This window comes from Pyrus communis, chromosome 3, assembly GCF_963583255.1.
Source record: "Pyrus communis chromosome 3, drPyrComm1.1, whole genome shotgun sequence".
Lineage (NCBI taxonomy): Eukaryota > Viridiplantae > Streptophyta > Magnoliopsida > Rosales > Rosaceae > Pyrus > Pyrus communis.
The window spans coordinates 27,330,549-27,434,561 of NC_084805.1; the positions used below are offsets into that span (position 1 = coordinate 27,330,549).

At 37.7% G+C, this 104,013-nt stretch overlaps 15 protein-coding genes and 1 pseudogene across 32 annotated transcripts; 13 read left to right on the forward strand and 3 right to left on the reverse strand.

Moving 5' to 3' along the window:
- The first annotated feature begins 10,734 nt into the window (after positions 1-10,734).
- LOC137729598 (protein DMP4-like) lies at positions 10,735-12,434 on the forward strand (annotated as a pseudogene).
- A 7-nt stretch (positions 12,435-12,441) lies between these two features.
- On the reverse strand, positions 12,442-14,988 carry LOC137729597 (pentatricopeptide repeat-containing protein At5g46100). Its single transcript, XM_068468576.1, has 2 exons — positions 13,123-14,988; positions 12,442-12,726 (listed from the first exon to the last, which is right to left on the reverse strand). Exon 1 carries the CDS (start codon positions 14,579-14,581, stop codon positions 13,136-13,138), a length of 1,446 nt encoding a protein of 481 aa, XP_068324677.1. The 5' UTR covers positions 14,582-14,988; the 3' UTR covers positions 12,442-12,726; positions 13,123-13,135.
- A 1,730-nt stretch (positions 14,989-16,718) lies between these two features.
- Positions 16,719-20,555, forward strand: LOC137729280 (triose phosphate/phosphate translocator, chloroplastic-like). 2 transcript variants are annotated; one of them, XM_068468154.1, is made up of 12 exons: positions 16,719-17,191; positions 17,308-17,382; positions 17,525-17,590; positions 18,656-18,734; positions 18,867-18,987; positions 19,081-19,176; positions 19,341-19,453; positions 19,541-19,618; positions 19,711-19,827; positions 19,913-20,012; positions 20,095-20,195; positions 20,388-20,555. In XM_068468154.1, the coding sequence occupies exons 1-12, from the start codon at positions 16,938-16,940 to the stop codon at positions 20,403-20,405; spliced, it is 1,218 nt and encodes a 405-aa protein (XP_068324255.1). In that variant the 5' UTR covers positions 16,719-16,937; the 3' UTR covers positions 20,406-20,555. The 2 variants fall into 2 exon arrangements, with proteins under 2 accessions (XP_068324255.1, XP_068324256.1); XM_068468155.1 differs by having other exon boundaries at positions 16,943-17,196.
- A 3,578-nt stretch (positions 20,556-24,133) lies between these two features.
- LOC137730060 (homeobox-DDT domain protein RLT1-like) lies at positions 24,134-34,638 on the forward strand. The gene is made up of 18 exons (XM_068469127.1): positions 24,134-24,912; positions 25,008-25,463; positions 26,036-26,109; positions 26,732-27,133; positions 27,210-27,299; positions 27,375-27,539; positions 27,639-27,861; positions 28,177-28,277; positions 28,772-28,858; positions 28,961-29,110; positions 29,212-29,367; positions 29,807-30,016; positions 30,150-30,854; positions 30,940-31,494; positions 31,891-32,523; positions 32,625-32,729; positions 33,004-33,264; positions 33,481-34,638. The coding sequence occupies exons 1-18, from the start codon at positions 24,768-24,770 to the stop codon at positions 34,318-34,320; spliced, it is 5,358 nt and encodes a 1,785-aa protein (XP_068325228.1). The 5' UTR covers positions 24,134-24,767; the 3' UTR covers positions 34,321-34,638.
- A 134-nt stretch (positions 34,639-34,772) lies between these two features.
- Positions 34,773-36,956, reverse strand: LOC137730061 (uncharacterized). The gene is made up of 3 exons (XM_068469128.1): positions 36,611-36,956; positions 35,844-36,274; positions 34,773-35,450 (listed from the first exon to the last, which is right to left on the reverse strand). Exons 1-3 carry the CDS (start codon positions 36,773-36,775, stop codon positions 35,012-35,014), a joined length of 1,035 nt encoding a protein of 344 aa, XP_068325229.1. The 5' UTR covers positions 36,776-36,956; the 3' UTR covers positions 34,773-35,011.
- Positions 36,957-38,569: 1,613 nt separating this feature from the next.
- Positions 38,570-46,644, forward strand: LOC137728854 (uncharacterized). The gene is made up of 22 exons (XM_068467638.1): positions 38,570-39,360; positions 39,584-39,698; positions 39,892-39,992; positions 40,242-40,333; positions 40,781-40,916; positions 41,009-41,077; positions 41,232-41,333; positions 41,491-41,589; positions 42,074-42,184; positions 42,439-42,645; positions 42,960-43,067; positions 43,415-43,510; positions 43,627-43,683; positions 43,885-44,031; positions 44,132-44,191; positions 44,301-44,405; positions 44,576-44,737; positions 44,894-44,967; positions 45,353-45,476; positions 45,690-45,781; positions 45,875-45,992; positions 46,100-46,644. Exons 1-22 carry the CDS (start codon positions 38,656-38,658, stop codon positions 46,256-46,258), a joined length of 3,039 nt encoding a protein of 1,012 aa, XP_068323739.1. The 5' UTR covers positions 38,570-38,655; the 3' UTR covers positions 46,259-46,644.
- A 348-nt stretch (positions 46,645-46,992) lies between these two features.
- Positions 46,993-49,660, forward strand: LOC137729858 (uncharacterized). The gene is made up of 9 exons (XM_068468905.1): positions 46,993-47,299; positions 47,401-47,528; positions 47,614-47,661; positions 47,748-47,861; positions 47,954-48,022; positions 48,089-48,145; positions 48,283-48,408; positions 49,133-49,213; positions 49,352-49,660. The coding sequence occupies exons 1-9, from the start codon at positions 47,122-47,124 to the stop codon at positions 49,415-49,417; spliced, it is 867 nt and encodes a 288-aa protein (XP_068325006.1). The 5' UTR covers positions 46,993-47,121; the 3' UTR covers positions 49,418-49,660.
- Positions 49,661-50,246: 586 nt separating this feature from the next.
- Positions 50,247-51,249, forward strand: LOC137730115 (uncharacterized). Its single transcript, XM_068469179.1, has one exon. It carries the CDS (start codon positions 50,404-50,406, stop codon positions 50,854-50,856), a length of 453 nt encoding a protein of 150 aa, XP_068325280.1. The 5' UTR covers positions 50,247-50,403; the 3' UTR covers positions 50,857-51,249.
- A 3,715-nt stretch (positions 51,250-54,964) lies between these two features.
- LOC137728826 (protein E6-like) lies at positions 54,965-56,306 on the forward strand. 2 transcript variants are annotated; one of them, XM_068467600.1, is made up of 2 exons: positions 54,965-55,554; positions 55,651-56,306. In XM_068467600.1, the coding sequence occupies exons 1-2, from the start codon at positions 55,028-55,030 to the stop codon at positions 55,961-55,963; spliced, it is 840 nt and encodes a 279-aa protein (XP_068323701.1). In that variant the 5' UTR covers positions 54,965-55,027; the 3' UTR covers positions 55,964-56,306. The 2 variants fall into 2 exon arrangements, with proteins under 2 accessions (XP_068323701.1, XP_068323700.1); XM_068467599.1 differs by having other exon boundaries at positions 54,965-56,306.
- A 5,716-nt stretch (positions 56,307-62,022) lies between these two features.
- LOC137729736 (uncharacterized) lies at positions 62,023-64,161 on the forward strand. Its single transcript, XM_068468746.1, has 3 exons — positions 62,023-62,388; positions 63,499-63,657; positions 63,753-64,161. Exons 1-3 carry the CDS (start codon positions 62,377-62,379, stop codon positions 64,029-64,031), a joined length of 450 nt encoding a protein of 149 aa, XP_068324847.1. The 5' UTR covers positions 62,023-62,376; the 3' UTR covers positions 64,032-64,161.
- A 597-nt stretch (positions 64,162-64,758) lies between these two features.
- On the forward strand, positions 64,759-67,407 carry LOC137729737 (protein NUCLEAR FUSION DEFECTIVE 6, mitochondrial-like). Of its 11 annotated transcripts, none has more exons than XM_068468751.1 (5): positions 64,759-64,985; positions 65,091-65,212; positions 66,325-66,396; positions 66,499-66,552; positions 67,160-67,407. In XM_068468751.1, exons 1-3 carry the CDS (start codon positions 64,828-64,830, stop codon positions 66,342-66,344), a joined length of 300 nt encoding a protein of 99 aa, XP_068324852.1. In that variant the 5' UTR covers positions 64,759-64,827; the 3' UTR covers positions 66,345-66,396; positions 66,499-66,552; positions 67,160-67,407. The 11 variants fall into 11 exon arrangements, with proteins under 11 accessions (XP_068324852.1, XP_068324854.1, XP_068324850.1 ...); XM_068468753.1 differs by lacking the exon at positions 67,160-67,407 and adding an exon at positions 66,910-67,147 and having other exon boundaries at positions 66,481-66,552; XM_068468749.1 differs by lacking the exon at positions 67,160-67,407 and adding an exon at positions 66,910-67,147.
- Positions 67,408-68,629: 1,222 nt separating this feature from the next.
- On the forward strand, positions 68,630-71,616 carry LOC137729607 (protein DEHYDRATION-INDUCED 19-like). Its single transcript, XM_068468585.1, has 5 exons — positions 68,630-68,987; positions 69,092-69,231; positions 70,107-70,184; positions 70,282-70,568; positions 71,195-71,616. Exons 1-5 carry the CDS (start codon positions 68,903-68,905, stop codon positions 71,301-71,303), a joined length of 699 nt encoding a protein of 232 aa, XP_068324686.1. The 5' UTR covers positions 68,630-68,902; the 3' UTR covers positions 71,304-71,616.
- Positions 71,617-74,087: 2,471 nt separating this feature from the next.
- LOC137729383 (pentatricopeptide repeat-containing protein At5g04780, mitochondrial-like) lies at positions 74,088-77,059 on the forward strand. Its single transcript, XM_068468329.1, has one exon. The coding sequence runs from the start codon at positions 74,195-74,197 to the stop codon at positions 76,979-76,981; it is 2,787 nt and encodes a 928-aa protein (XP_068324430.1). The 5' UTR covers positions 74,088-74,194; the 3' UTR covers positions 76,982-77,059.
- A 126-nt stretch (positions 77,060-77,185) lies between these two features.
- LOC137729384 (MACPF domain-containing protein NSL1) lies at positions 77,186-80,689 on the reverse strand. The gene is made up of 7 exons (XM_068468330.1): positions 80,269-80,689; positions 79,563-79,801; positions 79,048-79,243; positions 78,814-78,894; positions 78,545-78,728; positions 78,302-78,468; positions 77,186-77,985 (listed from the first exon to the last, which is right to left on the reverse strand). Exons 1-7 carry the CDS (start codon positions 80,521-80,523, stop codon positions 77,299-77,301), a joined length of 1,809 nt encoding a protein of 602 aa, XP_068324431.1. The 5' UTR covers positions 80,524-80,689; the 3' UTR covers positions 77,186-77,298.
- A 7,671-nt stretch (positions 80,690-88,360) lies between these two features.
- On the forward strand, positions 88,361-89,661 carry LOC137729295 (ethylene-responsive transcription factor 4-like). The gene has a single exon (XM_068468187.1). The coding sequence runs from the start codon at positions 88,480-88,482 to the stop codon at positions 89,293-89,295; it is 816 nt and encodes a 271-aa protein (XP_068324288.1). The 5' UTR covers positions 88,361-88,479; the 3' UTR covers positions 89,296-89,661.
- Positions 89,662-96,620: 6,959 nt separating this feature from the next.
- LOC137729353 (protein yippee-like At5g53940) lies at positions 96,621-101,164 on the forward strand. 6 transcript variants are annotated; one of them, XR_011067987.1, is made up of 8 exons: positions 96,621-96,898; positions 97,430-97,486; positions 97,810-97,853; positions 98,263-98,371; positions 98,690-98,745; positions 98,815-98,900; positions 99,411-99,492; positions 100,360-101,164. XR_011067987.1 is itself a non-coding variant. In XM_068468282.1 (6 exons), exons 1-6 carry the CDS (start codon positions 96,803-96,805, stop codon positions 98,894-98,896), a joined length of 444 nt encoding a protein of 147 aa, XP_068324383.1. In that variant the 5' UTR covers positions 96,621-96,802; the 3' UTR covers positions 98,897-99,041. The 6 variants fall into 6 exon arrangements, 4 of the variants coding, with proteins under 4 accessions (XP_068324383.1, XP_068324384.1, XP_068324386.1 ...); XR_011067988.1 differs by having other exon boundaries at positions 98,818-98,900; XM_068468282.1 differs by lacking the exons at positions 99,411-99,492; positions 100,360-101,164 and having other exon boundaries at positions 98,815-99,041.
- Positions 101,165-104,013: the final 2,849 nt, after the last annotated feature.

The following is a 104,013-nucleotide window of genomic DNA, read 5'->3' on the forward strand; positions in this document are numbered from 1 at the left end:
GTCATTTGTTTTAAGAGACTTGGCAGCACATTTATAAACCACATGTTTTATTTGCAATTTTAATCTTCATTTTTTTGCTTATAAATCACAAATTAATCAAAACTCATAACAATTTTGTTTGATGGTGATGGATTTCCTCGAAGGTGACTTGAAGCCACCAAGAAGCTTTGGGGACTTCAAGCAGACTTTTTTTTTAAGTGCATCTATATTTTTACACTAAGGGGATGAGGAGTTCGGTTAGATCACACAATGGGCAACCTAATTTAATATCGAATTCGTCATCCACAAGATTCGATCCACTTCGAGCAGACTTTGGAAGGAAAAAGAGGCTGATTGAAACCAAAGGCACGTGATGAACATTTTCCAAGTTGGCTACTGGGCTAGCACCCTATCTTATCTTGCCAAAATCCAAACTTGATACGTGGACAACATAAAGATGCATACATTGTAAATTATGTTAACTACATTGAACTATTTGAGAATCAAAGAGAAAATGGAGAAGAAAGAATAACTGAGAAAGATGAACTAGAGAGAATTTAGAGAGAGAAATATTAGACTTGTATATTGATCACTTAAAAGAATGAAGATTAGACACTCTGTTTTTATACTAGAAAGTCTAACAACTCTAACTAAATACTAACAAACTTGCTAATTGTATTGCTGACTTGTATCCTTAATGAATTAATGGGTACCCTTTTAATGATTTCATGAAATTTGTAATTGAGGTTCAAAAATTACATTAATTAGCAAAAAATTTTATAGATACTGCAAACAACGTTAATTTGATCATACACGTTATAACCGAGTCTAGTAGCGCGAATTTTTAACTAAACAATGTATTAAAATGAATAATTGTATGGGGAGGTTGAACCTAAAGGTCCTGAACCTAGATCAACAAGGCACACTCTATTGATTATCAGTAGATAGCGAATAACATTTGATGTGAAAAGTTTTAGTGATTGTAAGTACGTTACCGATACTAACAGTTCAAGCAGAAAATGCAAACCCTAAACTGACGCATGTATCTTGATGCAAATTGATTTGATAGTGGGAAACATAAACATAAAATTCTCATTCCCCTTTTTTTCTTATGGTTTTTTCTGTTTTCGAGTAAATATGTACAGTAGAGTTAATTTATGATGTCGGAAACAAGTATAATGACTGCTGTCTGATGGTAGTGGCATCGGCATCACTACATTTGAATATCACCATAAATTGAACCTCTAACTTATCAACTTTGGTTTAACTTTGCATTAACAAATGCCACCTAACGGATGTTGTAACATTAAGCGTGGACCACCTACTCTAATTTAATTGTGACCAAATCTGCATCTGCTTCAACTTCAATTCTCTTGCTCGATAAACGTCAGAGAGACTCGGAGTGATAGACACAATGCTTAATTTATTTGCCCCCGATGCAAATGTTTTGAAGTTTTCCAAGTTGAAGCACGAGGTGTAACATACAATTTGAGTTGTGTTAGGACAAGGGCGCGCATGTAGACGTCAACCGTTTATAAAAAGTGAATCACACGACCCATCGATGACTTAATTACCGTCCATGCACAAGGGGGAATGCCCTAACATTCCACCAACAATATGAGGGGGAACATCAACAGTGATTTTGTAAGGAAAAAACTGTAGATCATGTGGTGGGGGGCGGGCTTTGTATGTCATCCGAGTGAAAAGAGGAGGCTCAAGTGCCCACATGAGCTCCCAGGTAGATCTTCGCATGATTTAGACAAGGCCAAATTAGCTTGAAAGCTTTGCCAATTATTCAGCCTAGTAAAACCGAAGCTTTACGTTCTTTTTACCGAATTATGATAACGTTTGCATGAGGCTGGCCTTATTACATGTCACTCTGCTGTTGGCAAAAGCTATATTTGCAGAATTATTGCTGTTTGTTTGTTTACAACATACGCATACGCTTATGATTCACATGGTGGAAACTAAAGGGTAGCTTTCTGTTTAAGTAGGATTAAAGTTTTGTTAGGAACTTTCTGAAGCACTTACTTCTTAAGTAGAGTTGCTGGTTTAAATTTTATTATAAAACGATATTACTACTTTAAACTACACTAAATAAAGAAGGAAAAGTTTGAAGGACACTGTTAGTTGAACAAAAATGCTCAACCTACCAGGACAATCAAGTCCACCGTTTACTGGTAGAAATGTAGGCTCAAGATGACTATAAGTAGCATTCAAGTTCAAGTAGGATCCAAGTTTTTTTTGGAACTTTGAAACACTTCTTAACTAGAATTGCAGGCTTGAGGTGACTTTAGTGCTTGATCGACCTTCCTAATTACTCTCAGTATAGCCTGCTAACAAAAAATTCATCACCAATTCTCTGGCTATAAACGGTGGTCCACCTATAAAAAAACCAAACGAAAAGTTATTGGCAGTCAATGATATTGATTTAATTAAACTTGGATTTTTGGTCTAAAAGAAAAAGATCATGAAGCCATGCTCCAACAAAATGATGATATATTTATCTTTATTGTAATAAAATTAAGGAAAATAATTCATACCCCGAAACCCAAAATTAGCAGCAGACTCATTCTGACCTGAAAAAAGGGAAGAAAAAGAGGAACCCTAGTGCTATAACCTTTTCTAACTCCAAAGCAGCAGATTCACCTTGCGCGAGTTTTTAGTGTATTCGAAACAGTCATATACTTTTTTTTTTTTTTTAATTTACTATTATTAAGAGAAATGAGACAGTTCGAAATTATTACATTAACTTACGGGGTGGGAGAGTTTCAAATTCAAAATGCATATAGATTTATTTATGGGTCATTTTGGTTCATGTCCCTTATTAACCTAATTGTTAGATTAAAATCTTGTTTATTTAAATATTTTGACCGAGGTTCTTAGCACCATTTAAGATATTTAACTCATGTATTTATGCATTTATTGTCCCTCAAATTATGAAATTTAACCAAATTCAAATAATATTTTTAAAATATAATAAATACTTAAAAATCAATAATAGAGTATTATTGTTCTTCACAAAATTATAGCAAAAAAATAATGTACCCACATAATTATTAAATATTTTTAAAAATAACTACTGATATATTTTAAGGGAATTGTTATTAGCACTCCAAAAATCTCATTCTACACTCCAAACTTTCTATATTAGGAAAGAAAAAAAATACACTTGTGAGGGGTGTAGAATGAGATTTTTGGAGTGCCAATAACACTTCCCTATTTTAAAACATAAAATAAATACATATAATTAGCAAGGGTACATTTAGCAAAATTAAAAATGGGTACAAATAAATTTAAAAAATATGGGTACAAATACAAATAAAAGTTTATAATATATGGGCACAAAAAGAAATTAAGATATGGGTACAAATTAAAGCTGAAAATAAAATCAGTACAAATTAAAAAAAAAGTTGCAAATTAAAAGTGGGTACAAACTAAAAATAAAAATATATGATAAAAAATTTAGCCATAAATATAAATATATTAAATGTAACGTTTCTAACACTAAATGAATGCATTTAGAAACAAAAAATATTTTATTATTGAAATAATTAATAGCATTTATTAAAACCTAAGGACCTTAATCAAAAATTAAAAAGGAATAAGGTTTTAATCAATGGAGTAGCAAAAAGAGGGATGAGAACCTAATTTCTCCTTTATTTATTTATTTACTTATATAATAAAAAATTAGAACACACCAATTATATCAATGTTGTCCACCCTTATGTATAATACGTAAAATGATACGACATGAGTGTCGAATTCGTGAAAATCTCTCAATCACCCTTAAAAGATTAGGAGCTATTTTGGAGACCTAATAGGAAATATATGTAGGGTCAAGATCAAGGGCTTTTGCAAACTTTGAGAGGAAAAATATTGTGTTAATGATTAATTATAATATGGGTGATAATTAAAGATAGAAAAAGCTAGCAAAGGGGATTATGGTGGATCCAACACATTTGAGTGATCTGTCCCTAACCACAATCATAATTGTCCTCTTGTGCTTCAATGCTACCTTTCTTCCCATCCCACCATCTCCCACTTTATCTCCATCTAAAACTCTAATCCCTTTTGTGTAAAATACCCAAAAAGATATCTCTCAACTGTTTGTGGAAACTCTCTCCCATTTGGAGTGTTGCTTTGCTTTCTCTTCTTTTCTAACAGGCCTTCCTCACTTTCCTACTCTTCTGAATCATTAGTGGTGGTAGATTTGGAAAAGCACCCACAAGTTTATCTTTTAGTATATGGATTTGTTTGGAGTTCGTTTTTTAAACAAGGTTGGATTAGAAAATTATTCTTAGCATTATGTTCATCGTGTTTTTAATCTAATTGTTTAACTAGAAGGCCAACTCAAAAGATGCATGGAATGGGTCGATTTGAAACTCCTTTGAGGCTAAAAATTATTATTCACGACATTCAATTGTTGGCTCACAACTTTAATTCTATTTCTCGTTGACTATTATTAGAGAGACTAATTTTCGAGATGACGTAATTACTAGTTTAGAACATTCTCTGTTAATCAGTTATACTTATGGGATCGAACGATCACAGTTAAAACTACTACAAATGTTCTTTTATTTGTTTTAGTTGAAACTAGACCTCTTTCAAAAGAAAAGAAATAAGAATCTGTGACTCATAAACAATTAATTAAGATAATTTTTTTATATAATTGTTTTATGGAATATACATATCAATGTTCATGGATTATATGTGACATCCCACATCGTCCAGGGGAGTGATCCTTATATGTATATTCTCATCTCTACCTAGCGCGAGGCCTTTTGGGAGCTCACTGGCTTCGGGTTCCGTAGGAACTCCGAAGTTAAGCGAGAAGGGGGCTAGAGCAATCCCATGATGGGTGACCCACTAGGAAGTTGCTCGTGAGTTCCCAAAAACAAAACCGTGAGGGAATGGTAAGCCCAAAGCGGACAATATCGTGCTACGGTGGTGGAGCGGGCCCGGAAAGTGATCCGCCCCGGACCGGGATGTGACAATTTGGTATCAGAGCCTAACCCTGGCCGCGTGTGTGCCGACGAGGACGTCGGGCCCCTAAGGGGGGTGGATTGTGACATCCCACATCACCCAGGGGAGTGATCCTTATATGTATATTCTCATCTCTACCTAGCGCGAGGCCTTTTGGGAGCTCACTGGCTTCGGGTTCCGTAGGAACTCTGAAGTTAAGCGAGAAGGGGGCTAGAGCAATCCCATGATGGGTGACCTACTGGGAAGTTGCTCGTGAGTTCCCAAAAACAAAACCGTGAGGGAATGGTAAACCCAAAGCGGACAATATCGTGTTACGGTGGTGGAGCGGGCCCGGGAATATCGTGTTACGGTGGTGGAGCGGGCCCGGAAAATGATCCGCCCTGGACCGGGATGTGACATTATACCTTTCATTCCACTTTCAGTTCCTATCTTAATTAGAGAAGAACTTCTATTTTTTCCAACGGCAACAAGAAACCTTCGCCGTCTATTTGGGCGTAAAAAAAAAAAAAAAAAAAAAAATTAAAAGATGCATAAACTGAAAGCATGCTCATTCATTCTCTTATCCAATGGATTAAACGAAAGAAAGGTTATGGCAAAGACAACTTTTTCACTTCTTTACAAGTTTTTTGGCAGAGATCATGCTCAATAGGAAACCAACATCAAGTGCATGCCCCAGCTGTATATAAACCTAGCACCGACTACTAAATTCAAAAGGTTTTGGAAGCTTTTTTTTTTTTTGAAAAAAAAAGGATTGAACAAAACCAGGATTAGTTTGAGTAGGATTATGGTATGTGTTAAAATCCCATTGGAGTCCAAAGGGAGGAATAAAACTATATCCTCTACAATCATTGAGAAAACGGCCCACTATTGTTTTCCAATTTTTTTTTTTTTTTGGTCAAAGGATAAATTTTTTTTTATTTTTAATAGTAACGTTTATATTTTCTACAGAATATTAAAAAAAAAAATTCAAGATCATAGACATCCCAAAAGAAAGAACCACCATGTGAGGTGGCATATGAAGCAACAGCGTGGGCAGTGAGGTTTCTCCAAAAATACAAAAAGGGTGCTGATATGATATACGAGGAAATGAAGGCTTGCCGTTTAAAAAGGGGAGGACCTGCACTCGTTTCTCTGTGTTTCAAAGTTAATGATCATAGAGTCGCTAGGGCCCTCCTATTTATGGTAAAGCTGAATGATACTCTTTATGTGAAAATGTCCTAAATAACCTTGTACACAAATCATAAGCAAAACAAGATAACAAATTAATGATTTCAGAAAATTACTACGATTATCGCTTAAAATTGTATAACTCATATGACAAAAAATAAAGAACGTATAAATTCATATGACATTTTAGAAAAATTCCAAGATAGAAGTCTTAGAAGAGGACCCCAACTTGCACGTCCACCACGCTAAGCTGCCGGCTTATTTAATGATAATGTTGAACTAATCCTCTAATAAAATCCCGACGTAAAAATAATGTATTGAATGGCAATTGTTGGACCAGAATCTGACTGGGTAGGCAACACCTTTTGACTTTTGAAGTCGAAATGGAGTACATACTTGGAGAATCTTTGACTAAAAACATGAAACCTCAAGTTAGAAAAAGCTGAAAATATTGTAGCAACTAGCAAGGTTTTTCCTACATGAATGAAATTAGTAGAAAGTACCACAATTTCTTATATTTTGTAAGATTTTTTTTTTTTATTTATTGATATGAGATTATTTTATTTTCACATCTTCATACATTAACATATGGACAACACGAATTCGGTGACATATAGCACGTGTGGATGTTGTGCTTCACACATGGATCAACCTACTATGATACCATAAAAAAAGTTGAGGTTTCACCACAGACCAATCGACAATATAAGAAGTAACTCAACCTCTTATAAGCCCTTGCAAAGTTTCACCTTTCACCTATGTGAAACTATTTTACCTTCATATTCTCACACACATCTCCTTTAACAATACTAGGGTTATCACATGTGATAGTATGGCCGGTTCAAAGTTATTGATGCATGTAGATCTCACATGTATTTATTTATATAAAGACAAATTCCGCCCGCGTCTGGCTTCCTAGTATAATTTGGAGTGATAGCTTACGTTCATATATAGTTTCCTTGATTTCTTCCTTAGTATGCATTGTCTAGAAAGCGTTCTTTCTTGGAGGTTGATTATGAAAGTTGATCAATGATCACTTATGGAGCGTAATTACAGCAATTGTTTAAATTTAAGTACGAAAGCAAATTTAATTGAAGGTTTGATTTCATACATTGCATGATGGCGTGGTTCAAACCCCATTGATGACTAATTTAACATGTAATCTAACAAATTCTATCATTTGACAAAAAAAAATTATTATATCGTATCAATGTCACTTATTTAATTATAGGAATCAAGCTTGGTTATAGGAATCAAGCTTGGTGTCAATAACAAATATACGCGTATAATAAAGAAATAAATTAAAATTTGAGTGTATAAATGAAAACATATTGTTCTAACCAAATTTTTCTTGGTAACAAAAATTAGGGGGAAGGAAGACTACCCGGACTAGCAGTCAGGGCATATCACAAATCCTTTTAGGACTTAAAATGGGGTTTTAGCCCCTTTATTGGTCTTTACATATCGCTTACTAAGAGGAATTACAGGCAGAAAGACTCGAACCTAAACTGCTTGATCTAACGAAGAGAACGATCCTTACCAACTCAATAAACTCTAGTTAGCATTGTTCTAACTGATTTAGTTAAGCAAAATATACATCATATAGTTCCATCAGAAAGACTTTTAATCTCGTGTCCACACCAAGGTGATGTGAAAATTAATTTGAACCCTAGAGTAGTCAGTAGTGGTAGGGTAGTAGTGGGGGTGAGAATTGAGAGATTTTTGACAGATAAAGACTGATATAGTGACTTAATGTAGTGATCAAGTAAATGGAGTCACGGGTCTTATTACTTTGTTGCTACTCTTCCTCAAACTCAAGGGCCGGCTTTTATTACAGCCATTGGTGAGGCAAATGGAGGACGACCCCGCCAGTAGAGAGATTCTTGCAGTCGAAAAGATCAAAGGAAAAGGGGGGAGAGAGAGAGAGAGAGAATTGGCGTGGGAAGAGTGATTGATGCATGACTACCCTCTGGCCTTTGCAATATAGAATCATGCAAGACAGAAGCTGACACGCATATTATATAAAAATTGGAAGAGAATGAAATTTCAAGGCATGGCCATTCCGGTAAGCTAAAAGCTTAATTACTACTTAATCTGCTAAGTTAATCTACTCAATTTAATACTTAAATCTAATAAGAAATGGATTATATCGACTAACCTAGTAGGAACAGATGTGACATATGCTGCATGCATCCTTATCATGTCTTTGCAGAACCCATTACCTTCAATCGTATTCTATTCTACTCTGATTTATAAATTTATACGTTGAATGATTTATTTACCAACTGCAATATTTTTTTTTCTTTTCTTTCTCTTCGTAGACACCGTATAAAATTTGATTTCTCACAAATATAGGAAAGGAGCCAAGTTGTCGACTGTTACTTAAGAATATAAAATTTTTGGGTTTTCTTTTGCGATGCATGGACACAGTAATCTTTCCTCGTATTTTCATATCGTGTTATATTCCTTTGTGGTCATACAATAATTTTTTTTGTTAATTTGACGTATTCTCGTGTCCTTGTTCATTTTAGGGTTTTTTTTTTCCATTGCATATTCATAAAAGCATTCTCATGGAAACATAGCATCATTGAAATTAGGGAAAAAGCAGAAACAAAATCATTTGGTACTGAAAACTGCAAGAAGGTGAAACAAACAACCCAACAAAAGTTTGAAGCTATCAATTAGTAAAAAGGAAGGGAAAGGTACGTAAAATCTTTCCTTGCCATGATCATATATCTCTGCATGCTTGTTTGTGCCATTGGCTATGGCGATCCATCATTTGTTAAGTAAAAGTTGAGAATTCATCGTCGCACACCCAGAAACATCATTCAGAACACGCACCTGGTTTCTCTTTCTCTCCAAATGATCATTTGCTTCTGCATTTGTAGGGTATGTTTATAAATAAATGGGGTCACCTTTAAAATGTACTAGAAAAAACCTTTTTAATTATATATTTGACAGGATATGTTACATTTTCTTCCATGCATTGTTGAATGTCCTAAAGAAACAAAATTATAAGTATCTGGGTCCAAGTTTTGATGGGGTAATTATTTCACAATCTTGAAATCATTGGAGGAGTAGGAAGTAGGGGTTGCTGGTCATCATGGAATTCGATAAAAAAAATAAAAATAAAAAAAGGGAATAGCTAGATGCTGGTATTGTGTTGTTAATTACAGTTGGAAATTGTTATTTATAGGATTAAAGCAGCTGCATGGTTGTAGCTGGTAAACAGTTTTGGACCAGAATCTGCAATCTAATAGCTCAAAGATTCTTCAAAGAAAAAGAAAAAGAAAATGTGATTTCTCGATTCAAATTCAGGTGCAAGGACACATACACATTGTTCTAACTGATTAACTGACTTCACTCAACTATGCAATTTAAATATATATTTTAAATGGGATTTTTTTTTACCTTTAAGATATTCGAGTTGAAATGCACATTTTTTAATACCATAATATTTCTATTTTGACAAGTATTTGGTATCGAATTGGTAATCCATGTGAGTTTGAATTTGAGACCTTCTATGAATAAGGAAGAATAAACACAACTAAACTGTATAACTAGTGACGGCTAAAATGTGCATTTATAATTGAGTTTGTAACGGATGCCATCTCAAAAAGCAGTTGAGATCCTCTTTAGATTACTATGTCCAAAGTTGCTGGATACAAAAATATAGACTGTTCAATTTAAATTATGCAGTCCTCATTAGCCAATTTCTCTTGCCTACCTCACAGAGAACGAAGTATTTGAACATCCCAAATCTCTCTTTTTTCTCTCTTAAATGGCCTAGATTTTCAAGTCCGACTACGCAGAACACAGAAATCCTAATAGAATCTCAATTCCTCAAAAAGCAAGCTAAGAAGCCACAAGCCACAAGCTAGGACTAATCACTTAAGGAAAAAAGTGATGAAGAAAGCTAAAAGGGTAATGTGCGGGGCCATGACCTTTCTTGTCTATAACGGCTACTTCCAGCCTAAGCAACCCTAGCATTCGGCGATGCATGCCCAATTGCCATGCACGGTCCAATAACGCAAAAGGAGGAGGAGGAGGGCACACATTTGGTCAAAACTCTTTAAACATCACATCTCTCTTCACCATAAATACGCCGATCACCACACTCGGCCTAACTGGCATCTGTCATCCTCACAAGTCACAGCTACGGTGTGAAGTGAAATAACTGAGGGTAGTTCGGAATTATGAATCAAATACAGTTATTCGGGAGAAGTGAATCATCATCGGTAAAATGGTAAATTAAGTAGTGAAAAACCTGTTAGGGCGGGAATTCGGACCGCGTTATTCATGATAAAGCTCTTACAAAAGAGAACAACTTATATAACGCAAGTACACTGTTATCGTAACATCTAGTAATAATAATACAAGCTTATGTGAATCAAAATCTTATTCGCGTTTATATTACGAACACGGGTCGCTTCAATGATGGTTTATCCAAACAACTTGATGGCCCGGTCTAGTGTAATACCCGTACGAAATTTTTTCGTATTCGACGTAAGACTAGGTAAACACTCAACAAAGGCCATGTAATGGGTACCTTGAGCCCAGTGTGAGCACCCCAGTGGCTATTTTATGCGATGCCTTGGGCCTTTTAGTAATGGGCAGGTTTTAAGGTCCTAGTCCTAGTCATGGAGGACAACTCTCCCATCCATTTCCATAACAAGCCCTCACTGAAGGATAGTGATTTTCGCACTCTTGTTTTCTCTTCTCGTTTTTGTCTTTTGAATACCCTTCTAGAGTCTAGAAATAAAGGGAGTACAAAGAGAAAAATGGGAAGTGCGAAAATCACCTCGTATCGAACCTCTAGAAAGTCCAAAATGAAAATGTGGGGCTTTGTTGGTGGCAAGATTTAGGTCCAAGACAATTTCACGCCCGTTTATCAAGTAATATAACGTGCAAGGTAGTATTGAGTATAATATGACACAATGTATGATCAAATCTCCCTATCTCATCCAAACCAGAGTCCAGACTTTCATGTTTCCAAGCAAAAACCACAAAAGCAAAGCCTAAAATAACAAATAATTGTGAGTCTCCACATCTAAAATTAGCAATAATAATAATATAACAGTAAACAATACCTCTTGTGAAGCTTGCCTCAAACCAATGCGCATTGCGTTTCAGCAACAGAAAAAGGCTCCCAAATTTCTTTGTACCTGATTCCCCCTTTACGGAGATACTCTCGTTACCAAATCACCATGTGGTCAGCGTTTATTGAACGGAGTGGTTCACTTCTATTGGACATGCTTTCGTTGTTGTAAGCCTTCGTATCTTAATGCATGTGATCTTGGTTAAAAGATAGTTTTCTCCCCTTTATGACTACTCTAGAGAGCATGGTCTATAACGAGTCATCAGAGATTCATGGGCAGTTAGCGAAAAACAAACGCACGAAACCAAAACTCTCCCTTCCGAATTCTGCTAGCTGCTTTATCTAAAATTCAGTTCCAGTTTTAGGTTTCTCTTCCTTGCAAGGCATGGCTAACTACTCTTTCCCTCCCTTTACCTCCACTCAAGTTTCATTTCTATTCCTATGTATATAACCTTGTTCCTCACAAGCAAAATTCTATGACAAACCGAGAGAAGAGACCAATAACATTAAGGGAAAAAGAAACTTATCAAACGTTTCTGGTTGATGGAGATCAAGATAGGAGCTGAGGAATCCAGACACCTGCATGATGATGATCAGAAACTTCCCCTCTTGCAAGATGCACCAAAATCCGTGACAGAAGAGCAAAGAACGCTGATACAGAAAGGTGAATCCAGACATTTCGGAGCACGGCTCATTTGGCCAATCTTTTGCCTACGGGAACAGTTCTTGAATTTCAGCTTCTGGCACCCATATTTACGAACCAGGGCAACTGTGACTCGGTCAGCCGGTCCATGACTGCTGGCCTTGTGGCCCTCTGCGGGGCTTCATGTTTTCTACTGAGTTTCACTGACAGCTTAAGGGACAATAAAGGAAATGTCTGTTATGGGTTCGCTACATTCAAAGGCTTATGGATCATTGATGGGTCAGCCAACATATCAACTGAAGTAGCTGCAAATTTCCATCTGCGGTTTATAGATTTCTTCCATGCCTTCATGTCAATACTTGTATTCACAGCTGTTGCACTTTTTGATCAGAATGTAGTGAATTGCTTCTATCCAACGCCGTCAGATGAGGCTCAGGAGGTACTCGCAGCATTGCCAGTTGGCATTGGTGTCATTTGCAGTATGTTGTTTGTTGTGTTTCCAACAAAGCGCCACGGAATGGGCTTCCCCCTCTCTGCAAATTAGCAACTCCTCTTTTGCTTGGTCAGTTCATATTTGCCTGCATGCTACTTAAAACTGTAAAACCCCGCACATACAACCTTAATTATTCTTTCTTCCATCCCGGCTTCCTCCAAGATCTGTAAATGCCGGTCATATGACGATTCTCTTTGTTTGTAAATTCCAGTTCAAAAGTCCATGGCACATTGAAAGAGAACTTTTAAACATCTCAACTCTTAATCAAATAATTACGAATATCATTTGAGGTGCCGACTAAGAAACACTTGAGATAATGATTTCTCTTATCTTATGTGCCAAAGATTGCAGTACATCTTCCTGTATTGCATGAGTCAGGTATGTAAATAATTGGAAAACTGTCTATAAATTAAATCCAAAAATTCCACAAACTCGAAATACATAACAGTTACATGAATCTAGTAAATCCATAACGAATAAGGGTGGCACCTTGTTGGCCAAAAGACAAAAACGATGGATGGAATGTGGATGGCATGAGCCTATGTGTTATAGTGCCAGACAATTAAAAGAGCAGTTCACTTCAAGATTGTCGGTCAACAACACCATCATCCCCAGAAAGTGCTTTACAAATCATGTGTCAGGACACTTGTCATATATTGAGCCGGAAATGTATAGTTTCTTAAAAAGAAAAGCAATTCGCTGGATAGGTTTTCATAATGAGAATGAAGAAAATGAAACGTGTGCAAGAGCACTTACTAGCCCACAACTTTCAGATTAGTGTCTCAGGCTCAACCACTTCAGTCATCAGCTCAGCCTGCAACAACTCAGCAGGTTCACGCACCTTCTTTCGATTCCAAAAACCGTCCACCATGGCACTCCATATTCCCTCATCGGGGACACATCCATCAAGCACCATCTCTTCAACAATTCGATAAGCTTTGTGCAGGTCTCCTTTCTGAGATATACATTTCACTAAAATATAAAAAGTCTTCATATCAATTGAGATACCCCTGGTACGCATGCTAAGATACAGTTGAAAAGCTCGGTTTTGATCACCGTTGCTACACAAGCCCTGGACCACTGCATTATGAATCCTAACAAGAAGGCCCCAGGTTAATCTGTTAGGCGTAACTCCGCCAAGGATCATCTCATCAAGAAAGTTTGCAGCTTCCTTGAACTTGTATACATTGCAAAATCCACTTATTACTTTCCCATAAAGGCCTGCATCTGGTTTCAAGCCTTGAAGCTTCATCCTGTCAAGAATCTCTGTAGCTTCTTGAAGCTTTCCTTCTTCACAGAGTCCATGAAGCAAAGTACTATATGTGATTATGTTCGGCTTATGGCGCTTGCTAACCATTAAGTCTAATAGTGCCATTGCTTGTCCAGAACGCCCACCCTTGCAAAACCCATCCATCAAAGAGCTGTAAGTAAACACGTTTGGAGTAATACCTTTGCTTGACATGTCTTCAAAAAATTCCATAGCCTCATCCAAGTTCTTAGATTGACACAAACCATGTATCAAGGAAGTATAAGTAACAACAGAGGGCAAACAACCTTTTGTTCCCATCTCCTTGAATAGCCCCTTTGCTTCCCCAATCTTTCCCATCCTACACAATCCATTGATCAAAGTACCATACGTATACGAATCTGGGGTGCACCCCTTATTGGGCATCTCGCGGAATATTCGAAGAGCTGAATCCATAGAATTACTGTTCTTACAAAGGGCTTTGATCAAAATATTAAGCGAAATAACACTAGCTGGAATGCCAGTTTCTCTCATATACTTATAGAACTTGAAAGCAATCTTTAACTGGTTTTCTTCAACAAGAATGCCAAGTATGGTAATGTAAGTTTTTTGGGTTGGTTTACACTGAAAGTCCTCCATCTTGTGGAAGACCCTCACGGCATCCAGCGGCCTGTGAACGCGGCCGTACCCTCTGCAAACAGAGAGGAATATATCTTCAGTAACACTACACTTCTCCTCTCTCATCCTATCGAGTAACGCCTCTGCGGACCTGAACTGGTTCGCGGAGACTAACCGAGAGACCATGAGACCAAATGTGGTGTGATCATGCCGGAAACCATTGGTGTATTCGGCTGTTGCCGAATCGAATACAAGAACAGCTTTCTGCAAGTCCTTTTCAGCTTTTATCAGCTGCCCAACTTGGGAAGTCGTGATTTGTTTCGACCATTTGAACAAAGTTTTACTTCCCATTCTTCGCACCAACTCTCTCTCAGTAATGGCAATCACCCACTCCAAATTAAGCTTCAATTTGCACAATAAACGGTTCCACGAAAATCTCCGAATCAAAACAAAACTACCCACGAACAATATGAATCAATTAGCAGCAAAATTCAAGCTATGACATTTGGTCTAAACTCTCTGAGGCATTTCATCAAACAGATTCGGGTCGCCATACATCACACAAGAATTTCGCGGGAAAAAGTATGAATTGAACTCAAACACAAGGAGTAGCTACCTCCTCAGCTGATTTCTTGTCGTGCAATTGCTTTTCTCCTTCTGATTCGGTGTATTTTTGCCGTCGCCGTTGCTGTCTATGAGTGGTGATACTTAGCGGAGGCGCTTTTGACGGCGGCGGCGCGAAGACTGGATGACAATTTACGAATTTGGATCGAGACATGAAGTATTTGAATCAGGCCCAATCGTTAAAAGGTCATGTCCGATATGGATCGGGTCGATCCACCATTATGTTGGGTCATGTCCGTTATAGGCCCAACAAATGATGAGGTGACTTTTGTCATCATATTTTGGGGTTTTCAAATAAGTAAATTGTATCAATGATCTTTCAACTTTCTTCAAAACGTGCAGTTATAGTCTTTTTCATCAATTCCGTTAGAACTTCCTTCAAAATGAGTCACGTGTCATGCACGTAAGGCTGAACCAATGGGCAAATATAAAATCCAAATGTGCAAAATTGTAGAAAAAGGCCCTCAACTTTAATTCAATTGGAGAAGTAGTTCTTTAACTTTAACCCAATTGTAAAAATGTTCATTCCAACATAACTCATTTTAATGGAATTCTGACGAAATTGACAAAATGAGCTATAGTTACACATTTTGATCAGTTAAGGGACCAATGATAAAATGATTTTTTGTTGAGGGACCATTGCTTCTCTTATTAGTTAAAGTTGAGAAAGCATTGCTACAATTTTCTCTTTTCAAATCAAACGGTTTGATAAAACTTCACTGTTACTCAATTTTCTTCAACTTTGATCTCATATATTGAAATGATTGACTATTATAGAACGTAAATTGTCACCCTGAACTTACATTAGAGTTACAACGTCGGATCTGTCAACCTACGTACTTAGAGCCCAAAAATCGAAACTACATAGAATCTATGCGTACCTTAAAACAAATCATCCGTGTGAATAAATTGTGAGCCGTTTGGTCGATCAGATATTTTTTTGGGTAAGTGGACTAGTTGTTGCACAAAAATCATTAAAGCTTTTATAAGCTTTGTGTTCCAACAATTTGATGCCCGTGACAAACAGGTGAGAGGAGCAAAAGGATTCAAAGCTCACAGAGGAAAGGGAATTACGTAAACGCAAACGATAAGGCGATCGAAAACACACCCATCCCCGTCGCTCCTACGCCTTACGCTGGGGATAAGCAGGGCCCCCTCGCCTCCCTCAGTTCACATCCCCATATGTCACCCTCATTCTCTATCCACCCCCACCATAGTGCCCCATATTCCTCCTCCCATCCTATCACCATTCAACAACTCAAACCTCTTCGAAATTATTTAAGACCGCTTATAAAATAACTAAAAGCGAAATTAACAATCAAATCATTTTTGATCGTGCTTCTTAAAAGAAGTTAAAAACGGTTTTAGATTTATAAGTACTTTCTTAAAAAACAGTGATTATGCATATTCAGAAAACACTTCCAACATGCTAACATTTTGTGGAAAAACGTATCTTATTTGAATTTTTGATATATTTTAGGATTACAATTCTAATGTACATGTAAAGGCAGAGGAGTACTTGAACTGAAAATGCAGTTGGTTGTAAAAGAGGTTGTATGCACTTTTGGATTCAACGGGTTTGTAACAAAACCACCTTTAACATAGTGCAATCACCTAACTTAAGCTCTTATAAGCAGAGGTGCTACATGGAATGAAATCCATTATGAATCTCTGGGTCCGAAACCTACGAACCGAGAGATTCAATATGTTGAAGAGAGAGAGAGAAAGAGATTCGCATTGTTAAATTTTTTGAGTTTTTGCTAAGTGAGCCAATGAAATAGACTAACAGAGATCAAATTGAGTGGTCCAAATCTCTCTGGACACAGGGCTACATAAGCAATTTCTAACTTAATCACACCGGCGGATGTACTACACTAACGTGTTCCGCCTCGTACAAGATCCTAACCAAACGAACGGAAACAAAAGCAATTAGCCGCCTTCGTTCTCCCTGCAAAACGATTCGTTTCGTTCTCTGTCCCTGCCCTGTTCAGAACAACAAATAAGAGCTCACTGTATCTTCCCAATTCACATTCCCCACTCCCTCTCAGCCACTCGGTCCTCCCTCTTGCTTTCCCCACCAATCATGGAGTCGCGAGTGTTGTCACGCGCCACCGCATTCGCACCGCTACCCTACCAGCGCAAGCCATCCCACAGAGAAAACGGCGCCGTCTCGTTCGTCTCGGCCCGGCCGATAGGGGCCGTGAGCGAGGGTGGGAACCTCATATGGGGAAGGCAGCTCCGCCCGGCGCTGCTGCTCGAGGCGTCCCCGATAAAGAGGGAGATTCTCAAACCGTGCCTCGCCGCGGCCTCGTCGCCGGCTCAAGGAGATTCCGCCGGGTGAGGTCCGTCTCCTCCGTTCCGACTCGTCTGACTCGCCACCGTCAGCCTCCGTACTAATGAGTTTTTTTGGTTTGTGTTTTTTGCCGGTTCCTTCTGACTCGGTGGTGTTACAGGGACGCGAAGGTGGCGCCGATCGCGTTCTTCGACAAGTACCCGTTTATCCTCACCGGTTTCTTCTTCTTCATGTGGTACGGACTCGCGCGCTTCACCTACAATTTAACGGCTTAATATAAATTGTTGAAACAGTTTATATTTAATTTGAATTTATTTGTATATATATTTTTGAGTAATCATTGTGTCAGGAATTACGGATTTATCCTTGGTTTGCAGGTATTTTCTGAACGTAATTTTCAACATCATGAACAAGAAGATCTACAATTACTTTCCGTATCCATAGTAAGTGTCCCATTTTCCATTTTTTAATACAACTAGATGTTACTGTGCTATATTAAATTATATACTGTTGTGCGAGAAAGCCAAGTGCTTTAGAGCAAGTCCATTCCCCTTTTGAAGCGGGTCCAAAGTCTAAAAAAATTAGCTGGCATTCCCAAAAACCCACTTCATCCTACAAAATAGACCGGCCCAAAGTTCACCAATCTCTAGGCCGGCCCAGAATGGACTGAGTGAGGAATCGGCCTATCTGATGTCATGTTGACGTCAACCATGACTGATTCTTTTTTATGCGGCTGGCGTGTGGGTGCGTGTTTTAGACTTTAAAAAAAAAATTGTTAGAATCTCACTGTGAGCCACGCGTCCACTTTTGGACGGTTGGATTTCAACATTTTTGAAATCCAACGATCCAGATTAATTAACTTAATACAAAATTATAAGAAATGTTTAAAAATACAGAAAAAAAAATTTAATGATTTTTTTTATATATAAATACCTAACCATCTTCTACACAAATTGTACTTTCGGAAAATGACACATGACGCGACAAGATTGGTTAAAAATTCTATCCGAAATTAAAAATAATTTTTTTATTATTTTATAAAAAATTAATAATATTTTAATACAAATTGACTAGATTTTGGGCCAGCTCATTTTTTAAGAGTGGAGATTCATTTGGCCAATTAGTGTTCAATCAAATCAATTGCTATTCATTTGGGTGGATTAAATGGACTTTGGGCCAGGTCATTTTTTAGGGGTCAATTTTCTCTTATGCAACGAGATACTACTATGCTATATTTCAAATCATACACTATCTAAATGTTTTCATGCAACGAGATTTTACTGTGTTGTATTTTAAATCATGTAGTTGCGAAAAAGCTAAATCGTTTCCTGCATCAAGATGTTACTGTGCTATATTTTAAATCATACAGTGTTATGCGAAGAAGCTAATTATATGATAGTGTACAATTAGCTTAAAATACGGTCGTAATGACATATCCCATGCCAGTTCTAGTTATTTTAAGTTCCGGCTTCTTCTGAAGAAATGAGTTTTGTTGTGTGCGGGTGCAGTTTTGTGTCGGTCGTGCACTTGGGTGTCGGAGTAGTGTACTGTTTGATCAGCTGGGCCGTGGGACTTCCCAAACGCGCTGTAAGTGAACCACTTCAATAAATAAAGGGGGATTTGAATTCGAGAGTTAGAATGGGCAAACTGACCTAACTCACGTTTGCAAATATGTGTCTGGTTCACTTGAAATGTGACTGGTGTTTTCTCTCCATGCAGCCCATTGATGCAAACCTCTTGAAGCTGCTCATCCCAGTGGCAGTGTGCCATGCACTTGGCCACGTCACCAGCAACGTCTCGTTTGCAGCCGTTGCTGTCTCCTTCACACATACAATCAAAGGTGAGAGCACAAATTTATGATCCAGCAGATTTCGGAGAATAACAAATGACTATAAAATTAATGGTGCATTAACGTTGGATTTATTTGTTTCAGCTCTTGAGCCATTCTTCAACGCTTCTGCTTCGCAATTTGTCCTCGGACAATCAATCCCCTTGTCTCTATGGCTGTCCCTGGCTCCTGTTGTTATTGGTATGCTCTTCTGTTTATGTTCATTCAGTTGTAATTGTATTATCCGAGATTTAACCAAATGTGTTGATATTAATGTGCAACTCATTATTTCGATGAATCATTTGTCCGAACAGATATAAATTTAGTATCCCGTAAGTTGGTATTTCCATGGTTTTAAAATGCAGGTGTGTCGATGGCATCGCTGACTGAGTTGTCTTTCAACTGGCTTGGCTTCATTAGTGCTATGATTTCAAATATCTCCTTCACTTACAGGAGTATCTATTCAAAGAAAGCCATGGTGAGTTTTCCTTCTCGAAAACTTTACGTTTTGAATTCTCCAAGTTAACTTTTCCCTCTTTATATAACATTTTTGTTATTTCTGCAGACTGATATGGACAGTACCAATCTCTATGCTTATATTTCAATCATTGCACTCTTCGTCTGCATTCCACCCGCTCTCATCGTGAGTATACTTCTCTTGAGACCCCTGGAAGTTTGATTCTGCAACTGAAATAATAATTTTGATGAATTCCGTGTCTCGTCTCTCATCAACAGTTGGAGGGACCTCAACTGATCAAGTATGGCTTCAATGATGCAATTGCCAAAGTAGGACTTGTCAAGTTCGTCACCGATCTCTTCTGGGTTGGATTGTTTTACCATCTCTATAACCAGGTACATGTGTAGTAGCATAATCTTCTCACTTGAATTCAATTGTTATGAAATCATACGAACGGTTTATGTTTTTCCAAATTCTCAGTTGGCCACCAACACCCTGGAGAGAGTGGCGCCTCTTACGCACGCAGTTGGAAACGTGCTGAAGCGTGTGTTTGTGATTGGCTTCTCGATCGTGGTCTTTGGTAATGATTTTATGTCTGACAATCTTCAACTTCGTTTTTAGATCAATGAAAACTTGACTCTTTTGTGTTCTACTGCTCGCAGGTAACAAGATTTCAACACAAACTGGTATTGGAACTGCCATTGCAATTGCAGGAGTGGCAATCTACTCTTACCTCAAGGCGAAGATAGAAGAAGAGAAACGAGTGAGTCAGATATAGCTAAGTAGATAGTTCATGCAATCTACTCTTGCATCCAATGTCTGCAATCGTGCATGTTTGGAGTTGCCTTTAAACTAGTATTAGAACCCGCTTGGGACTGCTTATGTAGGAAGCACTTCTGCTCACATTTTTCTCAGTTAGCTAATGCATTTTTCATTTTCTTTCCTGAAAATCCAGCAAGGAAAAGCTGCATGAGACGGAATGAAGAACGGACATGGAGGGAACCATGCATTGTAAATTTCATAAATTCCCTTCAGAAGAAATTGCAAATTGAGTATCTGTTATCTACGTCATAGTTTGTTTCCTTTCCCTTCCCACCCCACTCTCCCCCACCCCCCCCCCCCCCCCCCCTTCCCTCTTCTTCCTTTTTCTTTCCCTCTTTTTTTCCCCATTGATTGAGAGTACAAAGACATTCTAATTTGTAATGGTCTCATGAGATTCTAGATGATGTTTTAATTACTTCTTTATCATGTTTCTTGTTTACATGATTTTTACTTTGTATTTATTTCATCATCTCATCAAAGTCACGCAATTCATTTTATTTTTACATGATATCAGTTGTCTAGAGTTTTTATTAACGTCTCGGTCTTCGTGACAACCTTTTCTTAATATTTTTTTCTCCCATCCTCTTTTTGTAAGTTGGATGTGCCAAACAATTACAATAAATCATAAAGGAAAAAAAATTATTTAAAGCCCGAAAGTGATTGGACAATTGTTCCTACAACTCTTTTCCGCAGACAAGTGGTTGTAAGAATAGTTGTCTGATCACTTGGTTGCAGTTAAGTTTTTTAATCGATTGGAAATTCAGAGCTGCAAAACACTGGCCTCCAACTGTAGACACACTTCTCTTTGAGGAATGAAGGATAATCAAAGATTTAGCCACTCAAGCAAGGGTGAGGATAAGGACCTTCCAAGTTCTATTGGGGTCCTTAAAAAGATGGTTCAAGATATTCAAGAGGGGAGAACCATAAAATTTTGGGAGTGGATTGTACCCTCTACTAAATGCTTTTAGTTGACCATTTTCTTATTGGTGATCAGAAACTTGCCATAAACTCTAAAAGCCAAATCAACATTTTGATACATTTTATTATTAAAATAACACAATTCCTCAGTTAGTGCTAGAAAGTGCATTATAGCAACTTAGGGCATGTTTTGTTGGGAGTATGATTCTCTCCTCTTCAAATTTCCTCTCCTTCTATTTGAATGATCATGATTAAATCACGTCAACATTTTGTGTTGACTTTTTTTTTTATAGAAAGAAACAGAGAAAAGTGAGAGAAAAGTGGAGATGAGAGAATCCTACATTCTTAGGTTGATTGGATCAAATTGGATATGATTTTTCACCTTTGTGCGGTGTGCTTATCTTTAATATTAGAAAGCTAGATGTATATTATAGATGAAATAAATAATCATAGAAACTTGTCCTGAAAAGTAGCAATTATATAACCAAATCTTCAACATGGGTTTCAATTCTTCGAATCAACAAGCTCGTCGACAACCCTTCTTGCTTCTCCTTATTCTTTTTATTCTTATTTGGATTTTCATAACAATGGATGTCTTGTGTGGGTCGTGAATCGTAATTTTAATCAATATGAAATACAAAGTTTGATTCAATTTAGACCACCAAATGAGGCCTTATTGACCCAAAAATAAATAAATAAATAAATTTCACCACGTCACAAAATCATATATTTCTATTAGGGGTGGTTTGGTATGAGATCCCATACCGAAATCTTTGTCCCGATTTCCAAACCGAAATTTTCGGGAATCCCAATTTCAATACCGATCCCAAACCAAATTTTCGGGAATCCCGAAATAGTTTTGGGATTTCGGGACAAATCGGGAATCCCTAAATGGTTTTGGGTTTTTGGACAAAAATTTGACATATTATGCTTTTGGGCTAAAATTCAACATTTTATATTAAAAATTGACATATAGGCAGGCCCAATCTGTCAATTTGTTTCTACTAATCTGTGCACAAATCTACCAATTCAAAAGCATCTGTGCACAATCTGCCTATTCAAAAGCAATCTGCCAATCTATGCACAATAGCATTTGCCTATTCAATTTCAACAACACATGCCTACTCGGTTGAGGCAAATAGAATTACCTTGTCCTTGATGTCCTTGTGGCATTGGTTTGTTTGTACACCTTCTCTGTTAACCATAACACACCAACCAAACAACATTCTGTTTGCCTAATACCCCAAGTAATTCTCATAAAAAGACAAAAATTTTGATCTTGCTTAAACTTTGATCAACATTGGTAAATATTGGTCGCTAATGTGACATCCATTTTATTAATAATGGCTTCCTACTAGAAGAGAATAACCTCCACGGCTCCACATATGCTATTAAATCAAAATCTGAGAGAGTATTAAATCGGAATCTGAGAAAGTATTAAACCAATATGCAAAAACCCAAGAACATGAACCATTAGATCAATTAAATAGAATCTGATATGTGAAACCAAACAAACCCTAAATTTACAAACCCTAATCTAGAATTCGAAAATTAAATTTCAAAAACCCTAAAATTACAAACTCTAATCTAAAATTCGTAAAATAATTTTCACAAACCCTAAATTAAATTTCAAACCCTAAATTAATTCCCATATTTATTTACTTGTGTCTGAATATGAGAGATAGAATCGCGTGAGAGAGTCAGAGACTCCTGAGAGAGAGAATCGAGAGAGAGAGTCGCGATATAGAGAATCGTGAGAGAGACCTCAGATCGGTGGTAGTTGTGACTCTATATCGTGAAGGAAGGGAGAGACAGCGGTGGATGATCCACGTGTGGTGGTGGGCCGGTGAATGGCTGGCAGTGAGATTGAGCTGAGAGAGAGACTGAGAAATGAAATGAAAGTTAGAAACTGGAGTGGAGTTAGTTCAGTCCTCGATGGGGACAAACAAAGCTGAAACTTGAAAGCCTAACAAGGAATAGATGGACGGCATAGATTAATTTGAAACAATCCAACGGTTCAAATTAATTATAATTATAATTAAAAAAATAATATATATATATATATAATAATTAAAAATATATATTTTCGGTTCGGTATGGGAATATCGAAATATTGGAAAGGCAATCCCGATTCCTATATCGAAATTTTGGTATTTTTTCGGTATGGGAATACCAACATTTTGGAAAAATCGGTTTGGGACATTTTTGGTTTGGGATCGGTATTTTTTTGGTTTGGTTTGGGAATTTTGGGAATTTTTTCCACCCCTAATTTCTATCCTAAAATGTTAGAGCATCTCCAATGGTGAAGCTAAACGCGTATTTCATTGTCGAGTGATCTACGGTGGCGATTATCAGGCTAATGAATGCATTCAGTTTTATCTTTCAGTCTTTTTATTTTTTTATTATTTTTTTATATCAAAAGTTAAACAAAACTGTACTATAATGACTGACGTGACAAATTGCTAACTCATTTACCTTATAAATAGAAAAAATGTATCACTCCAATAGAATACTGAAACAAGTAGACAAATTTGAATCATTTTGTCTTGCCGGCCGATGATGTACAAAGCCCATTTTCTAATCATCCACTTCACAGAAGCCCAGCCCAATGGTGTACAAACTAGAAACGGGGCCCACAAACTGAGGAAAGCAGAAACACATGCTCGATCCTCGCTCACCCAATGACAAGATCGCATCCAACGAACACACAGAATCCAAACCAACGAACACCAAGAACCCTTCGATAAACACACGCACACACATGATGATACGATGCGATAACATATTAACTTAATTCAACCAAAACAAAAAACATAAAACAAAACAAAAAAAAGATGAAAACTGAACAAAGAAAGAACCTTAAAAATTGTTGCCAACAAAAAAAAAAAAAAAAAAAAAAAAAAATCTGAAAATTCAAGAAATAAAACATATATACAAAATTAAAACAAAACAAGCAGCTGAGAGTCCAACACACACGACACAAACATTAAAAACCGAAAAGTCATCGTTTCACATGAAAGTAGCATCGTGTGAATTTAAAAAACACAAAAATTTAGAAACAAAAAAGTGAAAAATCAAATATTATGGAAGGTGGTGGAATTGGAATTAGAATCAGAGGGAGGAGGAAATACTACTGTTGCTGTTGCTGTTTTTATAATGTTCCTCGTCCCCCTGATTTTCCCTTTTCCTATTTTTCGATATTATTAATATTAATCATTGTTTTTGTTAATGATGTTATTGTTTGTTGTTGTGTTTTCTTTTCAATCCCCGTAAAAATTCAACATTTATTTATTCCTAAATGTTTATTCTTCGTATTCTTATTATTCCATCATGATAATCCTACGCCTTTTTTCTTCTCGATCTCGTCTTCCTTGACTGGTACGGTATTTTGTTTTTAGAGAGAGAAAGAACGAACGAGAGTTTTAGAGAGAGAGAGAGAGAGAGGGAGAGAGAGAGAAGGGGCAAGGAAATCGGATTCCTTTGGAAGACCCAGTTTTTTATGAGAATTTGGGGATCAGGGTTTCGAGGTTTGAAGGTTTGAGGGATTGAAAGGCGGAAGCTTTCGGTGAAATCCCAGATCTCGGTCTCGATTTCAATGGAGGCGGCATCGGAGGGAGAAAATCAGAACAAAAATCATGAGAGCAATAGTAAATTTAACAATTCCAGTGAGGGGCAGAGCAAGCCCAAGCGTCAGATGAAGACCCCCTTTCAGCTCGAAACCCTCGAGAAAGCATATGCCTGTAAGTTCGATTCCTTACAAAATTCTTTTGTAACTTTTGGTTTGGATTTCTGTGGAAATTGAAGTTTTTGTTTTGATTTTTGGGTTTTTGGTCAGTGGATACCTACCCGTCGGAGGCGGTTAGGGCTGAGCTGTCGGAAAGATTAGGGCTTTCCGATCGGCAGTTGCAGATGTGGTTCTGTCACAGAAGGTTGAAGGACAAGAAGGAAGGGGGTCCACCCAAGAAGCAGCGGAAATTGGCACCCGCTTTGCCTGAGCCTCCTATGGATGATTTGGCTCATGGCTCAGAGCCGGGTAGTGATTATGGGTCGGGCTCCGGCTCCGGCTCAAGCCCCTTTGGTCATGCACAGTTGCGGAATGTGGTGGCTAGGGGTGTGGCTGATGACATTCCAATGAGGGGAAGGAGGTATTATGAGTCGCCACAGTCGAAATTGGAGCTCAGAGCCATTGCTTGTGTGGAAGCTCAATTGGGAGAGCCATTGAGGGAAAATGGCCCGCTTCTTGGGATAGAGTTTGATCCTTTGCCGCCAGATGCATTTGGGGCACCTATAGGTATAATTACTGGGTTGCCTTGTTGATTTTACAGCTCAATTGAGCAATGCCTTGTACTTGACTTATGTGGGACTGGATTGCAGCATTGTGCAGGGAATTTTGTGCATATTCTTGTTAGTGGGTTTATGTTGGTCTATTTTTCTCAGAGTATATTTGTATTCTGTACACCCTTCTATAAGATAACAGAAAATATTTTCATGACTTTGTTTTGCCATGTTTAAATGGGTCAATACGTAACCAGTTTTTCTGATAATTAAGTTTACTAGTTTGTTTAACATTCGTTCCTAGTTTGGTTTAAGATTAACATTTGCTTTGAAGGCTTTATGCTTCACGGTAGTTTAGCAAAAAAGTTTTGAGTTCCAAATTTTCTCATCTTGTGGTGGTCTAAAAGTATAGACTTTTACCCAAAGTAAATGCATTGTAATCCGAGAAGTTGTGAAAAAACATACAATTTAGTGCTTGATAAAATCAGATTGTTACCCTAGCATATTATGTCCTGTTATTTGAATGATTTTTTTGGTATGCATTTAGGTTTCCTGCTAACCCTTTTGATTATTTACTTGGTGAAGCAGTTGCGGAGCAGCTGAAGCGGTCTGCCCATGCTTTGGAGGGCAAATATGAGCGTCATGATGCAAAACCAAATAAAGTCTGTCCCTTTTTCTTTGATCAATTGATTATTTTTATACACTGTATGATGGTATGTGCAATATGATAACATCTGCTCTATAAGATGCTGGCGAGCCATTAAGTGGTATACACGTACTGCCCTTCTTATTAGTATGTGACATCCTTCAAAACTTAAAACCACAAGATAATCTTGTGGGGGTTGGATGAACATAGGGCTGGTGGTATTATTTTGCAACTCAATTGAGTACTGTTCGATGACTGCAGCAGTATCTATAGTTTCTGTGCCAGTTTTTAGAACTCTAATTCGATTGAGCATGCTTCAAGCAGTCTGAGTTTGAAATCTTAGCAAGAGTATTTGTATCTTTGTCCAAATCTTCTTAGCTTAATTTTATAAGAGTGATTTAAAGTTGTGTTTAGTTGCATGACTGGTAACAAAACAACTCATTATTAACTGTCTGGGTACTCTTTCTCCCTTTCGTTCCCTTTTCCTCCTTGTTGTGGGAACTAATGCATTAAAATTGATTTTGTACTGTTGGTATTCTTATCTTTTTCTGTTGCCTGCAATTTTCGGTGTTTATGTACTCATGTGTCCTCAATTCTTTTTGGATGAAACATTGAATTAGAATGAGTTTTCATCCCAGGTTGCTCCAAGGACCCTCCATGAATATCCCTTTCCTCAAGATCACTCCAGTATTCGGTCTGATGCATATGGACAAGTCTCTCAATCTCATTTTCACGATTCAGCCATTGATGGTCCATCTGCAAGAACTTCATCATTTGCTGTAGGAAATGAGCCGTTGTCAAGGGTTCATGTTGTCCATGGTCATGCGTCGCGTGTTCGTCTTCTGTCTCAGCAGGAGAGGCAAGCGGTGCCTTACTCATCTCCTGTTGATGATGGAAGTCTACCACAAAGGGACTCCTTCACTAATGTAAGAGTAAATACTCAGTTTAGTGATCCCCCTGTTGTTGCACCGGAAAACTCTAATGTATTATCTGAAGATCAAATTAATGACTCTATTCTGCGAATGGAGAGGAAACGCAAGGTATACTTGTGCAGTTAACTTTATTTGAATAGTATTTTTTTTCTCAGCCAAGGACTTAACTAGTTGCGCCTTGTAGAGTGAAGAAGCGAGAATCGCTAAAGAAGTTGAAGCTCATGAGCTGCGGATCCGGAAGGAACTGGAGAAACAAGATATTCTGAGGAGAAAGGTTCTTTCAGTCCTAAACAATTGTTTCTGAAGCATAGCAGTTTGTATGCTGATATTTTGAATTTTCTGCTTATAGAACGAGGAACGAATGAGGAAGGAAATGGAAAGGCAAGACCGTGAAAGACGAAAAGAAGAAGAGAGGTTGATGCGTGAAAGGCAGCGCGAGGAAGAGAGATTAAAGCGTGAGCAAAAACGTGAAATTGAACGAAGGGAAAAGTTTTTACAGAAAGAGTATATAAGAGTAAGTTCGAGGACTTACTAATGTAATGCATATGTGATGCATCTTTGATTTTTCATCATAACGTGATAAATTCTTAACCCCCCTGGGTTTATCGTGTAGGCTGAGAAAAGGAGGCAGAAGGAAGAGCTTCGCAAAGAGAGAGAGGTAGTGAGACGCAAAGCTGCACTTGAGAAGGCAACTGCACGCAGGCTTGCTAAAGAATCTATGGAGCTTATTGAGGATGAGCAACTAGAACTAATGGAGTTGGCAGCTGCAAGCAATGGTTTGTCCTCCATTATTTCTATTGATCTTGACACCCTGCAAAACCTTGATGCATTCAGAGGTAGGCGTTGTTTGGTAACATGAATACCTCTCTTAACCCTTGACATGGCTGCTTAGAGTACCAAATTATATCTTCTAGCCCTTTATAAATCCATGTGATCTACTATTCTATTCAGTATCCTCCCAATTGGTGTATGTTCTCTGGCACTCATTCAGAGAATTTTGAAGTTAAATCTTTTGAATCTTCTTGAATTCAGTTTAATAAGCTTGATACTGACCGATCCAGGACTTTTAATGTACTAAATTGAGCAAATAAAATATGCAGTCTATAGTAACTCTATAAATTTATTCAATGACGTGATTTTTCGTGGTTCAGATTCTTTGGTTGCATTCCCACCTACGTCTGTGCAATTAAAAAGACCATTTGCAATTCAGCCGTGGATCAATTCAGAGGCGAATATTGGTAACCTTCTCATGGTGCGTTCTTCCTTTTTCCTATTAAACGAGCTTTTAAAAGTACCTTATATGCTGATATCAACTATTCTTGTACGATTTATGGGTACAGTATGTCTTGTGCACAGGGCATAGTCAGTAATATCTATGGTCCAGCCTCTGACTATTGTGATAGTTTCACTGTGCTTGTCTTTCTTCCTGGTCTTGCGTGTGTTCCCTAGTTCTATTGTGGAAAAACGATGATAAGCTTTTATAGGTTTCGTGGACCTATAACGATGCTTTCTGGCACTTCATTATTTAGTAGAGGAGACTAATTATCACTTGTAAAGATGTTGTTCTGATATCATTTGGTGTATGTGACTGTCTTATTGGTATGTGATCTCACGGTTTTTAATTTTGTGTCTAGTTATAAATTAATTGTTCTCTCCAGTATGCATGTTACTTGTAGTAGATTCTTTGTTGCTGATATTTGAATTAATGCCTCCGATTCTGATGTTTGAATGTTGTGATGTTAACAGGTTTGGAGATTTTTGATTACCTTCGCTGATGTTCTCGAGTTATGGCCCTTTACTCTTGATGAGTTTATTCAAGCATTTCATGACTATGTGAGCCACCAATGAGTTATTTTATTTCAAAATGTGCTTTCTAATTATTTGTTCTTCATATGTTTTCTGCTGCTCATAGACTAAATACAATTTTGATATTAGGATTCAAGGTTGTTGGGTGAGATCCATGTTGCTCTCTTGAGGTTGATTATCAAAGATATTGAAGATGTTGCAAGGACTCCTACTGGATTAGGAATAAATCAAAATGGTGCTGCTAATCCTGGAGGTGGACATCCACAGATTGTTGAAGGAGTAATCTCCCGCTCTCTTCATGCACGCAGTTATTTTGTTTGCTCATTTTGTTGCTTTTTCCTAATATTTCTTCATATTTTGGATTTTACTATTCGTTTCAGGCATATGCATGGGGCTTTGATATACGAAACTGGCAGCAGCACTTAAATCTGCTAACATGGCCTGAAATATTCCGGCAACTAGCACTCTCTGCCGGATTTGGGCCACAGCTGAAGAAAAGGAGTATTGCATGGTCATACACACCTGATAAGGATGAGGTTCCCTTCTCAATTCTTTATAAGTTATCTCCTGTATCAGTTAAGAGTAGTGAAAAAAGAAAGTGAAATTTATATACATAGTTCAAAGTAAGAGCATCAAAACTTAGATGTTTGGCTTTGCTTAGGTTTGATTTGTGAGTTGAACTCGATGATATGACGAAATTCAGACTTAGCTTAATGGGAACTACAAAGGAACCCATATGAATATCATTCAGACTAAGCTTGACGACTAGTATTAGTGCAGTGCTCAAAGACTTAGTCTAATACTGCAGTTACATTTTATGTTCATACTTCATATTAAGCCACCTTATTGGTGGCTGTTCCTGTGTATATTTTCTAAAATCAAATTAGTACATTCAGACGTTACAGATTTGGAATTTCTTCTGTTTTATTTTTGTTGCTAAAAATTGCAAGACTCACTGTACAATTGTTGTTACAGGGTAAAGTTTGTCAGGATGCCATTTCTAATCTACGAAATGGTTCCGCAGCTGTAAATGCATTTGCAGTAATGCAAGAGAAAGGCTTACTGGCTCCAAGAAGATCCAGACACCGGTTGACTCCTGGAACTGTAAAGTTTGCAGCTTTTCATGTGCTTTCACTTGAGGGAAATAAGGGACTAACAGTGTTAGATCTTGCAGAAAAGATTCAGGTGACTAAAATTTATTGTTAGCAAAAATTCTGTTGTGAGTCTTGTGACAAGAGTAGTCTTTTTGGTAGTGGGTTTTATGTTCCTCATTCCTGATTTCTTTTTATTTGTCCATTATCTGTTCTTTTTTTGTAAGAAATCTGGCCTTCGGGACCTGACAACAAGCAAGACTCCCGAAGCTTCAATTTCTGTTGCTTTGACAAGAGATACTAAGCTCTTTGAAAGAATAGCTCCTTCAACATATCGTGTACGAGCTGCTTACAGAAAGGATCCTATTGATGCTGAGGCTGTACTTTCAGCGGCCAGGAAGAAAATTCAGATATTTGAAAATGGAATTTTAGCTGCGGAAGATGTCGATGATGTTGAAAGAGATGATGCTGAAAATGATGAGGTTGAAAGAGACGAAGACTTTGAATGTGAAGTTGATGAAGATCCTGATGTTGATGACTTAGCTACTCCATCAGTTGCAAAGAAATCCCCTGATGATTACAGTGAAGTAATTAGTTTCTCAGAAAATGGAAAGGACAGTTTATGCGGCGATGTTGGACTTGCTGTGAAAAATGAGTTTGATAAGGATGTTTCATGTTCCCCCGTCACTGGTTCCAAAGATGCATTCTGTCCTAGTGCTTCCTCAAAACAGTGTGTTTCGGGTGTAGATATTAGTAATAGTAATCTTGACCAAGAAAATATGGAGATTGATGAAAGCAAGTCAGGTGAGTCATGGGTTCAAGGACTTACAGAAGGGGAATATTCTGATCTCAGCGTGGAAGAGCGTCTTAGAGGTCTTGTTGCCTTGATTGGTGTTGCAAATGAAGGAAACACTATTCGTGTTGTTCTTGAGGTAAATATTTCCTTTCAAGTTTTTGAAATCAATGTATTGCTGTATTTTCTGTGTAAAACATAAATTTGACACCAAAATTCAACAGGATCGATTAGAAGCTGCAAATGCTCTTAAGAAGCAAATGTTGGCAGAGGCACAGCTGGATAAAAGTCGCCTAAAAGAAGAGAATGTTGGTAGGTTAGATTTTCAATCTTTTATGGGAGGCAAAGCTGACGTACAAGCTACCGGAGTAGAGGACGGCCAAAGTCCCTTACGGGATGTTGATAACAGAAACATTGAAGCATCTCCAGTCACTGCAGAAAATCAAAAGTCTATCCATGGGTCACAAGGTGTTCAGAATCAGCTAAATGGTGTGCCTGTTGAAAGGACCTCAGCAGCCCAAGATTTCTCCATGGGTTCTGATAACTTTTTGTCTCAGCAACTTGCATATGCATCAAAAAGGTCACGCTCACAGTTAAAATCATATATTGCACATAGAGCAGAAGAGATGTATGCATACAGGTCCCTGCCTCTTGGTCAAGATCGTAGGCATAATCGATACTGGCAATTTGTTGCATCTGCATCAAGAAATGATCCTGGTTCAGGCAGAATTTTTATTGAATTGAACAATGGAAGCTGGAGGCTTATTGACACTGAAGGGGTAACGCTTAACAGTTTTTATATTCTGTTTCAATGGCATGTGTCTCTGTGTTTTTGTGTTTCTTTTTGCACAAATGAATGTTGTTGGTTATGCAGATTACATTATATCTTTAGGATAAACCATTATTGAGCCCTTCATCCATTTGATGTGAATCAAAGTTGTGTTGGGCATCATTTCCTTCTCAGCAAAGTTGGAAACTTATTATCCTTTTATGCTTGATAGATTTGACATGCTGTTTCAGTTGGCAGTATGTCTTAGGTTCTCAAGTCACATTTGTAATAGGTTTTTGTCTGCTTGTTGGCGTGCTTAAATTTTATGCTTGCTAGATTTGACATGTTGTTTCATTTTTTTAAAGAGCTTTATGATCATAATATTTTGAATTCATTGTCTGTATAGGCCTTTGATGCTCTTGTTACGGCTCTGGACACACGCGGGATTAGGGAATCTCATTTACGCTTAATGTTGCAAAAGATTGAGGCATCCTTCAAGGAGAATGGTCGGAAAAATGCACATTGTCCTAACAATGCAGGCCCGAGTAAAAACCATGTTAAAAACGAAGCCGGCGAAATGGATTCTAGTCCTGATTTCCCTTCTCGTTTTGACAGCCCTGAAAGTACAGTCTGTGCTTTGAATTCTGATACAACGCAGAGCTTCTCTTCTTTCAGAATTGAGCTCGACAGAAGTGAAACTGAGAAAAGGGCTGCCTTGAGAAGGTATCAAGATTTTCAGAAGTGGATGTGGAAAGAATGCTTTAATTCATCTACCTTAGGTGCCACGAAATATGGGAAGCAGAGATGCAGACCGCTGTTTGATGTTTGTGATGTCTGCCTCAGTTGTTATTACTTTGAGGATTCCCACTGCGATACTTGCCATCAGACTTTTGATGCTTTCAACAGAAATTTTGACTTTAATGAACATGTAATTCAATGTAAAACAAAAAGGACGTTGGAACCTTGGGATTTCCATGTTCCTTGTACTTCTGTTCCCTTGGCCAGGAGATTGCTCAAGGCATTAATAGCTCTTGTTGAGGTGAGCTACTAATGCTTTACACCTCGGGTTCTGCTGGCATCTAATGTATCCACGCTTGATTTTTTATTCAGTCTACATATCACTCACTTTTTGTTTCACAGGTATCTACCCCACCAGAGGCTCTTCAATCGGTTTGGACTGAAGACCGTCGAAAGATGTGGGGAGAGAAACTGAATGCGTCATCATCAATGGAAGAACTTCTACAGGTTTCTATCCCTTTACTTGTTTTATCTTATGCTCAACCCTATATCCCCAAGAAATTTTGTTTTTCTGATTTCCTTTTTTTTGTTTTTTACAAACAAAATGAAAAGTATCGTGTGGAAATATTTATCCATCGTTTTCACTTCCATTTTTCTCCATGCTATTCTATTCACAACTCACCAGTGAGTTTTTGGGCCTGTACGACCATGGCTCCCCGTATGTCTGTTCCCATACTTTTTATATGATAAATTGCTCATTTTTGGACAAAATTCCTCGCAGACATTGACTCTGTTTGAGACTGCTGTGAAGAGAGACTTTCTGTCATCACACTTTGCACTGACAGAGGAATTACTGGGCTCCTGCAAACAGTCGGGGGTTATTCGCGATTATCTTGACAGTGGATCCGTTCCTGTACTTCCTTGGATACCACTTACCACTGCAGCTGTGGCTCTGAGGCTTCATGAGATAGATTCAGCAATTACATATGTAAAGCAAGCGAAACCTGAGCCCACTGCGGACAAGGAAATGGGAGAATATCTTGTGAGTTTTCCCTTTTTCTCTTTGCTCTCATTCTTGGTATTCCCAGCAAAAATAAATAAATTGAAAGAGAATCTGCTGGAAACTTGGTGATAGAAAAGCATGCAAATCTTTAAAAGACAGCTTTTATGAAATTCCATAGATGTTGAATTGATGTTGGTGGTGTATATACATCTTCTACCGTGTCGTTCAACTTACATGTGCTTTTTTCGTCTACAGAATCAACCTATGAGACTTCTTACATCGAGGAGTGAGACTGAACTAACAGAAGCAGGCCTCAATGAGTACACGAGGGAAGACAACAGTACTCACCTGAAAAGTGGACGAAACAGCTTTAGACGTGGTAGAGGAGGTCGAGAGCAAGGACGCGGTAAAAGGTGGCAGAAAAAGGTGAATAATCCCAAATCAGTGGTAAGTCGTCGGAACATTAGGGGTAATGAGAATTTGAATCAAGGGTTGAGAACTGTGGGAAAACGAACGCAGGGACAAGGGAGTGGACGGGGTCGCCGAACTGTTAGAAAGAGGAGAATGAAGAACAGGGCTGTTGAGGAGACACCTCTGGGCCGTATGAGTGACATACGCAGCAGCCCTGAGAGTGGAGGAGAATCGCCAAGAAACTTGGCTGAGGAATGGGATGATGAAAAGATCGATATGAAAGGTGATGAGCAAGGAGAGGGATATGAACAAGGAGAGTTGGAAGAGGGATATGAACAAGGAGAGTTAGGAGAGGGATATGAACAAGGAGAGTTAGGAGAGGGATATGAACAAAGAGGCGCATTGGAATCTGAAGACGAGGAACAAGCAGTGGGATATGAACAAGGTAACTGGGAAATTGGGTTTGATGGGACTTCCAGCGGATGGAACAGGGGTTTAGTAGAAGCTAGTGACAACGATTTGGATACTTCTGAAGATGACAATAACGTCATGGAAGAAGTGAGAGATGAAGATTCAGAAGGGGATGTAGATGTCGATATGAGTGATGCCTCAGATGAAATGCCAAACGCGATGAGAAACGATGATGGCACAGAGTCGGAAAGTTCAGATGACTATAGTGAATGAAGATCGAAATATGAACTGCCTCTGCGCAACCGAGGTACCCTGGCTGCATACAGTTTTAGATAATGCAGCTTTACTAGCTGCTCGTCTCATCCTGGTGACGGAAATCAATATCGGCCTCCCCAAATCTTGATTTTTGCTATTATAATTATTAGATTAACATTTCCATTTGATGGATTAAATTGCTAAGTGGAAGTGTATGGATAGAGGATACTGGTTTAGGGGGAACTGCAATAGTTTTGTGGTGTAACGCGTTAAGTCATTAAGCGTGTAACAAAACCATTTATTTACCTAATCAAAAGGTGAGCAAGTTACTTATAGCGCAAGCAACACATGTTCTTGTATTTTTAGTTTGTGAAATGCCAAGGACATTCTTTCAAAAGTCAAAAACCATTCCTTCAAACATCACTTGTGCTTGCACACACTCACTTTACATCTCAAGAATCTCTCTCAATTTAGTCGTCGAATTAATTTTCAAACGTCAGATCTAAAGATAGAAATTAAAAGATGAAATTCAGATGAGACTCAAAGCTTTATTCTCTGCTTTCATAAGAGCTAGAATCGCTCAGTGTACTATTGGACAAAACAAATGTTTAACCTTACAAAGACAAACTATTAATACAAAGATCCCAGCCATCCAAAAAATATACACAAGCGCCCTTAGATTCGCATAGCACATCGGCTCGAATTCTGATCAAGCCGGCAAGCATTTCTTAATTCCAGCCTTCTGTTCGGCAGTCAATCTTGTCGGAAACTTGATGTTGAATTTAATTCTGAGGTTACCCTTCTTGGAGGGGTCTTTCGGTACGGGCATTCCCTCCCTAGGGACTACCTCCTCATAGTCTGGGCTAATCACATTGTTGATGGGGATGGTGAGGCTCCTTCCATCTAGGGTGGTCAGGCGGACAGTGTAGCCTGTTAGAGCTTCTGCTAGAGTAATCCTCTGCGTGACAATAAGATCGTTCCCATCCCTTGTGAATGTGCTGTGTGGTTTCTCATCGATTATGAACACAAGATCCGCAGGAGTTATGTTTCCTTGCTCGTTCCCTTTCTCCGGGAAGGTGATTTTGGTTCCCTTTTTCCAGCCAGGCTTGATTTCTATGGTTAGTATTTCCTCCACTTGCATGGTCTTCCTGCGTAACATAATTCGAACACATTGCTTTACTAGTACATTCAAAAGATGAGAACCCAAAATACACAACACGCAAAACTCGCGTTTTTTTTCCCCAACAGACATTCTAAACTATTCTAATCTACGGAAAGAGAAAGTCAAACTCGATTGCAAGAAGGCGGGAACCCTGCCGTCTAACCTAACTCACATCGGCTACATGAAACTAACATTAGAAAGCAAGTCAATGCTGACATTGTTGAAATTGGTGAATAATTAATCACAAGCACCTACTTTTTCTACAGGAAAGTGAGCAAATCAAAGGATAATCAACGAACATGACTAATTGTGCGAAAGGAGAAAAAGATGGGCGGAAATCGTTCTCCTTGTATAAATTGAGTAAGAATTAGGAACTTACCCGCTTGCATCTGCGATTTCCCTCGAAATCTTCATCTTCTTGGTAGTCCCCTTGTACAGCTCCTCAAGGCTACAAGGCAGCCTCTTCTCTATAGGTGGAGCTTTTCGTGGCGCATGACTCATGGGCCGGCCTTCTCCGAATGAACTAAACACGTCCTCCCCAAACATTCCACCAAAAGACCTTCCACCCCTCATGCCTCCACCGCCCATTCCGCCTCCCATTCCACCCATGGGGCTCGAGAACCCAAAGAAATCAGCAAAAATGTCGTCGGCGTTTCTGGGGTTGAATCTAAACACATTTGGACCGTCCCCGGTTTGGAAGAAGGTAGCTCCACCGCCAGGCCCACCCGCATCCGGCGGCGGCACTTGGCCTTTCAGTCCTTCTTCTCCGTATTGATCATAAATTGCTCTTTTCTGGGGATCACTCAGAACCTACAAAATAAAAACACAGAAAATCAGATTCCAGGTTCTGGGTTTTAATTATAGTCTCCAAAAACGTGCAAAGATTGAATTTTTTGTTTTAAAAAAGTGTTCCTGTATAAATCTACAAAACGTGAGAAGATTGAATTTTTATGCCGTTTGAGGAATTTTTAGATGAAAAAAGGGGCAATTTAGCTTCGAAATCCAAAACCCAGATGAAAAACCTTCTCTTATCAGATTAAAAACACACTAATTTCAACCGAAATCAATAGAAATTCTTCAAAAAAAGAAAAAAAAAAAAGAGAAGAAAAAACAGAGTGAAGGAAGAAAACTGTAAGGAAAACGAACCTCGTAGGCCTCAGAGATCTGTTTGAACTTGGACTCGGCTTCCTTCTTGTTGGTGGGGTTCTTATCAGGGTGCCACTTCATGGCGAGCTTTCTGTAAGCTTTCTTCAAATCGTCGTCGCTGGCGTTCTTGTCCACCTGCAGAAGCTTGTAGTAATCCACACCCATCTCTTCTTCTTCTTCTTTTTTTTCTCCTTGTGTTTGCCTTGCAATTATTATTATCGTCCTGCAAAAAGCTTTGCCAATGGCTCGAGCGCTTGAAGGCTGTGAAAATTTATATCGGAAGATGCCTTGAGATTATTTGACGAACACGGGATGTGGAAGGGAATAGAGACCTACTTGTGGAAGGAACCAGAGTGGTGTGGAACTTTCGAGATAAAGTTCACACTGTCCAGTTTTGTTTGTAAATAATGACGTGGTACCGCAAATTCTGTTGGGTCAAATTTGGTGAATCCGGATCCTCTTTGTGAGGATCATGAAGATTCTTAAATCGTGTCCGTTTATCGTATATTATATGGTCAAAAATTATTTTTAATATTTTTATTTAAAATTAAACACAAATAGTACTTGACAAAAACTGATCGCACGATATACAATGAACGAACACGATTTATAGATCCTTAGATCCTCACCAAAAGGATATGGAGAGGATCCTGTTGGAAATTTGGTACCCATATAAAAGGCCCAACTGGAAACCCAAAGTTTCAATTTTTTTTTGAACAAATGATATTATCTATAGTATAAAAAGATGGTGGATTTAGCCTCACAATTTGCGAGTAACAATGTGGTGTAAATTCTCCTTTGACGAGAATCGAATTTAAAACATTTCACTTACAAACAAGTGAAAATGAAACCCAAGGTTTCAATTTGAAGTTGGCCGACAGTAAAAGGCAAAGCACAAAGGAGGTATGAGGAAAAAGGGAATGTTGTGCCTCATATTGTGTTTTGGAATCTGAGGCACTAGAGTGCCACACCAGTGTCTGAGACGCAGCTGGGCATGGCAATGCTGAGTAAATTTTTCAAAAATTGTTCAAGTTATTCTTGGATAATGATGGGGAAGTTCGCCAGTACCTTGGGACGCAAGAGATCATCTTCGGTGAAGAGTATGAAAAGCTTGTTGTGTTGTAATAATGTGTAATTCTTTTTTTGCTTAATTTGTATTATGAGTGTGAAATATTAAAATAATTGAATTTTAGTATTATATAAAGGGAATTGTTTTGCCCTTTGCCAAAACCAATGAAGATTGCCTTTTCATCTACGCATCCACACGATTCATCAATCCCATTGCTCATTGGACCCAATGTCAAAGATCCATTTAATTAATTATTATGCAATCATCTCCTTCAACTCCAAAAACAATATTTACAATCTAACTTTTTGTAAGTTGTCTGGGCAAAGAGTTTAATACTTGACAGTTAGGCTTGTTCCTAAAAAAAAAATTGTTTATTCTAAAAGCACTTTTAGTAATTTAAAATCACTTCTTAATTGAGCTCAGTCTCACTGCAATTTTGTTTCATTTTGATTCTATTACTAAATATTGTTTTTTGGGTAAAACTTTCATTTTTTTCTTGGGGATGAGCTCATTTCTTTCTTGCGAATAACATATTTTTCACCGTACAACTTTCATAATCAGAACATTTCAATTTATTTACATATTTGAATGTCACTCCTATAAAAAAAACCATTTCAATGACAAATTATTTAGTCATTTAAATGTATAGAACAAATCAATAATTTATGTATCAAGTGATATATTCATAGTGAATCGCCTATTTATTTGATAACAACAGGCAAGAAATAACGAAACCTCACCATAAACACATGAGGTCGGCCACTTGCTATCCCACCCCCACCCCCCCACACCCCCAAAAAAAAACACCCAAAATCGAAAAGTCCAAAAACCCCTTTTTGCTACCATCACGGTCGTTCACTCACAGATTCCCTGTGATTGCACTCAAAGCTCCCTCCTTCGTCGTCTACCTCTGGACACCCCCAACCTCTCTCTCTCTACACTCGAATGCGATCTCTGCAAACACCCGAGTTCTACAATGTCGACGATATCGTCACGATTTCTCCCCATCAATGACCAACCGAAGCTCGCATTCTCATCTTCCACCTCTCCGCTCCCTCCGTTTCCCCAACATTCTCGAACCTCCTCGAGACCACGGCGATCTTCGGTTCCCTACACCCGCACTCGTGTCGCAAAATCGATACGCGCCTCCGCCGCCCAACCGCCCTCCGCCACGTCGTCAGTCACGCTCGAAATCCCAGAGACCGAATCCGACCCGTCCGCCACCGTCTTCGTGATCCGGGCCCGGAACCGCATCGGCCTCCTCCAGGTCATCACCCGCGTCTTCAAAGTCCTCGGCCTCCACGTCGACAAGGCCACCGTCGAATTCGAGGGTGAATACTTCGTAAAGCGGTTCTTCGTCACCGATTCCCGCGGCGCGAAGATCAGCGACCCGGAGAGCCTCGAGCGGATCAAGAATGCCCTGGCGGAGGCCATTGAGGACGGCGGTTCGGTCTCGGTTGGTCCCACCAGTCCCACCACGAGGGGCGTCGTAGTCCGCCGTCCAGGGTCGGGTCTAGGCCTGACATTTGGCTCGGACGGCGCCAAGGCCGAGAGGATGTTCGCGCTAATGGATGGGTTCTTGAAAAATGACTCAATTAGCCTTCAGAAGGACATTCTTCGTCACGTTGAGTACACGGTGGCCAGGTCCCGCTTCAGCTTCGATGACTTTGAGGCTTATCAGGTAATGTCACTTGAAAATTTGTAGTTTTTTGGCTTAATTTTCCGTTTATTTTGATCTACCAGCTTCCAAATTTGGCATAAGAGTGCAAAAGTTGTGTGTTCTCAATTTTGGCGGGAAAAGTTCTTCACTTTTCATTGTTTATGATTTTGTTTTGATTTGGGTTTTCTGAGTTTTGTTAAAATTAATCAAATGTGTATTTATTTAATTTATGGGTATTTTGAAGGCTCTAGCGCATAGTGTGAGAGACCGGCTGATCGAGCGTTCGCATGATACTCAACTTTACTTCAAGAGGAAAGACCCTAAGCGCGTATACTTCCTCTCGCTTGAGTTTCTTATGGGTATTATTCGTGTACTTCAATTGGAGTTGCTTTATCCAATCTATGCACTTTTGCTGATGATCATCGGATAGATTAATCTTGCAGTGATGTGACTTGTAGTTTTTCATGAGTTCCCAATTCAAGTGCTGTATGCATCTGTTTGATGTAGCTTCTGGCTTGCTCTACTGAAATATTATTGTTATTGAGCTTTCAGGTCGTTCCTTGTCGAATAGTGTCATCAACCTTGGCATTCGGGACCAATATGCAGACGCTTTAAGCCAGCTTGGCTTTGAGTTTGAAGTTTTGGCAGAGCAGGTCAGCATGCCCACCTTTTTTCTTCATCTTTTTTCCTGTTTTGTATGCTTTTCTTTTCTTCGTAAATCTCTTATTTGAAAAATTATTCTGGTGAATCCGCGACATTGCTTTTTGACTACCCTACTTTGTTTCTTATATTAATGGGTGGAACAACTTTCCTCTAGAGTTTTATGGACAACCCCCTTTTTATGGAATTTATACTTTAGTCTTCTTTTGGATAAGTTTTATTTTTTCTCCTGATATTTCAAGGAAGGAGATGCTGCCCTTGGTAATGGTGGCTTAGCCCGTCTTTCAGCTTGTCAAATGGATTCTATGGCAACTCTGGACTATCCTGCATGGGGGTATGTCGACTCTCTATTAGCATATACTAATCTTATACGGTAATACCTCCATTGAAGTTTTGTCATTTAATAATAGGATGATGAGGCCCTTTTAGCTCTTTGGTCTCTTTCCTTCTCCAAGACTTGGAAGTCTAGGGAAGGGACTCAGGGAGGGTTACCTCTGTTGTATGTACTGTAATTCCCATCCCATTCGATAAAGAAATGCAGCAGACATGATTCATTGCAGTTTTTTATTAGAATAGAAACACTCTCTGGAGAAACCAACAAACTATTGATCCAATAGGAATTGCTTTTATGTGCCTCACTTGTCCTATAAGTTAACGGTTTTGACAACTGAACTTGTTAATTAGTACAAAAATTCCACGCCAATTTTATTATGGAACTAGTTATTTGTCAACAGTTTATTACGTGGAATGTGATTTATGATGTTGCATATTTGATTTGCAGTTATGGACTACGTTACGAATATGGATTATTCCGCCAGGTCATACTAGATGGCTTCCAACATGAACAACCTGATTTCTGGTTAAACTTTGGAAATCCTTGGGAGACAGAGCGGGTTCATGTAACGTATCCAGTAAAGGTATTGTCTTGATATCCATCATATCTCCTAAAACTTAACCTAAAACCTCCAAAGCTTTACTAATTGCTCTTGTTATTATGTACATGGATAAGTTCTACGGGGTCGTCGAGGAGGAAAATCTGAATGGAGAAAAACATAATATTTGGTCCCCTGGAGAAGTGGTAAGACAATAAACTCCATTACATAGTTAAGGCTGCATTCTTCTACAAATCTTTCAATATTGTTTGTTTTATATATGCAAGATGGTTTGCATCTTGTAAACATGATGAATATAATTGGTTATTTCAGCTTAGTGGTTTGTCTCCACACTGCTAGGTAGAAGCTGTGGCTTATGATAATCCTATACCTGGTTATGGAACAAGGAATACCATTACTCTCCGTTTATGGGCTGGAAAGCCAAGTGATCAACATGATATGGTAAGTTTGTACTAACGTTAAACATTATGCATTTCCGGACATGCATTTTCAATATCTTTGTCTCTAATTATTTTTCACAGTTCAATAGAATCCATCTCTTGCCTCCTAGAAATTTTAGGTGTGATTAACTTTTCTATGTAATACTCCGTGTATGCAGGAAGCTTATAATACTGGAGATTACATCAATGCTGTTGTTAGTAGACAGAAAGCAGAAAATATAAGTAGTGTTTTGTACCCTGATGACCGTTCTTTTCAGGTTTGCTGGTTTCTTCTTAATGTGGTCATTTGGTATTTATTGCTTATTTAAAATGTATTTTTAAAATATATAGTATAGCATTTGAAAGACGGTGTGTTCATCCAGAAACTCGCTACCTTCAATGAGTTGAAGATTTTCTATTCTGCTTATTGTTAAGGCTTTTGTACATTCCAGGACAGTTTATCAACATATTGTCATCTAGCATTCTGTATAAGAATTCTCTAGGCAGGTTTACTCAAACGTAAGGGATTGTGAAAACATGTTTACTTATTTGAAGAAGAAGATGAACAGAAACATGGTTTTATATTATTGTTCTTTTGTTTTATCTGCATGTTTTTGAATGTTTAGTGTCTTCGATGTTTGGAATAAAAGTCATCTACTCAGCTACCCATGCAATTTTCCAAGTGAATGACTCATGTCATTTTTAGTTTATTGTTGTTTGGCATGTAGTGATATTGCCTTTTCACTTTGCCCTATCTTACAGGGGAAGGAACTGCGGTTGAAACAACAATATTTCTTTGTCTCTGCATCCATACAAGACATTATTCGGAGGTTTAAAGATGGTCACAGTAACTTTGATGAATTTCCAGAAAAGGTTTAAATCTCATTACCATGTGTTTTATCATCTTTTGATTTGTAAGGAATAGAGAATATATAACCCAATATGGTGGCTTATTTCATGATGCCAGTGTTTTTACTCATCATTTGACATTATTGTTTTAGCCACAATTAATAAAAGGATAACTTTACTTTTCCTTTGGCATATTGGGAATTCTTACTGATACAGTTATTCAGGTTTGCTTTTCTGTTTGTCATTTTTATTGGCTCATTTTTCCTTGTCTTAATTAGGTTGCTCTGCAGCTGAATGATACTCACCCATCTCTTGCAATAGCTGAGGTTATGAGAGTGCTTGTTGATGAAGAGAATTTGGGTTGGAATAAAGCATGGGACATTGCTTGCAAAATCTTTTCGTTCACAATACATGCAGTAATTGCTGAAGGGTTGGAGAAAATCCCTGTTGATTTACTGGGCAGTCTTCTCCCACGTCATTTACAAGTGCGATTCTAACGAGTCTCCAATAACTCTGAATTTCTTCTTATTCTCGTTCTCCAGTAACTCTTACCTGGCAGCTTTTACACACACACATGTTTATGTAACAAGATGAGTGGTATGCTAGTCTTTGGAAATATTAAATCCATTTTTACAACAGTTCATCTTTACTTTTAGAGTTCCCTTTCCATCAGATTGCTATGCTTTTTCCTTAGAACCTAATTGTAATTTCCCTTTGAATTATCTACTCAATAGCCAGTATCTTATGGAACTATTATCTTCTCACTTAAATAATTGCGATAAGCTTTTTGTTGCTCCAGATTATATATGACATAAACTTTAAGTTTGTGGAAGAGTTGAAGAAGAGGATTGGTTTAGATTACAATCGGCTGTCCCGGATGTCAATTGTTGAGGAAGGTTCTACAAAGGTATGCCTAAAATCATGTTATCTTGTAATTCATTGTATATTTGAATGTGCTCTTCTGGTAGGTATATGATTCTGGTCTTACAACCGTGATTGATGTCTGGTATTATCTGTAGTCTTTTGTACACTATAGTCTATCAATTAAACCATTGTGCTTATTCTTAGTCATATTGTGTAATCCTGTGCATCATCCTCTTTTAAATGATGACATAATGTACCCTTGGTTTCTTTCTTTCACTTTTAAAACTACATTCTTAGGTGTTTATTAATTTTCAGTGATTTTAAGCATCCTTTGGTCCGATGCGAAAAATGTTTGGCAATTTAACCATTAATTACCATTTGAGTTGACAGAGTATCCGAATGGCAAATCTGGCAATTGTATGCTCCCATACTGTGAATGGTGTTTCCAATGTACATTCAGAATTATTAAAAACAAAGTTATTCAAGGTAATATGTGTTCCTTGCATCAGTTCATCTTCCCCTTGACTTATGATTCAGTTGAAGATGTTCAAACTTCTTATATACCTTAAATTAGGTCATCTGACTCCTCTTTTGTTTCACAGGACTTTTATGAGTTGTGGCCTGAGAAATTTCAGTGCAAGACTAATGGTGTTACCCAGGTATGAAGTTCATAACATCTACAAATTCTATGCAAGACTACTGATGTGATTATATTGAAAAACATTTCTCATGGCTCATAACATATTCAAAGGTTGCTCTAATGATGCACTGATGCGTCACGGGTTCATGGTTAGACATTGAGTGTAACATATAGTTTATGTATGCATGCATGTGATAATGTACTGACATTGATTTCACAGCGTCGCTGGATTGTAGTGAGTAACCCTAGCCTGTGTGCTCTTATCTCAAAATGGCTTGGAACAGAAGCTTGGATTCGTGATGTTGACCTTCTAACTGGCTTGCGTGAGTATGCAGCAGATGCCGACCTTCAACAAGAATGGATGATGGTACTCTTGGCTTGATATTTGTGCAGCTGCTTAAGAACCGAAAACCTATTATGGCTTTGTCTTCTTTTTTATTTTAATTCTATATATTATCATGTTGCAGGTTAAGAAGGTTAACAAAATGAGGCTTGCTGAGTACATTGAAGCAATGAGTGGTGTGAAGGTTGGTTTGATGACAAGTTCTTAGAACTTCTATCCGATTCATTTTTTTCTCTCTTTTGTTTAGAAGCTATGCCGATCTTACATGTGCATTTTATCAATTCCAACTGCAGGTTAGTTTAGATGCAATGTTTGATGTGCAGACAAAGCGAATACACGAGTACAAACGACAGTTGCTGAATATACTTGGCATTATCCATCGATATGATTGTATCAAGGTGAAGATGGTTTTCTAGGGCAAAGGACGTTATATTCCATGCTATATTCTTAGAACTTATTAACCAAGCAGCACCTTATACCTTCTAAAGGGAACTATCCTTACCCTCCCTCCAGCAATTGTGCATGCCTATTTTCACAGTAAACTAATAAGTTTAGCACTTTGCTGCAGAACATGGAGAAAAGTCAACGGAATAAGGTTGTGCCCCGTGTTTGTATTATTGGAGGAAAAGCTGCTCCTGGTTATGAAATTGCAAAGAAGATTATCAAACTTTGTCATGCTGTAGCAGAAAAAATAAATAATGATGATGATGTTGGTGATCTGTTAAAACTGGTAAGAGAGAGAATTCTGTATCCCTCTGTGTGTTCTTCCTATCCTTCTTGTTTTGTACAAGTATTGAGGGAACTAACATAAGATAGTCTCTGGTCTTGCACTCTACATATGGATATTGTTATCTGTTATTCTGATGCAATTTCTCTGTTATTCCAGGTTTTCATTCCTGATTATAATGTATCTGTTGCTGAATTGGTAATACCCGGGGCTGACCTTTCACAGCACCTAAGGTCTGTAAACTTTGCAGCATGTTGATTAACTTGATTTGACGAAACCCCAAAAACATAACCTTTCAAAATACTAGGCAGATTTCTTGCCAAACTTAAATTTTATTGCGCTTTTCGTATTGATATCTCGACATTACTGTTCAAGCGACTTCCATTTAACAGTACAGTATAGCCTAATGACAAGATTGTTAGACTATTATCTACCTCACCATGGTTTTCAATTAAGATCTTGCTATTTTGCTTGCATGCCTGATAGTGATGTTGATGGTAAGGAGGTACATATGCATATTCCCTCTTGCATGGTCATTATCCAAAGCTCTACTGTCTGGAAATTCTGTAGTCTCTAGTATGCATATGCATCGAATAATATGCAACAATTCCTTTGCAGCACCGCAGGACATGAAGCGTCTGGAACTGGAAGCATGAAGTTTCTTATGAATGGATGTTTACTCTTAGCTACAGAAGATGGCTCTACAGTTGAAATTGTTGAAGAAATAGGGGCAGACAACCTGGTAATTTTCGACATTCTCTACAGATACCCAGCCAGCTTGATGTAGTTGGATTCAACTAATTGGGATGTCAAGTATTGTTAACCAACTGAAATTTTCTTTTGCTGCAACTGCAGTAAGACGGCATCTATGTGTTGACTATTTCTAGATTTTAGATCAGTTTATATTTGTTATTAGTATAGCAGAGATAATTCTCCTACAAATTTTCTTTCCCAGTTTTTGTTTGGTGCAAAGATTGATGAAGTTCCCAAATTGCGAGAGGAAGGATCTGCTCATAAAATGCCACTGCAATGTGCACGCGTTCTCAGGTAGGCAATTTCAGTCACTTAAGCACTCTCAACTTAGCCAGTTAGCGATTTGTGTCAAGATTCTAATTTTGCTGTGGTATTTATTATGTGTAGGATGGTCCGAGATGGTCATTTCGGCTTTAAAGACTATTTCGAATCTCTATGTGACAAGGTGGAGGGCAACGACTTCTATTTGCTTGGATCTGATTTCGAAAGCTATTTAGAGGCACAGGTAATGTGTTTGTGTTTTATCGGCAGTCCCAAACCAACGTGTATACGCACATTTTGGTGTTTAATAACTTAATCTGGTGCATGGTATTTGAATCTGTATGACTACAGGCCGCTGCTGATAAAGCATTTGCGGATCCACAGAAGTGGACTCAGATGAGCATCCTTAGCACAGCCGGGTCTGGGAGATTCAGCAGCGATAGAACAATCCGAGACTACGCGGAGAAGACTTGGGGAGTTGAACCGTGCAGATTCCCTTCCGACGGCTAGCTCACCCTCACTCCCACCGTAGAAGCAACATTTTACCAATGTGAATCGGTGGTTAATAAGCTTGCTAATAACATCTCTGTCGAGATATAGCGGTTTTGGCAGAGAGAGAGAGAGAGAGAGAGAGAGAGCTCTTATGCATATATTGCAATCGAAAATGTAATAACATAGGCTATAGCTTATACAGCCTCGAGAAAATAATTTACCCGTAAAGTTGGTAACTCACCGGTGGATACTTAAGTATTGTTCGGTTGAAGAAGAAGCAATTGACTTTGTAATTTGCCAATTGAATTGCTACTTTCGTTAAAGATGTGTTTTCCTATTTGGGGTAGCAAACCCATTTGCTACTTCGAAGATGCTTTTCGAATCATACGTAATGGATTTGGAAATGGCTAATATATTTTTAGTTAAAAAAATAGTGAATTTCAAGTGTATTTGTTTTTTTTTTTTTTTCAAATGGAGATCAACTGATGATTTTGTCATGGTAATTTAGTTTCTAGAGGCCAGAAAGATTTACAGAGCATTTTAACCTCTTCTCGGCCATCATTATATAATTCATCAGTGTTAATAATTGAACTTAAAACGTGAACTTGTTGTGTGAAATAAGGGTTTGAAGTCCGTTCTTAATTTTCATGTATTAATTTTAGAATATAATTTTATTCGATCAAAATACTTTTAAGGTTTTTATTTTTTATTTTTTTATTTCGACGTTGCTAGTAATATCGATGAAGGGGAATGATAAGTCGTTGACATGTCGTTTCTTGCCACTCGACGGCGTTGCAACTGACGATTGACTGAAACCCGAAACTAAAACAGTTATCGCTGCAAATTTCGAGAGATCGGGAAGCTCAAGCACTCAATCACTGATGACAAATTCAGTTTATCTGATTCCGTTGCTATTTCTATTTCCCGCCTTCTTCTCGTCGTCTCTCTTCGTTCTCTCCGAAACGACATGCTCGCCTCCCCACACCACCGACGACGGCGGCCGCGACGGCAGCTCCCTCAGCCAGTTCCACCAATTCAACCTCAAGATCGCCCGCTTAGGTATTTACGCCCACTTCGTGCTTCGCTTTCTCTTTATTTTCTTTAATTTGAGTGATTTGTTAGTTAATTCTTGCTTCTCAGCTGTTAATTTCGTTGTGCAGAGTCCATCTTAGCAGAAAGCATTCAGAATCTGAGCGAGAAGATAGTTCGTATCGAAGAGCGCGAGAAGCGCATTGACGAAATGTCGCAGAAGATCCATCACTTGCAATCTGTTTTATCCGCTCTTAAGGTTCGTTGTTTCCCGCTAAATTAAGCGAAATTATATCAGAAAGTTTAATTATGTATGAACTTTTAGCTGTATTTGCCTATCTCAGGGCGATTCGATCCGTGCCGATGGAAGGATCAATGCTCTGGAAGAAGAGGTTTGCATTGCATTTTTCTAATTTGTTTTTGAAAATTTTCAATTCAGTTTGGGATTTGAGAATTAGGATTTGGAATGCTTATTTAGGTACGGATTCTATGGGAGGCGTCGAGAAAGTTAAACTTTGATCTTCATGTTTTGGAGTCTAAGGCACAGGATGCTGAGGATCGGCTCAAAACAGTTGCCTCTCAGGCTCGAAAGGTCACATATGATACACTGATATGCTTACTACAATCTTCGGTCTATGAGTATGGTGATCATTTTGCGATTGACTTCTTTGTCTTTGATTTTAGATGGCCGACATTGTTACCGAACAATGGATTCAAATTCAGCGACTCGAGCAGGCTCTTTATATTACGCAGGTAAGCATTTCGTAAGTTTTACCAAATGGATTTTGGTGGTTCACTAATATTTATTGGTTTAATCAGGTGAGGACTAAGAGGCTTCAAAGGGAAGTGAGCTCTGGAAAGTGCACATTCTTGAAGGTATGAGTCAGTGTGAAATATCACTGGAACTCAAACCCCATCACCACTGACAGCGTCAAGTCTTCTCAACGAACGGCATATTTTCCATTTTACTTAATATAACTTCACATTAACCCATTGAATCTTATGGCATGCAGTTCATGAACAGGCTTTATGATGACCATCTGCTGAAGATGGTTGGGCCCAACTTGAGATCCTATTTCTCTCAAGCTCAGCATCAGTTGAAGAGAGTCTTTGAAGCAGTTAAAAGGTCTCACCACGAGGTCTGTACCGAATCTTTTTCTTAATTAGTATGTAGCAGCTGTAGGAAAAAGAATTTCCTTCAATGTTCTTATGAGGCCCCTGAGGCCATCCTGTGGAACACCGATATAACTTTCTGCCATTAAGTTTGAAGCTTTGTAGATTTGTAGATCCTGTGGCATATGTGATTATATAACTTAAAACTTTGAAGGTGTTGGGCCATAAAGTTTTGTGAAACTTGCCCACATAACATTGTGGAATGCTGTCCTTTTTGTAAGCTCAGTCTGTAGGAAGTTGAATCAATCATTGATGGAGAAGCATGTCATGAGCCGATGAGCGTATGCTAAATAGTGGCTTTTCATTAGTTTGATGATCTATTCCTGCCCATCAGTAATCTCATTGAACAGCCTTTCTCACCATGCATCAAAAGGTTGCTGAGGACCGCTCCATTTTGTACTGCCACTTGTTGTCCCCTTAAGTATTTTTGTATAATAATTTAGAAATAATTAAGCACCTTTGCTTTTTTTTGGCCCATGCGTGGCTTGGTGTTTATGGCCTAGGCAGTTTAAACGCCTGATAAACAATTCTCACACAAGCATGTAAGGTTGTATAAAGTGAAAATATCATGTTTGCTTCGGTCGTTTATCCATTGTATGAGGTGGTCATATCACCTCATCATTTACCAGATACTTCTGCTTCAGTTGTTATGCTAATCCATTCCTGAAAACCTTAACTTTGTTTACGCAGTTGCAACATTTCATCAAAGACAAACTGGAAGAGAATGAATTTACCGCAGCCCTCGCCCACGAGGAATTAGTTTTCTTTATGGTATGTATTCGATCCTTTTCCTCTTTAATATTTTTGTTCTCCTTTCTGGCACAGCTTTTTTCTGAAGAATGTAGAAATACATTCACGTCGGAGCATTTTCTTGTGATATTACCCTTAATCGAAGTTGTTATTTTCCAGGCTTCTGCCGTAATTACTTTCCCGATTATGAGTGCTTGGATGCTGCTCTCATCAAAATTCCATTAGTTGAAACCGTTACAAGTACTGAACGAAAGAAATATTCGAGATTTTGATTACGTTCTAACAGGTAATTTTGATAGCTATTGTTTCCAAGAGCATTATATTGGCCTTAATTGTAACATTTTACACATAGATCAATGCCTACAAGAGTGAATGTAACGATTACATAAACGAATCAAATGCCGAATTCTCTTTGTATAATATTTCAAAGACGTATCTGATGCAAGGGACTTGGAGGCTTGTAGCTCACGTGGTTAATAGCATTTACGTGTCACCGTCTTGTGTTCGAGTTTGACTTTCTTCTCTTTTCTGGTATTGCTTGTATCAAAAGAATCAGCCATTTAATAAATCGAATGCAAGTCCGACCAACTTGATCACCTTGGCCATGAAGTTTAGAGACGCTGGGGAGAATTGAACAGACGGCCTCATGCGTAGGAGATAAACTTTACCTATGATGGTAATGTTATTATGGCGGTATCTCAAGTTACTCTTGTAACATAAAGTTGAGATACTGTCACGGTGTCACTGTCACCATTACATACGTATTTTTTGTGCGGAGCTACTTAGTACTATGATCTAGTTGTATTCTTCTTTTATTTATAAGTGAGAGGTAGATTCTTGCCAAAAAGCGAATTTGAACTAAATTATCATAGCTAGGCTAGCCTATTGTTAGGCTTAATTTACACCGATTCCGCCTTTAATATAGATAATATCGTACATGTTAAAAAAAAAAACACCATATATCTTAAAGATATTATAATCAAATTTCAAGGGTTTGCAAATCGCAAACACGTTTACCCTTAAGGTTTCGGGTCCATTTTTTGCTTTTTCCAGCATCGCTTGTATATAAAGTTCACAATGAAATAAAATATAATATAAATCTTACCACATTAAGAAACCTTTATTCTTTGCTAAAATGTGAACTACCCATTTGGCCTCTCTCCCCAAGTCAACCTTATCTTTGCGATGGTAGAAGGATAAGCACCAAAACAATGGAGGACACCACATGGGAGCAAAAACTCAATGCCCTAACCCACATCCTAATCAACCCTACAACCGCACCATCTCCCCACTCCCAGCTCTTCATCGCCACCCAAATCCCCTGCTACCTCAACTGGGACTACCCTCCAATCCTCTGCACCAAATCCACCTTCCCTCCCATCCACCTCCAATTTGCCATCTCCCTCTTCCTCAAAAGGGTCTCCAGATTAGGGCTCCCCCAGACCTCCTGGAGGTCCAAGTGCCCTTATCAGCTGCCCCCGCCATTGGTCCTTGCAAAGGGCGTAGAGGAAGCTCAGTGGGGTGAGGAGCAGAGGATAGAGAGGTTTAGGAAGAGGATGAGGAGAAAACGACTTGGTAGTGATGTGAATCCTTTGCTTCCTATTTTGGTTCCCAATATGTTGTTGTTTTTTCTTCTTCTTTGGAACCCTACTATCGAAAATTAGACAAATTTTAGGGTTGAGGCTTCCGTGTCGCGTTATCCTTTCACCCAAGACATACAAAGATTCTTGTATTCGGACCTACCCACATGAATCCGTGTGAGATCCGAATACAGGAAGTTTTTCTTGTGTCTTGCGCGGATGTGTGACACGACACGGAAATCTCTACCCTAAAAATGAAGTTGTACTTGTACTAGCTTGGCTAAAAGTGGCTCTTCTTAATTTTATCTTAATTTGTATCTGAGTTTCTGGGAAATCTGTGTTTTATTTATGTTTTCGGGATGTATAAAAGAAGGAATTTGTACTAGCTTAGCTTTCAGCTGAAATCAGTAGTCTTTACAGATATATGTGTTGTTTATCTTGAGCACTAGCTCCTCCACTTACTTTACAAAACTACTCTGCAATAAAAAAAAATAAAAGAAAGGGCCATCAAGAAAAAAGTGAAGAAATACAAAAGCAAGTAGAAACGGAGAATCTTTATCTGTTACTGGTTGTATATTTTATTGTGTTTATATATCTATGTCTATGTAGTACGTTAGGAAGAATGAGAAAGATAAATGCGAACATATACAACCGATTGCAAAATAATCTGTCTAAAACCACACTTTGAGATGAGAAAGAGAAACATAAACCCTATGGCGTGATGATATGAGAGTGATAGACACCCGGTTAGCAAAACGAATTCAGTCCTAAAGGCACACTGAGTAATTGAGATCTTCTTTGAATCTTTACGTTGGGAGCTGATGGATTCAAAGATTTGGACCACTTATTTTAAATCATATTAACTCATTAGCTCATTTAAGGGCTTACATTACACAAGCCAAAAGTCTAGATCTCTCTCTTCCTTAACCAATCCGAATTTCTATATTCGTTGGCTCCAAACTTCAAGATCCGGACGGGATCTCGATCCCCTTAGAAACACTAAAACTATACGTCCGCAAATCACGCAACAGATTTCACATCATCCAAGAAAAAGAAAAGTGTACTAAACATAAAGAAAAAGAAAAGGGGTTTTGGGAGCTTTGTCAAACACAAACGTTGACAGAAGTATGTTCCATTGTTTAATTATATTCCTTCCTCCTGAGTCTAAGGGATGGTGGTGGTTGAGGAAGAAGAACCCTAATTTCCTCCCCAATGAGGAAGGAAAATGGAGGAAGAGAGAAAGGGGACTGATTGGCCCACCTTTGCATCAATCAGTTGCTTCAATCTGCAACTGCTGTAACCAAACACTGAAGACTCTCTCACATGGCTACTCACATTAGTTGGCACACACCACTTACCACGCGCAAAACTTGAATACCAAATGTCATTGCCAATGTAGGTCACTGGTTTAAAGTCATTTAAAAAAAAATGATTAGCCGGTGACTTCGTCAAGATAATCCACACTTCTGAGGTCGGAAAGATTGACAGAGACATTTCAGTCTCCCTTTGGCCACCATCGTGTGATTCGCCAATATCAAGAATCAAATTCAAGATATGCCGTGTGAAATACGGGTTTAGAATTCGTTCCTAACCGTTGGACTACCCAATGGTAGTTAAAGTCATTTTCTTTGTTGGTGTGGATAAGTTGAGTGCAGCTTACCTGCAACGGAGATATATTATATTTGTATATTTCTCACTTATGATCGGAAAAAAGTACATTCTCATTTCAGGTAAAATTTTTGTCCGCTGGTCATTTACTCTAGAAAATCGAAGTTAAGTATGCAATGTTTAAATTTGAATTGGGTAACTACAGAAAATAAACTTACATAATGGGAAATGGGAAATCATCTATAGGTTAATTAAAGATTGTTGTGTGAATTTTGCACCATTTGAGGCTGCTTTTTCAAAAGTTTTATTTACTGCTTTAAGACCAACCCTTTTTTCTGTCTTTATTTTCTGCCAGGAAGGTGCTAAATAGGCTTTTCCTTTTCTTCCTTTCTTTTGGCTTTGTGATACAAATTTACATGGTCCAGGGTTTTTGGTGGGGAAGGCAGAAGCTGGTGGTGCATATATAATCATGGACGAAGCTTCTTTTAACCTTCCACCCTTTTTTTTTCCCCTTAAAAATTCACCTGTAAAAATAATAAAATGTGACATAAATTGGAATTGAAGAAGATACAACCAACCACAAAAACTTCAATATCATCTTCTTCTTTTTTTCACTTTTTTCTAGTAATAATTTAATAATTTAAGAGTTGTTTGATAATCATTTCATTTCTAGTTTTTTAGTTTTTGGTTTTCACTGTTTTGAAAACTAAAAACAGAAGTCTTGTTTGGTAACTACTTTTCGTTATAAAAAAACACTAAAAGTTGAAAAATTACTTTCTTGAGTTTTCAAAACTTGGCCTTGAGTTTTTACTTTTTGGTTTTCTATTTTCGTTTCTTTTTTTACTTTTTTGGAAATCTGAAAGTAGTTATCAAACAAGATTTCAGTTTCCTAAAAAGTGAAAAATAAAATAAAATAAGCGAAATAGTTATCAAATGGCCCCTAACTAATAGATAAATGCAGTAGTTGGGATGTAAATATTAGCAGATGAGCCTGGTATGAAGTATATATCCATCTTCTGGTCACTATTTTTGGACCATATGACAGATGAGATTGTTACGAAGTATCCATCCATAATTAAGTCATTCGAGTTTTGTAGTTATGCAACTTAAATGACTAAATACAAAGTTAAATTGCAGAATCTAATATGACAATATTGCAAAACCAATCACGCACTGTCATGTTAATATCTATGAACGCGTGATTGACATACCATCACAATCACCTCCACCGTCAAGATTAGAGCACGAATCAATTTTTACTGGCAGTAGTCTGCTTTTCCGATAAATTTGACCAAGCATACGAGTGCTGCGTGCACCATATGATATCATATGGTGTGTCTGCCCTACCAACTCCACAATCCACGCATAATTACACGGCCATATCAATGATGTCGATGTCATGCTTCTTCTTTGGCACGAGTTTGATGTCCTCCGGATCTAATTGTTCGGAACCTATAATTTGTAAATTCAGACTATTCAAATTAAATTTGATAGTCCTTATTAGCTTATTTCGTTGATCATCTCACATAAATCAAGGGTCCGAATCTCTCTCTCTTGAACAATCCAAATTTGTTAGTTTTTAGCCTTTGAACAGTGAGATCCGAAGAAGTACTCAAATCTTCTGTCACCATTTGCATTTTTTTTCTTTTCCAAATGATCCTTTGTGAATTGTGATATTGCAATGCAGATTGCATCCTTTCTTCTTCTTTTTTTCCCTCAGCTTTAGGGAACATCATGAGCACCCTCAATTAAAGTTCACATTCCCTTACTAATTGTGTTAGCTGGGTTGTTGTTGTTCTCATTCATCTTATCATATAATCGACTTGCTTAGAATGAAAGAATAATCAATGGTCATAAGCAAATGCTTATTACACCGTATTAAAGAAGAAAAACTTCGGTAGTGCTGTTTTACTAGTGCATTTCTCGCATTAATATGAGGTCGGGTGGACACTAAAATATAGAGAGAATTTATACTTTTGTGAGAAATATTTTACATATGACGTTATTGAGGTGTCTCTACTTAAGTTTTTCTCCTCTTATAAAACAAGTTCAGAGCCAAATGACAGGTTTTTGTAGATAAAATTAAAATGGAAACGTGGCTAATGGGGATGAGATCAATTTTTAACATGAATAATCGATGAAAGAGAGTCTAAAGCCAAACAATTTGAAATTAGATCATCTTCAGATCTCTACCTCAGGAGTAGATGGGCCTGAAAAATCAGGTCATTCGAGAGAGAGAGAGAGATAAGGAGATAAGGGTGTGAGTTTGTGTGTGAGGTAGGCCAGTAAAATAGGTTCATAGAACTGCAAAATTTAAATCAAATGGTCTAAATTTTTTAATCCATTTGCCGCAAAGATTCGGAAATGATCTCATTGCAAACAATTCCAATAGTCTTAACAAAGAAAAAAAAACTTACTAACTGGAAAAAGGAGCAAAGTACTCAATTGTATCCAATGTGGGGACCAGAAACCATCACTCATCCTCCACCCCATTTTGCACCCAGTGAGTTGAAAAAATTGGTCGAGAAAAAGAAAAAGGTTCTCTATATAAACAATGCACTACCCACTACCTCTCCCTCCACTATAACACTCCCACACTTCTCACTTCACACTTCACAGCAGTTGTCTCCCACAACAATTGCCACTCATGGCTCCTCCTCCTACCAAATTCTTCTCTCTCCTCATCCTCCTCTCTCTCATCCTCCTCTCTCTCCAAGCTCAAGCCAGAGACAGCCAATTCTTTAGCAAAGTCGCCAGCTCCAACAACAACAATGTGAAGGAATCAGAGCTCCCCAAAACAGAGTCCCCAAAAACAGAGACTCCAAAAACAGAGTCCCCTGTTTTCAATCCAGAAAAAGAGCAAGAGCCAACTTTCGTTCGAGAGACTCAAAACGGATACGGCCTCTACGGCCATGAGTCCGGCCAGCTGCCTCCTGCCACCTCCACCACTGGGACGGAGAAGCAGCACACTACAAACTACCCCGAAAGGTACAACACCCACTACAATCCCAACAAAAACAACTATTACAATGGGAACAACTTTGAGGCCAACCCTAATGGCCTCAGTGACACGAGGTTCGCTCAAAGCAGCTACACCACCACCACTGCCACCCCTAACAACCACCAGAACAACAACAACTTTGAGGCCAACCCTAATGGCCTCAGTGACACGAGGTTCGCTCAGAGCAGCTACACCACCACCACCGCCACCCCTAACAACCACCAGAACAACAACGTTGAGGCCAACCCTAATGGCCTCAGCGACACGAGGTTCGGTCAGAGCAGCTACACCACCACCACCGCCACCCCGAACAACTACCAGAACAACAACTACTACAATTTTGAGAAGCAGGGGATGAGTGACACTAGGTTTTTGGAGAACGGCAAATATTACTACGACGCAAGAAGCGAGAGCAACTACAACCAGAACCAGTATGGAAACTCTAGGGTTGTGGACTCGAAAAACTGGTACAATAACAGGGGTAATAACGGCAACGGAAATGCGAATCAGAACACCTATAACACCATGGAAGAGTACCAGACCGAGGAGGAGCAACAGAGCGAAGATCAGTTCGTGCCATGAGACTTGTTTTGAGTAGTACCACTTTGCTGTGTTTTGATATGTATTTATGGTAATATGCTTAAGTGGAAAACAAAAGAACATGATTAAAGATAGATTATTGGTTTTTCTAATGTTTATTTATGATATATATTGTCTCTGTTTTTGCATAAAAATGCTTAAGTGTTCATGCTTTGAGAAAGATCAAATTTGTGGACTATGAAATAGTCAATAAAATGTATACTAGCTTCTTGCTACAACAGATTTTAGTTGGTTTAGTTTGATTTGCAAATTTGGTTGGTGTTTTTATTGTATAAGAGCGTTTTTATAGGTGGTTAAGTTTTGAACAACATCGATATTAGAATAATGAGTAGTAGACCGCTAATTTGTCTCTTTGAAGGCTTAACAACCATTGAATTACAAGTAGACTAAATACTCAACGTTGCTTTCAAGTTTTCAATGTGGCTTAAGTTAATTTTCCACTAATTAGTTGGTGAAAAGAGTATAATAGCTTTCGAGTACTTCAATCTTTTGACCAAAAACTTTTATCTTTTTTCCCCTTGTTTGGATGGATATATCATTTACTTTAGAAAAGTATCATACAATACGAATTTAGATCCGCTATGGACGTTAGTGTACAGAGTTTAAGGACCAAAGAATTTAGGTCATTGGTTTGTGGGAGAGAGATGAAATTTTTGGTTTGTCAGGTGAGTCAGCATAACAAGTTAATGGGGAGCGTCGAATTTAATTTGAGCGGTACGTATAGTTTAGTCCTTGAATTATGAACAGTGAGACCTAGAGAAAATCTATGTCTCATACAAGACCATGAAAATCCTCATTCTTCATACGCAAATGTAAACACAATTATAGGTATGTGCAGTGGGTTGACATAGTACCCATGTTATGTTGAAATTGTGAATCCATGTCGAGGAATTAGAGCCTTGCTTTTTAGGTTAAATGACTTTCGTCTCTTCATTCATACTCGTTAGTTTTGAGTTCGATGTTTGCATTTTTAGTATGGTATCAGAGACGGCTATTCACCTTTTGAAACATACATCAATCCATTAATCATAATATCCCACCCAGTGGATGCATATTAATAAGCAGTTATATGTGAATGAGGATCCTCTTTGTAAGGATCTTGGAGATCCTCAAATCATGTTCGTTCATCGTACATCGTGCGGTTAAAAATCATTTTAAATATTTTTATTTTAAATTAAATATGAATAGTATATGACAAAAAATGCACGATATACAATGAACAGACACGATTTGAAAATTTCCAAAGGATCCTCGTAAAGAGGATCCAGAGAGAATCCTACTGGGTTATATGTTATAAACTAGCTCACTTGATTGGGACCATTCATAGGGTATGCAGTTGCTCTAGGAGATAAAGTTATTTTGCAATTTGGCCATCCAAAACAGCAAAAATTAAAGAGAAAAGCTAGCTAGAAATCAAAACACTTTAAAGTCTCTGTCAAAATTTAAAGGAAATTATTAATAACGCTCCAAATAAGTTATTTGTATTAAACAGCATAATAAAGAAACTGTATTGTAAGGAGTGTGCAATAACTATATCGGAATGCCGCTAATAGCTCTCAAATTGTAGTTTCGTTTCATTGAGTTTTCTACCTTTCCCATCCATGGAAGAAAGGCATGCATGTGGCATTTATCTCATAAGCTAACCCAATCAACTGGGGACCAAATAGGGGTAACTGCTTTCTCTAGCAGCAAAAGCAATTTTGCAAAGAGAAATGGTAAGGAGATTCTCTTAAAGTGAGATTCTTCATGAACTCGATGTTACCTTACAATTTAACGTTAATTTACATGTCAACATTATAAAATATTATGTCAAAAATATAAGATGATAGAAAGTTCATAAAAAATCTCACTTTTAAAAGAGTCTCTTTAGCGTTTATCTATTGCAAATGTCTTTTTTCATGGATATGGATGCCCACTTCACCAAATTATACTGCTATAGATCCAAATTATAGTATATAATTGCATTTGCAGTGCTAGCACTAATGATGAGGGAAAATGTGGGACGGAAGCCACCCAATACTGTTAACCACGCACTCTCTCTCTCTCTCTCTCTATGTATATGTACTTGTTTGGAATCTTACTGTAAAGTAACATATAAAATCAAATGAAAATACACAAAAGCCTGACTGCCTGCTCAAGGATTAAAGAAATTGGAGTGCAAGTATTGTTAAATAACTCAACTGTCACGAAGTGTTTGTAACTTTGTATATGTATCTTTCTTTACGTGAAACTTGTGTCTAATCTCTTTACTTGCGTGATCTTTGTGCATGTTTTATCTTTGACATGTATAATGTGTTTATCTCTCTCATCATGTAATATTCGTGTTTATTGTTTTACCGCACGTAATATCACATGAAAAAAGAAACAGACACAAAAGTATTCAATTTGGTTCCCTCCAATACTAAAGTATTAAACCTTCGAGGGTTGGATCCAATTGAAAGAGAACCCTCCATACGTGTGTGATACTCTTAAGTTGCAGGCCGATGAACTTTCTTAAACCCAAGGATGGATTTGAGGTTAGAGGTTCACCAGATGAAGAACAAAAAAGTCAAGCCCATAGTTTGTGGCGTTGCGTTCATGGGTCTCTCAAAAAATACCAAATGACGCATTATGTAGCCCACCATGAACAGCTTGACCTTTAACAAGGAGGAGGAAACATTTCTCATGAACTTATCGACAAGTCCACGATATGCGATATTCAACTTATGCGGCGTGTATCAACGATTGAGAGTCGTTAATTAATTAAGTTTAATTTGAGGTTATTCTAATTAACAGTTCTCAAACTTTGCACGCCTAATCAGTGAATGATAAATCAACACCCTTATCATATAAATTGCGACACACATTGTAGTTTGTCGAGCTCACATGTGTCGTTTTGAATGCCGATCCTAATAACGAGTCACGCATGCTTCGAGTTATAAGATCAGCTCACGTGTGCATGCCACGTTGACGTTAGCACTAGTCATAAATTATAAAGGAAAAGTGCAGTGTGAGCTGGGATGCATATGAGATAGGAAAATGGTGGTGTCGGCATCCAGGCTTGGATTTCCTAGAGGCGGGTCACCTCACTTGGTTGGCACTTGGGGTTTGGCTGGCTGGCCGGTAGGGGTAGTGTTGGGTTTTCACTTTGCTACTTGGTACTTGCTGGCGACCAAAACAGTAGTTTCAATGCTTGTGTATCATTGTTTGCCACGTTCGGGGAAGTTGTTTCTGACCAATTTTGTCCCTATTTGACCTACCAGAGTAATCATTCTTCATCACCATTCACTTTCAGTCTTTCACCATTCACCTTCCTCATCTCATCGTACCTCAAGCTACTGAGGCCAGCCCTCGTGCCATCTCCGACCAAAAAGGACTAAACCACCGCTTCGTCTATAATTTTAGTTTTACAAAAAAATTATTTTTAAATAAACAGTATCAAATTATACTTATGTACTATAACACTCTTAATAATTAGTTTTAAGTTTATACTTTAAATTTATTGGTTGCTTTAATTAAACTAACTTTTAATATTTCAAATCTAGCAGTTGAATTTGAATCAATTATTACAAGCTAGGCCCAAAAAAAAGAGCTAAGAGGGAGCTACATTTGACCTGTTTGAAACCCTTGTCGCCAAATAAGTTTGGTAGGCTTTACAAAATTATATCCTAGCCATTAGTTGGATATAAGTTTTTATGACAAATCATGCCATTTTTTCGGCTTTTAGACCTTTTGGCTTGGTTATCTCAAATTTAGCCCTCATTTAGATTATCGATGATCAAAATCTTATTTCTTCATATTGTTTTTTTTTTTTTTTTTTTTTTAAAGATGGACAACTGGTGGCAAGCTACGGTTATTTACCCATTTCGAGGGCCGGAAAGACTCACAGAGGCATTTCATCATTCCCCTGACCACAAGTCTGACTTCCACACCAACAACGGGTTTCAAACCCAAGACTTTCGGTTTTTAATTTTAAGGAAACCTTGTAATCCGTCATTTACCATTAGGCTACTAGCTCATGGTTCATTTCCTCATTTGTTGATTTAGGAAATCATCTTGAAGTACAAGTAGGGCATCCCTCCTGAAATCCAAGGACATGAAATCAATGCAACATATAGCAATAAAGGCTAACAAGTGAATGAGTTCAACAACCCAGATATTGAATCCATCAAAAGGCAAAACCCCATTTACCATTTTTGGTAATTGGTGGACAGTAGTGATCGCAGGCCTTAAACTGCGAGTCACTGTGGGTTACAGAAGAACGCAGCTAAAGCTGAGCTTGTCCTTTTATGGGGCGTTTGTTACGCCGGACTATCTCGGACTGGATTAGCTTCAAGGACTAAGCTGGACTGGCTTAGACTAGATTAAACTGGACTAACTTAGTGAAGCGTTTGGTGCAGTATTGGACTAAGAAGCTGGATAATAACAAATTCTAATATTATATTATTTAATATGTAAATTATTAATATTTTATTATGATCTTATCTTTTTCTCCATCTTTTCCTACCATTTCCGTCCCACTCTCTTCCTCTTCTCTCAGTTCTTCGTCCCACCCTCTCCCTCTTTTTTTCCTCTCAGACCTCTCAATTCATGTCTCTTTCTCATTTCTGGTCAAACTCCTTATCGATTACAGTCTCTATTTCTCTGTCCTCCCTCCTTCTCTAGCTATGCGTTGTTCGAACGGAACCTCACGGCTCCAATTTTCCCGACGAGTTGCAAGTTTCCCGATGTGTTTTCCAGCCAACCCTCGTTAAATTGGATGAAGTTAACATCGCCAAAAAATTCATCACCATCCCTGGACCGAGATCTTAGCTTTGCATGCTCGAATCTGTCATGGATTTGAAGAAGCCCAAACAGGCCGAGACTTCTAGGCCATTTTCCGGCCACATTCGACCACATTTTGGCCTCGATTCAGGTAGAATCGTAATCTTGTCACTCCCAGCTTCAATTTTGTATATTTTATATGAAACTTGATTGTGAAGTGGATCTGAAAGAGAGTCGGAAAGTTAATGATTGATCTAGGTGACCGGAGATGACGAGGAGTCTGTCGGGAGTGGTCGTTGAGCATGACGAGGACGAGAAAGAAAAGATAGTCTTAGTTAGTCCCATGGTTATTGGGGGGTTTCGCTAAGACCTCTTAGTGAAGGGTTTTGTCCATACTAGTCCCCTTTAGTCTCATTAATGTTAGTCCCAGCATGGAACAAACACGGTATTGGACTAATAGCTAGTCCAGTCCAGTCGAGTCCGACTTAGTGAGGGCAAACAAACGCCCCCGACAATTTACAGATGCCTGTTTTAATCTGCAATTTTGACCTCTTATAAATGCATTATCCATTTGGATACAAATTGAACTCAGTGTACTGTTTAAGTAGACAATTAAAGGGTTTACAACTTCGTTCACTTGTAAGTAATAAGTTTCAAATTTTACTAATTTGAATCACAGAGTTCAATACCTGATTATTATAATTGACATATTACTTGACGTAACTGTATAGAAAGAAAGTAGGACCACCCTTACCCCAGTACTGTTCATGATCGGTCCTCCAACCTATGAGAAAGTTCTTGGAAATGTCCCACAACTTTATGCAGATGCAGATCCAAATTCCAATCAGGCACCAACTAAGCTCCCGAGTTCAATTACTCCGATCTTTCGTTGTCAATCGTATAAAAACACGAAAAATGGTTTTGTTTCTGTCAAATTATTTTGAGTAGCAATCTGCACTCAATATTCGATCTTGATCATGATTAAATATCCGATTAATGTTAACATGTCGAACAACCCAAATTAAAGAACTGCAACATCACCTATTTCTTCTGTTACTTAGTCTATTTGCAGTTGGCTTTTGGAAAAGGTAGCAGAGATTGCTCAACAGCTTCAACCTCCTGGCGTAATTACCTTAATAAGTATATTTTCTCATGCCTCATTGAAGTCACCTAACCATTTGATTGCCACATGGCTTTTAAATTATTGTACTCGGATTCAATAATATTATTAATTATCATTTCAATGTTCAGCAATTGGTTTAGCGGTGTAAGTCTCTAGTTGATTTGATGAGGTATCCGATTTGTAAGGACTTGAGGACAATATATATTTGTGGTGAGTTTGATTATAAGTTGAAGTCTACCGTGACTTACGAGGTAACGGTTTATTGTGAAAGTATCTTTTGAATATCCTCAAGATTAGTGGTTAAACTGTTGATTTATAGGACAGGTTGAGGGGTTGTGTGAATTTGCAGTTAAATTAAAAGGTTGAACCGGACATGTAGGGCCGTAGCTCATTTAATCAACTGCTGTAGTATTAAACAAAACAAGCCTTGTATTTCCATATATCGTTTTCTCTCATCAGTGTGGGTATTCCGTTCTCCTGTGAATATATAGTCTTCTCCCTTCTTCTTCTTGCTCAAGCTCTTCAAGCCATGGTCACAGATGTAAGTAAACATTCTGCCTGAAGGACTTATAATTCTTTCGAATTTCGAAATGTGTATTTGTTTGTTAATGCTTTTGTCAAGTTTGTTTCTTCTCTGTGTTCTTGGTACAGTGTTTGGATAGGATTATAGGACTGATGAGAACTGAACTCAGTTTGCTGTCTGCAGATGTGGGTTAGACTAGTTGGTCGGGGCAGTGCGTCCACCTCCTTGTACCTAAGTTCAAATCTCCTCCCCATAGATTATAGTAGTTTTAGATATATGGTTTGCTTCTGGCTATGGTTTTGGTCACAGGCTCACAGTTGCTGTTGTTGGATTCGGTTTTGTTGAAAAAATTATTATTTCTGGCTTTAGAAGGCAGAACTGGAGACATGCATGCTTGTTCTGTATGAGTTCAATTTCAAGGAGGAAGAAGAAGAAAATAGTGTAATTAATCAATCTTAAGACTTTAGTTTTAAAGAAATGGTGTCCAATGTTCATCTCTCAGCTTGAAGAGATCATGATTGGAGCTTATAATTTGCCAAAACTCAATGATTCCATATCTTAATTATTCTTTGTGAAGCATGATTTAGATAACATCAGGAGTCTTCTTCCTAACATGTTTATCGAAAACATTAGTGTAGCGATTTCGACGCTCATATGCACTCCAAACTGAATATTTTACGATTTTCTCTTCAATCGTAGGAGGAGTATAGGAGGCTAAAGAACGAGCTTTAAACTGCTAGCCTAAAATTATTGGATGCGTACCATGTTGATGCTAGATTAAGACTGCTTTACTTTTCCAGTAATCTAATCCTGCTTATATATTAATTAGAAATCGGTTGAGCTGCAGACATTGAGAGCAGGTAGACCTAAACAATGCAACTACTTTATAGGTCTAATCCTTATTAATCAACTAATGGGGTTTAATTTTAATAATCACAATTAGGGATCTAATACTACTACTGATGATTCCCTCTCTTCCACCCTAATCCCTGCATTTTCATGCACAATCTTTGATCATTTTTTAACAAACAAAACAACTAGGATTTGAGCCTAAAACCTGCATTTTTTCTGTTGCATTTCTTTCTGTAAATCCGCGATCCGCTAAACGTTGAACTGTTAAATCCCCAGGATCATGACATGCACCATGGATGGCCCCTAGGGCTTGAGATTATGAACGTGAGACTTAGAGTGATGGAGAGCTTACCAGCTGCAGTTGTAGGGCGCCGGTCCTCGCACGTGCCCTCCGCCAGTTTCACCTCCTTCTCGTCCTCCAACCTTGACACCGAGGTAATCCTAACTGACTTTCTTTCAAGTGATATGGTTTCCCACATTGCTAAATCGTTCCCTTCTCATGCAATGTGATTGTGTAATTCCCCAACTAGTCCTCAGCATCCTTCTTCCAAGACCACAGCACGTCACTAGGTCGTCTGATTGGGATTGGAACGGGTGATAGAGGACGTTTGTACTTACCAAATTCCATTCGCTTCGAAGAGCACGAGAGGATTTCGATTAAGGGTTCGCATTCTGAGGTGTCTACGAGACATCGAGTGGACATGTCTCGGCGTATCTGCATACCGTTGCTGCTTTGTGCTCTGGTAAAGATCAGCAGGAGTAAGAACAAGAGCAAGTCAAAGAAGGAAAAGTTTGATGGCAGAGGCTAATTTCTACACTTCCATACGATGAGAAATAAATTTCACTTCCTTATTATCGTGCCAAATTTCTGTAGCCATTTTGTGTACTGAGTTATTCATTGCGACTCCATATTTTATCACAGTTGACATGTTAATTGAGTGTCCCGATGAATTTGAAATTCGACGAAAATATGAGGGTATAAAGTGTAATTTACTCAACAATAAACTAGACGGAAAACAAGGTTTAGCATTTCCCATTTGATAGACAAAGCAAAATATATCTTCCTTCTTATTGGATTAACAATAGAGAAAGACGAGTTGTCAAATTTTTTTAAGGGATGGAGTAGACTAATCAAAAGAAGATTTATCGTGAACGTTCTTAACTATTTGAGTTACAAATTAAATATCATCGTCATTTGAAGTTGAAGATTTTATTTTTGAGAAGTCGATATCTTATCATAAACTAGTCTAACTAACAATTAAAGAGATTCAAACTTGAGTGCAAAAAGACAAACACACTGTCTTAACTAATTGTTTTTACGAAATTCAAGGTTTAAAAGAAAAAAATTGTAATGTAACGAAGATTCAAACTCGGTCATAGAAGATGATGACACTACTTACAACCGTTAGATCGAGACTGAACTTATGAATCACACTAATCACAGCCTTCTACTTAGTACCCCAATCATCATATGCCACCTCCTTCGCTCATAGGAGTAGACATACACCCGAAACACACCAGAACGCTCCTCTAAGGTCCCCAAAACCTTCTTCCCACCCCTCGCAAAATCCTAAAACCCCAAAAACCATCAACCAGCCCACAGCCATGTCGTCCTTCGCCGCCGCCAGATCCGTCCTCCGCTCCTCTGCGGCTCGAACCACCGTGGCCTCGAGGCTTGCCTCCGCCCCCAGACCCAAACCAGCCTCCTCACCATTTCGCGTCCCCAAACCAACCCAAAGCCTGTCGGCTCCTCGCATTTTCAGGTAAATCGAATGCTCATCAATCCCTAAATCTCATCACTTTCAGTATTAATTGTACTTATGCATTTGAATTGTGCTTTAAAAATGTGTGATTTGTTGGTTTTGAAGGTCGCCTGTGGAGTTGAGCTGCTGCGTGGAGACGATGCTTCCGTACCACACAGCCACAGCCTCTGCATTGCTCACTTCGATGCTTTCCGTCTCTCAGCGCTCCTACGGTTGGACCCCCGAAGGTATTCCCTCTTTTCCTTTCGATTTTTCGATTGATGATTCGTGATGGGTATTTGCTGAATTGCATTATTTGTGGCATTGGACTTGGAAATTGCTTGTCTGCTCAATTACTTGTTTCTTGTTCTATTCATGTTCTTTGTTTGTGCACTGAGTTGTTCTATTTCGGATGTTGGAGCCAATTGGCAATCGTAATTGTCATAAGCAAGGCTGTGAATTGAACAGACAAAACGTTTGCGTTGTAGTTTTTCTGTGTATTGGTTGATGATTGCTTGTCTGTGGTCTGAAGTTCGAGTACTGTGGTTTCCTTTAATTGCAGAGTGTTTTCTCCTTTGTTCTTGAAGTAAAATCGGGGGTCCTTTAGTGATTCGTTACTTGTCATCTACCTTAGAATTCTAAGGAATGCGGGTCATTCAGCATTACTTCAAGTCTATCTTTTAACTATTTCTATTTTAATTTTTGCATAAGGTATTAAGGCACATTAAGATGTGGGCATTTTACATGCTCAAAAGTTTTAACATTTTGGCTACAATGATGGCCTAATTGTTAATTCTTCAACTTTCTTTTCTTTTTGTTTGTCCGAGAAGGGGGGTGATGTTGGATGATCATGGATGGAAGACTTAAAATCAGTGAGACAATCCTTTTGCGTATTTTGTTCCAAAATTTCTTCCTTTTCTTTTGGTCTATGATCTATCTCATCTTTCTCTCTATCTCTTCCCATCTTGCACAATGAAAAGAATGCATATGCTTTTTCTTTTGTAGGGCAAGACAAGACTAGATGAGGATCAAGCATCAGATATGGAGTGACTTGGATTTATTTTTGTTGTCGACTTCTCTTTAGTAGATTAGATAAGAAGACTTGCAGTTTACAATTATCTTTTGTTGACTTCTATGTTTAAAATTGGGTTTTCCTCCAATATAACGTGCTTTTTGAAAAATTTGCATTCACTGACGATGAATTAGAACACTGATGTTTTTATGCTGATACGATCCATGAAACTTTGAATGGCAATGAAAACTCTAGCTGAACTACTTTTCTTTGTTATTTGTTATTCATGGCAGCATAGACGTATAAGGATAGAATTAGTAATAACACTGATTTGTTGTATTCACTCAGATTGCAATGATGATGTATGATGAATGTCAGAGGGTTCGAGCAAAGTTTTATGTACTTGCGCTCTAAGACAAGGTGGTGAATAAAACTCTTAAATTTCTTGATGTAAAAGGAACTAAAAATTAAATTGGTGCTTCCTAATGGGTTTTTGGTTTAAAGTCTTTTATCTATTTGTAGTGTGATGATGGTGATGAAAAATGACGACGATGATAGTGCTTCCCAATTAATTAGGTCAAGAACTGCACTTTTGTACATTTCGGTTTCACTTCAATTGATGGTTTCATTGAGTTTTTTGTATGATAACTGTATAAATTACATATTTACTCTTTACTAGAAGATACACTATCCTTCCTTGCTAATAAGTCGTCACTTTGTCAAATTTCAAGGGTGATGGGTGTGCTAGATTCTTCTACATGCCGAAATCTGTTAGTTGCATGATCATATTTTGCTTCAACTTTGATTCTAACTCATATAGACAACCCTGGACCTAGAATATTAATTGTATTCTTCCCACTGCTTTGGCCTTCTGTTTCCAAATCCTTCCGATGCTGCTTCTCTTCTTTTGACTGTACCTGTTTCTTTGTTTAGGGCTGTGATGATTCCTCATTAGCAGACTTCAAAATTTGGCTCGGAGACTTACCACGTTGCACTTCTGTTTACCTTGCTTATGAAGTTTAAGTTGTGAACCTAATTGTTTACTTGGAAACAAATGTCTAAACTCCTACTTTTGTCCAATCATGTACTACGCTTTCGTATGAACTGCAAATTATTGGCCAAAATGGCTGCAAGTTTCTCATAGTCTTCATAAAATTTACGATTTTCTTTTCTTTCATTGTAGATGGATGATTGTTATCTGTTGGGATGCAGTGCATCGGTCGTAGTTTTCATGGATTTCAATGGACTTTGTAGGACTTGCTTGAGGCTTGAGGCATGCTTCATCCTAGTTTAATCCACAGAATCATACTTGTTCTGCAATCATTCACGAAGTAGATGCCATGATGATGATTTACGTTGTCTTTATAATTAAATTTTCGATCTCGGAATCCCGATGATATGACGAGGTTGAGGTCAAACATTTTGATGCAATTTCCAATCTCCGGTCTTCTTGATATGTTTTGCGTTTTAGATAAGGGATAAGCCAGTTTAACATATTCATATTCCATGTGAAGTTGTGGAGACCTCTAGGGTGGACCACATTTAGAGCAGCCGGACCACGGAAGTTGTCTGGCTGCTCTCACAAACAGAGCCCCTTGCGTTTTGGTGGTTCCATTTCAGTTTTACTGAAGTTTCTATCTCCGAATTGTTTGAAACCCTAAACAATCTTACCATGAAGCACGGTAGTTTCTATTAATTATGTCTCACCCAACGCACTGGTCGGTCGGACTCGGAGAAAGCTGACCAAGTCGTCGGACCTCCTTGGTCCATGCAGGGTGAAAAGTTTGACTTCATGAAACGGCCAAATTTCTGATTGACCTACACTTAAAGCCTTTCGAGACTTTAAATTTTGAAAGACAAATCTCAAGGGAAGTTGAAAGCAGTTTGACTCCCTGTAACCAAATTCAATCAAGACTCCCAATATGAAGAATCACCGCAGAGTGGCTCAGTGGTTAGTGATGGATTTTAAGTCCGTATTTCATATGGCACGTTCTAAATTTTATTCTTGGTATTGGTGAATCGTACGATGGTGATCAAGGAGAAGCTGAAATGTCTTTGTGTCTTTTAGTCACCTGAAAGGTAGATTGTCATGACAAAACCACCAGTTACTTCTTTAAAAAAATAAATAAATAAAAAACACGCTGAAGAAGAAAATGTGACTATTTAAATGGAAAGATATCCTTTCTGGATCCCTTTTTCATCAAATCCAGATAATCAACTAATTCGCACCCTTGAAATTTAATTCAACAGCTACAAACTCATTTTAAAAATTATAATAACTTTAACCGTTTGATTAAATTTCAAAAATCTATATTACTTAGATTTAGAAGAAGGATCCAATAGGATCTCTTTCCTATTTAAATTACATTTGACACACATAATTACAATTTTTAATACGAATACGGATTCAATTTTAATTAGACCGCCAAAACTAAATACAAGGACGGGAAATGCGATATCTTTTCGCATTTGCTTTACGTCGACTCCGACACTCAGTGCTGACCACAGAAATTAAATATTATTCGCACTTAATTGCCCTTAATTATTATTTAAAGTCAGTCGTCAAATTATCCATAGTATTTATTTATTTATTTAGTTATACATGCTTCCAGAATTTTAATTTAAATAAATTTATATATATATAATTAATTCTGTTTACATATGCTTCCGGCCGCCTTCCTTCTCAAGTATCTCTCCGTCTCTCTTTCTCCGTTGGTATTTTGGAGCACACAGATCAAACTTCAACAATATTTCAGAGAGAGAGAGAGAGAACCCAAATAATAACCACCGGCTTTACAAATGAAACCTTTTCTATAATTTGAAAGAAAATCTTTTATCCAGAATTAAAATTTAAAATCAATCAAAGAGCTCAGCTTTAGCACCTGATCGAATCGAACCGAGTCGAGTCAAGTCGAATCCGTCTTCAATGGACTCCGAGTTCTGGACCTCCCGCCTCGCCGCCGCCAAACGCCAGTACACGCTGCAGCACCACCACCAGAGCTCCCACTTCGGTCCGTACGCCCCTCTTCCTCCTCTGTTCTTGTTTTTCATTTCTGATCTCTATTTACTACTTTTCATTTTTTTTATTAATTTCCTGGAAAAATAAATATTATAGATCGGTTAAGCATCGATGATTTCGAGGTAGAAGACGAGGTCCGACCCGACTTCCCGTGCCCGTATTGCTACGAGGACTTCGACATCGCGTCCTTGTGCTCCCATCTCGAAGACGAGCACTCCTGCGAGTCTAAAACCACCGTACGTTCTTACTTGTTGTCTTTTTTTCTGTTCGATTTAGTTTTTGTCGCATAAAGTTTCATGATTTGGTTCCTCTGGAAGACAAAGTTATGATCTTTGTTTTTCGTGTCGGTCAAATGTTATTACCCAATTTGGAAATCGATGATTGACTTTTTGATTCATCAAAGGAAGCACGCAACTACATAACTGCTTAAAAATCGTACCTTTTCCTCTTATGGAAAGAAAGAACAAAGAGTATGGTTCTCTTTTTCCTGAAATGTTTGAAAGGATTCGTACCATGGTGAAACGAATTGATTTTGTTTCTTGTTTTCGGTTGATTGCATGAGGAGTAAATACAACCGAATTTCCGAGATCAGCTAAATCGGGTACATCTTGTATATGCAAGCATATGATGCATGTCTAAACTGAAAATGGATTTCGTTGGTCAAATGCGTGACATAACTGATTTTCGCACTCCCATTTTGTCACTCTGCATCTCTATCTCTTTGATTCTTGCCTTTGCATTGATAATTCGAACGAGAATCAAGGGATATAAACAAAGGAAGGAGTGACGAATGAGAAAACAGTGGTGCGGAAATCATTTCCCATGATGATTTATTTGATAGACCGTTCCATAGACTGAAATGTGTAGCTAGTTTATCTTCATACAACTCAAACAAGCTGGGAAATGCATTTTCGGATTTTATAGAATGCCTAGGGAAATAGGAAATTTATTCGAACTCTTGTTGCTCAAGCAACCTCAAATATTTTGATCCCTGAAATTGATGGCAGATGATATTAACTGATTTCTGGTTTTCATCTATATTTTATTTTTATTTTCGTCGATATTTCATGCGAGAAAGATTTATGCTGTTTTTACTTTCTCGTTTTTGCAGGCTTGTCCCATTTGCTCCGTTAAAGTTGCGCGAGACATGTTAAGTCATATCACACTGGAGCATGGACACTTGTTCAAGATATCCTTTAACCTGGAATTTAGTAAATTGGTATTCCTGACAATATATCCATGTACAAAAGCTTGATTGCTCTTTTTATTCCTTGACTGAATACCACTTGCAGAGACATCGCAGATTGCGTAGAGTTGCTGTTCCTAATAGTCAGGCACTGTCTCTCCTTGGACGGGATCTTCGTGAGGCTCATCTCCAGGTGCTTCTAGGGAGCGGTGGATATCGATCAGAAAATGCCAACGTGTCTAATGCAGCAGCAACCGATCCATTCCTGTCATCACTTATTTTAAATTTCCCTGCATCAGGAGCAGATGAAATTTCAAAATCTGTGGTAACCGCTAATGAGGACAGTTCCGCAAAGAATGCGGTGCCATCACATATTTGGAAATCAAGGTACCATTTCACCTTTATTACGAACTGTGTTGTAATTGACTTCTGCTGCATCTTTCAATAGCCATTTAATTTTTCAATTATGATGCATTACATAGTTCTCACCATCGCACAACTGTTTGAATGCTGATTATTACCTTGTTGGTACCTTCCAATGTATAGCGTAAATTTATTATTTCATGTACATGGTTCTTTCTTTCATGCAAAAACTCGTTGTGCGTGGTATGGGTGCATCAAAATTTTTGGTTGAAAAAATCACCAACCTTGGTCCTATAGTATGGCTAAACTGTGGGGAGGGGGACTGAACTCGGGTGCATAGGGAGGAGCATATCCACTCCCACGTAAGCCGGGGTTCTCCTATTTAGGCAAGAAGAAAAACATGTTTATGAATTTACACATGATTAGTGTAACCAAATCACTCAATTTATATGCATTTCTTAGTTCACCTAAAAGTACAAACAATGATAATAAATCAGGAGTTAATGTAGTCAGATGGTGAGGAGGATGATCCGTTGATTCCCCATCTTTCCGGATTAATGCATGCGCAAGGCCTTTAATGCTGTTCTTTGAATCTGAAATATGTCTCTCCCTCCTTTCTCCGTGTCTCTCTGTCTCTCTCTATTTTGCAGTTTTGATCCTTCCTTAAGTTATGAAGAGCGGGAGAAAAGGATTCGACAAGCTACTGGAAGGGCTGGTTTCATGCAAGATCTGTTTCTCTCAACACTGTTAGGTGACTAATTGGAGACAGTAAGTTGTTTCTATGATAATAAAAATGATCTGTTATTCAAAATCTTGTTAAGGGGAACTTGTCAGGCGGGAGATTCCAATGGTTCAGCCCTCTTAAACAACCGTATATGTGCCTCGTATGAGCGTAGTTATGAGTGCTTGATCAAAATAACCTGTCTATTGTCAGCACCTTTTCCTTAAGAACGCATTGCGTTCTGACGTAATATTCGTTGTCTTAGTTAATGGAGAAGATTAATTTTGTGATAGTTTACGGGCTTTGTACGTGATATACGGGTGAACGAAGTATTTCGGCAGATAAATTCAATTCTGATGATCCAGGAAGATTTTCACTGCATTCTGTTGTTGAATCTAATATCATTGAAAATTTCTACATTGTATAGCAAGTTCGTGAATCTAATATCATTGGTGCCCCTATGTTTTTTTGGCCGGAAAATTTGTCTGACAAATCTACATAACGGTGAAACAAAGTAAGATGTGATTTTTAGTCGGCTAATCTTTGTTGGTCAGATAGGTGACGTGGTTGTGGTGGATGAGATTATTGGTAGGATAGAAAAATGAATAAACCATGGCTTGATCTTGACGTGGGTTTACTACCAAACAGGATCCCCATGCAGTGACGGACTAACCCGCCATCCCGTGCACATACAACCAAACCTACTAGCACCCGGTTTACCCGCAGTTCAAGTTACCGAGGTGATATTTTTGGTGTTGTCTGCGAGTATGTACACTCGCGTCTCTCTTTATAACGTGACAAAGAAAATAAACTCGTGAGGAACATATTGTTCTTCCTTGATGCGTGACAAAAAAAGGGAACCTGCAGCTATTTTTTCTATCCGAAACGTGGAGGGGGTGAATAATTGTTTACCCTATATTCCCTTACAACAGAGCTTTAATTTAGCTTGGCTACCACAGAGAACTGGAGGACCACAACTTGGTATTGATGTCACTACAAGTATATTAGAGAATGTCTTTGTTTAGACTACCGATAATAGCTCTTTAAAATTTTAAAAAGAGGAGTTTGTATCTCAAACGATTAAAAAATATGCTTGTCTGAAGTTCGATTTTATCCTCTTTAATATGTGTTGTTTAAAAATTAAAAATTAAAATAATTAATACATTAAGGCTTATCCTATGAAGAGCTTTTAGCGTGATCAGAACACAAAGTAGCACACCACGTGTCATTAAACACTTTAAAAAAATTCTCTCTAATTACATAATGACATATAACGTACTATCTCGTGTTCCCGTCACTTGAAAATCTCTCTCTACTCTCACACTGCCAATGAATTTCCGTCCTTGGGATGGAAATCGAAAGCAGTACCAAGTCAAATTTGCATCAACTTGTATATGTAATTACACATATATAGGACAACAAACATGCAGACCAATTAAGGAAGAAAAAAAAGTCTTTGGATAAACATTTAGCCTTTCTACACACACCTTCTCTCTCTCTCTCTCTCTCTCTCTCTCTCTCTCTCTCTGAGTCTTATTCAGGAGGAGAAGCGTCTGAATTATAAAATTAAAGGAGGAAAACGGAGAGAAAGATGATGGTGGGGCTGTTTGTGTTGGGGTGCACCGGAGTTGTGGTGTTCTTTCACGGAGCCAGTTTCTTGTTCCACCTTCTTACCCAACACCTTGCTGTTCGATCTCTCAGGTAATTATTTAATCACTAATAATATATATGATCATGATCGTCTCCTTCTAATCATCCCTCTCATCAGATTTTTCAATCCTTTTATTGATTATTTTTAGTATTATGTTTGCTGATCAATCTGTGTAGGGTTTTGTAATTCTCCCCATATTGTCGGAATTATTCATCTCCTTCTTTCTTCCTTTTTCTGGACTGGAAATTGTTAATCTCTTATCTTCAAATGTACTAATTTAGTTGTTTTGTTTGTTTGTTTTCCAGTTTTCTGGGATTTGTTGGGTGGTAAACAAAGAAAGCTAATGCGTAAATTCACCAGACCAGACGCTAAATGTAGAGGCTAGAGATCCGACTGCAAATATGATAGAGTATTGGTCAAGCAGATTCTCTATTTAATAACTAGGTTTTAGTTTAGCGTTATGATCATTTTGCAAACAGCCAAATAATAAACGAAGGGGCAATCCTAGGCAAATCTTCTATTTAGATTATATTTTGTAAATTATATAACGTAATTGTTGACGTTGAATAAGTAAGTGTTGATCAACGTATTTATTTTTTCCGGTGTAGTTTGCAAATAGATGTAAAGTTTTGTGTGCTTAATTAACCATCTTGTAAAATTTGATCCAATTCCTAACTGCGAAGTTTGGAGTACGGTTGGAATGTACCTTAATCAAGTCATGAGGATAAAATGGTCTTTTTGGTCCACCCCTTAAGAAACTTCTTAATTTGGTGGACCTTCATGATTATATGCTTATAGTGGATTAAATGAGCGAATTACTCAACTCATCTGTGATTATATTATAGTGAAATTTGGTGGACCTTCGTGACGTTTTTATATTGTAGCCCAAACTTTCAACCAAACACAACAAAATTGTTTTCATAGGGGACAAACCAGCAGAGTCGTCTCGACAATTCGTATTTTTAAAGGTTGGAAAGATTCATAGAGGTTTTTTAACTTCAGCATCATTGTATGTTTATCAGCGTTAAAAATCAAATTAAATGCCTCCGTCTAGCATCATCGTGTGATTACCAAGAATCGAACTCAAAACATTTCGTGTGGAATACAAGTTTAAATTTCGTCTCAACCACTGAACAAGCCGTGATGATTAAACAACAAACTTTCTTTGGATATAATAAGCGTGGGTTTTAAACGCTAACGTTACTGGGTGTTGAACGTTTACGGTGATCGTGCCAATGTATTTACACAAGGTGTAAAAATCCCGGAGAAAAATAGTCGATGATCAAATGGACCATGAAGCTTTGCTTCTTCTTCGATTCCCTCCAAAACCCTCTTTCCCAACGGCTTTACCTGCCATTTAAACCCATCCAAACCTCACTTCAATTCAGCACTGAGGCAAAAACCCTAAACCCTAATTTCACACCCACTTCTGTATCATACTCTAAGCTCTTGTCACAATGCACTGCTTCCAAATCTGTTGGTGTGGGCAGGGAAATCCATGCCCACGTGATCAGATTCGGATGTTCCGAAGACCCAAATCTTCGGAACCATCTGATCAATCTGTACGCGAAATGTCGGTTTTTCAGGCACGCCCGGAAACTGGTTGATGAAAGTCCTGAACCAGATTTGGTGTCTTGGTCTGCTTTGATATCTGGGTATGCCCAAAATGGGCTTGGTAAAGAAGCCCTTTCGGCGTTTCGTGAGATGCACTCGTTGGGTGTTAAGTGTAATGAGTTTACGTTTCCGAGTGTTCTTAAGGCGTGCTCTATTACTAAGGATTTGGGACTGGGGAAGCAGGTTCACGGGGTTGCGCTGCTTACAGGGTTTGAGTCCGATGAGTTTGTTGCGAATACTTTGGTGGTAATGTATGCGAAATGTGGTGAGTTTGGGGATTCTAGGAGGCTCTTTGATGCAATTCCAGAGCGGAATGTTGTTTCGTGGAACGCGTTGTTTTCTTGTTATGTGCAGAGTGATTTTCATGGAGAAGCAATGGATTTGTTTCAGGAAATGGTTCTGAGCGGAGTAAGACCTAATGAGTACAGTCTGTCTAGTATAATAAACGCGTGCACTGGGTTCGGGGATGGCAGTCAAGGAAGGAAAATTCATGGTTATATGATAAAGCTCGGATATGAATCTGACTCATTTTCAGCAAATGCACTTGTTGACATGTATGCCAAAGTCAAAAGTCTTGATGATGCAGTAACAGTATTTGAAAAAATCGAACAGCCTGATATTGTTTCCTGGAATGCTGTTATTGCTGGTTGTGTTCTTCATGAGTACCATGGTCGGGCTCTAAAAATTTTTATACAAATGAAAGGGTCAGGAATCCGTCCAAATATGTTCACATTATCGAGCGCACTTAAAGCCTGTGCCGGACTAGGGTTCAAGAAATTGGGTAGGCAGTTGCATTCTTTCTTGATAAAGATGGATATGGAATCAGATTCATTTGTCAATGTTGGACTGATAGATATGTATTGCAAGTGTGAGATGATGAGCAATGCAAGGGTTCTTTTCGATATGATGCCAAAGAAGGACATGATTGCATGGAATGCTGTGATCTCGGGACATTCGCAGAATGGGGAAGATATAGAAGCGGTATCCCTCTTTTCTGAAATGTATAAGGATGGGGTAGAATTTAACCAGACTACCTTATCTACAGTCCTCAAAGCCACGGCGAGCGTGCAGGCCAGAGATGTTTGTAAACAAGTTCATGCACTTTCTATCAAAACAGGTTTCGAATCTGATATGTATGTTATAAATAGCCTTCTCGATACATATGGAAAATGCGGCAAAGTACAAGACGCGGCAAAAATTTTTAAAGAATGCCCAATTGAGGACGTGGTGGCTTTTACATCGATGATCACAGCCTATTCACAATATGAACAAGGAGAAGAAGCTCTAAAACTCTACTTGCAAATGCTGGAGAGGGAAAACAAACCTGATTCATTTGTATGCAGTTCTCTTCTGAATGCCTGTGCAAATTTGTCTGCATATGAGCAAGGGAAACAGATCCATGTTCACATTCTCAAGTTTGGATTCATGTCTGATGCTTTTGCCGGGAACTCTCTTGTTAACATGTATGCAAAATGTGGAAGCATAGAAGATGCAGATTGTGCTTTCGCTGAGGTACCTGAGAGAGGAATTGTTTCATGGTCTGCAATGATTGGAGGACTTGCTCAACACGGGCATGGAAGAGAGGCCCTCAACTTATTCACTCAGATGCTCAAGGATGGCGTTCCCCCCAATCATATTACTTTAGTAAGTGTCCTCTGTGCGTGCAATCACGCAGGTTTGGTAACGGAAGCCAAAAAGTATTTTGAGTCCATGACAGAGTTGTTTGGAGTTGTGCCTAGGCAAGAGCATTATGCTTGCATGATTGATCTCCTTGGCAGAGCAGGGAAGATAAATGAGGCAATGGAGCTTGTCAAAACAATGCCATTTCAAGCGAACGCGTCTGTTTGGGGGGCACTTCTTGGTGCTGCGAGAATCCATAAAAATGTTGCGCTTGGCGAGCGCGCTGCTGAAATGCTCTTAGTTCTTGAGCCCGAGAAATCTGGTACTCATGTACTTCTTGCAAACATTTACGCATCAGCCGGCATGTGGGATAATGTGGCGAAAATGAGAAAACTTATGAAAGATGACCAGGTAAAGAAGGAACCTGGGATGAGTTGGATTGAGGTCAAAGACCAGGTACACACATTTATAGTAGGAGATAGAAACCATTCAAGAAGTGCTGAAATTTATGCGAAACTCGATGAGCTTTTCGACCTAATGTATAAAGCCGGCTATGTTCCAATGGTGGAGATGGACCTCCATGATGTGGAACAAGGTGAAAAGCAGCGGCTTCTGCGCTACCACAGCGAGAAGCTTGCAGTGGCTTTCGCGTTGATTGCCACTCCGCGGGGAGCTCCCATTAGGGTGAAGAAGAATCTAAGAGTATGCGTGGACTGCCACACAGCACTCAAGTTCATCAGTAAAATAGTTTCCAGGGAGATTATTGTGAGGGACGTCAATAGATTCCATCATTTCAGAGATGGTTCTTGCTCTTGTAGGGATTATTGGTGACATAACTGCAAAGAACTTTTACTTCTTCCTTCGAATTCGAACCGAATTTTTGTACCATTCTATGTACTATTACAGTGTAATTTTAATAAATTAAGAGTTGGTTCTGTTCTGTTTTTGAATAAGGAGATTGTTCTTACACAGCTTTAGAACTAATTAGTTTCCATAATCTAAAGGCGTTCAAAGTATGGACGCTAAGAGGAGAACTTCCATGTAACGAGGATGTCACTGCGGCAGGACCCCAAACCGATTTTAAGAATGGATAATGTACATGGTATAACATTTACAACAAAAGTATAGTGTTTCGTAACTCTGATTACTTAATTCATAGAATCCTCCAGCATTATTGTCAACAATGAATACTTCACCTTCACCGAGATTCGGCCTCCATCTACACAAAGCTTGGCTCCGGTGACCACCCAATATCCTGGCGAGTCCTCAGGACCTCTCAACATTTCCTTGGTATCTACAAACGTTGCCATTTTTGGTGCCTTGCTTGGTAAAGGTGGCCCTGCAGGGTAAACTGCTGAATTCAAATCCACTTTTGTTGGTGTCACAGGTGGATTCAATGCCGTACTAAACCTTGTGCTGATCAAGGTTGAGATGAATCCTGATTTTCGAGAAGTTGTCGAGGGTCCTTCCCACTCTGATCTGCGGATTTTTGCAGATGCCACCGTTGAAAATCCAAGCCTCAAGAACAAAACTTTCCTCATTCCAATGGCCTTGGCTTCAAACCAGGCCTTCGTCACAATTGATGCAGAGTCATCAATACAGGCCCCGTTGTACTCTACTGGGGCAGTGCATACATGTGAAAATATGCTCCACTTGACAGGTTCAAAGTAGCCTCGTTCCTCTGGCCCGTGAATGGGCTCGTAACTGTGATCGTATGAGAGTTGGAGAGTATCGGGAAGAATTGCAAGGTGCTGGAGATGGATTGCCAGATGGTCACTTTTCTTACCTTCAAGATACAAACGCATTCCTGTCACCGGTCGATTTCCAGTATCAACCTGAAAATTGTAAAATTACAAACCACAATCCAAAGATGAACTAGTGTATGTAATAATATGCTTGAGTAATGGAATCGATGAAAATGTGAACAATAAAAAAGCAGTTGCACAAAGACATTTCATTTTCTGAAAATCGAGCCAAAGAACAGTGCATCTTTTCAACTCATTGACACAACAATTTTTCAGTTTTAAGGAATTTCTTAACAGTCCATCGCTTGATAAAACATATGCAATGGAAGTCTTCAAGGGACAAGGAATTCCCAACATGCTATCAACAACTAATATGTCAAAATATTTTACATCACAAGGTATTTACCTTCAAAGTGTTAACATATAGCTTTGGGCCCATAAAGGTGAATTGAAGTGATGGGGATACTTGTTTTCTGCGCCTGAGACCGAGAGGCAGATCACCATACACTGGAGCCCATTGACGTGGTAACTGATATTCCAAAAATTGTTGGAGTTCCTCTACCGGTGGTTTGTCTGCAAGGTTTATCATAGAATTATGAGTGCATTCAGACTTTTTATGAAAAGTAATTTAGCCAACTGGGATACGCACATCTAAGGTAGAGATTCACTGCATGGCTTAGAAACCCAATTCCTTGGACACCACCCAACAGAGAGGTTATGGGCACAAAGGACATCGATATGACATTAGGTGACTGTGATACGGTTGAAAGCCACTGGTTATGACTTTGATCAATATCAAAACCTCCCCTTCGAACACAGACAGTAACTATACCCTGCATTAAATAAACAACATCGATATCTTCATCCATCCAATGCAGGTTGATTGCTTCACATTAAAATGGACACCAAAATGCTTACATCATTCATTTGTGTGACAGTAGGTTGCCTTACTGGGGCCGCATATGTTCTACGAACCTCCCAGGGCATAGAGTCATCATCCTGAAACAAAGGGCACAAACATTAAAGTAAAAGTAAGTTACCTCGTCAATTGCCACAACTTCCATTTTCATAATTTTGTATCAAGATAAAACATAAGCGCATAAAAATTCTAAGAAAAAAGAGGCAAGTTATACAATTAAAAATTCTGCTTACCTTGGTTTTTCCTGATAAACCATCGGACTCTGATCCAGTTGCATCTTCAGAAAATTTCTCGTCAGCTAATTGCTTTAACAATTTCTGCACTTCTGTGGGTTGAATGTTTGAATTTTGTAACTGCTTCATGTGAACTATATCCTTTCCACCCATTTTCACCCCAACAACAATATGAGTGCCGTATTTATCAATGAACCTGGAATTCAAAATATTAAACATCAACTCACGGTGGCACAAAACAGTTGTATCCTTAGCTGGAAAATGTAGATAAATAACTGTCCAGAAAGAGAAACAATATTCATTCCGGTTTTTACTCCTCTATATTATCATCTCTGATATGCAGAGCTATATCCACGCTCGGGTGCTTATTGCAATAAATTACACTGCATCCATAAACTCCTTTGTAATATAGTTTCAAGTGTCTAACTCAACGAAACTGTTGTGCGCATTCAACAACGGAAGAAAATGTTGAAGAACTTAATACGCAAAATTCAAAGTATTAAGCTATCTCTTACTCAGCAAGGGCAGCAGGGTCCCATGTAGAAGGCACTTCCTGTATCACATGCTGGGATAGTTTTAGATGGGATCTTTCTAACTCAATGTTATACAGAGTTATCAACCAACCATCAAAAGCAAGAGCTTTTGTCGGAGCTGCATCCTTCTGCCAGCAGCCAGTGAAGTTAAACATAGTATTAAACAGACCAGACGGAATTTTGCCCGATAGAGACACTTCCTTGTTGTATTGCTCTGACATCTGGAAATACAAACAATGCAGATACTGTTAAGAGTTAAACAAACAATCACCAGAGTCCCGTTAATCGACTCGAGTAAGAAGTAAGGTACCAGCAAATTCTGATGGATCAAAACAGAACACTATCTGAACGATCCAATACAAAAATGTGTCTGAGGATATGAATTGAAATTTCAAATTTGAGTTTCTACGATTCAATTTCTACCACAATTAATTCAAAATTTCCCAACACCATGATAATTAACATGAAAAACAAGTCCATAAATAGTAATATTAAACAAAATCCACTTCAACAAATGCCATTTCAAACTTGTAATATAAAAATTAAAAACTAAAAAATCGGATTTCTCCAATTCTTCCATCACCATCCAGTCAAAGAAACAACTGCAATCAAAACCCAGAAACCAATTCGCGCCAAAAAAAAAACAAAAAGCTAATGAATTTCATTTCCCAAGAAGAAAATAACATACCTGATTAAACGAAACGACGTCGGAGCGGAACCTGGTGCGCTCGCCTTTATCGCACCTGATGGAGGTGGAGACGTAGGGCACGACGGGACCACCAGGGACGACGAGGTCGCGGGTCCGGGTCGAGTCCAGCTCGATGAGCATAGACTTGCACGCGGTGAGCCGGATATCGTTGCAGAGATTGTACCCGGACCCGATCACCGCGACGGCATTCTGGGCAGCTGATTGGGGGTCGAGGCGAGACCCATTGAGAGCCATCGATTTGGGAACGAACCCAACCGGAAGGCGAATAAGTGGCTGGAGAGAGAGGGGTTGAGGTTTGGGGAGTGTTGAAGGGTTTTGATAGATTGGGGCGACGACCCATTGGAGTCTCCGGTTTTGAGGATTCAACTATGCGAGAGAGAGAGAGAGAGAGAGAGAGAGACTACAAAGTTGAATTCTTTGTTTAATCTACTACAAAGTTGAATTCTTTGTTTAATCTTTAAATTAAATTAAATTAAATTAAGTTTAACAACTAATTAATCGAAAAGTTGGAATATTTGTTTTGGTTATAAAAAAAACTCATATATTTATAACAAAAAAATACATTTGTATATTAAAATATTAATAAAAAATTATATTTTTACAATAAAAAATTATTTTTCGTATTATTTATTTTACTTTTTATTTTATCTTTATTATTAAAATTCAAAATTTTCGAACATTTTTTATTAATTTTCTTTAGTTAAATGCGCTGATTGATGAAAGCGACTCACCTTCTTCGATGAATTTAGTGACGAAGGCCTGGATATTGAACTGGGAGGACTCCCCTGAAAGACGTAAAGTGGGAACGCAGAGACTTGGAAGGCGGCTGGAGCTGGCGGCTTCTTCCTCTTCTTTTCCCGCCACGCGTCAACGTCTCTGCCGTCATGCATTGTTTTACCTTTTTGTCCTTCCTTCCGTGTTTCCCATGAGATATTTATTTATTGTTGACCAAGACAAATGAGTTGTTTGTTTACTGAAATTGGGCTTCACTTTAATATTTGCGGTGAGTTTGGAGGCAAGTACTAAACACCTATAAAGGCCCAACCAACCCTAAATATGTTTCAATTTTCACCATCAATTTTCATATCAATCCTTGGTTTTCGGACATTTCAACGAAAATATCAACAAATGAGTTGTTTGAACCATCGATATTATATATACTAAGTGGAGGAGAGTGGGCTTAGTCGCACAATAGGCTAGCAATTATGTGGTTCAAATTCGCTTTTGGTGAAAATCAAACATAAAACCTCTCACTTCCAATGAAAATGAATACCAACAGATTGTAGTACTAAGTAAATATATCTTCACCAAAAAAAATAATAAATAAAGTAAGAATTGGTGGATGTTTTAAAAAATGATGCCAACTACACACACTAGTAAAGTAAGAACTGGTCAAGTCAATGGTTTCCCATTATTTTCTTGAGGAATGAATGCATGGTCTTTATGGGTTTGAGCTATTAAGAGCAAGTGGGAACGCCAATACACAGGTGACAACAACTTCTCACTCGGTTTCTTCCCACTGGAACTTTTTGTTAACTCGTCATTAACTCATTGATTATCTCTAATTCCACCAGTAACTCTCTTTTTTTTTTTTTCTTTTTTTTTTTAAGGGACTAGCTAGTGGTTTCATCATGCAGTTCATTTTTTTAAGAGTTGGAAAGATTCACAGAGACATTTCGCTTTTTACTGATCACCAAACGTGTGATTTATCGTCGCATTAACTCACACCATTTTGTTGTTAAACATGTATTGAATTGGACGGGGTTAATTTTGACCAAGCAAGGAATATCAAGAGGAAAAAAGTCCAAACCAAGCTAGGCTCCAAAAGCGTTACATGCACATAATTAACACATTGAAAAATTCATGGAGATATGATAGTCAATACCACCACCACCACCACCACATACTAAACACACTCGCTTTCATACTGACATTTCACACTTCGACAACCCCCCTTCATTTAATTATGGGGTGTGATATCCACACACCCCATTTTACTTCTCATATATCTTTTTAATTTTCGACCGTCGGATTGGATGAATTAAAGAAGATCAATGGACAGAAATTATCAAGAGATGCTTGAGAAGTAAAATAGGGTGTATGGATAGCACACCCCTTAATTATTTGTCTCCTTTTTTGTATGATATTCATCTACTTGCCATCACAAGCAAAAAACCCAAACTCCTCTAGCTACCACCACCACCACACCACATGTCATCATCCACTCAAACTAACAATGGAAACAATTCAAGGTGGGAGGGGATCCTGATGCCGTTACGTGATTACTAGATTATTTTAGTTTCCGTGTGATAACAACCCTGTATGATGAGTTTATGTTTTTATGAAAATTTTGAGACATATAAAGAACTCTCTAACCAAATAACACAAGTGATATTATATAACTGAACTAATAATACTACGTGATTGTGTCACATTACACTAAGAATATCTTGTCCTAGAGATAGAGAAGCATAGCCCCAACTCTAGTGTGACAGCTTCCCATCACTTCACTTTGTGCCTTGGTCATCAAACAAAATTAAATTTCATTTTTTTAAAGAAAAGTATGATATTTCATTTATTGAAAAAGGGCATTACAAATACATATCATGAAGAACTCGGTCTCAAAACGGTCATTGCAAAGTAGATCTAAAGCTATTACAATAAAGCATCACCAATCACAAGCAATGAGTAGATATCAAGCACTAGTATGTGCTCATCAAGAACCACTAGATTATACAGACTAATAAAATCGTTAAACCTCGCGTTACACGAAGATCATGCAAGAACAAAAATGTATCATTGTCTAATTCCATAACACCAGGTGGAGTAGATTCAATGAATCAAACAGCTCCATCCTTCACACAAGATCCAAAAGAGATGCAACACAACAAAACAAAAATTAAAATGAAACAACTCTCCTACAGAGAGCAATCAAACTAGAATCTCTCATAACGAGAGAAATCAAAACCAAACTCTAAGACAATTATTGGAAATTATTAAACAGTAACAAAATAAAAGGATAAAATCATGTTGTCGCCCCACATCCTCCGCCCATCTGACAACCAGATCATTGGACCGCCTAAACTTGATCTCAACGCCATCCGACATCTTCCATGGCTTATGGTTTCAACCTCATATCGAAGATGATAACTGGATTCAAAACTGTATATTCACTGTGTGTGTGGACCAAAATTCGATGATTAGCACGACGACTACTCTACACCAAAACAACAAAATAAAAAAGGAAAGAGAAAAGACATTAATAATGATTGTCTAGAAGATTGATTACCCCCAAAACCAAAGGCAGAGTCCCGCGGCAGAAAATATTTTCTTTGTTTACGGCTCGGGTTGATAATTAAACCAATATTAACGTGCTTCGCATCTGAACTTCTCAACAAAAACAAGAGGCCACGTATTAGGCATGTGTTCCACGAATAATGATTGCTTCGTGATGTTTCCACCCCAAATCTACACATAATAATAATCACCTTAAATTATAAGAAAAATTAATGAAAATGATTTGAAAATTTTGAATTTTAACGATAATGATAAAATAAATGATAAAGTGAATAGTATCATGATTGATTTTTTATTGTAAAAAACGTAATTTTTCGTTAAAATAAACAGTACCGGATGATTTTTGTTAAAATTCCATAAAATATATGCTTTATTTATTTTTAATAATATAATTCAGAAGATATCATGCACACAGATCAAATAAAATCCAATCAATCTGGAAGCTTGATATTTGGTTTGTGGGGTCCCCATCTCCGGCAGCCAAACTATGGAGTTGTTGGGATACTGTGTGTATCTTCTGGTGGTGGTTCCAGGAAACATATAAAATAAGTTTTATATGACCTGCTGGGATTTTATGTTTTTTGGTTTTTCTTTTGTTGACGGTGGAGGATAAGGTGGTGGTTTCTTTGTTGTTTCCCAAGTCCAACCATACAAAAAATAAATAAGAAATTAAATTGGGAAATTAAACAATATACTACAAGAGAGTTTTAAACTGTCGGTTGGGCAAACAACTTGACGTTGTGTTCTAAATTCATAGTGATTGTGTCTCTTGTTCTTCGAATTGCTTATTTTAATTTTTAATGTTTCATTTGAGTTAGGGTATTAGAACAACGAAATGTGTTCCATCATGAGTTTCAGTTCCCTCAAACCGCTGAGTGCGATGAAGCGTAGATTGTAGTTTGATTATTCAGCTATCTCGCGTAATCTGACTCACTTAAACCTTATTTGCCTGTGGTGGTGTCTCTTATAGCTTGTGCCTATTATCTTCAAGAACAAAGAAAATGAAAGTAATATTTAGTAACTCAAATTCATTTCAGAAGACAAGTTCTCGACCGATGCAAGATCTCTTGGAGGCTCAGAACTATTTTGAGTACGTTAAAATGGTTGGCAACCTCTTTGGATTCTATTTTTAATGGCGACATATTTATAGAAAAGCCAACTTCATAGTTGATCCTATTACATCCATTGGTCGCAATGTTGACAATGTTTGTAGTTAGGATAACGCACTTCCTAATAAAACATGACGAGCGTTTTTATTTCCTAGAAAAAGAAAAACAAAGGGGTTGTTTTCTCAATTTATAGGTCCACAGAAAAATTGTGGCTGTGACTAAAACTCATAGAGTCGGCATCATTTTCTTCACAGTCATCATGTTTCAAGCTTTAAGCTAGAGATGGCTGTAATGCACATCAAATGAAAGAGACAATCAGACAACGTAATTGGTCCAAATATGACACCTACACCCCTACACTCACACAGACAGAGACTGAGGAGCCAAAAACACAAGTTTTATGTAGAGGGACCATGATAATTTAAATTCGAAATACCTTGTTTAGGAAATAATTTCCAGACACTGTTTCCACACAATCTGTTTGCTTTCATTTTTCATTATACTAATACTTAATCAATTCAAAGGCGAAATATAATCGACTTGAATTCGGGACAGCTGTTCGAAATCTTTGTGAAAGACTGGATTTGTTATCTCATATTTTCTTTTTGTGAAAAAATACCAATTGAAGCATAGGGTTTTTTCAAAGAAAAACTAACGAAAAGTCTAAAAAAAAAACTTTAGTTTTAATAAAAAATGACAAATAAAAGTGTAGTGAATAGTATACAGGGGTAAAAACGTGATTTTTTGTTAAAAGTGAACAGTACCATAAGTGTTTCGTTAAAACTCCCAATTAACAAGGAGTTGGGTCAACTATTCAATCAAGTGAAGTTGAGAGTTTCCCATCTATTCTCGAGAAACAAGTGGCTATGCAAATTGGTACTCAATTTCATATGCGGCAATTCCGCCAAGATCTCTTTTTTAGTTGGGAGAAGAATCTGCACGAATCGGACTTTTTGAGAAAACATATCGAGAGAGAATTGTTTAAATAATGTGTGGTCGTTAAACAAGGATATATATTAACTAAAAGGCGATTTTTGTTTATTATATATTTTGTTTAAAGCTCATAAGTCATAATCAAATTCTACTAGCATTCATAATAAATGCATAATCCAGCACGAATCATGCATGAATACTACGTATTACTTGATAAGGAAGCAACCACCATACCCTAACTATATTTTGATTACGAACGAATGCGTGACCGTGATTGAAATGGATGTTTCTTATACATTGAAACTCAACAAATAATGCATATCCTGAAGAACTCGGCCCAAAAGGGTGTTAAGAAACTTGATTTAAAAAGATTACAATAATGCATTACCAATCGTAAAATGATGAGTAGATGTCAAGCAATCGTCAAGGCTCATCAGAAAAACCGCAAGATTATACAGACCAATTAAAACTATTAAACCTCATGTTATACAAAGATTATGTGAGAAAAAAAATATATCAAACCATATATTGGGACAAGGAGTACGATGCCCGTGAGTCTAATTGCATCACATGATCACCGCCACGATCTCAGCACACCAAGTGAAGTGGATCCAAAAAAATCAAATAGCTACACCCTGACCAAGTGAAGTATATATTCATTAATGAAGAAGATTTTCTTAAAAGAGTGACACTCAAACACACTCGTTAATTTTTCAATGAAGAGTTATCATCAACTACATTTTCATTTGGCTCACATTAAGGGACGATCCTCTATAGTTAGTTTTTAAAACTCTTGCCAAGAGTGGATAGGGCAATTAATTTTTTTTAAAGCTACCGAAAGATTTTTTGATATGTCGAAAACACAATGTGGCTCACCAAATGCATCATAGAAGTGGTTAGATACTTCAAAAAAAATATTTTCAACCACTTATATTATGACATTTTGTGTATCAGACTATGTTCTTAGCATATTAAAAAATTTATCTAATGAGACATCTAAATTCAAAAGCTCCAAATTATTAGCACTCTAAAATTATTATTTATTTACCTATCTATCTTTTTATTTTTTCACTTGAAATGAATCATGTAGAACTTATTTTTCAAATGGTAATAACAACTCCATATATAATTTATAAAAAAACAAAACAACGTACAATTAATTAAATATCATATAATTGTGCACTTATGTTCTGCTGTATGGTATATACTAAATGAATGAAGCGTTAAATGCCTAGCTAAAAATCCATAGCCAAGAATTACGTTGTGTATTGTGCACCAATGAAAAAAAAAATCCTAAAAAATGAGAATGTAAAAGGGGTTATACGGGATTTAAAACAAATTTACTTATTTTCCTTATTAAGGAAAATATAAAACGAAATAGAGAGTAAATTAGCTCCCATTTACGAGCTTTTGCTAAAATCAGCCCATTGACCGGACAGCGCAGCACGGTGACGAAACGCGGGGATAGAAAGACAGTAAATATTTATGCGCGTATGGCCCACGATTACATTGGAGCGTGGGGAGGAGAGCTGTCGGATAAAAACAATACTGCTGTCAGAAACCACTCCCATCTGTTGTAAGAAACGCTGGGCGGGTCTGGTTGCGTGATTGTCCTCCGCTTCCACTGAACACGCGTAAGAAATGGACACGTGTTGGAGCGGGAATGGGCGAGAGGCGGCGCTCGTTTCGTCCAAGCGCGCGAGCGGTTCAAGGGGAGGGTAAAAGCGTGGGCCCAATTGAAGGAAAGGCAGGCTCTTGCCTTAATTAATTTAAAAATTGAAAAATAAAAGGGGAAGTAAAAAAGTGAAAAATAAGCCTATTCACTCGGCGTGATGGCAGTTTCTGCCGACAACTTGTTCAACCGGCTAATGCTGCCCAAGCATGTTGACTTGGGCAACGATGGGGTTTTTGCTCTGACGTACTCTTTTGTCGGTCTACGTGCTGGTTTGGAAAGTGTATTTTTATGGCCGAAAACGTTTTCAATCGTTAAAAGCACTAACCAAACATTTTTAATCGTGTTCTTGTTAAATTATAGATTAATAGTTGATGAGCGTAGAAGTTATAAAAAAATATAAATTATTTGATATCAGATTAACTATTTTAACTTTGTTTTTAATTTGTTAAATCACATATACATTATTTCTTTATTTGTGCAATTATGATTTGCGTAATGTTCATGTCTGAAAAATTTACCCATTCATAGTTTTCATAGACTTCTAATTTTTATTCATGAATCTAAAGTTATAAACTAAACACGAGCGTCTAAGGGAAAAAAAAGTGCAAGTGATATCCTTCTATTGCAACTCTCGATTTTAAATAATAATTTATATAGCACGAATACATTACTGTAGTAATATTTCGATCTAATAAAGTAAATAATTACAAAAATATTTTAATTAAATATCATTGACAGAAAACGTTACGCAGTCTTGGCTCAACAAATAAATGGCGAGTGGAAATGATCCTGGGAGTGGAGCGTGGGAGATGGGAGGAAGGAGCACAGCACGCAATCAGAGAGAGTGCATCCGCAGCCGTTAGATAGTGATAAAAATGATGGGAGTGCTGTGATATCTCGACAACCCACATGCCACGTAATACGGGAACCAAAATTGTACAATTACTAAATTGCCACCACTGGAGAGCCGCCCCTAACCCCATCTCAGTCAAATCGCTTGTTGACTGTGCGCCTCTCTCTTCATTTGTTCGCTCATCCCCTCTATATATAACCACAGCCTGCCCTCCCATACTCCTCCATTGCCATCTCCACACCCATATTTTCTCACATATTTTCACTGCAACCAGACACTCTGACCACCCAAACACTACAAACAAAAATCGCCACCGTTCAGTTATGGCGCCGAGAGAGAAGACGGCGACCGCCGTTAGGGTGAACGGTAACGGAAACGTGAAGGAGGTGCATTTTAGAGGCGTGAGGAAGAGGCCGTGGGGAAGGTACGCCGCCGAGATCAGAGATCCCGGCAAGAAGAGCCGGGTCTGGCTCGGAACCTTCGACACGGCGGAGGAAGCCGCCCGGGCCTACGACAACGCCGCCAGAGATTTCCGCGGTGCCAAGGCCAAGACAAACTTCCCTCTCCTTTCGGAAAATGTTAGCCTGAATATTATAAAAAATAATAATAATAATAATAATAATAATGATAATATAAATATTAATAATAAAATTAGTGGCGGAAGCAACAATCAAAGCCCGAGCCAGAGCAGCACGGTGGAGTCCTCCAGCCGTGAGCCGCCGGCTCTGATGGTCGATTCCTCGCCGTTTGATCTAAATCTCGCTCACGGTGTTAGCTCCGGAGGATTCGGCCCCGCGCCGATGAGGTTCCCCTTCCAGCACCAGGTTCCGGGAATCGGACCTGTCATCCGAGTCCCGGCTTCCTCCGCGGCAGCCGCGAATCACATGCTCTATTTCGACTCGGTGTTCAGAGCCGGCATGTTGAAGAACCACCAAATTCATCAACGGCTGAGATTCGATCACCACAACTTCCACCAGCATGATTTCCAAGCCGCCGGTGGTGGTAGTTTCGCCGGTGGGGCCCAGAGCGACTCGGACTCGTCCTCGGTGGTCGATCTGAACCAGAACGATCTGCCTCGCGGCGGCGGCGGAGGCGGAGGGTTCGATCTCAACCTCCCTCCTCCACCCGAACTCGCCTAATTTTGTTTTTGGAGCAGAGCCCGGCGGCCGGCTGAGTTAATAGGAAATCTTCAATTTCAGTTTTTTTTTCTTTCTAATTTTAGTTCTATAATTTACGAATTTCTAAGATAGAAAAAGAAAAAAAAAAAAACGCTGAGAGCAACCAATTAAAGAAGCTCCATGTGAATACGTAGCTGATCGGATCATCATCCTTTTTTTTTGCAGCAGCGAAACTCCACCGTGTTTCAATCTGTTGTTCGGAATTAGACACCCCTTGTTTTTTCAATGTCAATTTTCAGTTGTAATCTCCCGTTTCAGCAATAATTATTTTCCCCTAAATGTAACCAAACTGATCATTTCTTTTTATTTAGTTTAATCATTAAAATTGTTTCCGTTGTCCTTTGACTACAATATTATGATCCAGCGATGTAACGCTCTTGATCGTTTTTCCGATGTTAGATGTAAACGCTTTCGATCTTTTCTCGATAAATCTTGTATTTTGGTTTTCGGATCAATCTTGTCCCCTTTGCCCGATCGGAAGGTTTGTTACTTTTATCATGCGTACTTTTTAAGATCTCTGAAGATTTTTGTTTTCAACCGTTTTTTTTTATTGTTCAAGAATAATGTAAGGAAAACTATGGAAAAGTTTTGAAAATTTTGAGATTTAAATATGAGGATAAAATAAATGATAAAATGAATAGCATCACGATTGATATTTTAATGTAAAAATATGATTTTTCGTTAAAGTAAACAATACCAAGAATTTTTCATTAAAGTTCTCTATAAAGTAAGAAGAAAGTAGCACAAAATTTGTTGACATGTGTGGGATGTGTGTGTGTTAAAAAGTGAATTACTTATATATTAAGATTTTACACCACTTATATAAAAATACGTAGTGTACCATCCATATTCCGTCACAATACAAATTTTCTTTACCATATGTGTCCTAACTGGCTGCCGCGTGGCAGGGTATGTCCCAAGCGTCGGCGGCCCTTACTGCACTCAAACGAGTGAAAACCGAGTCGTTTTAACTCTCTATAATTACGCTTTTGTCCCCTTCCTTCTGAATATTTTGAGAAATATTCGGATTAAAGAGAAAATAAATGATTAGGCGCCTAAGGGATGGTTAGAGGTTGGGCGCGTAAAGGGTGGCAGCCGGTTTTGGAGGGTACTTCGGACCGAAAGTTAATTCCACGTTGACCGGGTAAGCTCTCGAGATTCGAGTCGCGATTGCACGTGACATACGGCCGTCCGATCTCACGTACCTATTTATTTTTATTTTTTTTGCCGAAAAATAAATAATTAGCAACGCGAAACAGGTGGGAGGAAACAGACAAAGGCGGGCCCCACGTGGTGGCGGGCGCTGCGGGTGAAAGTGGGAAAGCGCGGCTGCCGCTTTTAGTGGAGCCCACCGCCCTTTTTGCCGAAGAATATTTTGTGCACCCCTCCATTCTGTTTCTTGATTCCATTGGCTTCCAAATTACGAAAAGATAATCGACAAAAAATAATCGGTCAATGCTTCAAACCATTCTCGGTCAAAATTCTATATAAAAAAGTTAATTTTGTTTAAAATATTTTTTTTCCCACAACTCTATTAATCTATTTCTTCTTGTTTTATTCGTTTGCTCGATTCATACATTAAAATTATGTTAAATTGAAGATCAAATCTTATGCACCCTAAACGGTTGAGATTTCATTGTAACCTTAATCACTATTTGCAAATATTAAGTGTATGACAATAAAATTAAAAATTTTAACTTAATAAGATTATTATTGATGCCACATAGAAGTTATAGTCATTTTGTGTTCAGAATGTTTGATCTTGTTAAACTATGCCCGAAATTGTTACTAATTTTTTGTATTTCTGTCCAATGACATGGACTAATAATAACGAAACATTGTATTCTCAACCTTAAAACGAAGTGATGTTTTGACGTTGTAATACATAATCTAGTTGTATTTTTTTTTAATGAGTAAAAAATCTTAAATTCGGTATCTGTAAATAGTTAGTTATGTACTAAAATGTAATGACATATCTCATTGAGAAAGACATGACCAGCCGACCTAAATATTTATCTTATCCAACATTAAACATTGTTTTGAAATGTATTAAAAATACACAAGCTATAGATTAGGGTAGAGTAGGGTGGTTCAATGCATGGATTTAGAGATATGTGCATGTTGGAGTGTTAGATTATTGAGATAATTCTGGATTAATTTCGCATGCGTGTATTTAAATTAATCAATAAGATCATGGCACAAATGATTTTTAATTCAAATGGATTAAGATTTACGATAATTAATGGTAGCAATGTAGGAGGAACAAGAATTTAGGAAATATTAAATATTAAATAAAATAAAATAAAATAAAATAAAATATATATACGAGAAAGTAATGGAGTACGGCGCTGAGAAGCCGAGAGATGGGGTGACGTGTCGGGAAGGGACAGACAGTTAGTCCGGCGGGTCGGCGTGTTTTAGTTCAAAGCTGTTTACCGCGTGTGGGACCCGCGGTTTTGTCCCGCCAACAAAGAGAGAGACTGCAACGTCTCGCGATGCGCCACGTTTTGCCTCATGGAGAAATGAAAACGACAAAAATGAAAATAAATAAAAAATTAAAGAAAATAAAAGCAACCGTCATGGCATTAAATAAATAAAATAAAAGGATAAAGGTGTGGGCTGCTGCTGCCGCCTTTTTCTCCATGGTGGACTTTGTTGCCTCTGAGATGACAACTCCCCTCTCACTCTCTTATCTCTTCTCAATCTCAAATAAAGTTTTCGGTGTGCTTGAAATACGGTGACATAATATTGGTGTCTTACTTGAATTATGGTCCGAAATGTTTATTAAGGTTTTACAAGGCCGGTTATAGAGTCGGATGCCAAGGACTGAACTGGCAAGATAAATCGAAGAACGGGATTTGGTGTGATTTTTTTTTTTCGATACTTTTGTTGAAGATTTAAACTTATCAATTAGAATTTAATAAATTCCACATTTCGACAAAAAGAAAATAATATTACCTCAAGTAGTGATACCACTTGTTTTAATTTCTATCACGTAGAAAAATTTGGCAACAAGCTCGGATAATTTCGGAGTGCATTTTGACAATGAAATTTTACAATGAAAAGGCAAGTTAAGTAAAAAATGTAAGTTATGAGCAAGGGTTTTTCAAGTTTGAACACTTAATTATGACTTATGACTGATTTACTACATGGCTTGATGGAATCTCTCTTGCACCGTTTGATTTATTAAGTAAATATCATCCTGTAATACACTAGTCGTTGTAATTAAAAATTTCGAACAAGATTAAAGCCATCGAACACGGTAAAATATTTTGCGTCACACGGAAGAATAAGGTGACTGCACATGCACATGAGAGCTACGTTGGTACGTACGCTTTGGTGTTTGGAGAATCAAACAAGACTCTTTCCCGCACTCTTACGTATGCCTATTGGGGCCCAACCCTACTTGTGAAACTGGAACCCCCTTTTCTCCATTTCCCACAAAAATTATCCATTATTAACCTCAAGGTCCTCCTCGACGAGAAATTTTTTATTGTGTTTAAAATACGGGTGGTTTATTACGTGTTTTTTTATGAGTGGATGATAGTTTTATTTTTCAAGTTTAATTTTTTTAATATAAATATCTCATCACTTATATAGTGACGCGTAATGTACCATCTTATGTTTCATACAGGCTAAAAAATCTTTCCTCCTTGACTGCAACTTAGCTAAAGGTCCAAAAGCCAAAAAAAAGCCTGTTTTGTCTAAAAAATTATCTTCAACCAATGACTGGGCTATAATTCTATGGAACCCACCAAGTCATTATTTGGCCAAATGTAGCCCTCCTATTGACCGTTTTTGCGCTCAACTCTTTAAATAATTGATTCAAATTTAACGGCTATATTTAAAAACATTCAACGGTAGTTTAATTAAATTAACTAATAAATTTAAATTATAAACTTTAAAACTAATATATTATTGAGGGGGCTATGTTTAGCCCCTTATGTTGGAGATGGTATATAAGTATGATTTGATATTGTTCATTTAAAAATAATTTTTTACAGGGCTATAATTTTAGATGGAACTATGTTTACCCTTTCGATTGAAGATGAACTTATTAGCTGGATTTTGAATTGAAGTCTACCTTCTATTTTAAGTATGCATTTGCCACACAACACGTTATTGACATTGTCAATGTCATTCGTATAATAGCTTTAATATTGTTGAATGGTTATTGATTTGGATAACTATTTTTGGGAGTTTAGGGTTTAGACTTCGTTGTCAATAATTTGTTTAGCAACTAATGCGACTATTTGAAGTCCTTTTACGTACATTAATTAATTGTATGAACGCACTGTCGTTGAAGTGAATCATATTCACTTGTCATTTTTTTTTTTTTTGAATATCTGAGTGCATATTCAACCGTTGAATATGTACGCATGACACACACACACACATATTCACTTGTCAATTTTTTTTTGAATATCTGAGTGCATTCAACCGTCGAATATGTACGCATGATAAATACACACACACACACACACACACACATACATACATACATATATATATATATATCTACCAATTAATAAAACACTTATTGTCAACCAAAATCCTATTACCAGTTTAACCCTCTAATTAAAACATAACATAAATAAGAAATATGGGGCAGAAATGTAATTTCACACAACCAAATTTTGCTGTTTTTTTTCAAAGTCTTACCTACATGTAATCCTAATATATCTATAATTTTTAAATTAAAAAATCAAAAAAAAAAAAAATTCCCACTCCCACATTCTCTATCACTCTCTTCCTCTCTCTTTTTATTTCAAAAACAAAAATAAAAAAATTTCTCACACTTTTTTCTGAGCCCATATGCTAGTGTGTGCGTGTGCGTGTGCGTGTGCGTGTGTGTATTAATGTGTGAAGGTGTAAAGAAATGTTCATCATCGGAGTACTATGCAAACTTTCAAGGAGTTGAGAAACTTCTCCTGATGTAAATTGATTTCAAGTGAAACCTCAACTTTTATAATGATATATCATAGATTCATAATTAGATCAACGCACATGTGAAGTTCAATGACTACACAGGTTCTATGTCACTAAATTTAAATTTATAATGAGTTGAGCTACGTATTCTGTTACTATAATTTTGTATTTTAAGAATTTGATAGCCAACTGCATTAAAAGTAGTGATTTCTAAATGATAAATGTCGATTCTCAATTAGTTTACAAATAACATTTTGATTTTAGTTTATTTGAATAATGCAAATTGCAAATTGCATTACAAAATAAAAAATAAAAAAAAACAAAATACTTTCATAATATCATATATAATGGTTGTAATCAAATCCCTAACATTCTTTGTAGTATCCAATTGTTGAGCAATAGTAGTAATAATAGTACCATGCGACCCATATTGGAAGGAATATAGGCTATATCTATTCGGAAAATACTGAAGAGACTCTCATAAAAATGAAATTATCTGCATTTTTTATCGTTTTACATTTTTAACATAATATTTTATAATATTAACACAAAAAACTAACGTTAAACTACAAAATGAAAAATAAGCTGTGGAAAGTTCGACTATTTGATTGTGATTTACAAGACTGTTATTATAAAATTATAATAAAAATCAGTAGATGAAGCTATGGAGTCGCGACACTTAGCTGTTACAATCACATGGACTAATTCTTGTCATTAAAAAAAAATAAAAAATAAAATCTGGTGGGAGACATAATTTGACCACAAACAAACCATATAAATAATAATAATAATAATATTTAGCAAATCAAATCTGGTTAGGTGTGTGAGAGATGGCATCCATAGGCTTGTGTATTTAGTACTCTACTTCTAGCGGCTAGAGAGAGAGAGAGAGAGAGAGAGAGAGTTTAGAGACAGATGTCATGCACCAACTTGGTGGACACGTTATGTAATACGACTTTCTCAATGTTTTATTTTCTGACCGCCGAACTATGTGATAGAGATCTTATTCGGATTTTACTGTCTGCACGTAGAGATTAAACCATTCGGATACCTCAAATTAAATTCGACGATTTTTATTTGCTCATTTCGTTAGTCATTTCACATAAATAAGAAGTTTCGATCTTTTTTTTACATAATTTAAAAATTCAAATTTTTTGATCTTTAGACACTGAGCACTAAAATCCAAAGAGGATTCACATTCAACTCTATGAACAAAGATTAGATGGATGCCTAATGTTTATTGAAATTTGATTGAGAAACTTTATCTAGAAAATACTAAATAAAAAAGGAATATGTTCACAAAAATATAGTGGTATGAAAGTAGTCTCAAAATTGTAATTATGCCGTTAGTTTGATGGTCCCAATGCACCAATTTGTAACAGAAGGCGACCTCCCATATTGTTATTTTACTTGTTCACATTTGCATTAAAATTAATTTTAAAAAAATTTCACCTTAAATTTGATTTCTGATCCCAAAAGCTTAATATTCAGTTAACAAATAACGCTTCGGTTAGAATAAATTTTTTATGTCAAATTATACACAGTGATATTTTCACTTAGAATTTGACATCTCATTTGGAGATGTTTGTAAACGGATAAATTCAATTTATCACGATACGTAAAAGTGACTTGCCATTTTCTTTATTGTGGAAATATCATCACATTTGGTAAAATAAAAAATAAAAAGGATCATATCTGCTTAACAAATAATAGAAAGATCATTTCTTTTCTAAGTCATCCATCATAGTGAGATGATTGTTACCAAACAACATAATTTGCTTTATTTTTTAAAAATCCAAACAACACAATTTGTAACGAGTTGATTTTAATTAAGGAAAAAAAAGTTTGAGAAGAGGTGGTATGGTGCAGAACGAGAGATTTTTTAATGTGAAAGACGCACGATTCGATTAAATAAGTATAATTATATAATTAATTGTGAATTTCAACGAAAAAAAATCAACATATTATAATTACGAAGTTGTGCCGAGTCATGTGTGCCGCACACAAAAAAAAAAATTCGTGAGGAACGGCGTGTCATCTACCAAAGAACGGCACGTCGCCTGATTGTATATGCAATGAACACGCCACCACATGTTTGAAACAGGAGGAGGGAAAGCACTTTGGATCCTCTCCGGATCCACTTGATCTTGAGTCTGCGGATCAAGTGATCAGGATCGTCGAAATTTAATTCAACGGTTATATATAAGGGGTTTTTTTAAAGTTATAATAATTTTAGCCATTGGATCAAATTTGGACGGTCCGGATCATTTGATCCGCGGGCTCAGATCCTTTGGATCCGGAGAGGATCCAAATCCGAGGGAAAGAAAAAGATTGGAAATTTGGACGCACCGGATTCGCCACCACCTGTTTGAAACGGGAACACTCCCAGTTTGCGAAATTCGAATTGGGATCTAATTTGTTTGAGTAAATTAACAAAATTGGGGATGAAATTGTTAAAATAATTGTTATTGAATAATTTGGGAGACACTGTTAGAGTGATAGGGTTAGGGTTTATGTTAGAATTAGATCAAAATTTCAAATGGGGAGAATTTTTCTGATTGAATTGGATGGCAGAACTTACAGATGTAGATTCTGTGACAGCGCGCTTGCCCTTGCCGGTGATGTCCTCTCTCGGGTACCCTCTCTCTCTAAAGTTTGCATCTTTTTATATATTATGAGGTCTGTAGATTGCTATAAGCATGATTACAAGTAAAATAGGATTCATTTGTGATAGAATGGAGGAAAAGATTGAAAATTTGTTTCCTTTTGATGGAATTTGAAATGGGTTTGTATTGATTTTAGAAAAAGGGTTTTAGAAATTGAGTTTTCAGGTCCTGCATGGACTAGATTCTATGTAGCATTGTTTTTCTGGGTTGGGAATTGGGATAAAGGCCTTTTTTCAGAGAATATGGGGTGTTTCTTGGTGAAGAAGCTTTGTGACCTGAGAAAAGACACATGTAAAAGGACTAGATTGGGTGCGGTAGGGGTGGGCAAAAAAACCGAAGAACTGAGAAACCGCACTGAACTGAGGCCAAAAAACCCGAAGAAAACCGAGCCAAATTAATAAACTCAGTCAGGAGTAAGTATAATATCGTTTTTGTGAGATTTGAGATTGATTTGCATATAATAATTATTTTAGAGATTTGAGATTGTTTGCATATTACAGATTGTAAAAGCTGAAAAATCCAGGTCAAGTGGGGGGAGAAAACCACTTAGTGCCATGGTAAGGACTAGAATGTATACACACATAGATACATGGAGAAACTAAACATTTCGCCACTAGACTGCGGCCGAACTATTAACTTTTGTTGTTGTGAAGAGTGTCAAGTGATACATTAGATATGGATCTTAAGTAATGTTTTCCTTTTCGAAGAATACATAGAACTGTGTTCAATTTTTATTCTGTTACTTATATATCATGGAGCTTATTCTCAATATTTTGGGACTTTTAGTTTCATTGTTGCTTTTTCATTATGTGTGCAGAGAGCCAATGTAATATGCTTTAGTGTTTAACAATTTGACTTTAGTTTGTTGTAATTTGATTAGAATTTCAACTGCGGTCGAAGAAGGGCATATCTGTTCAGCAATGTGTAAGTTCTTTGCTATTATAGCCTTTGCTTTTAGTTGCCTTCCATATTTACATGTCATTTTCTGGCCGACATATTGCCAGACAATGAACAAATATCCTTTAGTGAACTAATTCATTCTTGAATGGCCATATTGCGTCAATTTCTTTATAGGAATCGCTTACTCTCTAAATTGTAAGTTTGCTGATTGTTAAAATTCATCATATGTTAAGCAGTAGTTGGAGGATACCACTGTGCATACTAGCCATTCTCAACCTTTTGGTCACAATAATATAAATTTGATGCTGCCGCATTTGTTCTAATAAAAATAATGATGTTATATTATCTTCAACTTCAAGTGCCATGAGTAAATGTTGATTGGCTTTTCCTTCATCCTCATTCTTCTCATCTGACCTATGAAAACCTTATCCAGGGTGAACATAACGCTTGGTCCTGAGGAAGAGAGGCTAATGCTCTCTGGTTTGCATACTGTAGAAGATATATTTTGTTGCTGCTGCGGGCAGATTCTTGGCTGGAAATATGTATGCTTTCTTCATCTTTCTGCTTGAATGTTTTCCGCTTTGTTGTTAGCACGAGTAGGTAGTAGCAGGACTAGACAGTGTCACGTTTAGCTAGCCTATATTTTTTTAAATCAAGTACTTGAAATGCACTCTTATGTCTCTGCTATCAATTTACTTTTAGACCTGGACCACTTTACCTTTGAACTAGTAAGATTATTTGTGGCAAAGTTTACATGCGGTATTTGATCAATGTTAGTAAAGTGCTGTTTGTGGACTGAATACCACCTTTATTTTGAACACAAAACAATCTTATGTAATACTGATGGTGAATTTTATTAGGTAATTGCACACGACCAAACCCAAAAATACAAGGAAGGAAAGTTTGTGCTTGAAAGGTACTAGCTATCTTTTACTTTTGTCTCTATTGATGGTTTCTATTGAACTAAATGTGCCCGTCTCAATAGCAGATGGAGGATAGTGGAGGATGTAGCTGAGTTATTCAACTTGGACGCTCGTCTTGGTTCAAGTGATGCAGAGAGTCCCTAGCAAAGTTAAGCACTTATACAAACAATAAGAGCTGGATGCTATACAGTTTATCTTCTTTATTATTACAGACAATTTCAAGAGTTTTTCTTGATCTTTTTATGTGCATCCTCGAATGAATTCTGTATTACACTTTGAGGTTTTTATTTTTTCAACTAAATGTCTTAATTACCAACCCTAATCCATCAATCCAATACATGATGGTATGTTATAAATTTGTCTTTCCTGGCTGGTTTGAGAATTGTGATCAAGGATCACCTATTGAAAAAAATCTAAAGGCCAAGGGTTGTCACTCACTAGGCTTGATACTGATTGCTTGTGAATTTTTTATTATTAACATTCTAATCAAGGTTTTGTATATAAATAAATAATATTAGTTTTCAAATATTGGTTGGCTTGAGAGAGAGGGAGGGAAAGAGAGACCCAAAGCCGGCAACATCACCTTACATGAACGTGGTTATTTTGCTATTGTATATTCTTCTTTCACATGACAAGGAAAAGCTACATCTTATCCCAGAAAATAAAGAATGGATGGCAGAACTTATAGATGCAGATTCTGTGACAGCGCTCTTGCCCTTGCCAATGATGTCCTCTCTCGGGTACTCTCTCTCTCTCTCCCTCTCTCTCTCTCTCTCAAGTTTGCATCTTTTTATATTTTTATTGTGAGACTTTTAGAATGATATAAGCATAACTACAAGTTATATAGGCTTAATTGGTGATATGATGGGAACAAAAGATTGAAAACTTGTTTCCTTCGGGAGAATTTGAAATGGGTTTGTTAGTTTGTATTGATTTTAGAAAAAGGGTTTTAGAAATTGTATTTTTGGTATTTAGTGGGAATTGGCTGGTTGGGAATGGTTGATATGAGCATAAGTGGATTGGGATTTCCTGAGTTGGGGTTTTGGAAGGACTAGAATGTGTATGCGACGGTACCACATATTCAGTAGTTGTTTGAAATGCATCGCAGCATTCAACAAGATTGTAATGGCTATAAGTAAGAGCTAGGTCAATTGCTGGTTCTTTGAGAGGACAAAACCACTTAGTGCCATGAATACGGTAGGAATATATACACCTAGATATTTAATTACTTGTTTATGCTTGAAGTAATTGAGGAAATATTAAGTTAGATTTCGTATTTTGTGAGGAAATCTGAACTTTTGGCCAAACTATAAAGTTTTATTTTATTATTTCTATGTCGAGTAGCTTATTCTCAATATTTTGAGGTGTTTATTTTCATCCTTGCTATTTCATTTCTACATGCAGAGACTCAATTTTTTGTGTTTAACGATTTGACTCTATCTTGCTATTTCATTTCTGGTCACCAGAATATAAAATTTGATTCAATCGCATTTGCTCTTCTTATCCTAAAAAATTAAGATGCTATCTTCCATGGACCTTGAGCAAATGTTAATGGACATTTCTTTCGTTCTCATTCTTCTTGTCTGTCCTATGAAATTTGTATACAGGGTGAACATAACGCCTTGGTCCTGAGGCAGAGATGCTAACGATCTCTGGTCTGTATACTGTAGAGGATATCTTTTGTTGCTGCTGCGGACAGAGTCTTGACGGGAAATATGTATGCTTTCTTCGTCTCTCTGCTTCCTTGTTTTCTGCCTCCTAGTTTTGGATGAGTAAGAGGACTAGAGTGTCACTCGTAAACAAAAGAGAAAAAAAAACACACAAATGAACATGTTTTCTTGAACAAAGCACCCTGTTGTGCAGATGGTGAATTTTATTAGGTAATTGCTCACGACGAAAGCCAACAATACGAGGAAGGAAAAATTGTGCTTGAAAGGTTCTCACTAACGTGTACTTTTGTGTCTGTTTACGGTTTATTGTCTCTAGAACAGATGCAAGTATGTGGAGGATGTAGCTGAGGAATTCAACTTGGGGGCTCATCTTCGTTCAAGTGACGCAGGAAATCCCTAGCACAGTTAAGCACTTGCAGTTAATCTATATGTGAACGAAAATACCCTACAAATGACAGCCTTTTGTAGCATCAGGATCGAAGATGCAATTTTCCGTAAAGCTTTTGTGGCACTTGAAAAGTTAGAGCTCTCCTACTAGAAACATGGAATGCTTTTGTAGCACTAGAAGCTTTTGTCAATGTCGGAAGGAATTCTTTAATCTGGACGCCTGTGTACACATGCATAAACATGGGATGGTATGACCAAAATACAAAGTGTTGTTTTGTGTGTGCGGTCTAACGGTCACATGGTCTGATTATCCACTCCATTCTAAACATCATTCGAGCGCTAATTGATTAGTAAGTTATAGGGCGCTAACCACTCGTTTAGATCTATGTTACCATGTTTTGCATCGTCAAACACAACATTTTATGTCATTATTCAATGTTCATTGCATAAAAATTTTACTCAAATCAATAATCGTTTCATTGTTTAACAATCTTTCTTCAGGAAACAGATGAACATTGGGTGAAATTTTGTGAATAATGCATGAATAATGATCTATAGAATGAACGATTTTGAGCATTAAATTATTTTGAGTAAACTTGGATTTATGACTAGTGAGATTAGTGAGAAGAGAACCCCACCTGTTGTGAACAACTTACATAACGAGTTTACTGTCACGAGGCCTTTCCATTTAAGAAAAATATACACATGCCAAAGTATTATTAAAAAACTTACTACGTAATAATAAACTTATTTCATATAAGTTATCCTCATCCGAATAGTCCTCAAAAGTATTTAGCTTTGCTTTTCCTCTCCATGAGTTTTGTCTGACCGAGTCTTGGACCGAGGGTTGGGGACCACAGAATAAGCGGGTAATGAAAAAGAAAGAAACAAAAAAATAAAATGTCACCATCGTGGAATTGTTGTGGTGTTATATTATAGGAAGAGAGATTATATTCACATTCTAAATTATTTCTCTCACATCTTTTTAAATTTTTAATATTTTAATATTTTCTACATACCATTAACACTTGATAGAAAAATATGAAAAAATTAAAAATATGTAAAAGAAGTAATTTAGAATGTTTGAATATAATCTCATATAAGAAACGCACGACCATGACCCACTCTGCAACTCTCTGCCCACACACGGACTCTCAGTTCATTTTCCTTCTACAACTTCTTTGAAAGCAAGACTCCCATCGTCAATGTTTTGTGTCAATAATAAAGTTTGGCGTGATGCACCACACATCGATTCTGTGTCAAATCAATTTAACGCTAATTTTTATATTAATATTATAAAATATAAAGTGGCAGAGAATCTATTAAGAGTTTTAATTTTAAATGAGTTTTCTTAACATTTCACATGTTATTTTACATAATAATATATAAACTGTTGCCATGTGAATTTACCATAGCGATGTATTCATGTCATAGAAGTGTTTTACTTCTATGTATAGTTTTTTTGTTTCCAGTTCTAATACTTGAGGAAAATTACATTAAATTTATTTAAATTACAGAAAAAAAATTCCTAACTTAAATGTGCTTTAACCAAGTTTGCTAATTATCTAGATACGTTTTGTTGTTCTAACCTAAGCCCCTCTTTATTTCCATTTATTTTTTCACTTATTTTTTGTTTCAATTTTTGTGAGTTGTCAATCGTTGGTCTATTTATGTAATACTTTTATTGACAATTTTGAAATGGATTCGGAGCTTAATAAAAAAGGAAGTAGAAAACGACATGCCAAACACAACCATCTTTTTACTCGGCAGACCCTCCCTCCCTCCGCCGCTCCCTCCCTCACTAGTCCATCATGATGCGATTTGCTAATTTTGCCACGTCACCACCCTCACTATCAAAATGACAAAAACCTCCTTGCTGCATCATCATCATCATCATCATCATGTCATTTCTTATCATTAGCACATGAGTCACATAGAATGATGCATCGACGTGCTACAATGCTTGATTTTTTACATGTAAGGCGTTATTTATGTTCACAACAATCTACTCCGTAAACATTATACTGAAGTGAAAAACCCCCTATTGTCAAGAGAAAAACAGCCTGGATCACCAACTCTGGCCCCTAAATGACCTATGTTCACTGCAATCTACTTTGTAAACATTATACTGAAGTGGAAAACCCGCTATTGTCGAGAGAAAAACAGTGTGGATCACCAACTAAGGCCCCTAAATGACCTCTCAATGATAAAAGAGTTAGGACGGCAGAGACAGCTAGGAGGTTTGCTTAGAAGCAACCATCTTAAAAGAGTATGTAATAACTCACTGATCGAGTGCTCCTACGCTGAAGATGAACGAGGCTAAACGATCTGCCAAAGCTATAGCATGTAAAAATGCATCGTTTGTGTCGGGCACATTTAAAAATTTCTCTAAAAGCATTACTCAATTTTTAGTTGTTTTTTTTTTTTTTCTTAATTTATCGATTAATTACGAGTGTGGTGTTGGCTGCGCAACGTAACTAAACGTTGGAGTTGGGAGAGACGGCCGTGACGCCTTCGGTTCCGACAAGATTCTGTTGGATTACGGGACCCGCCACACTTTGAATACTAGCCACTACCTTCGCAGAGAAGCCGACACGTACTCGGGAAATGGGTCCCACGTCCAGGATATTTATAAAACTCAACAAAAAGTAAAAAAAAAAAAAAAAATAAAAAAAAGAAGGGGGGGGCACAGAAAGGGAGGTGGTGACCAATTGGGAAGGGTCAAATCGGTCAGTGTACGAATTGACGGCCGGACTAGAAATCTTTTTTCTCCTCTTTCCATTTCTTTTCCTCTCTTCCTTTCACATTCTTTATTTTATCTTTCTCATTCTATAATTTAATATAAGATATTAACGTAACTTAATCGTAATCGTTCAAATAAAAAGAAAAAAAAAAAAAAGACAAAAAAGAGAAGAGAAAATCTTACTCTTGACGGGGTCGGTGTGGCCATGCAATGACAACAGATGCAGCGTACAGTTTGTGCAGAAGTTGGAGGAGGGAGCAGCTCATGGGTGCTCAGTGGTGATGATGCCAGTGATGACGTCGGAATTAGGTGAAAATAAATATTCAAGTAATTAACTAAAGTGAGGTGGTCTGCTGCTCCACCTGCACCTGCAGCTCCTTTGCGTGTTGTATTTACTCTTCTTTATTTCCCCTTTTATTTTATTTTTTTATTTTTTAATCCCCAAACTTACATTTAGAGAT

Coding starts and splice junctions, on each gene's coding strand:
- LOC137729597 (XM_068468576.1), bottom strand. CDS start 14,581: ATGGGAAGTAAAACTTTGTTCAAATGGTCGAAACAAATCACGACTTCC.
- LOC137729280 (XM_068468154.1), top strand. CDS start 16,938: ATGGAGTCGCGAGTGTTGTCACGCGCCACCGCATTCGCACCGCTACCC. Junction 17,591..18,655: donor AATTACTTTCCGTATCCATA/GTAAGTGTCCCA, acceptor GTGCGGGTGCAG/TTTTGTGTCGGTCGTGCACT. Junction 18,735..18,866: donor TGGGACTTCCCAAACGCGCT/GTAAGTGAACCA, acceptor CTCTCCATGCAG/CCCATTGATGCAAACCTCTT.
- LOC137730060 (XM_068469127.1), top strand. CDS start 24,768: ATGGAGGCGGCATCGGAGGGAGAAAATCAGAACAAAAATCATGAGAGC. Junction 26,110..26,731: donor ATGATGCAAAACCAAATAAA/GTCTGTCCCTTT, acceptor TTTTCATCCCAG/GTTGCTCCAAGGACCCTCCA. Junction 33,265..33,480: donor AGGAAATGGGAGAATATCTT/GTGAGTTTTCCC, acceptor TTTCGTCTACAG/AATCAACCTATGAGACTTCT.
- LOC137730061 (XM_068469128.1), bottom strand. CDS start 36,775: ATGGGTGTGGATTACTACAAGCTTCTGCAGGTGGACAAGAACGCCAGC. Junction 36,275..36,610: donor AGATCTCTGAGGCCTACGAG/GTTCGTTTTCCT, acceptor TTTATTTTGTAG/GTTCTGAGTGATCCCCAGAA. Junction 35,451..35,843: donor GAAATCGCAGATGCAAGCGG/GTAAGTTCCTAA, acceptor TATGTTACGCAG/GAAGACCATGCAAGTGGAGG.
- LOC137728854 (XM_068467638.1), top strand. CDS start 38,656: ATGTCGACGATATCGTCACGATTTCTCCCCATCAATGACCAACCGAAG. Junction 41,078..41,231: donor TTTGGTCCCCTGGAGAAGTG/GTAAGACAATAA, acceptor CCACACTGCTAG/GTAGAAGCTGTGGCTTATGA. Junction 41,590..42,073: donor CTGATGACCGTTCTTTTCAG/GTTTGCTGGTTT, acceptor CCTATCTTACAG/GGGAAGGAACTGCGGTTGAA.
- LOC137729858 (XM_068468905.1), top strand. CDS start 47,122: ATGACAAATTCAGTTTATCTGATTCCGTTGCTATTTCTATTTCCCGCC. Junction 47,662..47,747: donor TCAATGCTCTGGAAGAAGAG/GTTTGCATTGCA, acceptor ATGCTTATTTAG/GTACGGATTCTATGGGAGGC. Junction 48,409..49,132: donor TTAAAAGGTCTCACCACGAG/GTCTGTACCGAA, acceptor TTGTTTACGCAG/TTGCAACATTTCATCAAAGA.
- LOC137730115 (XM_068469179.1), top strand. CDS start 50,404: ATGGAGGACACCACATGGGAGCAAAAACTCAATGCCCTAACCCACATC.
- LOC137728826 (XM_068467599.1), top strand. CDS start 55,028: ATGGCTCCTCCTCCTACCAAATTCTTCTCTCTCCTCATCCTCCTCTCT.
- LOC137729736 (XM_068468746.1), top strand. Junction 63,658..63,752: donor CCTCCAACCTTGACACCGAG/GTAATCCTAACT, acceptor TTCCCCAACTAG/TCCTCAGCATCCTTCTTCCA.
- LOC137729737 (XM_068468748.1), top strand. CDS start 64,828: ATGTCGTCCTTCGCCGCCGCCAGATCCGTCCTCCGCTCCTCTGCGGCT. Junction 64,986..65,090: donor TCGGCTCCTCGCATTTTCAG/GTAAATCGAATG, acceptor TTGGTTTTGAAG/GTCGCCTGTGGAGTTGAGCT. Junction 65,213..66,324: donor CTACGGTTGGACCCCCGAAG/GTATTCCCTCTT, acceptor GTATTCACTCAG/ATTGCAATGATGATGTATGA.
- LOC137729607 (XM_068468585.1), top strand. CDS start 68,903: ATGGACTCCGAGTTCTGGACCTCCCGCCTCGCCGCCGCCAAACGCCAG. Junction 68,988..69,091: donor CCACCAGAGCTCCCACTTCG/GTCCGTACGCCC, acceptor TAAATATTATAG/ATCGGTTAAGCATCGATGAT. Junction 69,232..70,106: donor CCTGCGAGTCTAAAACCACC/GTACGTTCTTAC, acceptor TCGTTTTTGCAG/GCTTGTCCCATTTGCTCCGT.
- LOC137729383 (XM_068468329.1), top strand. CDS start 74,195: ATGATCAAATGGACCATGAAGCTTTGCTTCTTCTTCGATTCCCTCCAA.
- LOC137729384 (XM_068468330.1), bottom strand. CDS start 80,523: ATGGCTCTCAATGGGTCTCGCCTCGACCCCCAATCAGCTGCCCAGAAT. Junction 79,244..79,562: donor GACCCTGCTGCCCTTGCTGA/GTAAGAGATAGC, acceptor TTTGAATTCCAG/GTTCATTGATAAATACGGCA. Junction 78,895..79,047: donor GTTTATCAGGAAAAACCAAG/GTAAGCAGAATT, acceptor CCTTTGTTTCAG/GATGATGACTCTATGCCCTG.
- LOC137729295 (XM_068468187.1), top strand. CDS start 88,480: ATGGCGCCGAGAGAGAAGACGGCGACCGCCGTTAGGGTGAACGGTAAC.
- LOC137729353 (XM_068468282.1), top strand. CDS start 96,803: ATGGGGAGAATTTTTCTGATTGAATTGGATGGCAGAACTTACAGATGT. Junction 97,487..97,809: donor GAAAACCACTTAGTGCCATG/GTAAGGACTAGA, acceptor TAATTTGATTAG/AATTTCAACTGCGGTCGAAG. Junction 97,854..98,262: donor GCATATCTGTTCAGCAATGT/GTAAGTTCTTTG, acceptor AACCTTATCCAG/GGTGAACATAACGCTTGGTC.